This window comes from Mangifera indica, chromosome 4 (assembly GCF_011075055.1).
Source record: "Mangifera indica cultivar Alphonso chromosome 4, CATAS_Mindica_2.1, whole genome shotgun sequence".
In the NCBI taxonomy this organism is placed as follows: domain Eukaryota; kingdom Viridiplantae; phylum Streptophyta; class Magnoliopsida; order Sapindales; family Anacardiaceae; genus Mangifera; species Mangifera indica.
Window position 1 is genome coordinate 12,660,461 of NC_058140.1, and position 136,818 is coordinate 12,797,278.

The following is a 136,818-nucleotide window of genomic DNA, read 5'->3' on the forward strand; positions in this document are numbered from 1 at the left end:
TATCACTTTTCAAATTTTAGATTGAAGAAAAATTGTGAGATTTTTAAGCTGGGGAAAAACATTTGATAAAACTTTAATTTTTTAAAATTTTTAATAAATAACGGTTATCCTTAACTCTAACTGAGATTTTTAATAAAAAAATTATTTGTGGGTAAATGTTAGAATTTTTAAAAGTTGAAGGGTAATAGTTTAGGTTTTCTTTATACCTTGGATAGGAACAAGTCTTTTGGCCCATTTTTTTTTTTATTTTAACTCTGTCTCATTGATTCTCCAAACTAGTGTTTTCTTTTATTATCACTAATATATATTTATATGTAATATTATAATGTTTTGATTACTTAATTAATTATCATTTTATTACTACAACATTCCTTGGAAATTATTAAAAGATAATTTAGTTTTTTAATAATTTTACTGTTAAATGTGACAATTTATACTAAAAAATTATTCGACCGATGATTAAATAAACTTTTCAAACATAAAACAAAAATTCATTTCACCAAAGTTTAGGTGAGAAATAATCATCTAATAAAATATAACATTTTGGATAAATTTTAAATAAAAAAATTTTAAGCCAAAGATTGATTATTTTCATATTATTACAAATACTATTATATATAATCAATAAAACATCTATTTGACACTGTTAAATTTCCGAGGGAAAATATATTTTCACCAAATCTTATCCATAATATTGATAAAGACTTCAGGGAAATGCACATGCTAAGTCTCTTGTGACAATAATATGTGAAAACACACATAGGCTTCAACTCAAACAAAACAAAGTCAATCTCTTTTGGTTGAATGTGTTTCACATCAATAAAAAACTTTACTTGATTGTAAGTATTTAGGAATATTTGTTGTTATGAATTGTAATTGAGGTCATTGATTTTGACTTTGAAAAACATTTTTCACATTTGTCTCTAAATTATAATCCTAAAGTTCGAAAAATAATTTTATCATTGTAAAGCAAAAACCCATTTATAATTTGGTAAGATAAGAATTGGAGAAAAAGTTGAACATAGTACTGCAAAAATTGAGGGAAAAAAGAGATGACATGATACATGTATGCTAAAGCAAAACTCCTACAGGAAACATGAAACTAAGGTGCAGGATTTATCATCAAGCTCTCTCTCTGTCCTCACCATCAAGAATCCAACGTTGCAAAAGCTAAAATAGACTGGTAAGAGACAGAAAGGGAGCTGAGAAAAGAAAACACATCAGAAAGCCCAAGAATTTGACCTTCTCAAGAGGGGCTTCAATTGTTTGTCTTCTTCAAGGGATACCATACCCAGATGAGATGGGTCTTCCAGCATCATTTTTGCCACCAAGTAGCCAGCGATCGACCAAGTCTGGAACTTACGTGCCTGCTTACCAATGAATCGACCCACTTTCCCATCATAGTATTCTGGCCAGTTGTCTCTCAGCAACCTATTTTCAGCGATCTCGATTGCACGTCTAGCAATTTGGGGGCGTCCAGTCTTTATACATGCAGCAGTAAGAAGCCACAAAAGCACTGTACCAATTGCCATAGAAAGCCAATATGAAATCAATTACTATACTGAAATATATAAACTAGAAATTATCTTATCAACAAAGCAAGTCCAAGGACTATGATGCTGAAAAGGTCAAAAATAATGAGCATGTAATGCTGGAGAAACAAAAATCAATGACAACTGATTTGGAGAAAGACATTTTTCCTTTTCTGCAAATGAATTTGTTAAAGAGGATATAGATAATACAAAAATATATAACATACCTGGCCAAGATCCCGCATTGTGGTAGCTCCATCTTGTGTTTTTTGGATCACATCCTGTCACAATTCTCCATTCATGGCTTTCTATGGCTGGATAGCAAACCTTTAGTGGCATTTCTCCGACCAATTCCTCCCAGCGTGATTCTATAAGATCCATAATTGCATTTGACTGTTCTTCAGTTGCTAATGATGAAAGAATTGCAATGCAATTGCCCAAGCCAAACCAACGGAAATCCATTCTTGCTGGACTAACATTGCCTATAAAGTAGCCACCTCTCAAAGGCATGAAATCAAAAACCCATTCGGGAAGAGAATCTGGAATTACATTAAACTTGTTGACTGCTGTGTGGGAATACTCCTCTGTTTTATATCTATATATATCATTGAGCTGCTTCAAGTCTAGCCAAAAGTAACTCCTCATGTGATAGCTTAAAGCATGAAGACGTTTAACAATCCGTTCCACAAACTCCTTCCCTTCATCATCTTGCTTAAGTAGAACCAAAGCACATCTTAAAGCCATGAAGAAAAGTGCTTGTATCTCAATGGGGTAACCATAAACACCCTGAAAACATAGAAGATATGATGCTAAGACAAGCAAGATGGAAACATAAAAATAAACTAAAATAACACCACACATTATTGCAATTAGCCAACTTGAGTGAGTGTAATCTCCAAACAATACATGACAAAGGTAAATGCATATCTCATGAACAACGTAAAAACGGACTGCTACTAATTAGATTCTAAAACACAAGCGTTCCATCAATTTTTACAGGAAAGTGTTATATATTAAATTTCAAATCCTCACAGGATGAATCGGTGTATGTGAAAGAGAAGAAAAAACCACATTTTACCAACAGCTAATAGATGGTAAATTATGACCGACACCGTGCAACAGATATTAGACTCTGAGAACTCACCATTCTCCGATCAATCATGCAGCATCCATCAGCACATAGAAGAGTGGGGAATGTGTCAAATCCCTCCGAAAGGCATAAACTCAGAATCAGGCGCATACCCTTCTGGCATTCAGGCATCTCAGCTAACGAACTGTCTCCTGTGGACTTTGTGTATGCCCGAAGTAATATGATCCACCAGAAACCAGAATCAACCGGAGCCACCCTTCCTATTGCACTCTCACCAAAATCCGCCATTAAAGTTTCATTGTTACGGACTGGATCATGAAGCACTTTAAAACTAGCGGGCATTACTCCTTCCCCAAGCTGAAATCGATCAATCTTCTTCTCCCACGATTGCAGGCGAAGAGTCTTCAAAATAAAGTTCTTCACAATCTCAGGTTCCCCATTCATCAAAAAAGCTAACGCACTCGGTACAAAGTCTCTAACAAACACCTGTACACAAACCATTGAGTTCAAATTCATATCATCCTACTTATCAACCATACATTTTGCTGAAGTCCGATAATAAATCTGCACACAACTTAAATTTCAGCTCAATAATCGATATAAGAATATAGGTGCATTCTTCCGGAGATAAATTCGAAAGTCTAGCCTTCTCTGTTTCTACTAAGAGCCATCTCCTTTCACTGTTTATCATTTGGATTATTTAAGGGTAAATTCGTCCATAAATCTCGTAGGAGACTTCTCCTCACCCACACAAGGAAACATCAAATTGGTTCATATATTCATAAAAACATCAGATTCACTTAAAAAATGGATCCAGAATCTAACAGACAAACAACAATACTGATAAAAATATACATTCATGAGCATGTATAATTAACTATTCGTAGAGCATAAACAAATGTTAATGTTAATTTACCTGATCATAGTTAAGTTCTTCTTCAGAATTATCCAATGCGGCAATGGTCCCCACAGGTTTACCACGAAAATAAACCAAGGAACGCCTCAAAGCATCCCAGGCTTCTCCAACCATCGGGTGAGGTTCGAACCCGAATTGCGATCTCGGCGTGTTGAAGCCCGACCATCTCCCTGGCGAAAACGCACCGTCTAGAGTATCCGAAACCGTCCGAATTATACTATCCTCATTTTTTGGGAACAGACGTGGGGAGAATCCAATGGATAATTCACTAAGCGACCTCTCATCGACCGATTTCTGTCTGTCTCTGTCCACATTCAATGGCCTCGGCCTCTCTAACACCTTGGAGAAATCGCATTCTTCGATCTCACCGACCGTACAGAGACCATCCATTTCTTTTTTTTTTTTTTTTAAACTTATATTTTCTCCATCCTATTATAACCTGCAATTTCAAATCCCAGCCATCCCTGGTTCATTTTCTCGTTAAACAAACAAACAGAGAAAAAAAGAGACCAACATGCATGGAAACAAAGCAACATTATATTATTCAACAAATTAAAAAAAAAACAAAAACAGTTTCATATAACACAATTAAAATTAATTTGCAGAATAACTAACCGCAAGAATCGCTTCTGCTAGTTTCAGAGATTCGGAAATGACTGAAGCGAGGTCGCTCACTAGTTTATAGAGTTTGTAAAAGTTTCTACCTGAATAGACGTGGGGCCCGTGACAAACTTGATAAGCCGGTAAAAATCGGGTGATCGGCGGATAATTAAATAGCTGGCAGTGACAGTGGCAGTGGCAGTGGCACTGACTACGACTACTAAGCGGTGCGAAAAGTGTGGGGTGTATTGAGACGGTGCGTTTTGTGTCACGTTTGCGTTAGGTTTGGGAGGATATTTTAATTGAAAGGTCGATGCTACTTGTTTCACGAAGCACATGTGTGTGATGGCTTTGAGTTAGGTTTCGTTCCATTTTTAAGAAGTTAAAATTTTATGCACTAGCGTTGATTCAATTTGTATTCTTCCATTTTTATTGGCCAAAAGACTTATTTTCAGGCAGGTTTGGTGAAATTTAAAATTTATATCTGTTACTTTTTAAAAATTTAAATATACATATTTTTATTAAAATTTATTATCAAGATTAAAAATAAACATGTCATTTAATTAAAAATTAAAAATTTATGATATTTTCTTTGTAAGTTTATAAATCTAACCATTTTTTTTTTTGTTATCACTTTTGGTAGTTGTCATTGTTTCCAACCACATTCTTTCTCTCTCCTCGATCTTCTCTAGCCTAGCCCTGGTCATCTTTGTCAAAGACAAACATCTTTAGTCTTTCGATCTCTAATAAAAATGATCAAGGGTCGAGATAGAGGATGAGAGATCGTGGCCGAAGACAAGCCATCGGAGGTGGTGATGAGAAAAAATTATAAAAAAAAATTATCATTTTTTAAACTTTAAACAAAAAAATTTGTTAAATTTTTAAAGTTATAGAAGAATATAATAATTTTTTAATTTTTTTAATATTTTTAGATAAGTAACATTTTTATCATTAACTTTATTAATAAATTTTAAAAAAATAAGTATTTAAATTTTTAAAATTAATAAATATAAATTTTAGATTTCACCAAACCTTAGTTGGGAATAAACCTTTTAGCCATTATTATTTAATAGAATAGTTGAAATTTATCATTAAGCTAAAAAATGAAGTGTAGTTTAAATCTACAAAATAAATAAACAAATTATTGGACTAAAACTTATAACCAAACACTTTTAGTGCAAACATCTTCAGGGTTATTCACTTCATGAATGAGCTCTTTTGATAGGTTAGTTTAGGATTTTTTAGCCGAATAATATTATATATATAATTAAGTATTTTGAAATAAAATAAATAAATAATTATATAATATTATTATAATTTATGATTTTAATTATTATAAATAGATTAGTATAATTTCAAATTATATTAAATAAATTAATAATTTAATTATGAAATATTACTCAAAGAGATTCAACGTCTTACTCTCCTGTTCAGAATCCACCTCCTTTGACATTCGGTTTGTGATTGGGGCAACAAACTCAATGTTTATATATATTGTATACGAAACATCATGCGGCCTAAAAGCGACAAACTTGATTTGATTGATCGAAATGAGAAGAACCGTTGATGAAAAGGTACGGTACGGATGATTAGACAGGAGAGAAGTGGATGTGGGGCAACGTGGATGTGCTGATGATCGGAGGCTTCAGCAGTGGATGATGACTCTGCTTCGTGACCTGGGCCAAAAACTACGGCCATCAATAATGCCCTGAATCTCTTTTTGACACGTGGTGTCAGAAAACCCCCAGAGACTTGTCAGTCGGAATCAGAATCAAGATGGAATTAGTTTTCTTAATTGTTAGTACCCTGAATGTTTTCAGAAATTCTTTTCCAATTTATCGCACAAACTACCCTCTCATTTCTTAAATCACTCAAAATCGCTTTCGCAATTATGTTTTCTACTTAAAATCAAGTTTTGTTTTAAAAAATTAGCTGTGTTAAAATAACAAAATAGTAATTTTACTTTCATTAATATAATAGTTTAATTTAAGATTGAATTTGAATCGACTCAAACTCAAATTCATTTAAACTCAAATTCATTTAAACTCAAGTTTGGTTTGACTTAAATGTAATTAAGTTCGAGCTTAAGTTCACCTCAAAATTATTCAATCTCGATTTTAATGTTATTTGGCTCATAATGCTTGCATATATATCAATTTTATACATATCTACCATGTTGATGATGATTTTCTTTGGTCTACATACACGATTAATTGTAACAAACATTGTTTCTAATATTTATTTTAATACTCAGACCATTACTTATCTATGACGTGATATTATCTTATCTCTTTTACATATGTTATAAGTATTCATACAATAAAATTAAAAATAGTCACAACCCTCCAACCTTTATTATCTTTGCACACCATCGACATAATTTATGAAGACATCATTCTCCCATTTAGATCTTGTAGATTTGTTAACTTTATATTTATATTTATTCTTCGAATCATGTCGTCTAAATGCATCTTGCAAAACATCTTTGTCTGTAAAAATATCATTTTCTTTGAAATACTATATGCCACTTTTTGTTCCTTGGGTATTAAACATCGATTAATGATCTGTAAAATAAATGAGTCAATGAAATGCATCATGAGTAGTTACAACCGCGAGGTGGTATAACTACGTTAACCAAATTTTCACGTTAAAAGCTACTCATACGATCATACCTTTGATACCATTATTAACTTTAATCTTCTCCTCCAATACATGTTCCTTGATAAACAATATAACCCATTTCATCATTACAATCAAAGACATCTTAAGTTAAAACATTTGTTTTCTCTTCACGTACCCAGTATTCTGTAGTTGAGAATATATTGATATTGTGCATATTCACATTATCATCCTCATCAACATCCTAATGAGTATTTCCCCTTCATGGTGAATCCCTTCTAAACCAACACCCTCTTCTATATTCTGATAAAGTTATTAAACATTACTGTTGGTGGTTTCAAAAGATGCATCACGATTTTGGGGTAGCTATCACATTAAAAAAAACAAATGATCTCAATTGCGAAGAAAGACCAATGAAACAATCAATGTCATCATCATCCTGATGTTGATAGACCTCTTATTGTTGAACTTTTTTGTTTTATTAATAAATATATACTTCTGTTTATTGTCAACATAAAAACGGTTGTCCAATAACTGAATTAATCTTTCATACACATACATTGACAGACACTTCATTGTGCTTATTTACATTTGATTAAGTAGACAATAATACATATATTTAATTCTTAATATGCTAAGCTTAAGATAGTTATGAAACAAAAGATAATTAAAATTTAAGAAATTTTATAGACATACATAAAAATAAAATGTTAAACATATGATTCGTAACGAGTGTATTTTATTTTTAGAAGCACAAATCGCAAACTAAACTAGATCAACTATAATTTTTCAATTCGGTTTGGTGTAGTTTGAGATTCGACAAATCATTTTTTTCAGTTTGATTTAAAAAATTAATAATGTTATGTATATAACTTTTTGTACAAACGATAATGTATCATTATATGATTGAGTATTATTTTATCTTTAATTTTTAATTATCTAATTACATGATAACACGTTATTGTTTGTGCACATAACACCACTCTTAAAAAAAATTTTAAATCAAACCAAACCAGAGTATACACACCTCTAATTTCAATTAAGTTACTATGTCAAACATACTTGATTTCATAATATCATTTTTAAGAAATACACTTCAAACTTATAAAATCAAATCATCTCATCAAACAACACACGACCATTACATATATGAAACTTAGAATTACTAATATTCATATAATCACTTGAATGTAACGAATTTTTTTTTATTAATTTTGAATTTTAAAATTAAAATATGAGTGAGAGGGTGAAAATGAGACTTTTTAAAACTTATTTGGGGCTCGTTGTGATGATTGTTTGATGGAAAACATCAAGGGTTTTTGTAATAAGAGTGAGTACATTTTTGTATTCGAATTTTGGTCATTTTTATAAATTACTGCGGACAGTCAAAATAAATTTGTTTAATTATCTGCGGAGAGATATTTATTTATTTAAATTTAAATTTTTTCTAATTAAAAATATTTTAAAGTCTACTCAGAGAAAAATTATGGGGATATAGCTGTTCTTCGCTAAACCCTACCCTCAGCGTTAAACCTTCGTACCCTCTCCAAAAGGTCATTGGCCAAACTCCGAAATCTGGACAATTCAGATATGGCCGATTTATCGGCCAAATCGGCGAAAAAGAAGAAGAGAAAGCTTTCCTCTCAACAAGAGGAAATAAGGCCAACTAAAGCCCACCGTATCGATTTACCAGAGAACAAACCGGCAGAAGTTGAACTTGAAGTTGAGCAGGACCAGAAGGTAGAAGAAGGCCTCCCCTGGAAGAATTTAAAGCTGATTCTTTCAATACAGAACAAAGATATTGATCTTCAGAAGTCAGTTTTTTTCTTTGTTTTGTCTTTCTGTAGTTAGTTTAGTTATGTCTTTTTAATTTTTTATAGTTTATTCTGGAGCACTGGGTATTTTAATTTGAATGCTGATTGGATTTTGATGCAGGAAGTTGGAAATAGTATTTAGTTTCGTTAATTCGAGAGTTAAAGGAGGAGAAACTGAAGAGAATGAGGAGTATGAAACGGTGAAAACATCAAGGCTAGTTGTTTTTCTGAGTGATTGGGTTCAGTCATTGTTGATTTCTACAGAAAAGAAAGGTAAAGTTGATGGAGGGAGAAATCAATCGGGGGTTGTCGAGGCATGCTTGGACTTCAGATGCTGGGTGATTTTCAAGTTTTGTTTGGAGGAGTCTTTAAATCGGCAAGTTTCTTTGAACATCTCACGGAATCTTTTGCGGGCTATTGGTTGCATTGCCAGAGATGCGTTGTCTTTGCTGAATGAGAATTCTTCAGGTTCAAAAGAGTCGTTTTCTGTTGGTGAAGGGTATGAGCTGTACAGTGTTGTGCTTGATTGTCTCTCTTTGGTATTCTCATCGGAAGGTGGCTTGTTGAATGAAAATCTAGACTTGTGGATTTCTACTGTTGATCCAATTCTTCAACTTGTTCTCAAAAGTCACTCTCAGAAGAGTGATGGTGGCTGTGCTGATGCTTTTTTCCTGCAATTCTCTTGCTTGGTACTTGAGCCATTTGCCAAGTTTTTAAGAACTCACCCAACTCGGAAAAACGGGTTTCGTGATTTTGTGGTTAAACTTCTTGAGCCACTTTTGCACTTATTGGGCGTCTTGCATTCTGATCAGACAAGAAATCTTCTTACCTTGGTTGAAGAAGTTCTGTCTAATGGGTTGTTTCATCCAGCCCATATTGATGGATTCCTTGGCTTACGTGGTACAGAAAAGTATCTTGCATTCCATGAGGGAAAATCAGCAGTTATGAAAACAGATGTTAAGAGTTACCATAGACATTTATTTGATAAACTGGAGAGCATTATGACTGCAGAGAAGGTATCAGTGGTGAGTGGCATAGGACAACTGTTTCACCTGTTTGTTGACCGAGTAAGCAAACAAAAAGGAGTTTCAGTTTCATCTGGAAATGCCAAGAGTGCAGGGAAAAATGGAGCTTCAATGCAGTTGGAAAAGAATGTATCAGGTCATGTTTCTGAAGATTCATTTAGGAGTAGTAGTGCACTTCCACACAAGAGTTATTCTGCAAGTAATTTGAATGCAGAAACTAGAAAGGCACTTTTTGAATTTTTTATACAGATTATGGAGCCTCTGCTGTTTAAGATGAATGGATATGTTCAAGCTAAACTGGTACACGGGCCTGCATTGTTGGATGCTCCTTGTATACTCAAATCAATTAATAGTTTACTTTCCAGCTTTGTGCGTGAGAAAGTATATGTAAGAACAGAGGATATTTCCAAGGGAGCTTGCTTCAATTTCTTGATGGAGGTTCATGATGCAGTTATGTCATTTGCCGCCAGTTTGCCGCTGTTGTCTAATTGTGACCTAGCTCATGGGACACAGAAGGAGATGTTTATTTTTTTGGCCAGGGAGCTCCTTATTGCTGTGGGATACCTTTTAGATATTGAATATCAGGTTATTGGGAATGATTTAGAAAGCTTGTGGCTCATGATGCTATCTTACTTAGCCATTGGCCTTTCTTCTGTGGATGCACCAGATCAGTGCTTGTTAACTACCCAAATACTGGACCTTGGATGCCAATTAGTTAATCTCTATAGTGAACTTCGCCAGGTTAGTAGAAAATATTAATCATATTTGTATGGCTTTAGCTTTTAGTCATCTGTAAGGGTGGAAACACTTGGTGTCACATGATTAAATTAATTACTGTTCTATTTTTTAGCCTGGTTTGAGAGTGGAAATGCTTGGTGTCTCATGGTTAAATTATTTACAGAATGTAAATTTTATATTCTTAATACTTGTTTTGCAATCAATTCCCCTGACATTTCCCAGTAACATAGTTTTTGTGATGTGGAGCTTGGTTGCTGGGGTGGGGGGAGGGTGGATGGCAGGTCAGTTGGGCTTGGTTTTTTTGGAAAGTATGTTAATTTACTTTGCTTATGCTGTCAATCTTTATCATTCCCTCCCTTTTGACATCTTGGTCTTTTTGTTGATGAATAATCAATCGGTCAGACTGATTTTTTTATTTGTGTGTACCGATCTTATACATGCAAACTATTGTAGGTGAATAATGTTGTCTTTGCCCTGTGCAAAGCAGTGAGGCTTTTAATCTCATGCGACAACAATGGTGAGACCAGTTATACTAGATTTCTATCTGGCAAGAATTCTTTACCTTGTCAAGCGTATGCAAAATCAGTGGAGATGCTATTATGCTCACAAGACTTTAAATTCTCCATTCATAATGCTATTAGATCTATACCAGAAGGGCAAGGAAGTGGATGTATTCGACAGTTAACTTCAGATATATCAGAATCCTTGAAATGGATGAAAGGAAGTTGTGCAGTGGCTGATGGAACAAAATTCAACAATATGAAAGCAAGCAATTATGGCATTCCAGGTCTTGATCTGCAAGCAGAACTTTTGGGAAGAGATTTGTCTGAACTATATGTGCTAGTGCTAGATTCACTTATTGTCACAACAGGAAACAGTAATCTTGTTGGGCTTTCTATAAAGGACCTGGTGACTGTAATTTGTCCTTTCATTAGTGGACTGGTACAGCTGCAGGTAGAAAGTGTCAATGAGTTCCTTTTTTCTGTAACAGGAAGAACCTTCAAGAATGGGATGGCTGAAAAAAATAATGATTTGCTGAAGTGTGGATTATCAACCAAGTGGATTTTTGTTTTCTTCTTTCGGTTGTATGTGTCCTGCCGAAGCCTATTCTGGCAAGCAATTAGCCTTATGCGCCCTGATTCATCTAAAAAGATGTCAGCTGCGATGGGAGATTCCTTAAACATATACTCTGGGAGGGACTGGATGGAGAAGACTGATTGGACTGATGAAGGCTATTTTTCTTGGGTTGTTCAACCTTCAAATTCTCTTATTAATGTTATAAATTTTTTTTTGGAAATTTATATCAAGGATGATGTTGCAGAATGCAGCCCTCTGATTTATGTATTGCTAACTATGGCACTTCAGAGGCTTGTTGATTTGAACAGGCAAATAAAGTCTCTTACATATTTACTGCAAAATAATGAAAATGCTGTCCAATTCAACTTGCTTGGTAAATCTGACTTGTCTCAGTATCGTAAGAAGTGCAAAAAATGTAGAAAGCATCTCTCAGTTTTGAATGAAGAGGCAGCAGATCTTACTGAATTTATGATGGGATACATCTCTTTGGTGGAAAATATGTATCCTGTAATCTCCAGCTCTGATGATGAATCTTGTGAGAATAAATGTGTCCAAGAGCTGCATGCAAGTGATGAATGGAATATGGGTGTTTGTGCTGTGGACGGAAAATCATTGCCGACCGCAATTTGGTGGATTGTTAGCCAAAATATTGATATTTGGTGCATTCATGCTGCATCTAAGAAGTTAAAGTTATTCCTTTCAGTTTTAATTCATACTTCCTGTTCTTGTGTAACAAGCAACTTTTCCAGTGTTGGAAAGCACAGCATTAATGAGGATGGCCGTTTGAAAGGAGTGACTGTGCATCAAATCTCATCTGAACTTCTGAGAGACTCCTTTCTGTATGAACATAAGGTACAACTTTTAGAAATTAAAGTTTCTCTTGCATGGAACATATGTGCATCTCATATATGGGTATGCACGCTTCTATACAGTTCTGTATAAAGCCTGTGCTTATTTTTGTGTTACATCTTTTCTGTTTTCTTTTAAATTCATATATTTTCTGTGATATTTGCTTGGAGTTTTTTCATTGTATCTCATTTTTTTTTTCATACTGTCTCTATTACTAGTTTGTTCGCAGGCATTTGGCATCAAGATTTTGTCATTTATTGGAGCAATCAGCATTGCCATTATTCAGTGATATTTCAATCAGAGATGTTGATTTCCATACATCACCTGATTGGATAACAGTTTTAAGTGAACTTGGAAACTCATCACTGGTTGTTTCTGGTGCCAAAAATGTCTCAAGTGATTCAATTTCAGTGGCAAAATCAGTTTCTTATTCACTTGATAAGTTACCTACAACAGATTGCAAGGGAAAAAAGGCCGTCACAAGCATGAAATTTACATCTTGTCAGAGTTTGCTTAATCTTTTATGTTGGATGCCTAAAACATATATGAACTCAAAATCATTCTCACTTTATATGACTTGTATACTTAATCTTGAAAGGTGAACTTTCTAAGTCTCATAGTCACAGTTTAGCTTTTGCATTGTTTTATATTTCTGCATCAGAAATATAGAATTATTATTAACATAAGTCCTTATGTTTTCAGGATTGTGGTTGGCTGTTTGTTAAAATGTCAGAATGCGTTGTTCTCCTGTAGCTTTAATGACTTTTTCAGATTGCTTGTGTCCTGTCGTAGGACCTTGAAATATATAATTATGGCATCTTGTGAAGAAAGGACAGAAGGTAGTCAATCATCACAAATTTCAATGCTCTCTGAGGGTTCAAATTTTGTTTTGTGGCTTTTCAAGTCAGTATTTCTGGTTATTGGACTTCAAGAAGCACTTTCAGATGATTGCTCTAGCGAAATCAGAGATATGATCTTTTCATTGATAGACCACACATCTTACATATTCTTGACATTAAGTAAACACCTTTTAAATAGTGCAATTGCTTCAGTTATATTATTTGATAAACCTTGCAAAGGGAAACCCAGTTCTGAAGTTTCCTATGAACAGAATAATTTAAAGGAGAGTGGTCCTTGTCTTGATTCATTCAAAGAATTTGAAGCTTGGAAAAGAATGTTCCTTGTTATGGAGAGTTTACAGGAACAGGCACAAAGCTTACTTGTGTCTTTGAAGGATGCACTGTGTGATAGAAAGGTGGGAGTTTGCAGTAAAGTTGTTTATTTGAATAAATTATCTTCCCTAGTTTCTTGTATTAGTGGGATTCTGTGGGGCTTAGCATCTGCTGCAAATCACTGTGATGAAAAAAATGGTGATAAAGTTAAATTGTTAAGGTGGAAGTGCGAACCTATCTCTACACTAAACCATTATATTGATGTATTTGCTGATGTTACTTGTTCATTTTTGAACATTTTAGTTGTTGAGGAGGATCAAAGTTTTCAGAAGTTGGACTACTGCAAGGATCTGCCAGGATCTTGGGAGTTTTTACTTGAAAGATCTAATGCAAGGACTGAGAACTTAGGAACTTTGAGGATATGTGCAGAATCAATTGGTATTAATGAGGACTCAAGGATGACTGTTGTTCATGATAATAGGTCAAAGTTAGAAGATGCAAACTCTTCTGCCCCAGTTCTTGCTAAGAATGATTTACTTGAGTTGCAACGTTTTAACAGGCATTTGTTACATGGTTTGCTGAAAGGTAATCATCCTGAGGCAGCATTTTCGCTGAGACAGCTATTTATTGCTTCTTCTGCTATTTTGAGACTTAACCTGCAGAGGAGTACCACTCCCTTCTCTTCAGGCTTGGTGCCTACTTTTGTCGGCATTTCAGAATTCTTGCTGTTGCAGTTGGCAGACATGATTGAGGTGCCACTACCATTTACTTTTGTTTGGTTAGATGGTGTTCTGAGTTATCTGGAAGAATTAGGGAACCACTTCCCTTTAACCAATCCAATGTTGACTAGAAATGTGTACACCAAGTTGATAGAATTACACTTAAGAGCAATAGGAAAATGCATTTTTTTGCAGGGAAAGAAAGCTACTTTAGCATCTCATGAGACTGAGTCAAGTACTAAAATACTTGATTGCACTTTGGACTTATCTGAAGCATTTCTTTCTCATGGTCCATATTGCTTGGATGAGTTTAAAGCTAGGTTGAGAATGTCTTTCAAAGTGTTCATAAAGAAACCATCAGATTTGCACCTGTTATCTGCAGTAAAGGCTATAGAGAGATCACTAGTGGGAGTGCAAGAAGGCAGCTCAGTAACCTACAATATAAGTACTGGAAGTGGAAATGGTGGCAAGGTGTCCTCAATTGTTGCAGCTGGCATTGACTGCTTGGATCTAGTTCTAGAATATGTTTCAGGTAATAATATATCAGCTCGTTTATCAAGATTACCTTATCGTATACTTTAAAGCATCTTTGATTGATCCTATGTTTCTTGGAGTTTCAGTATGAGGGCATATTCTAATTTTAAGTGAATTTCACAAATGAATGCCACATCTAATGGTCCCTCAGGGATAAATATGTAGGTCCACTTTTTAAATTTCAACTCTTTGAGCACACAATTTAATGGATTCATTTTAAATAGTTTTGTTAGCTTTTATAACTACTTCCTCTTAACTTTATATAATGCATTTGCCCTCAACAAACAGAAAAGTAGAAAATGCTGGTACAGAATTGTTATAACATATGTACTTTTAATATTCAAAAAAACGGACAACATTATGTAGCATGCGAAGGAAATTATGTTCCTCACATGCTATGGGAAATTATAGAGTGATGTTCATTTTAGTGTTACATATCATAAAATACTTGGTCATTTCTAGTTATGTAAATTTGAAGAAGGCTTGACTAGCAGATGTGAGAGTATAAAATTTCTGTACTCATTGCTGCACATCACAAGATGATACCGTTGAAACCTTTACATTTATGTATTATTTATAAGAGTTTTTGTTTAGATAATTTGGACATTTTTGCCCTAAAAATTTATTTTCTGTACAGGTCGTAAACGGCTAGGCATAATTAAAAGGCATATGCAGAACTTTATTGCTGCTCTGTTCAATATTGTTGTGCACTTGCAGAGTCCATTAATTTTCTATGGAAAGCTGATAAGAAATGATGGTTCTAATGGACCGGATCCAGGATCAGTGATTCTTATGTGCATTGAAGTTCTGACAAGAATTTCTGGAAAACATGCTTTGTTCCAAATGGATTCCTGGCATGTAGCCCAGTCTATACGCATCCCTGCAGCACTTTTTGAGGATATACATCAGCCTAGGCACCCACAGGCCCCAGTTCCATCTCCTTCTGCAATGTATTCAGATAACCAAGAGAGTAACAATGTTGCTAGCATGAATTCCTGGGCTGTGGATCGGAAATTCTCAATAAACCTATTTGCTGCATGTTGCAAGCTGTTGTATACGATCCTGAAGCATCACAAAAGGTATCTTTTGCCTCCTTAGCTCATTGACCTGGTTGGTCACTGTGTTTCAGAACATCAGCAGTTAAATTGTAATAAGCAGTTTTGCTCAGTACAGTCCATATATAATATGCGTTAAACACCTTCCCAATATATTATTATTTGGTTGTCAGCTAATGGGAATATTAGAATGCTGGTATAGGAATGTTTTGATTCTTGGTTGGATACATGTTCTCTGGTTCTATTGCCATTTCTGGCCTTTTCTGTGTGAAGAGTAGGCATTACATGTTATTTAAACTAATTATCATGTAATTTCTAGTGAGTGTGAGCAGTGCATTGTTCTGCTTGAAGAATCTGTCCGTGTTCTTATTCATTGTTTGGAGACAGTGGATACTGAGTTAGAGGTCAGAAAAGGTTATTTCTCATGGGACATACAGGAGGGCGTAAAGTGCGCTAGTTTTCTCCGAAGGATTTATGAAGAGGTGGGTGATGTTTTGGACAATGTATACATATTAAAAATTTTATGTAAAATCATCAATGTTGAATCAACATATGTAGGATTATGGATACTAATCAATTCGTCTTTCCTCCTCTAAATTGTTCTTTATTTGTCTACAGCTAAGACAACAAAAAGATGTATTCGGCCGGCACTGTTTCAAATTTTTATCAAATTACGTATGGGTTTATTCAGGATATGGTCCCCTCAAAACTGGCATCAGAAGGTATTGTCTAGCATCTTCTCGTCACCTTGCTTATCAATGAGTGCATAGCAAGATGATGTAATCTTGTACTCTTTTGTTCATTGAAATGTTTGATGTGTGCAATAACAAAGTTGTTTCCTTTCTTAAACAACTTGCAGGGAAATAGATGAAGCTCTGAAACCAGGTGTATATGCTTTAATAGATGCTTGCTCTGCAGATGATCTTCAATATCTTCATACTGTTTTTGGAGGTAAGAATCTTTGACATAATCATAATCATATTAAAAGTTTGACGTCTTGCTTCAATCTAACCTTTCTTCTGTTCTAAATGTTTTTGCAGAGGGTCCTTGCAGAAACACTCTAGCAACTCTGCAGCAGGATTACAAACTGAATTTCCGGTATGAAGGAAAGGTCTGATCTCCATTTTCTTCAGGTTGGGTACATTGGCAAATATTAATTTTTGGCCATCCTGCTTCTAACATCTTTCAAAATAGCATCACAAGATTATAACAATTATGCATAGCACAATGTGGTCTAAATTAATGCCGCAACGGCTTGCTTTGTCGAGAGTGTCTGTTCCCTTAGATTGTAACCCAGGTGCAGCAATTTTTCATTCAGCTCCTGGCAGGTGACTTTTATAAGCTCCCACATTTTTGTTAGTCATAGGTACATGTCCTAAGGTATGGGGACCAAATTTAAATGGTTCAAATTGTATATATAGTTTTACTACTTTGCAAACCAGTTTGTTTACAATAATACTTTGAATTTTGATCTTCCACGATATGTCGATATCTGTAATTCTGTTACCTGTTAAACTCCTTGATTGTCTTGTTAAGTTGTAATATGCTTTATATGTTATTGAAATCTTCTGCCATCATGGACGGAAAGAAAGCAGACTTGCAATGAAAAGGTTCTGTGTGCTTACAAGTACTGTTGCCAAGCTTTACCTAATCCCATGGAATTTTGGGCAAAATGTGTTTAAATTCAATTTATTTTGCATTGAGTTAGTCAAAAACGCAAATGGTTATTCACATGACAAAGCTTTTTGCCACCAACTCTGGAAACAACTCATAAAATTGGCAATAGAGAAGTGTGGGAGATCATGAAGTCACGGGGTCACGTAAGTCGTTTGATCTTATCCAGTCCCTTATCACTAGATATCCAGTCTCTCGTCACCAAATGGAGTTCAAGAACAACAAAAAACCCTTTTTTCTAACCTTCTCCGTCAAATTAATTATTTTAAAATTTTCATATCAGAGGAAAATCATACAAATCAAATTCTAATATTTTACGAGAAAGACCTTTCATCTAACCTAGCCCGGGGTCAAATTTATAAGTTATACCTCAATGAAACAACTAAATTATATTTTTATCTCAATTGTCTTAAATTATCAATTAATGGGAGGACGGAGGGGTAGAGGATTAGAGCACTACGGCGGCTCTTTCTCATTTAATGGCCACTGGAAAGTACCCAGGGAAAGCCAATGGATTTGGAAGCTAAGCGGCGATGGTGAGAGTGGGTGAGAGTGAGAGAGGGTGAAAGTGATAAGGCGACAGTGACTGTGACCGAAAAATTATTTTCCGATTGCCAACGTTTGAAATATTTGTTGCAGTTCGTTTCTATACTATTGATGCGATGGTGTGGCGATGAGAATGGCACTGTGGACTGCAGCAGCTGGATGAGTGCAATGGTAGAGATACCGAATGTGCATCGGTGCACTTAGGGTTGGATTTGAATTGAGTATATTCGAGTTTAAGTTTAAATTCGATTCGAATAAGCCTAAAACGAATCAATCCTAAACGAATTCGAACTCGAGTTATTCGTTAAATTTTCTAATTAAAAATTTTGATACAAAACGACGTCGTTTTGATCAATATATATTAAAAATATAATTTTAATCATAAAAAATGAGTCTAATTCAAATTTAATTTTTACGAGCTCAACAAATTTAAATTTAAATTCGAGCTTAACTATATGTAAACTAAACCGAGCTTGAGCTCGCCTGAGCTCAAATCCACCCTAGGTGCACTGATGGTGAGCTGGTGATGTGAGGCGACAGTGGCGAAAAACCATAAAAAAAAATGGCTAGCAGTGGCTCTGGGTTTGCCGACAGATGAGAACAAAAATTTATTGGGAGATTATGGTGTAAAATAACTTCGTTTTCATTGATGGGCGAGTAGACTTTCCAAATTGGAAGGCGGAAATTATAGATCAAAGTTTCGGGTGAAAAATTACCCCCTGATAGATTGTGTCAACAGATCATTTATATTGTATCAGTTTAAATTTTATGTTAAAAACTTTCATCTTTAATCTAATTTAAATTAAATCATCTTTAAAATTTTTAACTCTAACTCAACTATTTAATATTTGAATTGTTAATCTTACTGAAACTGATTTAAAATTATCTATTGTTTTTATTTTCGAAATTATTTTTATCGTTTTAATTTATTCACAAAGTTTCACATCGCTTCTATTTTATTTATTGAACTTATATATAAGTAGGGGTCTGAAACCCTTAACTCAAACAACACATTGCAAAGTTGTGAGGGTCTGAAGCCCAAAGCAAATAATATCGATCGGATTGTTTATAACACCTTATCAATACGATAAGGATGGGGAGGTCGTTTTGTCTACTGAGCTTATATATAAACAAGGGTCTGAAACTCTTAACTCGAATGATGCGTTTTAAAGTCTTGAGGGTCCTAAACCTAAAACAAATAATATCGATCGGGTTATTTATAACACTACCCAAATTTTAATTGAAATTTAAAATCATATATGTAATGGTTAAAAATTTTAAATTCTTAGTTGAAACTCAATATTTATTAACTTTTTATTAAAAATAAGAATAAAATAATTATTTTATTATTTATATTAAAAAATATAAGACTTATTGTATTTTCTTTTTAAAATTTTAAAAACTAATAATTTTATTTTTACTAAAGTTTTCAAACTTTAAAAATTAAAGTTAAAGAGTGGGGGTGAAACTGTTATTATTTAAAATTTTGGAGGCTATTACAAATTAAAAAATATGAAAACCCTAGATTTGAGAGTGAAAATATTACTTTTTAAAATTTGTAAACTTTAAATAAAAATGAAATTATTAGTTTTAAAAACTTAAAGAGAAAAAAATAATAAATTTTATATTTTTTTAATATAAACAATAAAATAATTATTTTATACTTATTTTTAATAAAAAATAATAAAAATAAGTCATAAGTGAGAGTCCACAAATATAATTTTAAATTTCAACTAAAATTTAAGTGGAAAATATTTTTTTTTTCTATACAAAATAAGTAAAATGGGTCTTATCATATTTAGAGGACACTCATTTTAAAAATTAAAAAAGAAATAAAACTTTCAATTAATAAAAGACACACTTTAAATATTTTATAAAATAAGTTTCAAAAATTAATAAAAAAGTGTCAAAAATGTTTAAGCAATGATTAAGCAACAACATGATAAAAATCAACGGTCAAAATCAGCGAGTACAATTTAATCAAATAGCGCGCAACCCACAAAATCAGACACCTTCAAGTTTCCAACTATAAACTTGACACCTTCTAAATTCTCACCAAACATTTGAATTTGTCAAAACAACCTTAAAAGCTTGTTCCTTTTTCTTCTTCAGAAAAGAAAAAGGAAAACTAAAATGGGTTATTACAGAAGAAGCAGCATCTTAGATTCCTTCAGTCTTAGTCCACTTCCCTATCCAGTTCTCTTGATCTTAGCCGTCATACTAATCTTTCTCGGCATATCGTCCTACTTCAGCTACGAGGAGGCTCTTGAAGAGGTTGAAGGACAGCTGAGCTGGGTGCTTTTTGCGACGCCGGTTGTGTTGATTCTGCTCGTTCGTTGGCTCTCATCCAAGGAAAACTCAGACATGTTCTTCGCCTCTTCGTCGCCGTGGGACAAGCACCGCCGGACCTACTACGGTCAGTCGGAGGGAAGTTTTCCGTGGGGTGTGGCCGCCATGATTGTGTTGCTCCTTGTTCTTGTGCAGTTCCAGTCTAGCTTTCTTGATAGCTGGTTCTGAAATATAAAGATAAAACAATAAGTAATTAAATTAATTTATATATAACTGGTTTGTAAATAATAGAGTTAATTGAGTCCATCAAAGGTTGTTTGTTTGTTTTATAATATATGAAGCAAGTTATGCCTTTTCTTCCTGTATATGTTCTTGAAGCTTTATTTTCATGGGCTGCCATAAATTTTCCAGAAAGCTAAAGGTTGATGATGAAAGAAATAATTTTAACATAAATAAAATTATATTAACACATTTTTTTATATTTAATTGAATATTTAAATAATATATCATTAATTCGTCATATTATTTAATGGATAGTTTTTTATATATAATTAAATATTTAGTTAATACATTTTTTTTATATATAATATTATTCTTTTTATATGAAAATTTATTAATAAAATTATTTATACCTATTTTAAATATATAAATTAATACATATTTAATATGTGTTATTAAGTAATTAATTAATTTTTAATTAATGATAAAATAATATTTAATTATTAATAAATAATATATATAAATATATACCTATTTATATACTCAAAATAAGTAAATATAGAATCACTTGAATTTGGCTAATGTGATTTTGTTTGAATTATTTTTATGAGTGCTGGAGGGGCCATTACCTAAATTATTGTTTCTTGGAAGTAATAATTGTGACCAAGTTATCAATTACTTAAGCTTCAAGCAAAATGCAATCAAACGAGGTTTTGATTTTTGAGTGGCTAAAATGGGTCTAATGTCAATATCACAACATTACACAACTTCAATTTGTTCATATGAAAAATTTTAATTGAAATAAATTTCCTTTTTAATCCCTAATTGATAATTTAATTACAATAATGTCAGCTTCAAATGTCACAAAGATGAAGTTAAAAATTCAAAGTGACAAATAACTATAACCATATATTATGGAATTATCAACGTCTAGCATGTGCCTGGCTGGCCCATTAAGATTAGTGCTTCACCTTTTCTGCCTTCCACTCAATTTTAAATAATATTATATGTATAAACTAATTATACAAATTTTTTTTATATAATATAATATAATAGTATTTGATTGGGTTATTTTTAAATGAGAGGAAAAGTAAATAATTATATCATCAAATTATAAATTATCATCTCAATTTGTATAAATAAGTTTATATTATATGTTAAACATTAATTCAATAATCAATTTAACTATTTAATTACATTGATTAAAATCGTAATCAGATGGGTTGCACTAGTAAACTTCAATCTATGAGATGTATAATTACATTTTTTTATTCTCAATACATCAATATACCTTTATAATTTGTGTTCTACTTAACCAACTCAACTTCCTCCAAGCCACTTTGAATGAAATGAAGACTGATAAGAGACCAAAACCAGAAGTACCACCACCAGCCCGGCAATGCCCCATGGCATGCCCCCGGCAGCTGTCTGGTATGTCGATCCATGATCAAGCCGTGAAAGCCGGAAGGCGTAACCAGCAGCAGAATAATAAGAAGCTATGAAGAGAATCATTAGAAGTGGCAACAAGAAGAGAAATAGCTGGAAGTTGAGTGCTGTGGTGTGCAACTGAGCCTTGTAGCCTGTGTACTGAGATACCCACAACAAGAGAAAAACAATGCCAAAAATTGTGAGCAATGGTGATGGTGGTGATGAAAATGAAGTCAAGGTTTGGCTTGCCCACCCTTGTTTCCACTGTGGACCTCTTCTCTTTGGGTAGAACCAATCCATTCTGTTTTAATTTTTTGGGTTTTGTTTAGCTTGTGATTTGGGCATGAGGGCTCTCTTTATATTAGTGATTAAAGGGTTGTTTTCTTTGGGATAAATTCTTTGAGTGTAGAGTCTGCCTTTGACAACTTTTGGTTTGGAGTTGTGCTCACTCAAGTGTTTGATACCAAGTTGAATTTGCATGGAATTGCCATACTGTTAAGATTCTACAATGTACCTTTATAATTCAGATAAAGGATTTCCTTCTTGATGACAGACTGAAAACAGAAAACCAAATTCAAGCTGAACATGCTTGAATTTCATTACATTGATCATACCTACCAAAAATAGATATTATGCTCCTTCCGACTCCCCACAAAATGCCCATTGAACTTGAGTAATAATTAACAAAGATGCATATTTATTTTTCAAAGCCTGGTATATCGAATTTCCCCAGAAAAAGAAAATCATGAATATTATGCCAACATGATTAGGATGGATATCTTCTGTTTTTCTAATATAAGTAACTTCAACCCACCAAACAGAAGGAATTTCCTACCTTTTAGACAATACAAAATAGAAAACTGGATCAAAACAGAAGGAATTGTAAAAACAGGGTGGTCTTATTGGATTACAATGGTAAGCCTACATTCAAACTGAAATAAATTCTCGCAGCCCTTAATTTATTGTCCTTGTAAAAACCATGGTATAAATCAAGCAGCTACTTTCTTGGAAGTTGCGGAGTTGATAATGGTAGCAAACTCAGGCCCCTAAAGCAACACAAAGCATAATATACTTGTTAGTTCTTTATTCGTAATTGACCTAAACTTGTGTTTTGAAATTTTAATCCAGCTTCATAATATATTTGGTTTTAATGTCTATAATTCTGAAACCAAAGTAATGGCGTGAACACACCTTCAAAGAAGCTCCACCAACAAGAAAACCATCAATATCTTCTTGCTTTGCAAGTTCAGCACAGTTGCCTCCATTTACTGACCCTGAAGAACAGATTCGAATAGCATTCATTTTTAGTTTTAGCAGCCAATATCACCAGATATAGAAAACTTGAATCTAGCAGGCATAGCTAAACCCAATATAATAAACAATTTTGTTGAAGGTCTTTGGTTTCAAAAGGTGCTGATATTACACTTAAAAAAAATGTGGTTTCTTCTTTTGTTTGTTAGGAAATAAGACTAGTATTAGACTAGTCAAACAGAAACAAGGAAAAAAAAAAAAACCAGGCATTCATTGGTGATCGAATGTAGTACGCAAACAAAATTTGGTGTCAAGAATATGGAGAAATACAGATGCTTATATAGTATGGAAATTCTTGGGTTTGTTCACAATTTACAATAAGATATGCCTATCACCATGGAATTATCAGTACCACTAACATGAAAAGCCAACCATATAATGGGGTTTCAAGTTTTGATAAGAAATCTTGAAATAGAAGTCCTCTGATTAGCCACAACATAGCTAATTCAACTCAGGAAGACACTAACTCTCCTCCTTTCTTGTTCTGTACCTATTTTCAAGAGAACGTGGACACCTTTCAAGCACCTTAAGCTGGTAAAAATCACAAGCCCTAAATTGTTCTCTAGTCATAGGTCTAAAAGTTCACAACAGCAGACTCAAATGTAGTCTTAACACAACATACAACTATTTTTCTTCTTAGGACCAACGTAATCAGCACCCACTACAGCTTGCACACAATAAATACCATATTAAATACAATAAAAGATCTCCATTTTCTACCGCATTAACCCAAATATAACCAAAAGAAGGATTTAGTGAATAAAATACCTCCATAAATAATTCGTGTTTTAGAAGCAACTTCTGCTGAGACATTATTTTTAAGCCAATCACGACAAGCTGCATGTACTTCCTGAGCCTGCACTGGTGTGGCCACTTTACCAGTTCCAATAGCCCAAACAGGCTCATATGCAACAACTACATTATCCCAACTGGGAACAGCATCTGCACATGAGAGAAATTACCACGTTATGGATACAGTCCCTTTTGTTTTTCACATTGTCATTAAGCAATAACTGCATATTAATGAGAAAAGAAACATAAGCAAGAAAATCACCTGCAAAAGCCTTGAGTTGCTGAAAACAGACATCAAAAGTTTTTCCTGCTTCTCTTTCTTCCAACTTTTCCCCAATACAAGCTATGACACCAAGACCCTCAGTCAGGGCATAGGCAGCTTTCTTTCCTATAAACTGAAATTAACAAATCTAGTCAAATTCTGGATATAGTACATAGGAACAAAAAAATCATCTGCGATTAGAAACCTGAACCACTGAATTTTAGAAGCTTCACCTGATCATCCTCACCAATGACATGTCTACGCTCAGAATGCCCAAGAATAACCCACTTGCAACCTGTATCTTTCAATTGTTCCACACTACAAAATGGATTATATAATTAGCTCATAGAGACAGGCAAAATCGTAACATAACCACAAAACCAACAATGATGCTATGAAAACTCAAATGCTCTGAAGAAGATGGCAAGCTACCTAATTTCTCCCGTAAATGCTCCTCCTTTTCCAACCCAAGAGTTCTGAGCAGATATCTCAATTCTACCTGTTAATGAATTCTTCACCTGATCAATGTACACAAAGGGCGGTGCTACAACAACATCTGCCAAAATCAAAAGAAAAATGAAAATATTAGGACTACATGAAATGTCAATGGAACAAGTTAAATTTCCAACAAACTGAGGGATATCAAGGACAATTCTTCCTGTGGAAATCCAATGTCAACCCTTGCTAACATAACCCCCGCGTCAAATATCAAGTTTGACACTAAAGGGAATTATCAACTACATTCATTGAAAATACGTGTAGAAATGCAAAGGTATAATGCCTTTTAGTATAAGATTACAGTACTGGTTTCTTTTGTACTTCAAGGTCCATAAGCTTAAATTCTCAACTAAAGGAATGACATCATGAGACAATTTTTAAGAGAAACATAGCCGCATCAGATAGTTTTCCAAAGTCTTGCAACCTTCAGTGACCAGTAGATAAACACAAAAAAGGTTCACCTGACAAAGCTTATAAGTAATATAAATTTGAAGGTCAAAAAATTATCTCACCAACATCAGCCTCCAACTTGGCATTGTTCAAATCTGAAACAAGCTTGCTGATAGAGTCCTTTGTCCCATTCTTAAGAAAATGAAGAAGAAAAAAATAACTCAATTTTTGAAGAACATGAAAACAAAAAAAAAAAATCTTTTTTAACTGCAGTATCCAGCGAGCAAGATAAATAAAACAAAACAAAAAAAAGAAAAAGAAAAAGAAGAGATGATGTACACTCAGCAACAATTATTAGAAATTCAAATAATGTATAAAAGACAACAAGAAATCACGGTCAATGTAGACATGCAACTGAAATGGTAACTTCAGATTTTGAAAAGAAAAAAGAGAGATAACAGAGGAACAATATGCTTTATCTACAACAAATTAGGATTAAAAAAACAACAACACGGCAATAGGAAAAAATGAATTATAATATCATCAAGAGATTGGTACTTACACACTTCCAGTTGCCGCCAACGAAGAACTGTAAACAAAAATTGAAAGAAAATATGTTAATGAAGAAACATATGTTACAAATCATTATTGCTTACAAGCGATCAAACAATTTTAAAAGTTAATCCGAAATAATAATGAGAATGAGAATGCATTTGGTTTTGACAATGTTTGGCTGAAATAAACGAAGTCGAATTTGAGGGCTAAAGATGCACTAGGATAATAATTTTAACACTCCAAAGTGCTTTCAGGAGAAGGTAGGAGATGCTTCCACCAAAAGTGCTTCCTACTACAGCACAACCAAATGCGCAAACACAGATAGACTAAATAGAACCTAAACTAATAACTTTTTTACTTCGATATACTCCAAAACAAAAATATTCCATATTCTTGAAGGCTCTATAGCTAGATCTAAATATTGAAATTTAAAAAAAAAAAATTAAGTACCTTGTTATTGCTTGCCATGGAGACGACGGCGCGGGAAGGTTTCCGAGAAGAAATGAGACGGATGTGAGAGTTCACGTGTTGAGAGAAGGACCGAGAATGAAAGGTTTCGAGTTTCGACGGAGATGATCTGCGTAGGCCAGTGAACTGGGGACAGTGAGTGGAGACCATTGAAGCCATAGTGAACTCGACTACTCAACTCAGATGAACTCGGTGTTTCTGTTTTGCACAGACTTCAGAGCTGAGAGAGGTTAAGTTTTGTTGTGGTGGTAGTTGTGTTTCTATGGTGTAATCGAAGGCTGTGGAGGAGAAGCAAGAAGAGTTCACGCGATTTCAGGGGGTATGATGCTCACGTGAGACGAATCTATTTGATAAATTTTGAAGTCTATTTTTTGAATAAAAATTAATTAACGTGGAAAGATGTTAATTTATTTTCTAAGACAAAACTATACTATAACTGAATTTATATAAATTTTCAAGATATTAAATTTTTATAATATGCTTCTCTTTAATTTAAGATTATATATATAATATACTTTATATATATAAAGTATATTGTATATTTAAATTATTACTATATTTTATAAAAATTATTATACATAAATAATTACAATATTTAGTTAAATATAATAAAATAATACTAAATTATTATTTTATTTAAATATTATTGAATATAATTATTATAAAATATTTTACATACTATTTGTTTGATTTATTGAAAATGGGTTTTAAAAAAAAGTTAATTGACAATACAATTGGTACTCTTTTTATAGTTTTTTATTAGTTACAATTGACTTGTAACCCCAAATTTTGTATTTATTATAGTTTTTCTTTCGTCTTATCACATCTTTGATTTAATTTAAGATACTTAAAAATTATTTAAGTAAAATAATATTTCAATATCTTTCTTTAAAATTAATTAATTATGATAATTATTTATACATGATAAGTTATTTAAACACAATACTAATTTATATATATTAATATTTAATAATTTATTTTTAAACAACTTTTTAATTACCTTACAAGATAATTTAAGTAGTAAAATAGGAGAATCTATGAATAAATGAATATAAATTTGTTAATAAACCCGGGTTTTGATCAGCTCAGCAGGTCAGTGTGATTAGTTTTTAAGAACAATTTGATTCAGGTGAGTTTTTTTTTGGTTAAAAAAAATTCCTAGATGAGATACTTGTTACATTTAATAATTACATATTGAAGAGGAGAGTGCAATTACGCGCTTGTAAGGCGCTGGGTTTAGAAATTAATCTGACCAAAAAAAGTTAGAACTTTCACGGTTGTAGTTGTTGCTGTCCTTCAAAGAGAACGAAATTTTGCAAGGTAAATTATTGACGAACAAGCGACAACGGCGCCGTTTAACTGTCATTCCCACTTCCAACAACGACATTTCAACCTCGCCTCGCGCTTGATTCTGTTTCGTTTTGCTCAACCGGTGAGATAATAATCAGGATCTTTATCTTTCTGCCACGTGGCTTGAAAAAAAAAGCAGAAAATGGATAAACTGATTTGGGGTCTTGAAGAATCCATGATGCCGAGCTTTTTCCACCGTACACGTGGATTAGATTTGTTGCAAGGCACAAATCCAGCAATTAAAAGGCACTAAAGAAGAAAAATAGAAAATGTCAAAATTCTCATAATCATTAGAGAAATTTACCACAGGGTCCCAGTCATCTGATTATTAGATAAACCTAACTTGATAACCAGCATTAGCCACTTGATTTGATCAGTAGGTACCTACCTAATGAATGATGGATTGCTATATGGGAAAATTTATTTGCAATTCTATTAGTCCAGTCTCAGGGACAGAACTCAGAAGCAGCGACGGGTCAAAGCTTTATGTTGGGTCAAAATCTGCAGACCTTCCTTCAAACGCGAGCAAGTTCAGGTGTGTGAGCAAAGTGGTGATGGCAAAATACGGCAATGCAGTGGTCTTGGATCTAGAAATCAAAAGGAAAATGGTAGAAACGATTGAGAAAATGAGATCAGATTGCACTTTTGTTTTGTTTTCTTGCAGTGCTAAGGATAAAAAATCAACCAAAACGACGTAATTACTTCTTCCAAAACTAGGATAAACTGATTAAATCTGTCAAACACAGTATCACAGATATGATATACGCAACCCAAAAGTATTTGGGATAGAAAAATTTGGTAACAAGCCAACAGTTTGTGTGAACTAGCAAATCAGGCGAAGACTTGACGATTTTGACTTAGCGATGAGATGCGTGTCACCTAGGGAGAGCGCTTATTTGTGCTGAGACGGGGCAGTTTGAGAAAGGAAATTATCAAGGTCCATATCGAGGGAAGGGTCACACCCAAGACATCAGAAGAAGTTCTTTGATATAAAAAAAAAGGGCCGCTGGACAGTAAGGTGGGCGTCTGAGCGTTTTATGGTAGATCCTGTCAAAGATTGACGACTTCTACAAAAGCCCGCAGTAGTTAGATGAGGCCATCAGGTATTAGATGGGGGAGAGTTTCACACCCCGCTATTCTCATATGCACCCAAGAGTTATTCTCAACACATTTCAATCCTTGGGCAGATTTCAGTTTGCAGTAGTCAACCCACAAGTGCAGCCAAGTGACAACCCAAGAGGAGTGCAATGCAGCGAGTGCTGGAGGATATTTCTATGAAAAAATATTTAATGTAAATATCTAGATATTTACATACCAATTGTACAGCCTCAAGGGACATCAATAAACAGCTACTTTCCAACACATTTATGCACTCTCACAGTTCACTGTCCATCTTTTCTCTGTTCTGACTTTTAGCGTTCACAGGTGTGTACGTGAAGCAAACAGCCTATGAGAATAGTCATACGGCCTTGAATTAGGCACATGCCAACCGCAGAAAAGGAGCTTCAAATCTAGTAGATTCATTGCAATCCTTGCCGGCATTTAAGACATTTGTAGCTTATAAGTAGCTATTATTGGAAATTTTAATATCACAAATAATCCATTTAAAGTCACTGCTAAGTCTTTTTCTACATTCAACTCCTGTAGATGTTCTAAAGTGTCTTGTCACCACTTGTTGCCTTTCTTGAAATCTAATTGACAACCCTACTCGTGACAAATCTCTGCATTCTACATTTCAATGTTTGATACTTAATCTAGGCCAGGGGATCAAAGCTTCCATAAATTCAAACAAGTATATCACAGAGACTAGACAACAAGAAACTGGCAACTTTGGTTAAAAATACCTCATGCTCTAAACTATGATGTGTCATAAATGAGAGACAAGAACAGTTACCATATTTCTCCAAGCAGCAGTGCAATAGATTTATCTTTAAAGAAAAGAAGTTAGTAGTCAAGCATTGTCCTCGGTCAACCCCTAGAGATATATAACACTCAGTTGCTCTTAGATATTTACCATGCAATACAAAGTTATTGATTGATCAAAACACCCAACATAAGAGTTACAGTTGAATAAATATTATTACTAAAATTTACAACTAGAACTACAAACCTAATTTGTTAACATAATACAAAACTATGAACATATTATCCTATAGTCTAAGTGTTTGTCCAATCAAACAATAGAAAATTTCCTACTCTGATATTTATTCTTTAGCCAAGAACAAGCTAAAACTGCTGTCAGTTTCTTCCTTACAACAACAAGCTTTCACTTACATTAGCATTGAAGTCCATTGAAGGCATGTTCCTCAACAAGAAAAAGCAGACAATGAGCCTCATACACGATCCATACAGCCTTCACAAAGTGAGAATTGGAGATGCCCACCAAAACTCAATCTCGGAACTGCCATGATAGCAAAAGCTTTCTGCACTGCACATTTTAAGTGATCCGGTTTAAAGACAAGTCAATAGATACAAAAATGATCCAGTACATTGAATCACGAATATTCAAAACATACACACCCTACAGATAACTAATAAGGAAAAAACAAATTGAAACAAGAGACTAAAAGAAAATGTTCACTCTTTTTCATCTAATTTCAATGAAGAGGAAAACAATATATAGATGGATCTGCGTGGAAATTAAGCACCAGATTTCTCTGACAGAAAATCAGGAACCTAACAGACAAAAGAGGATAGATGACCCTAATCATATTCCTTTAATTCTTAAATCATATCCTGATGATTACAGGTAATTATATCCCATTAATTCCTAAATCACATCCCCATAATTACATGATTTAATCTTTCTTAACACAAATGCTACATATAAAGAAAGCTGGCTAAAATAACTGACTCTTCTCGCACTTTTTAACTTTTTGCCGCTTCTGAGTCATCAGGCTTTCTGCCACCAACTATGCTATTGGATGAGCTATCCTGCAAGCTCCGAGATGAAGAACACCTACTTGAAGAACTCCCATCTGTAATGTTACTCTCCTTCCTTATAGACTTCTTGGATTTTCTTTGTCCAGATGACAATTCCTAGAAAAAAAAATCAATCAACTGTTCAATCTAGGAATTATCTGTAAAGAGTTCCCGAGGTATCAACTGACCTGTTCGATAGTCGATCCAGGAGTTTTCAACTCAAGGTCAGTCATGACATCATTAGAATCCTCATTTTTCTCAACCTTGCTCTCCCCAAATGATTTGCTTCCAGAATCTTGTTTACCTGACACATGAGACCGACTGCCTGGCTGCACAGCTGGAGATACATATTGTGCTGACTGTTGTTCAACCATGGCATTAGGAGTCATATATGGTACAAAAGTTGAACAGGGGTTAGCAATGACCCCAGGATTCTGATTTCCAAAGATGGGATATGGTTGCATAGATGGATGCAAGGGAATCGGCCTTGGAGGCATTGGCATTGGCATCGGGAATGGATATGAAGGTGGGGCCATGACAACTGAATGATCCATAGTAGCCCATGGGACCATGGCCATGAGTCTCTGCTGATACTGAGTAGTAAGATTCTCAGTATCAGATCTGAGAGACGCCTTCTCTTCTCTAAGATCATTTTTCTCCTGTGTCAACTGCTCTTCAACAAAAAGAAGTACCTCATTAAAGGGGATTTCAAATCTCAACACTACCTAAAGAGTAAAAGAAATTAAAAGACCACCTCACGGGATTCTTCTGTCAGTGTCGCATGCTCAGCTTTGAGTTTATCAACTTGAGATGTTAGATCCTTTAACAACTGAATTGTATCAGCAAGAATGGTTGCTTTATCGTTTTTGGGCCTATCAGGATCTATATTTCATAAAGTCACATAAAAACTGGAAATCAATATGTCATCTAAACATGGAAAAGGTTCCAGAATCATGCACTCAAAGAGAATCATACTCCGCAACACACTTGGCATTACTTGGTATTACTATATAGAACCTTTCAATATATCTAGCCAAACTAACTGTTTAACAGAATCAGATAAACTAGATTACTAGATTTTTTAACCTTCACCCGAACAAGTTTCACCAGTTAAACACACTATTTAGCTAGCACCGAAGACATATTAAAAAGGTACTCTGTAAACACCCAAAACCATAATCGAATGAAATTATGCAATACCATTCTAAGGTAAAACATTAATCGAATATTTTCAAAAATAAAAAAAATACTAGCAAAATATCATTAAAAACATTCAATTTCACCTAAAGTGTTCCCCAATTCCGTAAAATGTTCATTAAGCCGATCCCTCCTTAACTTCTCGCGATCAGCCTTCTGAATTTTTCTCGCAGCTACGCAATCCTTAACGTCACCATCAGGCCTTTGACTATAAAAGGGCAATACCAAAATCTGTATAAGTAATAATTAGCTAGAGGAGCAACCAATCAATCAATCAATTTAACAGCACAAAATTAAACCTGGATTTAGGTTGGGGGCGAGTGGCAGGTACTCGCGGATCAGGAGGCTGACGAAACTCTACGAGGGCAGGATTTGGCGCCGCCATTGATTGAATAAGGGCGGCTTCGTTTTTTAGCTGATGATGGCCCATGGTTGGCGACGGTGAAATTTGGCTTTGGCCAAGTGGTGCTAACAGAATTTTGTCAAGAGCACCATTGACTACGAAGCTTATCTTGATGCTACGAGACGTCGTTTTATGCCTATTTTTCCGAGGGCCAAATGACCAATTCCCACCCAAGGTTAGATGAAATATATTTTACCCATTCAGTTTGAAAAAGCCAATTTCTCATCATCCGTTAGATTTTGTAACAAATTTAGGTTTTTTTTTTTTTTTAAATTACTGAAATGAAAATAAAAAAACCACAGACTAAACAGCACTTTACACTTAAAATTTTATTGAATAATTATATATATTAATTTTAATTAAAAATAATTATTAATACAAATTTAGATAAAGGTGTCATTGTGTATAATCATATATCTAAAGATAAATTATAATTTTTGAACATATTACCGGTAGGTTTTTTTGAAATTTGGAAAAAGTTTAAGGGTGTTTTTAAGATTTTAAAATTTTAATATTTTTTAATAGTTTTAAAATTAACAATTACACCCAACAACACAAAATAAATAAGGAAAGCAAATGTCATATTATAAATGATTGAAATTGCATTATATTTTTAAAATATATAGAGTAAATATAATAATTTTTACTATTTGGTTATCAAAATTAATAGTTTATTTTGATAGATAAATGAAAAATTGATTTTTTTTTTTTAACTTACCTGGTGAAAATATGACATTTCATCAAACTTTGGTTGGAAAATAGTTAGTTGCCCTTTATTGAGTTTTTTTTTCAATGATAACAATACCTGAGGGTATGAAGTATCATGATTTTTCGAGAGTAGGGTGATATGACATATCTATCATAGGTGATATATAATCGAGGATATGAAGTATCATGATTTTCTAAGAGTAGGGTGATGTGACATGTCTATCATAGGTGACATAACTAACTCATTATAAATTTTAAAGGGTTATCACGAACCCATGATAGAGGTGTTGTGCCCATTGAGAGGACATATCAGTCAACTCAAGAGAAGGAGGAGGCCAAAAAAAACATCAAATTTGATGTCAGGAACTGAAGTTGAAGAGTATGGATAAAACTATTATTTTTGAAAGTTATGAGGGTGACTACAGATTAAAAAATATGAAAACTCTAAGTTTGGGGGTAAAAATATTATTTTTTAAAATTTGAAAATTTTAAACAATGATAAAATTTTTAATTTTTAAAACCTAAAAAGAAAAAGTAAGAAATTTTATATTTTTTTAATATAAATAGTAAAATACCATCTTACCTTCACTTTTATTTGAAAAAATTAACAGAAGTTGAGTCATTAGTAAAAGTTTGAGATTTTCAACTGTTGTAAGTATGATTTTGAATTTGAACTAAAACTTGAATGAAAAATAGTCCTCTGCCCTTGATCGTATACACCCTCCACGTAGAGTTGTCATGAGAGAAATAGTCTGTGGAATGACGTCCACTAAAAAATGTTGGGACAAATTCAGGCATACCATGAGTTGTGATATCCTTGTCTTATCTCAAATTGATCGACAAAAAGATATGACAGAGGAAAAATACTTTCACCATTAGAATGAATAACTTACATGTAACGTATTTTATGTTATCCGATAAATAGTAGAGATGGACCCTAGGAATGTGAGAAAATAAATACGAAAGGTAAAAATTGAGATTTATAATCAATGGAATTAATACTCCTGTATACTTAGTGCTGTTTCACTCACTCCATTTCATATTGTTTTTGCTTGTGAGTGTGAAGGTGGCAACGTTGAGGTGATTAGTTAGCCGAATCATTTAAAAGCTAATTGACTAATTTTTTAAATAATCGGGCGTTTAATATTTTATAATTTTGCGTGTAATTGTAATTTTATTCGTGAGAATTAAATAAGGTTATTATTAATTAAAATCATGTTATAGGCCCATTGGGTTAGCCCGGCCCATATAAATACCGGATTTTTTATCTGGCGGTGGCACTTCATTTTTATAGGCAAAGTGAAGGTTTTCTTGCTTGAAACTTTGAGAGACGAGAAAACAGAGAAACCGAAGAAAATGTCTGGTATGGGAGACGGGTACGTGGGTACGGCCCAAGACGCGGTGAGGATCCGACGGCTCGAGAAGCAAAGAGAAGCCGAGCGACGCAAAATCCAAGAGCTTAAAACTAAGTCCGCCTCGGCCAAGGGCCAACCCGGTCTCCTTCAGTTCGGGTCAAGTACTTCTGAGGTCCGTGTTCAATTAAAATCTTCTTCTAGGGTTTCTTCAATTATCGTGTGTTTATTGTTGTTGATTTTACTTTCTTATTCCAGATTCTTGAAACAGCATTTAAGAAGGAAACTGTTGGTTTAGTCACCAGAGAACAATATGTTGAGAAGGTAATGAATTTTGATCTTTTATAATTTGATTGAACTGTCGTATTTTGTTGGAGGTATTAATTTTCTCTATGTTCATATAGAGGGTCAATATTCGGAATAAAATCGAAGAGGAAGAGAAGGAGAAGCTTCAAAAACTGCAACAAGAGTGAGTTAATTTTTTTGTTTTTTTTTCTTGGAATTTTTCCTTTCTGTTCTTTCATCTTTATTACCCTTTTATTTATTTATAATTTTTTTACCGTATTGTAGAGAGGAGGAATTGCAATTGCAAAAACGTAAAAAGCGGAAGATTAGGGGAAATTCTCGATTATCTTTTGCAGAGGATATCGAGAGTGATAGTGAAGAGGAGAATGGTGAAAAAAGTGAGTATTTGTGAAGATGTTTCAAAGTCTTGAAGTAGTGGTATATTACAAGTAAGGTATTTGTAGATTTTACAATTGGATTTTACTAAGCCATTAATACAAATATGGTTTAACTAAAGATGGATAAGTGAATCTCTGACTTTTATCTTATCCGGCAAATTTGGTTGCTGGATTAAGCAAGTTGTTGTATATGGTCATTTAACTTGTCGAGAATGATTGTTTGACATCCAGAACATTTGATCAATTTGGAGAAAGGGAAATTTAGTTATATTGTTCTATCTTGCATGCAAGAGATATGCTTTCTCTATGATGTTTTGCTCGATTTTGTTTTATCTTAAAGTCCTGGCTTTCTTGTTGGCCTTGATAATTTCTACTCAATTTACTACCAATAATACTCTGTTTATAATTTCTGCAGATAGATTTGAAACCAGGAAGCTTGGGCATGGAAAATTTGGAAAAGATCCAACAGTAGAGACTAGCTTTTTACCTGACAGGTGTGATTTCTCTCTTACTATGTGTTCCGGTGTTTCAAAGTGTGTGGGGACTTGGGTCTAACATATTGTCTTAGGGATGCTGAGGATGCTCTTTCAGTGAGCGGGAGGCAGAGGAGCAAGCTGAGCGTGAAAGGCTGCGGAAACAGTGGCTTCAGGAGCAGGGGAAAATTCAAAGTAATCTTGTATTCTAACCCTATTTTGTTAAATATGTAGACGTGGGAGAAACAAGTTTCTGAACCAAGTTTATATTTGTTTCAGATGAACCCCTTCAAATTACTTACAGTTACTGGGATGGAGCTGGCCATAGACGAGTGATCCAGGTTAGCAAAAGTTGTAGGACTTGTGTTTGATTGATCTGTTCTCTTTTTGTTTAAGCTGAGGTTCATGTATAAATTGCATAGGTGCAAAAGGGGGATACAATTGGAGAATTTCTTCGAGCTGTTCAACAGCAGCTTGCACCTGAGTTTCGAGAAATCCGAACAACGTCAGTGGAGAATTTGCTATATGTCAAAGAAGATCTTATAATTCCTCATGTGAGATATATTATAAAATAAGTTTTAATCACAGGGCTGCCTGGCTATCTTAATTTCAAGTTAACTAATTTTTACATCTCTTCTTTCATGATTTGGGTTTTCAGCAACACAGTTTCTATGAGCTTATTGTCAACAAGGCAAGGGGCAAAAGTGGACCGGTAATGCTCAACTCTTTAATTGTTTGGGCTGTGTCGGGTACAATGTAATATTGCTGGTGATTTGATTGTTCTTACATCTAATTGCCAAGCTAAGGAAAAGTGGAGAGATTTGTTGCTTTGTTAATGTTTTGGGTATCCCAAGAATGATAAAATTAACTCAGGAAACTTTTTAAGTATCTGCATTGTCTAAATGATCTATTGCTCAGGGTCTGATTTATCCTTACCCCTGGGGGAATCCTTATCTGTATAGACTGGTTGACCCATTTCCACTTTGGCCTGATTTGGATTTTTCTCTATATCGGTTGACAAAAAGCCTTTGCTGGTTTTGAAATTTATCATTGTTTCTCCACTTGATAAGATATGTAGAACTTGATGCTGATTACAATTTAACATGTTTCAGTTTCTTGTTTTTGAAACTAATTTGCTAGTTAGCGTGTCTCTTCTTGCATATTACTATTGGTCTAGCAAAACACATTCTTCTGTAAATGATCAAGAACCTGTTCTTATTCAATGAAATAATGGATTATTTTTTTGATTGTTACGTATATTAAGTTCTCTCTCCTCTGACAATTCTTCTATTAAAAGATAACAATATTCTTTATTCCCCCTCTGTTGGGATATGAATTAGAGTTATACTCATAATTATGTGCTCACTATTTATTTGACACAGCTTTTCCATTTTGACGTGCATGAGGATGTACGAACAATTGCTGATGCAACAATAGAAAAGGATGAGGTACATTTCTTGACCAGTTATCTATTTAATCTTGTAAACGTGTAAGATACTAACTGTTTTTTTCTAATTCTTGTGATAACTGAAAATCAAAAAGCATGTCATTTTGGCTAAATTTAACACAATGCAATAATTGCTTTGACTAAATCAAGTTGTTGCAACACATTAGATAGCGTTCTGTAACATTGTGGTTATTATACATAAATAAATTGCTTGGCATCCCAGCAATACTGGATTGTTCATTAGCCTAGCCAAGCCAATGGTTTTGTGATTACCTTATCAAGAGAAGCTTTGACCTGACTTAGAATTTCTCTTCAACCTTGATCTATGTTAATGCTTCCCTTTCAACCAGTTACCTCCAGAAGTTTGACTAATTCCCTTCCTATGAAATTAGAGCATGCTTTCAAATATTGCCAGTGTCAATAGATCTGAATCATATTGTTTTATAATGAATTAAGACCTGATCAGGCGAATCAAGATTTGATAAAATATGGAGTTTGGTTATAAGTTGAATGTGAAGAAGAGTGCAAGTAGGTTGTAGTTTCTATCTAGGATTTTCGGTTGTACATGAATTCACATTCCTACCTGAGATTTTTGTGCCTCAAATTACTCTAATGTTTACTTTCTCAAATCTTTGAACAGTCTCATGCTGGGAAAGTCGTGGAGAGGCACTGGTACGAAAAGAACAAGCATATCTTCCCTGCTTCTAGATGGGAGATAACTTCTCTCTTCGGTAAAGTCGTTTAGATCATTCCTGATAGATGCTTTTTTTTTTTTAAATTTTTTGTTCTCTCTTTTTATGCAGATATATGATCCCACTAAGAAATGGGAGCGGTACACCATCCACGGGGATTAATTAGTGATAGGCAAGCATATAAGTTCTGTATAATTTTGATTTGTATGCTCATGCTATTAGATTTGGGACCCAAGTATGAAGTTCACAGTTGTTTTTCCTACTATTATTTTATAACAAATTCCTAGTCCAATATTTTTATACTCAAGTCTAAATCTAACAGGAGTAAACGCTTTTGCTATTGTCTATGATCAAATTAAATGTGGTCTCAATCTACTTAATTTGGACGAGCATAATGTTTGATCAGCTTAGCCTTTGTTTTCTAGTTCTACCAATTTGATTTGGATTGCATTTATTGCCCAAAGTTCTGTAATCATTTTGCTATCAAATTGATGGGTGTATTTAGGTGTAATTTCGCAGAGGACATTGGATCGGGAGTTGCATATAACTGTATAACTTGTTAAACTGCTCTGTTAGAAGTTAATGGGATTCAAATTTAATGGTCATTAATATTTTACCCAAAAAAACATTTTTTTTCTATAAAAGAAAATTTCTCCTCGATGAATTATTTAAAATTAACTATATTAAAAAGAGCCCATAGAGGCATGCACTATGCTATGCCGCAGGTATTGTAAGCCTTCGATGTCATGATTTTTTTCAGCTTTGTGAACGTAATTACCTTGTTTTTATTTGTAGGCTTAGCTATCAAAATCTTAAATATCTAGTTATAGGTGGTTAAAATTAATAATTTTAAAGGTAGAATCGTTTTTTTATTTGTAATATTAAAAATAAATTAAAATTTATTTTTTTTTTTTAAATTAAAAGTTTTTTTCTAATTCAAGTTTTAAAAAATAAAATTTTCCTCGTAGGGTTTAGTTTCTAGATCTCCAACAATGAATATCTCTTAACACCTCCTCCTGCTCGGGTGGTAAGACTTTTCTCATTTGGAAACTTAGTTGATATTTATTGACATCGAAAAAAACTTCTAGTTTTGTCGGAAAGATGAGGTTGTTCATCTTCTCTAACAAAACATCGTCTTTTCGATGGGTTTAAGGCTGTCAATTGGAGGGAGAGATGGTGAGGGAGCGACTATCAAAAAAAGAGAAAGGTGATATTGTCGAATAATGAAAAAATACTCAAAGAGAAAATTATTACCTTTTAAAATTTAGTTTAAAAGAGGTAGAAAGAGATAAAATTTTAAATAGTTAGAGTTTCGTTAACTTTAATCTCTCATAAATAGGTGTAAGAGATTTTTATAATTAAAAAAGGGGGATATCTAAGAAAATATGATTCTTTGGGTGGGAATTAGTCCTTTGGCTTTATTTCTATTCTAATTTAAAGGCAAAGAAAATTCAACTATGGAAACGGTGTCGTACGGTCTACCCACACGCGGTAAACCGATAAGTAGCCATGTAGCATCTTCAGAAATTGTACTGTTGACCTGAGGAGAAAGCCCAACTACAAAATCTTGGTCTTCCCCAGTGATCATCTTCAGCCGCTGCGGCGTCGTCAAGAACATCTCGATGAAGAATTTTAGGGTTCTCTTCCTCGCTCTCCTCCTCCTCGCCTCACCTCTCTTCCAAGGTTCCCTTCTTATATCCAGATCTAGATCTGCACATGTACATGAGTCAATACGTTTTTCATCTGTCAATTATATATTAATAATCTCGTTAGTTCATTAGCTTCAATTTTCTGCGCTTGCATGCTTCGTTTTTTGTACGATTTTTGGATCCGTTCGAATTGTGATATAATTCTTGCGATTTTATTATAGAGCCTTCTGTTTTTTTATTTTTTATTGCTTGCTGAGACGGACATGACTTGCATGGCCTTTTTGATATTGAGTCAAATTGATACCTTTTTTTTTTTTTTTTTTTTTTTTTTTTTCGCGTTTCAAAAGCTAAAAAGAGTATTCAACGGACACTAAAGAGATTTTTAATAAATCGTTTTCAGAATAGTGCATGCATTCGGTGCTGAATTGGTTATCATATCTTAAGACTTTATTTGATGTTGCGCTGAATTTTGATCTGAAGTTGAATTGTTAATGTGATTAATACGCTTGTGAATTGATTGTTGTTTTCCTGGATTAGTGGCTTGGTGTCAGTCGGATTCAGAGGAAGCTGTGGAGACTGTTGAAGGGGGTGATCTTGGGATTGTTGGTGAAGATGCCCCAGAATCTGTTGATAGCAGTTTTGGCCCAGCTCCAGGAGTTGACACCATTTGCATTTTCCCTAAGAATAGCGCACGATGTGAGAAATTTATCAATGGTTGCAAAGTGATTTATCTTTTATGATATGGAAAGTATTTTGAGAGAGTTCAATGTGGTTTCTGTTTCTTGCACTGCAGTGGTGACGGCTGGAGAAGAGACAGAACTTCTTGTTGGGATGAAAAATGATGGTAATTTGATCAATTTTGGTATTGTTATTGGTGCATTTTGAAGTGAAAAGTAATGATATGCTTTATTGTGTCGTTTTTGGTTCTTTTTCCAAAGTGAACATGTTTTCTTGTTGTGTAGCATGTCAATTGGTCCACATTTCAATTTTCAATTTTTTTTTCCTGTTTTTAAAGAAATGTGTGGAGCTTAGTTTAATGGGCTCTCTGTTTGGAATTACAGTGGAGTCAGCCATCAATGTGATTGCCATTCAGGCTAGTATTCATCTGCCTTTTGATCATAAACTGCTGGTTCAGAATCTGACTTCACAGGTAATTTCAGGTTTGCTTAAATTTATAATCGTAATTTGAATGCGCATCTTTCCCAGATTAGCTAATAATTGTGATTTCTAAATTAATTGCTGTGTTAGTCTTAGTGGAGCTCTTTAGAATGGTTAAAGTGTTTTTATGCTGTAATATTTGGTGTGTTAGTCTAAATATCAGTCAATTAATATTCGGTTGATATTCTATTATGATCTGTTTCATTTCAATTCCTTATGAGTTCTATGGATTGCAGCGAATCTCTTTTCCCTAGGTTTTTGTGTGTTTTTGAGTTTTGTTTGTTCTTTATAGTTGACAAGAATAGTGTGTTTTTTGTATAATAAGGCTGTTGAGTGGTTGGCAGATTCCTTTGGTTTAATCATTTCACTGTATTATTCTTTTGTTTTGTGCATTTACAGCTTGTAGTGATTTTTATTAGTGTTTTGTTCCTTTATGATGGTATATCAAGCAAGGTTATGCTTTCAATAGTGTTTAATTATAGATTTGTTCCTATCAATAGTTTAATCAAGCAAATGGTTTTGTGTTAGGATTAATCCTTTCTTCTCCTGTTGGAAATCATGTTATTAAGCTATCATTGTCATTTTCTGTCCCCCCAGCCAACAAAGTTTTAGTGATAGTTTAGTTCTAAAAAACCATCAATGCATCTTTTTGGCTTCTTAACTTGCCTGTATGCTTTTATTATAGCTGCCGTTCACCTATTTTCTTTTTATTCTTTCATAATTTTCCCCAGTATAATGGGTTTGGTTCTTCTGTTGCAGTTATTTTTACTTTATTATTTTCTTATCCAGAGTGTTTTTTTGGTGCTCCACTGTAGGCCTTCAATAATGCATCTGTCCCAGCTTCAGCTCAGGCTACTTTCCCATACATTTTTGCTGTCAGCAAGTACTTGCAGGTAATAAATTAGTGTGGAAGTTTATTATGTTTCTTAAATTAAATTTCTGCGGTCTTTGAAATCCCTCGAATTTGACTGAAAAAAAAGAATTTTAAGCTTACCTATTTTTCGTTCCTTTTGCAGCCTGGAACTTTTGATCTTGTGGGCTCCATCTTTTATGAGATAGACCAGCATCCATATGCCACTACCTTCTATAATGGTACCATTGAAGTCGTGGAGTCTGGTGGTTTCGTCAGTGTTGAATCCGTGTTTCTTTTCAGCCTTGCGGCTGCACTTCTTGTCTTTGCTGGTTTATGGATCCAGGGTCAAGTAAAACAATTATCCAAGGTATTTATTTGCCAATTCTTATTTACTATCTTAATTTAGTCTTTTTTCCCCTAATATATACCTCTCTGAGAATGTAAACTTTATCTTGATATAAAATGTTTACTATTGTAGAGTGAATATTCTGATGTGGTATATATCTTTTTTGTTTTTAGATTCTTTTTTGCTTTTTTTGGTGCAATGATTCTGACATTGTTGTTCTTATTTTGGTTTAGAAAACCAAGAAAGTTCCAAAGGTGGAAGTTGGAACAAGAGCTACGGATGCCTCAATGGATGAATGGCTTCAGGTGTGTAGTTTATCTATTACCGCTCAACTTTTCTCTCTATTTGTTGATGTGTTTTTTTTATGCTGTCTTTAATTAACAGTTTCCCTCCCTTCCCCTGGGAAAAGGAGTGGCCAAGTGATGTTTAGAGATTTTGGTCTCAAATGGATCATGTCATTCATGTACATCAAGTTTATCTTAGAGATCAACAAACATCGGTTTTTGATGTTTTTGTTTTATGCCCATTTCAGGGAACTGCTTATACTCGGTCGCAATCCAGCAAAACAAAGAAGAAGAAGTAGACAAAGGACGTTGTCAAGTTCAGCTGCATGAGGCACTCTGGAGAAGTGTGGACTCTTGTAACTCACACTAGGCACTTTGAAAGTTTAAGAGTTTATAGGTTCAAGTAATTTTGGAAATTTAGGCCAGAATAGACTTGCCTTGCTGTTGTAGCATGTGTTAGAAAATTTTAGATATTTATTTTCTTGGAGATGCTAAAAAGTAGAGTCTTTTTGAAGGGAGACTAACTCTAATTTGAGTAGGGAGAACACAGTTTTCTTGCATTTGAAGAATCTGTTTTAGATCACATGCTTTTTTATTTTCACTTTTTCACTTGCACGGATGAATTTGCATCTTTTTGTTTCTTATTTATTTGAATAAGGCATCTCTTTTTACTATCTATCCCCTGTCCTTCACCCTTTTTTTATGGGTAATAGCAATATGGCATGTGCTTCATTTATTGCAAGAATTGGTTATGAGAAACTTCTTGTTTGTCTGCCTTACTGAATATCTCGTGTGTAGTAATGGTGGTAGTTTGTGAACTGTTGTGAGATGCCATTCTGTTGTACTAGTTCTTAGGGCTGGACTTGAGCCGAGTCAGTTCGAGCTCGAGCTCTGCTCGGCTCGGTTCCATGCCATTCTGTTGTACTAGTTCTTAGGGCTGGACTTGAGCCGAGTCAGTTCGAGCTCGAGCTCGGCTCGGCTCGGTTCCAGCCCGAAACGAGCCGAGCAGAGCACGGCTCGATCTAACTCGAACTGGTTAGGTAGATTTTTTTTTTAAATTTTTTATACAAAATGACGTCATTTTGATCCATATATATACAAAACGATGTCGTTTTGATATGAAAAACGAGTCGAGTCGAGCCGAAAATGAGTCGAGCGGAAAACGAGCTGAACTCAAGTCGAGCCGAGTTTGGCTCGAGTTGAGTTCGAATCGAACTCTAGCAGCCCATAAATAAACCAAATCGAGCTTGAGCTGGCTGCGAGCCGAGCTTGACTCGGCTCGAATCCAGCCCTACTAGTTCTTCCATTGAAGAATAAATTCTTGCAGCTACCCAACTTTGGCAATATGGCTAATCCTTTTCAGTCAACGTCTTTTTCGGAGTTGGTTTATGTCACTTTCATAAAGCACAGATATGGGAATTGGAAATTTATTTACGCAACGAGGTAATTTTACTATAAAAAAGATGAAACTTGGGTTTCTCAATAATGAATTGGATCTGATTTGCTTGGGTTAGATTCATGAAGATATGTAGTGGTACCACCCTTACCTCAAATCCTCGACCCAAATCTTTCTACCCTTTCATCTAGGAACAAAAGAGAGGATCTTGACCTAGGAGTAGCTAGAGATGACAATGGGGTTAAATATCTTATCCTCTATTCTTGTTCTTGAAGAAGATGTCAATTTTAATCTTTGGTCCATTTTCATTATAAGAATGATAAAAATTTTTTGTCTCTTATTTGTAGGAAAAATCTTCTTCTTGATTTTGTGCTTATGAAAAAAAATCTATTTTCAATATTCTTTAAACACAATATAAATATATTAATAATAAAATTAACAAAAATTAAAATTAATTTATTATTTTAAATATCACAAATAATAATATGTATAATAAAAAAATATAAATAAATTAAAAAATATAAATATTTTAAAATTAAAAAAATATATTAATATTTTAAATAAAGTTATTACAATAAAAAAAAAAAAAAGCAATGAGACTGGGAATAATGTGAGGCCAAGACAGAAAAAGAATATATATTTCTTTACCTCTTATTACGGAAATATTTTCCTTTTCCATCTCAATCATTTTTGTCATTTTTATTAAAAAATTCTCCTCCTATTAGAGTTGAAAGAATCGAAGCTTTTGTTTTCATCACGCTTTTTGACACTCAAATTACTTTTGGTTAGCGTAAACAGTCAGTCCATCGCCAGTAACATCAGCAATGCAAGTCAAAATGTATGGCTAAATTAGAAATTTATTTTCCCTTGTTTTCATCGCCCAGTTACGGCCATTTAATTTAACGAATGTAATAATGCTATTTAGGGGCCACGTCTTGCTGTCTTCGTACCCCATGCAGTTGGCATTCTCTTCATTCTATTTGAATAATCGCCATCCATGCATTTAATAGCGTCCTAAAATAGTTTCATTTCACAGTTACGTAAAGGCATAGCATAAGACCAGCAGAGCAGTAGTCAAATTATATGACCTATGAAGACCTAATTATAAGCTTAATCCTTCTTTTTTTTTTTTTATTGTAGAGCCTGTCATTAATAGGGTGAGAAGGTAGGCTGATGATTTCTTGATTATACATCTAGTATTATATTACTAAGGTATAATCAACCTGAAGCTGCTCATACCAAAAATCTCACACAAAATTAGGTTCTCCCATTAATGCCTTTGATTTGATTGATTGAAAATAAAGTGCCCACCACAAATTAGTTATATGAACAGGGAAATGACTTATGACATTCGATTTGAGTATGAATCTATTATTAAAATTTAAAAATTATTTTAAATATAAGTTATTATTAAATATAAATAATTATTATATTTAATAAAATTTAATAATATAAATAATTATTATGTTTGATAAAAGATAATAAAAAAATATTAATAAATTGTTTTATTTAAATACGTTTGGTATAATTATTATAAAGTATTTTTTATATTACTTATTATATTAATTAAAAATAAGATTATTTTTTTTAAAAATTAATAAATAAGAATATAATTATAATAAAATCAAGATAATCTTGTTAATCTTTTTAGTATCTAAGGTAAAAATAAGAATCAAATTATCACCTATATTATCAGTTATATCAATATTAGTAATGAAAGATTACTGTAATATTTTATTATTGACAAACTAAACAAGATAATGTAAGTAATAAACTTTAATATCAACATGCAAACAACTTTGGTTTTTCTTTTAATTTATTTGCATTTGATTAATTTTCTTACAAAAGTGGCATTTTCTATGTCATGGGCTGTGTTGCTTTCCGGCATTTGGAAAAGTATTTAAGGTCACCAAATCTTGAATTAGACTTAGAATCATCAACATCACTTGTCTTAGTAATTGGGGATTTTCATGCTTAGGACACTAATTTCATTTTCACCTAATTTTGTAGCATTAATTAAAATTGACCTGATAATGGCCTGATTGTTAAAAGGGTCAATATCACTTAGGTCCTACCTGAATTATGTTTCTGCAATGGCATAGTTTTCTGGGCACTATTAGAATTCTTGTGAATCTTTCTTATCAATGGTACAAGTTACTAGGTATCTTCTGCACTTTATATCAAATCATAGTTACTTTGTTTATATATATATATATACGCGATCTTATAATAAAATTGTATAATTATTAAATTAAATGAATTTAAGAATTTAATTTTAATATATTATTAAAATAAATTTAAATTTATATTCTCTCGTATAGAAAATATTTTCTTTGGAGAGAGGTTGGTTCTTTCCAAGTTGATATCATTCTCACTGTTTTTTTTCTTATATGGAAATTAGACATTGATTTGCATGATGAAGAATCTGTTTCACGTAAAACAAATTTATGTTTGAGCCGAATGCAGTTTGTTTAGTTGAGAGGCAATTGAATGAAGATAATGGCGTTTGCTGAATGATGCTCATTTCTATTAAATCATCTCCAACGCTCCCGAACCTCTGCCATGTGAGGCATTTAACTCCCTCCTGTCGGTGACTGCCTCTCTTTCTTCTTCTCCCTCCATTATTTAATCTCCCCTTCACTTGCCTGCCTTCTCATCATTCAGCTGCATCATAAGCTGTTTCTGTTTCTTTCGTCTCTTCTCGGTTCCCCATGCGGATCCTCTCCGCTTACCGAGAAGCCCTTCTGTGCTTCTTCCTGTTGTTGTTTTTTGCCATCACTTTCTGCCATGGCAGTCAGAAGACAACTGCATTTGAAGTAGTTGGAATTGGAGAATGTGCAGATTGCACTCGGACTAACTTAAAAACAAGCCAGACTGTTTCGGGTATAAAACCCAAAAAATTTCTAATGTTAAAATCTTAAACAATGTATATTTTTACTTGTCTATGTTTCTCTCAATTAGATCTTTTAGGTCTTAAATGCATTGCAGGATATGGAAATAGTAATGTGCATTAATTAAACAACCATTCGAAAAAATTTTCAGGTTTCTTTACGTTTTAGGTTGCAATCATTAATGGAGAACTTCTTTTCTTTCTTGTACTTTTTGCATGTGCAGGGCTTCGTGTAACTATAGATTGTAAGCCGGCGAATGGAGTCTTTAAAACCAGAGGATCCGGCGAGCTGGATGAAGAAGGAAAGTTTACAGTCTTCCTTCCTGAAGACATTGTTGAAGATGGGAAGCTTAAAGAAGAATGCTACGCGCAGCTTCACAGCGCATCAAACGCTCTTTGCCCCGCCCATGACGGCTTGGAGTCTTCCAAGATTGTGTTTAAGAGCGAAACAAACGGTAAACAGACGTTTGGGTTGCCCGGAAAACTCAAGTTTTCGCCAGTTACTTGTCCCTCAGCCTTCTTGTGGCCTCATTACAAGTTCCCGCGACTGCCCAAATATGAAGTGCCGCTGTGGAACTTCCCTCCCAAGCCGCCACTGCCGCCACTGCCGCCACTGCCGCCAAAACCGCCTCTATTCAAGAATCCTCTCCCTCCCAAGCCACCACTGCCACCACTGCCACCACTGCCACCACTCCCGCCACTCCCGCCACTCCCACCAAAACCGCCGCTAGTGAAGGAGCCTCTCCCTCCCAAGCCTCCCAAGCCTCCCAAGCCTCCCAAGCCACCAGTCCCACCAAAACCGCCGGTAGTGAAGAAGCCTCTCCCTCCCAAGCCTCCCAAGCCACCAGTCCCACCAAAACCGCCGGTAGTGAAGAAGCCTCTCCCTCCCAAGCCTCCCAAGCCACCAGTCCCACCAAAACCGCCGGTAGTGAAGAAGCCTCTCCCTCCTAAGCCTCCCAAGCCACCACTCCCACCAAAACCGCCGGTAGTGAAGAAGCCTCTCCCTCCCAAGCCTCCCAAGCCACCACTCCCACCAAAGCCACCGATCTTTGTTAAGCCCCTCCCTCCACTTCCAAAGATCCCACCATTGAAAAAGAAGCCTTGCCCGCCATTCCCTAAGCTTCCTCCTTTGCCCAAGCTCCCACCAAAGGACAAGTTCGGCAAATGGCCACCCCTCCCACCGCTTTCTCCTCATTCTAATTAGACCAATAATGGCATGCACTACTATACATTGTTTATCCAACTTCCAGCAGGTGTATGTAGAGTGCATATTGCTTCTATTTATTATTGATGTTATATGCTTAGCGTGAACTTTATTAAGTGCAATAAGTCTTCTTCGAGATAGAGAGGAAGGCCCTACAAAATGACAAAAAAATAAAGAAAAACGTTGGAAAGAAAGACTGTTGATGGGTTTCAATTTGTTTGTGAAATGAAGTTTGTTGTATGTCGACTAAAATCTTTGTAATATTTCTTATATTTTACTTCTGGATCAGTAAGTTGGCACATTTACTTTCTCCCCTGCTTGTTTTTTCATATATATAAAATATTTTTTACCACCACTCAAACGTTCCATTTCAACTTCACTGCAATCTCTTCCTGTGACCACCCCCACCACTAACTTCCTCAAACCGATAAACCACCACAAATAATCTTCTAATCTTCAACAACACAAAGGGTTTCTAATCTTCTAATCTCGAACTTTGGTGGCTAGGAGAGACACGTTCTAGTTTATTTTATGTCACACCACCATTGTCATTTTTTCACAATCTTAATAGCACAAACAATAACTTATACATGGAGTCAAATTACAACACTGCTGGCAACACGAGTCCCAATTTTCCGACTTCCAGACTCATTCCGATTTGCCAGCCAAGGTCTTGTCTCTCCCCTTAGGTGTTTTCCAACATAATGGATTTGGGTTTATCCGCGGAAGAGGCTACTAAGACATGGTGAAGATTTTGAACTGAAAAAAATGAGAAGCAAAAAAGTTAAAGGTGAGCATATAATTTGTTTGCACAAGTTTGTGGGAAATGTCATTTGTCCGAAGGCAAATTTATCTCTGTAAATGACCTCAATCTTAGTAACACTAGTAAAATACTAAAACTTTCATTTAAAAAAAAAAAGATTTAGGTTTAAATCCCTATCTATCTATTCTATATATTGGCAATTTCCCTATTAACAAAAAGGAAAACCTCGGTAAGAGAAATGAATAATAATAATCTTCACTGAAACCAAATCATGTTATAGTGATCGCCTATCAGAGTTGATAAGTCAATTCCGGAGAGTAAAACATTATCAAACAGGCATTTATGAGTGGAAGGTCCTCAATTGATAGGGTTCACAGGAACTTGTTGGCCCTTGTTGCAAGAAATACATCTTCTGAGAAAAAACTGAAACACATTAATTAATGCAGCTTCTTTATATATAACATATACGTATACAATAAACCAGACTGTTGAACTATATGTATCACTGTGTACTGAATGGTATATAATGAGAGTGAATATCGCTCCCTCTCAATTTATACTTCTGGGTTTCTGTTAATGAAGGTTTTCTTGAATATATTAAAACTAATTAATAATCTGACTTCATTAAGGTTAAGTAATTATAACTAATCAGGATTATCGATCTCGGCACATAATATTTAAGCCACCATGATTCTGAAATCTGCAGGCAGCTGCGTTGGTGAATGCAGCAACAAAAATATTGCATGCAACAATAGTATTGTTGTCATTGCATGCAAAAATATCGCAGCTGGGTTGGTGATTCAGCCGGCTTCGTCGTATGAATCAATGCGTCTCTGTCTTCAGAGATGGATCTTGGCTGATCTTCGACATATCTACAATCTTTCTTTGTGAATCAACGCGTCTCTGTCTCTCTGGCTTTTCTGCGCCGAAGCCCTCTTTGGAGACTGATCTTCAAATGCGTTTGCTTCAAACAAGAAGCAAGATCATCGGACTAGGCCGAATCTCTAGAGAGATTGCATCAATAAAGGTTTAGAGTGAGAAAAAAGAGTAACCAGAGATAATGATAATAGTAAGAGAGGGAGTAAAAAAAAATCACTAAGAAAAGAAGAAAATAATTACTTTTCAAAATTAAAAAGGTTGAGATTGAGATAAAATTACTTTTCAAAATCTGAGTAAATGAGATAAAATTATATTTTTTTATATTAATAATGAAATAACAGTTTTGTCTTTAAAAATTTGAGAGTTAGAGTTTAAAGATAGAGCAAACCTTGGGTGGGAAAAAGTCTTTTGGCCTAAACTAAAACTAACTAATTATCTGTCTTGATTAAGGTTCAGTAATTATAATATTTAAGCCACCGTGATTCTGAATTCTCCAGGCAGCTGGGTTGGTGAATGCAGAAACAAAAATACTGCATGAAATAATAGTGTTATTATTATCAGAAGTTACATGTCACTATCCATGCTCCATCCATGGGATTAAATAAAAACGGTGTAGTTTCATCATCAAGAAATGCGGCTGTTAAAAGCTGATTGAAACTAATTAAACAACAGTCTGTCGCACAAAGGATTGAGACTAAACACCAACAGACATTACATGTGCCCTGTGTGCTTTGAAAAATGCTCTCCTCTAAGACGATTTGAAAATAAATCAATCCTCATGATAATTAAAACAATCCTAGCTGTTTTCATGGGAGATATAAATGAGATTGTCCGATTCTTCCAATTACGTCGGCTCCCCAGCTGTTTCATAACAAGGAAGACGAAGAAATGAAAAGAAAAATAAAGTAATTACGATGAGGTGATATTTTTATTTTGATTTTAAAACTAATATTTTCCCTAAAATTAAACTCTCAGCTCTTTAGAGATTGTAAGTGTTGTTTCAGTCAAAGGTCGTACTCTCCTTTGTAAGGATTAGTGGCCTTGGGCTTGTAACCAGACACTTCGGGTAAGCCTGTTAATTAGGCCTCTGGAATAAACCTAGCATCTGATACACAGTTGCGGGTTCACCCAAATGACCCAAACCACCCATCAGAACTCACCCACAAATTATAACAAAAATACACCAAACTAAAATATTACATTCAATTGATGTGATGAATTAATAAAATTAATAATACATTAAAATTTTTTTAAAAAAATCCAAACTTAAATCTTTATTATATTTATAAAATTTTAATTTATTTAATATAATAATTATAAATTTAATTATTATATTTTAAATTTATTTGTTCAACTAATATCGACTCCAATGATTACTGTTTAAATCCAAACCCAAAAGTCTTTTTGGATATTTTTATTTTTTGGTTGAAGTTTGCCCAAGGCTCAAATTTTATTTGATCCGATTTTTGTTTTCCGCTGAACAAGTAGGCTTCAGACCTACGCGGCCCAATTGGCAACACACTTGACCCGTTCAACCCGATCCGGACCGAAGTCACAACCGGTCCAGTCGACCCTTAAGTACAAACAGCACTGACTCCCAAGTCCCAACCCAAGCTCTCCGAATTTCAAAAAGCGCGAAAAAATCAAATTATAAATCTCATTTGATTTTGTTCTAGGGTTTTAGCTCACAGAATCTCCTTCCATGGTGAACTCTAAGACTATTGATTCTTCAATCTGGTTTGATTCCTTCGCTAACTTACTTTCTGACTTGGAAATTGCTTCTCTCTCCTCTGACCTCTCTCCAAAGCTAGTAGGCACTCCACTCCCTGTCTCTCTAAACCTCATATTCTCTGAGTGTATGTTTGTTGTTGAATGAATTTTGCGTTTCTCTTAGGTTAAGAAGTTGGAGGAGAACCGCTCCTGGTTAGTCGAAACAGTGTCGCGTTTCAAGCCACCTAATGCGAAATCAAAGGAGGCTTTGAATTCGCAAATAGTGAAGGCTGGTGATCATCAGCTGTCTATAAGGCCTGAACTGAAAGACGAGGCATTGAAAGCCAGCTCCATTTTAGTGAGTTTCTCTCTCATTATTTTTATATTACTTTTGTTTTTGGTTTTGTATCTACTTTGAATGCGACTTTAGTCAGGAATTAACTAAATTTATTGGTTGTGATTTCTTTGGTAATGTAAAATTAACTTGGTTTGGGATTTTTCAAGTTTTTGAATTATTGTGAAGTGTCAACTTGTTATTTGTTCAGCATTTAGATGAGGTGCAGTCCTACATTCTTGTTGAAAGATATCGGGAGCAGCATAACTTAGCTTTTGAAACTATTGTTCAAGATTCTGTTCATGCGGTTAGTTATTTTCTTTCCATGGTTGGATTATTTAATCTCTTTTAAAGCGTTTATTTTACTGTTTGTCACTTTTTTTTAATTATTCTTTTTCAATTCATTTTCTGTTGTTCTGAAGATATTACTTCAGTATTACGTTGAGCGACAGTGCTTGTTGAAGTGTACAAGGCAGATTCTCATGCATGCGTGTAAGTTCCTGATGTGAACTTCTAATTCTTAGTTTTTTCTTTTCATAATTTTTAAGTTCTTTTTGTATGCCTTCCCCTTGTTTTTTCTGTCATGAAATGGGTGTACTATTTGTACTTTGCACATTCATGGCCAAGTCTGAGTCTGAATCTGGTTCTTTTTATAGAAGCTTTAGTTGCGGAATTAATATTATTTTTAATTAATTTCTTTGCTGCTCATATAACTAACATTGGTGCAGTACATGTTGGAACTAGCTCAAAAGAAGGGAGTGTTGTCAGGAAGCAGGCACTAAGGTTGATCTCTGATGGATTGGAAAGCAATTTGATTTATGTCCTAGAGGGACTTCTATTTGCTATGCATCCCAAGGAGATGGTATGTTTGATATCATGTCCTCCTCTATTTATCTGTATGGTTGTATAAAATATGAGAGGAATAAAATGTGTGCATCAAGTTTAAGATATAACCACATTGAACTCATTTGATGGCCAATGACTTAATTAAGTAATATGTTAGGTGCATGTAAAATTTTCATTATTTGTCTAGGAATTTGGACAAGTCCTATTTTTTTCTCTTACTATGGAGACATTATTTTTTTTATAAAAATATATGTTTACGCATAGTCAGGAAAGTGTAAACTTTAATTTAATTTATTCAATGATTGTGCAGAGGTTAGGAAAATAGAATTCAATTATCATTGTTGGCTTTTTCTATAAGTTTAAGTCCTGCACGATTAACAATATTTCAACACGTTATTGAGTTTGGTAGATGAAGAGGCCTTGTATTGAAATCCTTTACTTCTGTTAGCAACAACATAAAGCAAGCTTGATTTTCTTTGGATCTTGTAACTGGTCTGCTTATGCTTACATGTGTAATGACTTGTTTATTGTGTACATACAATTCTTGTGCCGTTCCTATAAGCTTATTCTGTTGGGATTAACGGATTTCAACATTTTCTTAGGTATGTTTTTCATTTAAATGTTGGAGTTTGCAATGGATAATCTTTTCTTTTAAGTACTCGTGTCTCTTAATCTCTGTGGACTTTTTCATTTCCTTACATAGTATATACATAATGCTAGAAACTTGGTTATTTGCTTTATATTCTCACTGGCTATCATCTCTACGTTTGTTAGAATTTGAGATGCATTGGGAAACTGTTTTGTAGGATATTGACCTTTTCACTTTGTGGGCCGAGGAGACACTTATTGAAGACAATTTGGTTTTGGACATTCTATTCCTTGTTTATTATGAGTCTTTTTGTACTTGTAAGTGTGAAAAGTGGAAGAAGTTGTGCTCACTCTATAAGGTATATTGTATTCTGCCTGCTCTATGAATTAGAAATTTTTCTACTTTGATTACCAATACTAATCCTTGCTTGAAAACATTCTTGTCACAGGGAATCTTATCAGGCTCTTGTAATATTGGAAAGCTGACAATTTCAACTGAAGCACTAAATTCTGCTTATGATGCTAAAATTCAGCTGCTGCTTATCCTTATGGAAACCCTGGACCTGGAAAGTCTTCTTCAAATGGTCCATGATGAAACTCCTTTTAGGTTATTATCTTCTAGTTAGTTCCATTATATATATAGTTGGGGAAATGTAGGGACTTTTGAACCAACCTGTCTTCTCTTTTGGATAGGAAGGTTGACCTTTTTGACTATAAGAGGATGCTATAGAAACCTAGTCCCAGTTATTTGTTCACTGCTGAACTATCATAGTAGTTTATCCATCATTTGATATGTTTGAATGGTAGAATTTTTTTTTGGGTGGGGGTATATCCATGGTAATTGCCTTTATATTTGTCATTTTTGTTTCTAGCAATGCTCGTTTTTCATCTTCCTATTTTTTTTTTTTTTTCATTTTTCCATGATTGCTCCATTGTTCAAGGATATTCCTGTTCTGCCATTTCAGGCAGGGTGCTTTGGTTTTTTCCTTGACTGATGTGCTAGAGATGGATGCATTATTAGCGACTTTTGAAGTGCTGGAAATGAAAGAAGCAGGTCCACTTATTTTTGCATGGGCAGTATTTCTTTGCCTAATTTCATCACTCCCAGGAAAAGAGGAACATAATGCATTGTTGGTGGGTATTTTGGTGAGATGATGTTTTTTCTACCATTATGTTATTCATCTTGTCAATTTTGAAACTGAGTTTTTGTTTATAATTAAATTAGGAGATAGATCATGTTGGCTATGTTCGTCAAGCATTTGAAGCTGGATCACTGAATTATTTTCTGGAAATCCTTCAGAGTGACTTGTTTGAGGAATCTGATGTGAGTTATTCTCATTTTAGAATTTCTGATCTGTATGGTTACTTTGTCTATTTCTAAGTGTTTTACCTGGTTTGTGTTTTTCATGTTGAAGCACTTCATATGTTGTCTGAGAATAGGATATAAAATTATTTTTTTTCTTTATATTTTTGCAGGGACCAGTTGCTGGTTATCGAAGTGTCTTGAGGACCTTCATTTCTGCTTTTATTGCATCTTATGAGATCAATCTTCAGGTAACTGAACTTTCACTTTTGAAGGGCCTTGTGATGCATTTATTTGATGCTTTGAATATTGATGTCAATATTTCAATTGTGCAGTCAGAGGACAGCACCCTAAATTTGATCCTGGATATTCTCTGCAAAATTTATCGTGGAGAGGTTTGGATGCATAGCAGTTGGCTAATTCATCCGTGCAGTCACTCATTGGTTTCCTTAAATGATTATCCATATCTTTTATTTAATTAATTTTTGTTTCTCTTGGTAATCAAATGTGCAGGAGTCACTTTGTATTCAGTTCTGGGACAGGGAAAGTTTTGTCGATGGTCCTATTCGGTGTTTTCTTTGCAACTTGGAAAGTGAATTCCCCTTCAGGACTGTGGAACTTGTTCGCTTTTTATCATCTCTATGTGAAGGAAGTTGGCCTGCACAATGTGTGTAAGTGGAGTTTAATGTTTTTCTTGTTGTTCTTATAAGCTTAAGTAATTTGCTTACGTTATGCCAATGAAACCTCTCATTCATGGCAAGGTAAAGCAACTACTTCTGTTTCATGGTTACATTGATGTTTAATTTGCTTCTGAGTGATTTTGGTTTGATAGAAGCTGTCTGAAATCTGAAGATAGATGAATGATATGATACATACCTGGGTGTCTCCTTGCCAGAAAATCTCTCCCCCAGTCAACACCAAATTTCAGTCTGCACTTCTCACACTGCCAGTCTCCTCTCACCACGACGCAATTATCAGCTCAATAACACACACAGCAATCAAACAGTTCAACGATATCAAGTTACTGGAAATGAGTTCTGAATTTCATTATTGCATAAAATAGTCAATATTACACCAGAATCAGTTCACAATCTCCTCACATTACATTCAGATTCTAGTGATTACAGATTACATGAGCATTCCTAACACTTATTCTATGGTTGCTTGGCATTCAAGAGGCCAACACGCTCCTTCAGTCCCTCTCCAACTTTTCTGAATTTTTTGGCTGCGTTTCGCTTCTCCTCCTCACTGCTTTTATGTCCTGTTACAGCCAAGTCCTCCCCTAAATTGCCACATCCCCTTCCCAAATCTGGTGGTCCTTGTGCCTGTGAACTTGCCCTCTTGCTCCAATCTCCTGCTGCCAAGTGTCATTGAGATAATTCCCTTCATTTGGGTCTTCTTCTCGTGGGAAACATATATGTGGGTTCAAACTGGATATCACAGTGGAGCTTCTATGTAGTAACTCTGTTAAGTTTTTGAACAACTTGGTCCCCATATGCTTTGGTCATGAATGATACTCAAAATGGTGCTACTAGTAAATTAAATTGATCTCTTACTAGGTTGGGAGTAATATAGCTAATCCATATGAACAATAAATTCTGGAATCAGGACTTGCTTGTTAAAAATTTTCAAGTAATTACTGAAATTAGTAATAACAAAAGCTTTGGTTTTTGGTGTTATCAGACCACATTGTAAATAAATGTATTGATATGTTGTAATGTTCAATTTACAAGTCATGGAATGTGTGTTTAAATTCAATTTTCCTGGTAAGCATTTGAAGATTATCTGATAAGTTTATTAGTATGTATTTTACATGTAATTTCCTTTCAACAGGTATAACTTTTTAGAAAAATCCATTGGTGTATCTACCTTGTTTGAAATTACTAGTGAGTCCTTGGTAGATGGCTTCTCCCAGCTTGTTGAAACTCATGAACCATTGCACATTCCGGGGGTTGAAGGTTTGCTTATTCCGAGTAAAACTCGAGGACATGTTTTGAAAGTATTTGGTGGCAATACTGCTCTTGTTCGTTGGGAGGTAAGTGTCAACAATTTCTAAATATTTTATATTTGTTTGCTAATTGTCTCACATCCAAGTCTATTTATATTTCTGGAAACAAAACTATTAATTGTGTTTCCGAAATTGATGGTAATATAAATGTTATTTTCTCTTGTCAGTCCTTCATTCAATATATTTTCAACTATAAATCTTCATTTTATGGTTCTTTTTCTTTTTATTATTTTTAATCTTATTTGCTGACTGATGCATCTTCTTTCGTAGTATACACAATCTGCTATGCTTGTGTTGCTCCTTCGTTTGGCACAGGAGTTGTATCCAGATAGAAGTGAGGAAGCTCTTTTTACTCTTGATTTGCTTAGTCAAATGGTGTCCTCTGACATGGTAATTTTTTCTCTTGTGGTATAATTGTTAGATTATAGATATTATATAATTTGAAATAGATTAGTATTTTTTATGTTTAGTGAACATTAAAAATTCAGGTGCAAATATTATTGGGAGTTCTATTGCTAGACAGTTAGCCTTCAAGAATTTTTTTCTGAGGATGTTGATTGAACGTTCTACTTTTTCTAGCCATCCAAATTGTTTTGTAAAGCTTAGTTTGTTTCATTATTTGTCATGCTATGAGACTGACCTACTTAGGGCTATCTTTTCTTATTGCCTAATGCAATTTGGTCTTCAGTTTTCCTATAATCATGTGTCATATACTAACATAAAGTTCACTCTATTCTAGCTGAAATTGCAATTAATTAATTAAATTTGTAGGCTCTATGCTTCGCAATTATGGATATTGGCAACTCATTTTATGTTCATGAAACTGGCTCGAATAGGCAGATGCAAAGGAATATGTGGTAATGTATTAATTTGAATCTCTGTTGTTCGTTCAGTTATCTTTTATGATTGGGTCCTTGTTCTGTCCTGATCTGAAAAATGATTGCTTTTACACTTTTTATGCTGCAGGGTTGTAGAGATAATTTGCAATTTGATTAAGCATCTGTCTCCAAATTCCAGTAGCTCTGCAGTAATGTCCATGGGTGTCAATATCTTAGCAAAGATGTTGAAGTGGTAAATAATCCATGTTCCTGTTATGTGCTTCTGTTTGATTTAAATGCTTGTCTGCTTTTTGGCTTGATATGTTTTCACCAGAATGAGTCTTGTAATTTTTTTTTAGTTTTGTACTATGTTTGTTGTGGTGCTTTTCCTTATTTAATGTTTTTGAATTGCTGATTTTTGTAATCTGACTTCCTTATACCTAATGTGTTTTTTTTTTTGGTGTTTTCCTTTTGATCTTTGGTACAGTTCCCCTTCTTCTGTTGCTGCAGCTGTTTTAAGGGCAAACATATTTGATGTGGCATCAGGGGAGAGTATATTCGATAATGACTATAATGGTTTGCCAAGGTAAATCTCATGGATGAAAATTTTCAATTGTTGTAGACAATGTTTGAGATAGTGGGACTGCATAATTATATAAAATGAATACGTTAGGGTTGGATTCGAGTCGAACCCGTTCGAGCTCGGCTCGAACGAGCCAGCTCAAGCTCAAGCCAATATTTTCGAGCTCGAGCTTGCTTGTCAAAATTTGTAAATTAAAAATTTTGATACAAAACAACGTCGTTTTGACCAATATGTATTAAAACGACGTCGTTTTAATAACGAATTAATTAAAAACTCGAATTCGATACGAGCCGAGTTCGAGATCAAGCATAACGAGCTCAACGAGCCCGAGCCTGAGCCTGAGCCTGAGCCTGAGCCTGAGCCTGAGCCTGAGCTCGAGCTCTATTATTATTAAGTCGAGCCAAACTTGAGCTCGGTTCAGCTAAAATCCAGCCTTAGAATACGTGTATATTTAATGATTCCAACATTTTCTTATTAGTAGTTGTCTGACTTATTCCATGGGTTGTCAGATAAATTCTCGTATTTGTATTTTTCTTGGTGTTCGATACCTATTTTTATTTGTCTTATCAATATGATACGTTTATATACTAAAGTGTGCCTTGCATGAAATAAATTTCACACTCTGCATTATGCTTATTGTTGCCAATGTTATGGTTGACCACCCAATTTCGTTGTTTAAATTTAAGTCTTAACTAATAATAGCAAACTGATAGGACCCTAAGTTGCGATAAGCCAAAAAAAGAAGATTTTTATTGAATAATAAGCAAATACAACCCAAAAGTAAAATAATATAAAATAAATAACCTAGACACTATGGTTAGATTGGAATGAAGGTACTCTATCTACTGTAAAGCTACTCTATCAACAATATTCTGAAAATAATTGATGATTTCTCCTGCCAACAATAGCTTGTTTAAATAAGCCAATTTCTTCCCTTAGCCAATCCTAAATCTTAGTTTAATAGATAGTCTTGTTTATCCTAGATTCTAGTTTAAATAGGAAGTTTTGTTTGTAAAGGATTCGATTTTTGAAATCTTATCTTTGGCTATGACTAGGAGTGTAACAATGCCTCCCCTAAGCAATTGACTTGTCCATAAGGTAGAAGAGAGAAAATTGCATTTTTTTTATAGGATGCATTGGTTGTTGTATATCATTCGGGTTGCGAATTCAAAGTATGATTTCTTCTTGGAGCTCATTGGTGATATTTCCCAAATATGCTTGTTCTAGTAACTTTGGTATCATTCCAGCAACACATTCAAATTGTTGAATGTTGTCTTTGAAGGTGGCAAATTGACGAAGAGCTGCCATTTTCTCATAGGGATTTCTAGCTTTTCATCTACCAAACCTCCTCTTTAATTTTGACTACGTCTCCCAACTCATTATCGACATTTTCACCGTCATTCATCTTAACTGGTGAACTGTGATTCCTTCCATTGCTATAGAAGCCAATTTGATTTTATGCTTAGGATTGGTATTGTGTACCTTAGAGTACTACTCGGCTTGATATACCCACCCCACCAAATCCTGGCTGTTAAATTTTGAAAGTTCAACCTTCTTGACCAACAATCTAAACTCGTCACTGTGTTGGAGGAACGGAGGCGCAAATGGTGGTGGTGCGACTTGGTTCGTTGATGTGGCCAATGGGTCGAACATTGGTCACTGCTAGGAAGTCGGTATTACTCCTACTCCGTAAAATTGACCATTGCAATTCTGATACCAATTGGTAAAACCCCAATAATAAGCAATGCAACCAAAATTGCTTGTTTAAATAGGTAAATCCCTCCCTTTATTCAATCCTAAATCCTAGTACATTAAATAATCTTGTTTATCCTAAATCATAGTTTAAATATGTCATCTTGTTTATAAAGGATTCCTGAAATCTTAAGGATTTATGAAATTGTATCTTATTAACTATAGCTAGGAGTCTAACACGTACTTCGAAGGAGAAATGCAATTTGAATCTTTAGTCTTATTGCCACTTTTTAGCGTTGGCTAGGTTGATTTTCAATTCTTTATTTAACTGTTTTGAATAGAATTCATGCAGCCAGTTCCATGTAGTTGGCAGTAGTTCCTGTTTAATTGAATTAAATTGCTAAATCTTGGGCCAAATGCAGGTGGCTAGTGATAAACTTACTATTTTTATGTCTCTTTCCTTCATACTTTACTTGCAATTAATACTGTCTTATGTTCATCTATGAGCTGCATTGGTAGTTGCTTGCAATTGATTATTAAATGCATTGCAGTGGGTGGTTGCTTTCTGGGAAACTAGCAAAGATGATTTCGATTGATTGTGAGCAGAATGATAACGATTACCCTTTAACCATATCAGGTACATCCAACAATTGCCTCTTTTCAGTTACTGGTTTGGGATTGCAATATTTTCTCTGTTTCTTTCCTTTTGTATATATCATCATCATGTTGCTATTATAGGCAATCAGTATTTTTCTACTGGTTTGTTAAATTTATGCAATTTGTTCTCTAGAAGCTATGCTTCATAAATTTAAGTTTTTTTATTCAGTTTTGTTATGATTTCTATGTGATGCACTCAGGATTCTGATGATAAAATTTTGACCTTGCAGTGTTGGACTTTACCATGCAGCTTGTAGAGACAGGTCTGGAGAATGATTTTGTCCAGGCTTTAGTTGTTTTCTCACTGCAGTATATTCTAGTGAATCATGAGTATTGGAAATACAACGTGAAGAATGTCCGCTGGAAAGTAACATTGAAGGTAGGTAGTATTCTATCAGTAGCTGCATGTTACTCCTCATATATGTTTTAATTTAACTCTTAAACATGTGTTGCTGCTCTCAAACATAAACTGACTGAATATTGGAATTGTTGCAACTAACTTGTAACACCCCAAGTCCAATAACCCGGCCCACTGTTAAGATATTGTCCACTTTGGACACACAGTCCATCATGGGTTTGCTTTTGGGCTTTGCAACCCAAAACGCGTCTTAACAGTTAAGGAGCTTACAGGCTATTTAATCAATCCAATTCTCCCACCACTAACCAATGTGGGATCCATAGACAGAGCACACACAGACCCATCATCTCTCCCGTGCTTTATCGATGTAGGATTCGTCTAGGGGTATTACATACACCCCCCCTTACGGGACTCAGCGTCCTCGCTGAGGTTTGCCCCACCATCGTTCAAGAGGACACGCGGAGTTGCTCTGATACCATTTGTAACACCCCAGGTCCAATAGCCCGGCCCACTGTCAAGATATTGTCCACTTTGGACACACAGTCCATCATGGTTTTGCTATTGGGCTTTGTAACCCAAAACGCGTCTTAACAGTTAAGGAGCTCACAGGCTATTTAACCAATCCAATTCTCCCACCACTAACCAATGTGGGATCCATAGACAGAGCACACACAGACCCAGCATCTCTCCCGTGCTTTGTCGATGTGGGATTCGCCTAGGGGTATCACATACACCCCCCCTTACGGGACTCAGCGTCCTCGCTGAGGTTTGCCCCACCATCGTTCAAGAGGACACGCGGAGTTGCTCTGATACCATTTGTAACACCCCAGGTCCAATAGCCCGGCCCACTGTCAAGATATTGTCCACTTTGGACACACAGTCCATCATGGTTTTGCTATTGGGCTTTGCAACCCAAAACGCGTCTTAACAGTTAAGGAGCTCACAGGCTATTTAACCAATCCAATTCTCCCACCACTAACCAATGTGGGATCCATAGACAGAGCACACACAGACCCAGCATCTCTCCCGTGCTTTGTCGATGTGGGATTCGCCTAGGGGTACGGGAGAGATGCTGGGTCTGTGTGTGCTCTGTCTATGGATCCCACATTGGTTAGTGGTGGGAGAATTGGATTGGTTAAATAGCCTGTGAGCTCCTTAACTGTTAAGACGCGTTTTGGGTTACAAAGCCCAATAGCAAAACCATGATGGACTGTGTGTCCAAAGTGGACAATATCTTGACAGTGGGCCGGGCTATTGGACCTGGGGTGTTACAAATGGTATCAGAGCAACTCCGCGTGTCCTCTTGAACGATGGTGGGGCAAACCTCAGCGAGGACGCTGAGTCCCGTAAGGGGGGGTGTATGTGATACCCCTAGGCGAATCCCACATCGACAAAGCACGGGAGAGATGCTGGGTCTGTGTGTGCTCTGTCTATGGATCCCACATTGGTTAGTGGTGGGAGAATTGGATTGGTTAAATAGCCTGTGAGCTCCTTAACTGTTAAGACGCGTTTTGGGTTACAAAGCCCAATAGCAAAACCATGATGGACTGTGTGTCCAAAGTGGACAATATCTTGACAGTGGGCCGGGCTATTGGACCTGGGGTGTTACAAATGGTATCAGAGCAACTCCGCGTGTCCTCTTGAACGATGGTAGGGCAAACCTCAGCGAGGACGCTGAGTCCCGTAAGGGGGGGTGTATGTGATACCCTTAGGCGAATCCCACATCGACAAAGCACGGGAGAAATGCTGGGTCTATGTGTGCTCTAACTTTGGATCCCACATTGGTTAGTGGTGGGAGAATTGAATTGGTTAAATAGCCTGTGAGCTCCTTAACTGTTAAGACGCGTTTTGGGTTGCAAAGCCCAATAGCAAAACCATGATGGACTGTGTGTCTAAAGTGGACAATATCTTGACAGTGGGCCAGGCTATTGGACCTGGGGTGTTACATAACTACACAGAAGTCAAAAAGGAAAGATAATTTTATTGAATGAAATAGAAATTTCAGCCAATGATTACAATGTTTCAGGTGCCACCCCTGGTTTTCTGAACTACAGAGCTCCTCTGCGTACGTAACATAAACCGATAAACCAAAAGCTCAATGAATTCTTCCCCTACTCACTAATGTACTTAAATAGTTATTTCCTTCATCTAATCTCAATCCTAACTTTCTAATTTAAATTTGTTTAAATTTCCCTGTTGCCTTATCTATCCTTCCCTAATCTAATCCCAGTTCTAACTTTCTAATTTAAATTTCCCTTCTCCCTTATCTATTGCCTTTCCTTCTTATTCTGTTACAGTATTTGACTGTTGAATTTTTGATGCAATGGTGAAATTCAAGCCTCTGAGACATACCCCTTTACGCAAAAATTGTTGAAAGTTAAGGTCTTACCCCTATGGTAGGATTTGTGTTGGTTAGTGAACAATTTACCATTATAGATATTCATCATAAACTTTGGGTAAGCTTTATTTAACAAGTTACAGGAAAAAAAGATAACATGTGAAAACTCTCTGAAACAGCGTTCCTGGCAATTTCAGGAAAGCTAAAATATATAAGATCAAGGCACTATGACAATGCCTTACTAAAAAAAATAAAGAAAATCTAGTAGAAAAGTCCGGAACCTTATTTTTCTCATCAATGCAATTATTATTTATGGTCATCTTTATGGTATTTTTAACAGATTTGCTTTTATGAAAAATGGTCTTGTTTCAAATTCCTGCATTTTGTCTTGCCTAAGCACAACCTATTATGCTTCTTTGTCATTTTGGTTCTGTGCAGATGACTAAATTAGGATTTTAGACATGGAAAATGTGTTTTGAAATGTGAATTTACAAAACCGGGTTTTTTTATGTGATAAATGTTACAATAATCAAAATTTTCTCATGTGAACTGTTTTAGGTTCTTGAAGTGTTGAAAACATGCATCTTGTCAACTCCATGCTCTGGAAAATGGGGTGAGATATTCTGGAGTATGCTACTTTCTGACTCTTCTATCCACGGTACACTATTTCGAATTATTTGTACAACTTCAGAAGCCTTGGAGGTCAGTCATGTTGTGCATATTCATTTCTCATTTATTTTCTTTGCAGCCATGAGTCAGTGCTGCTTTCCTTACTAATACAAGTGCATTTACCAACAGAAACTATATGTCATCCGCACCTTAGAACTGATGGAAATTGAAGGATTACAACTTGCTATAGTTTCTGTTTTGAATGTTTTGTATATCATGCTCTCAAAGTTCTCAAAGGTGAGCGTTAGAATTGATGAGATTTGCAATATGATATGCATGCTATATAGGAAAAAATTCCGAGGTAATATATGATCATATTAGTTAACTGATTAACTGTTCCGTGTATCTTCCAAGTTCTTATGATTGTCACCTTATTCAGCGAATTTTGTTAAGCTAGGAACCTTTTAATTTGCTGCAAAGTAAACCACATTAGGATCGCACAGCCTTCATATTTTATTCATTCAATTATCTTCATCTGAGATCACCAAATCCAGTCACACACTAATTGCTTTGACTATTTTTATACTGACTCTATACATATATATCTCTAACCATTCTGCACCCCCTTCCCTCCCCACCAAATAGCATCCCTAAAAGTTAAATCTGTTCTTTTTTGCAGGAAATTCCTTCCAGCCTTCCCATCTTTCACCAAGCTTTGCTGTCATCTACAACCTCACCAGTTACTGTTGTCGCAGCTGTTGCATCCTTGATGTCATATTTTCGCAATCCTGTATGGACTTATTTCCACACGCAAATTTGAAATTATGATGCTTGAACTTTTGTCTCTTTGTTGATTGTATTTGGGCACTTCGTTGATCAGTATCTTCCAAAATGATTTTTGAATTGTCTATGCAGGCTATACAGATTGGCGCTGCCAGACTACTTTCCATGTTGATGACTATAGATCTTTCCCAACCAAATTTGTCTGCCAATGCATGCTTTGGTTTAGATGACAAGCAGGTTTAGCATTGCTTGGCTTGGGTCAGCTTCTAATTTAAGTGACTTAGCTGTTTTTGTTCTGCAATTTGAATGATTTCTTGGCTTTAGATTGCAGGTTTAAGGCATTCTGCTGAGTGCATGCTACAGTCTGTAGAAAATGAAGATCTATTTGTTGCTTCGGTATATCTGCTCACTGCTGCAGCACAATATCAGGTTTGTTACTGTATATTTTGTTCTTATGCTTTTGGAAATTGCCTTTGTTACTGCTCATATGCTCAAAGTTTATTTTCTCACGAAATTGTTTCCTTATTGGTGGTTTTGTTTTCTTTGTTCCTTTTTGTTGCAGCCTGCTTTACTTATTGCTTTATTTTGTACAAAAGATAATGCTGATGTCCAACCAAGTAATGGCAACAGTGTGAAGCATCCAGCAAATGAAGCATCCTCGGGGCTTTTAGGGTCCAAAAAGTCAAGTCTGGTTGATGCACTTCTGCAATTTGTTGAAAGATCTGATGATCTTATCAATAGGTATGGTCTGGAAGGGCTTTTAGGCTGGATTGTTATGTCAGTCCTACTGTTGACAGAAACTGTTAGATTTTGCAGCTTGTACATTGGTGTGCTTTATATTATCACAAATCTATGACATTAAGCAGTAATTTGTTTCAAATTCTCTTTATCTCCAGTAATCCTTGCAAATTGCTGAATGTTCTTAACTTCCTGAAGGCGTTATGGCAAGGGGTTGGTCAGTACACAAACATTTTGGAGTGGTTAAAAGGTTCTGGAAAGTTCTGGAAACAACTGGCCAACGCATTTTCTCCAATCGCTGAATCGCAATCTCCTAAACTTGATAAAATGACAGAAAAGGACGCTTTGAGTTTGGCATATAAATATCAATGCCAATCTATTATTTTGGAAATAATGGCACATGATTTGTTCCTGAAGAAAAAGCTGTTACATGTTGAGTCACTTGTAAAACAAGCTACTGAAACAAACGGGAGGTTAGAAAGTGCAGCAAGTGCTGAACTGTCTAAATCTGTGAATGATAGTGATCTTAAGGATATCTTGTCAAGTTGGTGTCAGAGCTCTGTTTTGGGTAGCTTGATAAAGTCTTATACTTCTTGTGCATATGATAATGAGATACTTTTTCATGCAAAGGTGACTGTCCAAATAGTTTTCCTTTTTCAGCGAAGCTATGTCTTCAAGCAGTTATTTTCATTTAGTTTCAGAATGTTGTAACTGAATAAGAAATTTTCCATAAGAATTCTTTGTACCTGAATGTTACATACTTGAACAATGTAATTTATGTCAGTTCAATCACATCTTCCTTTGATGTGATGTTATACCTTTTATATATGAAATTGTAATATATTCACAATTCATTGGCTCCTTTGCAGGTTGCTGTGAGTTTACTCACTGTGCTTATGATAGAAAAATTAGCAACTGGTGATGCCGGAAGTTTGTCTATTTCATTACTTGAGAAGTTCATCATTATGTCTAAAAAGGTATCACACTGTCTCTAGTATGGGAGGTTAAACATTTTCAAACAAAGTGATCATTCTTTGTGGCAATTTCTTGGAACTTCATAATTCCATGTCCATCCACTTTGTCCTCAATTATTTGTTCTTCTGTTCACATCATACATTACTGTATTTTTTTGTTGACAGCTGACAAGTCATAGTGCTTTTACTCAATTGCTGGTGCAATACTCCCAGCACCGTTACAGGTGAAGTTGACATAACACTTTTAATTTAAATGTTTAACTGCCAAATAGGGTGTCAATTTCTACTTAGGCATGTTAGTTGCTGCTATGAAAATTGTAAACTGGACTATGTCGCGTAGCACTTGCAATATAAATGCATCAATTCACCTGTTTTATGCTTAATCTTACCAAATTATGGAGGCAGGGAGGGCAAACTTGAGAAAAGAAAATATAACAAGGACCTTGTGAACATTCCTTTTCTTTCGTTAGAGATATCATTTGTATTCTATTTTCTGCTCTTATTCATGGCACTACTAAGAGGCCAAATTTTATTACCCATATTTTCTTGTAGCCAGAGTATAGATGTATTCGTATGCAAGTCTGCACAGTTTTGTCTTTCTGCTTCTGTATCTATTTTCCCTCTTCTATTCACAAGAGTTGCTATAGCCATGCGTAATGCATAATCAATGTTGACACTGCAATTCCAGGCACTTAGTGATTAATTGTCCTACACAATGTTCACGAACTTTTGTTATTCTGCTTTCTTTTGTCTCTGATAACCAAGGCCACTAAATGTTTCCATTTATATTTGTCCTCGTTCTTTTGCACTTAAGTTGACCACTGCTTTGATATTTTCTACCAAATTAATTTCAATTAATTTTTTTTTTTTTTTTTTTACGGTTTTAATTTCTTCAGTGAAGGAAAAGAATTAAAGACTTTGATACTCAGTGATCTTTACTGTCATTTGCAAGGAGAGCTTGAAGGCCGTAAAACAAGTCCAGGACCGTTCAGAGAACTTTCCCAGTATCTGATTGAATCTAACTTCTGGCAATCATATGGGCATAAGCATGATGGTGACCTATTTGCAGCTGCCAAAGATGTGTATATGTTCGATCTTGACTTCATAAGAGCAGATTTGGGTTTTGATATATGGGATTATTCAGAGTGGAAATACTCTAAAGTAATTGCTGGCACAATGTTGCATCGCATGCAACATGCAAATATGATGCTTTTGCTTGCAACTTCAAAGCACTTCGCATTGAGAGCATTAGTAACTGTCTTGATTGTATACGAAGATAATGTGAGTACCCTAAATTCTGAATGTTTCTGGCATAGTTTAGAGATGAGAACTATTTTTTTTCTGTGAACTTTTCATTGTATATTTCTTTTTATACCCTCTTTCGAAAGTCAAGGTTAACTATAATTTCATAATGTGAGAGTTTAGTTTTCCTTGCAGCACTGAAAGCACTATTGACTATCTTGTAAATGAACTTTTTATTGTATACTTTTATATCTGCAGCTGCCATCTCTTTCATTTGTTTCATCATATATGATTAATTTATGTTTGCCTACTGGTACAGTCATTGGAGAAAGGAACTGCAATTGGCGGGAAGATCCCTGATCAACTAATTTCGTGCATTGAGCCCACATGCCAAAGTTTCCAGTCCACCTTAGAACTGTTAGCTCCGACTTTGGATACTCCCGAAAATATCCTTGATTTCCTTGCAGCACAAGCTGAATTACTTCTTCATCTTGTTAGGTCTGTAGGGAAAAGCCTGCCTTCATCTGTTTGTGTTCTTGTTTTGAAAACCTGCAGTTCTGGCCTTAAAGTGCTGTGTGACTTGAAGACAACAGTTACTGGGGTAAAAATAACGATGATTCTTCTTTCGTCACTGGAAGTTACTTGCCATAATTTATGTTTAGATGCAGTGAAAGAAAAGGAATCTATTGAAGATGTTGCTGAGGTCTCTAATGTGACTTTGGGGTTATTGCCGATTCTCTGTCATTGCATCACTAGTGCTGAGCACTGTACCCTCTCCCTGACCACGGTGGATTTAATACTTAGAAGTTTTCTAGCACCAAGCACTTGGTTCCCCATCATACAGCAACATCTCCAATTGCAGCTTGTTATTCAGATGCTTCAGGACAAATCATCTTTTGCCTGCATTCCTGTAACGTTGAAATTGTTTTTAACATTGGCACAGATCAGAGGAGGTGCTGAGATGCTTCTTAATGCTGGATTTTTCTCATCTCTAAGAGTTTTGTTTGCTGATCTACTGGATAGGCCTGCCTCTGTGGTTAAGCACGATAAGAGTTTTCTAGATGAAACAGACAAAGCTGAAAAGCTTCAATGTATTTGGGGACTTGGCTTGGCTGTGGTTGCAGCTATAGTTCATTCTTTAGGAGAGAGTTTTTCCGTAGATATAGTGGACAATGTGATACCTTACTTCTTTCAAGAGAAAGCAGATTTGATTTCTTATTATCTCAATGCTCCAGAGTTTCCCTCATTCTATCATGACAAGAAACGACCTCATGCACAAAGGACACGAACTTCTCTGAGATCTCTTAAAGAAACAGAGAATACTCTCATGCTGATGTGTGTGCTCGCTAAACATTGGAGTTCATGGGTTAAGGCCATGAAAGAAATGGATTCACAACTAAGGGAGACAAGTATCCATCTTTTAGCCTTTATTAGCCGAGGAACTAATCGTCTTGGAGAATCTTCTGGGAGGACTGTTCCCTTCTTATGCCCTCCTGTTCTTAAAGAAGAGTTAGATTGGTGCAAGAAACCATCAGTTATCAGCTGCAAAAATGGATGGTTTGCTCTTACACCTCTTGGTTCTGTTTCAAAGACTAAGTCCACTACAATGCCAACCACAACTGCTTTGGTCATCAGGGATCAAGCAGCTGAAAGCGGTGATCCTGTATCTCAAACATACTTCTCAGATGCTGTCTCTATTCAGATTTATAGAATTGCATTTCTTGTTTTGAAATTTCTTTGTTTACAAGCTGAGGGAGCTGCTAAAAGGGCAGAGGAGGTGGGTTTTGTTGATCTTGCTCACTTTCCCGAGCTTCCGATGCCTGAAATTTTGCATGGCTTACAGGTATGCTGGTAACATATGTTCTTTCACTGGCATTGATGCAATCAAGTTGTGTTGAGTCTGTTTGCGTTTCGGTTGCTTGCGCTTAGTGGTGTAAAATCATACTGACTTCCAAATCTTGAATAATAAATGAATTACAAAAAGTTTCAGTGCCTTAACTTGATTAATTCTTCAAATGCAGGATCAGTCAGTTGCTATTGTCACTGAAATTTGTGAGGCAAACAAATTGAAGCAGATTCATCCTGAAATTCATCACATCTGTCTTTTACTGCTTCAAATAATGGAAATGGCCTTGAACTTGGAACTCTGTGTTCTACAGATTTGTGGGATAAGGCCAGTCTTAGGACGCGTGGAGGACTTCTCAAAGTCAGTCAAATTATTGATACAAGGTAATAATCTTTTAGTTTTACTGAGTATCAATCCATGTTCGAATATAATAACACAATCGTTTTGTTGGTTAATTGTAGCGACGGAAGGGCATGCTTTCCTTAACACATCAATGAAGTCGTTGAAGCAGATAATATCAATTGTCTACCCTGGATTGCTGTAAACTCGTGAGAGCACAGGTACACTCTCACATTATATAAAAGAGTTGAAATAATTTTATAGATGTTATGATTACACGGAAAATGTGAAAAACAAAAGGGATAAAATTTTGTTGAAAAGTTGCTTGCGCATGCTAATATTATATATAATTAAGGCGTTTTGTCTTGTCATTTTCTTTTTCTTTCTTTGTTTTAAAAAGATATGCCAAAGGGAGTAATAGTTTCAATCCCTTCTGTGTTGCATAATTGCCATCACTCATTGGGATATGATTTGGTTTCTTTTTCTCAAAAGAAGCTGATGTTTTTAGCACATTTAGTGGGCCAAGGTCCTTATCACACATAGCTTGACATGTTTCCAACACGACAGTGATTCCACATGGGTTTATACATTTATCTTCAAACATAATGACATGACACCACTGTTCTGTCCCTAGAAGAGACATGATTCTTGTTTATCAAATTTCAATACAAAAAGCTGTTAATCTCAGCTTTAGTTTGATTCCATTATCATGATGAGAAGAAAAAATAAACTAGGTGAAGGGGAAAGCATATGTCGGTTTCTGCACGTCCGATGATGAGGACTACTTTTTTCATGAAAACAGGCAAAAGTCTTAAAGAAGGCTTTGCATCTGATACCTCTCTATATGACTATATTGTATTGCATTTAAAAAATACGTTAGATCCTATATGAACTTTAATTAAGCATGGACTGTGATATGTTATCAGAACTCATCATTTTAATATATAAAAAAAATAAAATAAAAGTCTAGTAAATGACCATCGTGGAACAATATTATAAGCTGTAAAGCAGTTTGTGTTTTTCTCTACTTTTTAAAATAAGGTATGGTACTAAATATTTTAAAATAATGAGACTGGATCATAAAAGTATGAAATTACTTATTTTAGATTCACTGCATTATACCATCCATAGTAATACCCTCTTTTGTGGTGGAAATTATGGGAGGCCAAAATATTTGTTCCCACCCAAGGTTAGGTGTAACCAATTAACACCTTCTAAGTGTTAAAAACTTAAATTTTCATTTATGAGTTAAATTTTATTAAAATTCTCAGTTAAAAGTAAAGACAATTATTATTTAATAAAATATTTAAAAAATTAAAATTTTATTATATTTTTTTATTTAGTTTGAAAATTTAATAATTTTTTTAATCTAAAATTTGAAAAGTGGGTATTTCTCCTTTAAGGTTTTTTTTTTCTTTTCTTTGGTGATTCATTCCTTCCTGGTCATCAATCAGTCTTTCCTCATTTTCTCTCGGTCAACCATCATTTCTCCTTTAGTTGTAACCCCTTTTGTCTTCGTCAGAGATGAAGATCCTCATCTTCATCTTAGAGCATCTTCTTCTTGAACAAAGATGAAATTGTTTTTGTCAGGAGGGTTTGATCGACAGGGAAAACTAAGCTAAGAGGGAGAGCAAACATGACTGAAGACGATGAATTTTGTCATTTTCGATAATAATTTCAAAATTTTAGTAGGAAAATGATCATTTTTCAAATTTTAGATAAGAGAAAATTATTAGATTTTCAAACTAAGAAGGAAAAATGTGATAAATTTTAATTTTTATTAAATAACGATTTTATTCTTAATTTTAATTAGATAAAATTTTGAGCATTTGAAAGTTGAAGGGTGAATTTGAGATTACACGTAACCTTGGATAGAAATAAGTGTTTTGGCCATTTTGAAATTATAATTAACATGAAAGATCTGTAATTGTAAAATCAGTACTATTTGATCTAACTCATAAACTTGCCCAATGAAATTAAAATGACAATTGAAAATTTTATCTTTTTTAAATCAAAACTATTAATACAATAAGATTATGGATATATATTGTTATTATATGATTTAAATATATAAATAATATATTATTATATAATTGAATTATTTTAAATTAAAGATAAAATAATATTTAATTATATGATAATATATTATCTATATATTTAAATTATATATTAAAAAATATATATAACATTATTTATATTGATAATACGCATAAAGCGGCGAGATAAAACTACTATAAAAATTACTTCTTAGTTGTGTTTTGTTCTTTCTTTATCGGGAAAGTTTTTGTATAAAACGTGCTAGTTGAATAGGTTTATATGCCCCTTTTATGTTAAGTACAATAGATATATGTTAAGTTTGATTCTTCTTTTAAACGTTATTATGGTAAAAACTTTGATAAGATTTCAAATGAAGATAATAGTTTTTATAGACTTTGTTTAATTATAGCTCTTTCGTGTTGATCAACTATTAGGTAAGTCAAACTTAAGTTGTTTCTAAATCTCTCTTGTGGGGCCTTTGGTCTCTTTGGGGTATGTATCCTTTTATTTACCTTTACCTATTTATATAATGCTTTATTTAATACAATTTCCGTTTTATTTTTTTTAAATATGTAAACACCCCAAATGGGATCACATTTAAAAAATAAGATTATAAAATTTGTTGAAATAAAAAAATCCGTAAGTATTATAACGTACGTGTACAAAGATATTTTGACAAAACCAAATGCCCCCAGTCCCACACACGCTGTCCTACTGACCCAGCCTCGGATCCCTCGCTTAACCCTGGTCAGACCTTTAACCTAATCATGGTTACGTCAACCCATTTCAATCTCCCTCCACGTGTCCTTCCTCGACGGCCCAGATTTTTTCTGTCATCCTCCCCCACTTGCTACTTCCCCTATATAAGGCCCCACTAAACCCTAACAAATCTCCACATCCAAAAAACACTACACAAATCTAGTCACTCTTTGTTGAATTCAGTTATTAATTCAGAAATGGCGAATCCTAAGGTGTTCTTCGACATGACCATCGGCGGTCAGCCGGCCGGGAGGATCGTGATGGAGCTCTTTCAGGACACCACTCCCCGTACCGCCGAGAACTTCCGAGCTCTCTGCACTGGCGAGAAAGGAGTCGGTCGCTCCGGAAAGCCACTCCACTACAAAGGATCAAGCTTCCACCGTGTGATCCCTGGGTTCATGTGCCAGGGAGGCGACTTCACCGCCGGAAACGGCACCGGAGGAGAATCAATCTACGGCGCCAAGTTCGCCGACGAGAATTTCGTCAAGAAGCACACTGGACCCGGTATCCTCTCCATGGCCAATGCTGGACCCGGAACCAACGGGTCTCAGTTCTTTATCTGTACCGCTAAGACCGAGTGGCTCGACGGGAAGCATGTGGTGTTCGGTCATATTGTTGAGGGAATGGACGTCGTGAAGGCCATAGAGAAAGTGGGGTCCAGCTCCGGCAGGACCTCTAAGCCCGTGGTGGTTGCTGACTGCGGTCAATTGTCTTAAATTAAAAATATCGTAGATGATCATGATCATGATTATAGTGGATCATGACGGACGGCTATGTTATCTAAGATGTGGTGTCTGTTAATTTCTGTGTCTTTGTGGGTTGTTTTTCGTGTTGAGTCGTCTTCGATGGTTCAATCGAGCGATCTCTTTGTCTTGTCGTGCCTTTTAAATAAGAAAAAGGGTTTGATTATGATTATTATCATCTTAATTATGCGCTAATTTTAATTCTTATTTGCCTGCCTTTGTTAACACAGAACCGGTTTGGTTTGGATGATAGATCTAGCAAGAAAAGGAAAACGAAAATAAACCATCCCTCGACTTGGTCAATATGAGTTTTGTAATGGAGACTTTTGTGGGCCCGGGTTGTAGGCCCGTTAGCTTGGAATATTTTCAGAATATTACGAGATATAGATAAGGCCAACTGACTATTTCCCACCCAATCTTTCATGAAATGAAAGCTCTGCCTCCGGTAGACAAACACCTTTTTTCATGCCTTAAAATTCTAACATGTCCTGATATTTATTATTTATAAAGACTGTAATTGTAATTTTACTTCAATTGTTTAAAATTCTATTTTCTATTTTCTCTTTGTTTTTCTAGATATCTAATTAAAAATTTTTCCCCTTTTTTTTTCCTTTGAAAATCTAATTAAAAATCTCTTATCTATTTATTGGAATGGAACTTTATTTATCACATTATTATGTAAAAGGAATCTTATGTTAAATACGTAATCAATAAAATTATATATACCTATTTTATGAATATAAATATGTATATATTTATGTGTCATCGTATGTTGGATGATTCTGAATTAAAATTAAAACAACATTTAATCATGTAATGACATATATAAATATGTATATATTTATGTATCTAAAATGAGTATGTATAGTATTACTCATATATAATAACAGTTGAATTGATTTTATTTAAATACTAAAATGGGCAGATTTGATGCATTTTTTTAGTAAACCATTGAGAGAAAATCATCAGCATGTATAAAATTGGTTTTACTAGTGAGTCATTTTGGTGGTGGAATGTAATGTTTTTAACATTTTGGAAAAAAAATCAGACCTTTTTTGTGATAGTGACAAAGATCAGCAACAGATCAAACCACTGTCTTCTTCCTTTGCATTTTTTTTTTTTTCTCTCTCTTTTGCTGTACTCTTTTTCTATAACAAACAAATTATTTTTCTGGGAATTAGCGATAAAAGTTTGTAAAGAGTAATCAAAACCCAATTTCAAAAGCTTCAACCCAAACAAAGAATTAACATATTTCTTGGAATTTTAATTGAAGAAGCCCAAAAATAGACAAAGGTGATTCTATATATTTATAGCTAGTTCAAGAAAAAAAAAAAAAGGAAGTAAAGCTATCATTATTTTCCCTTAAGAATCACAAATTCTTCTAGTACTTTGGCCTTTTGTTTTTTTTTTTTAACTTATATAAATTAACAGGGTTACTGTAGGATAGGAAAATAAGGTAATTGAAGAGGACTCATTGTTAATGAATCTAATTAAAGATTTTTAATTTCTTATTTTGCCGGTGCTAGCAAGAATGTGTTGATGGTGGTTATAGAATAGTGATAGTTGATAAAAAGAAGAAAAAATAAACAAATAATAAAATCATTTAATTATAATTAATATTTACAATTAGTTAAAGTATTTTTGTAATTTTAGTTTAAAAAATAATAATTAATTTCTATAATAAATCTTAGAAGGATAGTTTACAGTAAAGTCAAAATATAAAAAAATGATAACGGTTGAGAAGAAGATATAAAGAAAGGGGAAAATAAAGGAAAATTAATAAAAATAACAAAATAACAAAATTGTATAATTATAATTAATATTCAAAATTTGTGAGGGTATTTTGTACTTTTAGCAAATTAAAAAAAAAAAGGCTTGTAATATATATTTGTATTAAATCTCAAGGGTAATTTTGTAATTTTATTAAAAGAGCGAACTTGTCACTTACAGTGAAATTGAATAGCTTGTTATCCTAACGAAGTTAACAAACCGATGAGAAAATGAACCTTTTATAAACAAAATTGACAAACTGATGAGAAAATGAATTTATCATAAACTACATTTACGGACAGATGATAAAGTAGGACTTTTCATCTTTAGAGGGTGAAATGTGATTTCATTAAAGTTTGGGTGGGAAAATGGTAAACGATTTGGCCTTTTGTTAATCAGTTTTTATGACTTTTTATTTTTGGATTTGTTTAATCCAATTGGAGGGTGGTCCGTTTTCTCAACGAATCTCAGCTTTTCTTGACTTATAGTTGTATTTTAACAAAGAGATAACATCCCCAACAACCAATTTTTTTTTTTCTTTTTTAAGAATCATCGGTACTTTTTTTATGACCGAGATCGTGCCTGATCTCATTAAATAAATAAATTTAAAATATAGTGATCAAATTTATAATTATTATATCAGATAGATTAAAATTTTATTTTTTATAATATTTTATTATTCGATCATAAATTAATCAGTTTAAATTTTTCACATGAGAGATCATGTTAAATCATTTGTATTTTATTAACCTCTAACATCACAAATAATGTGAATTTATTTTTTAATTTTAAAGTGTATTTCACTGTCTAGTTAATTTAAATTTTTTTAATCAGAATTATGTTTTATTGAAATAAAAAAATATTTTTTACAATTGAAGATTTTGGAAAAACACAAATAATAAAGAAATTCCAAACATTCAACTTAAAAATTCCTTTTATAAAAGACAATACAATAAATTAATTCTGGTTGTATTTAATTTATTTTGAGTTGGTTTTATTTATTTTGATTGTGTTTTTATGATCTTCTGAAGATAAATTTAGAAAATTAGTATAATTTGAAGTCTTTATGAGTTCTAATTGTCAATGTCAATTAGGGTTGGATCTAAACAGAGTTAATTCGGACTTAAAAATCGGTTTGACTTGATTTAATTCAATTTGAATTTATTTACTTTAAATATGAATCGAATTCGAATTAAGAGATTCAACTCGTTTTAAAACCGAGTTATAGAAAGTTCAACTGATAACCTAGATAGATGACTTGATTCATGATTCGATTTGAATTATATTAAATAATCATTAAACAATATTATTTTGTTAATAAAATATGAATTTGAATAACATATTTAAATCATGAATTTAAGTTATAAATTCAAGTGAAACTCGAACCGCTTTTAATATTTACTCGACAAATTTGAATTGAACTATCTTTTCTTCAAGAGATGTTTAAATTAGGTTCGGTTGGTACCTAACTCAATATTATCATATAAAATGTCTTTGTCAGTATTTTAATTAAAAATACTGTAGCATTATATTCAATGTCATTTCAAACCAAACAATTCTTCGATATTTATAATAAAATTTGATTCATTTAATATAAAAATTAAAAAAATTATCTCTTTAATAAGAAAATAAAAAAAACTTAGAGCATTTAATAAAAATAAAATAAAATAAAATTCCGTTAACTCGGGACCTCTAAGTATTATTAAAAAAAAAAATAATAATAATAATAGTAATAGTGGTGTATTAGATGAGAATATGTGGTTCTACTTTGTGTGGTTACCAACTGAAAGCGCGTCTCTTAGAAATGTTTTGGGTGCTTTACACGTAACTTAAAAAAGTAGATTAAATTTGATACTTAATTTTTGGTTTGGATAGAAATAAAATATTTTTTTAAGATTTACGTTAAATAGAAATAAAGATTGCAAAAAATAAAATATTTTCTTCCGTATTAAACGTATACTTTTTTTATTTTTTACATTTTTTTTGTGAATTTTTTAAAGTACAAAAATATCTCTTAAATTTTTAATTAATTATTATAATGTTGTAATTATATAAAATTAAAAATACTCAATTTTTTGTCATTCAAATCTCTAATTTCTCTCAATAATTTTTTATAATGATTGAATTTTTATTATATATTATGTTATATTAGGTTTAATAATCAATTAAATACTTTAAATTTGAATTATTAATCATAATATTTATGAAAAATGTTAAAATTATATTTGGTATTATCATTTTTTTAGAAATGTATTACTAACGATGTGTCATATTAAACTCGTTTAAAATTTTTTAGTATCTAAATTTAATGATTATTTTTTATAAATATATTTTTTATTATTTACTGTATTATATCTGTATCATTTTTTTTTTGTCTGTTACAGTATTTACTAATTAGGGGAATTGCACAAGAGGGCATTGGGCTTGTGAGTTGATTCGGCCTGTATAGCCTCTATAGAGCCCAATGAACTTCTTGGGCTTGCTCAGCTCCATGGAAATCCAATCACAATGCTCCTCTGATAGGCTGGTTAAAAGATGTTGCGTCGCCCACATTACATCACTACTTGTACATCTTGTAATGTAGGTGATGCTGCTGACCGATTCTTTTGTAAATCTTACAAAATAAATTCAACTAAAAGCTTTGAGACTCGAACTAAAAGATGATGAAATCTACATCTGTTAAAAGAAGAATGTTGGTGTGAAGGACAAGTTTAGGAGGGAAACTTCCTTAACCATGCCATTTGCTTGCTTCAAATTCAATGCTACACCAGGGAAACTTCTTTCAAATTCAATTTCATTTTACCTTGCTTGCCCGATAACTTGTAATCAACCAACTTTACGCCCGTTACACAAAACTGGCCATAATCACTCTTGTTGGTTTGCACAAATTTACATTTATTATTTAAGATACCTTAGTGATTGGACTTATAACTTATACATCAAGTAAATCAGATGTTTGTTTTGATATTTCATATATAGGAGGTCATGCTATTTAACCTCTGACCTTTTACAAGAAAAGTATTTCTTTTTAAGATTTAAAATAACTGTTGAAGTCTTATTTGAACTATCTTATAAATAGATATTTGTAATTTACTATTCACTTTTTTTATCAATTGCATTGTAATTGTTCCCTTCACCATCTTTATTGATCCAAACAAAACCCATTACCCTAATCACTTTCATCACCAAAATGATCAACAATTTATTTTAACCTCAATTTTACCCTATCTATAATCCAACCTTGAAGCATACCCATATAACAAATCATTATTAATTATAATTTTTTTCACTTATGAAGATAAATTTCTTTTGGTTATTAGGGATTTGCTTCTACAACTTGGAAATAAAATATGTATAAATTTTCTTTCCTCTGGCCTTGATTTTCTTTCAAACCAAACAACTGAAAGAAAGTTAAAAGGTAAAGACGATACTATCTGAAACAATGGATCCAGGGCGCAGTCTGCCCGCCTTTTTTATTGCCGTCTTCCAGCTTGCCACGTCCTCTCAAATTTTTTAACTACATTGTACCCAATTTACCACTTTACCCCTTAAGGAATCTACCTGGGAAGTTATATCTAGAAGAGGCCACTGTCGTCATTTCACTAAACTTCCAACCAAATCGAAAAACATTTGTAAACCAATCAACTCCTGCCACCGCACTCACTAAAACTAAAATACAAAAGTAAAATGGAAGAAAGTACACGATCTTTTCAATCAAAATACAGTCAACCACGTGAAAACCCGAGTGTAACTTAACGAATTTTCACTGCGAAGCAGGTGATAATCTACTGTTATGTACAGTATCGGAAATTTCCGACAAGAAGACGAAGCGAACGCGGAATCAGTTTAGTTTCTCGCTAAGAAGACTGCTTCACAATTAGATCCCTTAAAAGTGTTGAGAAGAGAGAGAGCCAAACGACTCACGAAACGTGTCGTTGCAGAGAAGGCAAAACAGCTGTGTCAATCTCGTCGGTTTCTGTATTTTAGCGTTTTGTGTTTTTCAAAGAGGGAGGAAGAAATAAAAATCCAGCGGTTTTTGTTATGGCGGGAATTCAAACGCTCAAGCAATGAGCAACATTTTTTGATTGGAAAGAGAACAAGTGAATCTGAAATTTGAATCCTGTGAATAATTGAAGAAGCAATAAAGAAGAGCGAGTGAGAGAGGGAGGTGGAGAAGCATGGGGCTATCGGACAATTCGATAGGCTTGATTTTAGCCGTCGCGTCAAGCGCTTTTATCGGCTCGAGTTTCATTTTGAAGAAGAAAGGATTGAAACGTGCTGGATCGTCTGGTACGCGGGCAGGTCAGCAGCTTTATACTTTTAATAATTTTATGATCTCCTCTGTTTTCTCTGTTAAGAGTTTGTTAGTTAATGACTTAGTGTTTTGAGAGTTGCTGAGAAGTTGAAATGCAAGTATTCAGAGTTGTAAATTCAGAACTAGTATTTCTGTTTCTTGTTTTAATATAAAAGATGTAAGACAATATGTTGAGATCTTGAATGATCAAAGATAATTATTTGGAGTTTGTTTTGAAGGTTTATGGAAGGCAATTGAAATTATCGTTTCACTTCTAAATGATTCTGAATCATGCTTTGGAACTATTGGATGAATGAGCTATGAACCCTAGTAAACAGTTTTGGGTTTATGCCTTGTTTGGTTCTTTATTTGATTTGATTCTTTTTTTTTTTTTTTTGACTGATTCAGGAGTTGGAGGTTACACCTACTTATTGGAACCACTTTGGTGGGCAGGCATGGTCACAAGTAAAGCATTACTACTTTCTCCCTTTCTTCCCTTTTTCTGCAATATATTGATGTGAAGTTGAATAATCAATGACTTTTTCTATATGTGATTCTGTATAAATAGTGCTTGTTGGAGAGGTTGCAAATTTTGTTGCTTATATTTATGCACCAGCTGTTCTGGTCACCCCACTCGGTGCTTTAAGTATTATTATAAGGTAATGTGGTAATATGATGAAAGAAGAGCTTCACTGGATTTCTTTCTTAATAAAATTTATAACTGACTTGGTTGAAATTTGATTGAATCCGAGTAGTGCTGTATTGGCGCACTTCATGTTGAAGGAACGACTCCAAAAAATGGGTGTTCTAGGATGTGTCACATGCATTGTCGGATCAGTAGTGATTGTAATTCATGCTCCTCAAGAGCATACTCCAAATTCTGTACAAGAAATCTGGACTCTAGCAACACAGCCAGGTTTTCTTTTTCTGGTTTAAAGATTTTTATACTTGGATATTTGTTCTAAAGCTCCACTGTCTTGAGCAATTAATAATTTTTCTTTCTTTCCTGTCTTCATCAAACAGCTTTTTTGATTTACGTAGCCGCAACACTTTCAGCAGTGTTAGCTTTAGTGTTGCACTTTGAACCTCACTATGGGCAGACAAACATATTGGTCTACTTGGGAATATGTTCTTTAATAGGTGCACTTACGGTAAATATGTGTACTTTTAAGTTGCCAACTATCAATAGATATTCTATTATTGAGTATGTATGACATCTCTTGCCCATTACCGGCTTTGGTGCTCAATTTGTGACATGTTTTTGATATTGTTCAGGTTGTAAGTATAAAAGCCATTGGAATTGCAATAAAACTTACTTTGGATGGAATAAATCAAATCACTTATCCTCAAACCTGGTTTTTCCTCACAGTTGCAGTGATTTGTGTCATCACACAGTTAAACTATTTGAATAAGGTGAGCCTCCTGCAATCAATGTCAATTTTTCCAGTTGTTATAGTGTCAGTCCTTGTAATAGCTTGCATGCTTGTCATAGGAAATGTCAATATCTATAAAGATTGAGGTTACTTATTATTCTGGACATAGATTATTTTTTGTCTTATTAACATTTCAAAATACAGGGATATCCCCTCATGTCTTCACTTCTTTCCCTTTGACATAGTTTATCATATGATTTACACCTGAATCTTTTTTAGTAAAGAGAATAGCATTCGCTGTGCCAATTTCTTCTAAAGTTTTTTGGGTGGATAGAATATTAAGACATGTCAATCAACTGGAGTCCAATGTCGTAGAATTGTCATTAGACTAACATTGCTTATGTTTATTGTTTTATTTCACTTGTACATCAGATTTATGAGCTTTCTGGCAACTGGATTTTCTTTGTTTTTTTTTTTTTTTTTTTTTTAAATCAGCCATTGCATGGCTGTTATATATTTATGCCTTTTCAACTCCTCCCAGTTATTCTATTTCCTTGGTTCAAAATTTCCATTTTTATGCCACTTCAGCTCATGGTGCCATTAATCATGTTACTTTACCATCTAGTGTGGAATTCATAGATCTGTATAGCATCATTTGCAGTATGTTTCAAACTGAATAATTAGTTGCCATTCTAAGGTTCACTGATGTTAAATCAAATGACTACTGCAGGCATTGGATACATTCAATGCAGCAATTGTTTCTCCAGTATATTATGTGATGTTCACAACTCTTACAATTATTGCAAGCGCAATAATGTTCAAGGTGGAACTCTTGATCCATCCCAAGGAATTATTTCTGATGCTGCAAAATGGTTCTACTTCCCCCAACAATGATCTAGATTCTAGAATGATAAATTTAAATGGTATCTTGTCTATGTACAGGATTGGTCAGGTCAAGATGCAAGCAGCATAGCCTCCGAGATATGTGGTTTCGTTACTGTGCTTTCTGGAACAGTCATTCTTCATGCAACAAGAGAACAGGAACCTGCTACTGCTCCAGGTATTATTAGATCTTAGTCTCTTACATCTGGTTGGGGTTTCCTATGTGTTTGGCTACCCGGATTTAAATTAAGGCTGTAAACGAGTCGAGCCGAGCTTGTTGTATCTCAGTTTAATGAGCTTGCGACTTGCTTTGAGTATAATATCAATGAACCCTTAAACGTTTAAAATCTTATATTTACACCCCCAAAATCTTTATTTACCCCCTAAAATTTTATATCATAACCTGAAAAATTTTCTCAGGCCCCCTTAGCTTTTAAAATTCATGTATACAACCAAACACTGAACTTTGAATATTGGGATAGTTGATAAATATATAAGATACTGGTATAACTGTAATTTCTTGAGTCTAGCTTGAGTCAGCAGTTCCAATATTGAGCTTGAGCTGCGAAATCTTAGGTTCAAGCTTGTGCCTGTGTAAACTCAATCGAGTCAAGCTTGAGCCCAATAGTACTGGACTTGGCTTGATTGCAGCCCTAGTTTAAACCTTTAATATTGAGGTGGTCTCTTCCAACTGATATATATCTTATATGAATACCAAACAAAATGGTACATGGAATTCCTTGACTTTGCGCTATGAGTCTTGTAGGGCCACGTCATTTTTAGTTTACTATGCAAAAGCATGCACCCAACATAAATGTTGTTTCTGGTCTGACTTTAGGGTGAGCCGGTTTGAGGAGGAAACAATTTTATTTGGCATCTAGTCATATCCCCGTAGCTACCATAAGTAGATAACAAGCTCAGGTGGTTTAATAGATGATGTTTTCATAGGGACCTTGATATTAACCTGAACTGATAGCAGTGCCTTTACTATGCAGCAGGAACTGTAACATGGTACGTTAGTGGTGACTCAGTAAAGAGTGCTGAAGATGAACACTTGATCACCATACACAGTTCAGATTACTATGTGCAATGAAATTATTCTTTAAATGAATTTGGAAGAGCTTGATTCCCCCACCTCTAGCATCAAGAATCGCTAATTTGGATGGTCCAGAATTTCCTCTTTCCATTACAACCTTTTGGCATCAATACTGGTTTGGAAAGGTAATTTTTGCATATACCTCTTCTGGACAGGCTGTGATGCAAATCCTGGAATCCACATTCAATTTCTTGGTCATCCCCAGCTTGAATATCAGTGTTCATCGATACTAAGCTCGGCATATGGGATGAGAATTACAGTGCAGAATCAACAGCAATGTTAGAGAAATAATCGGCAGGTTCAAAGGTATTTGTACATATCAGTGTTTATGAATATCAAAGTTGAGTTGATTATTTTCTCAATTCTTTTTCTCATGCTTAGTAAATTCTTTGTGCTTGATTTTCTGAAATTTTGGGATATGTTTTGCTTGTTATCTTGAACAATTTGAGTTTCCTTGCGAATATTATTTGGTTAAACTTTCAGCCGGGTCAAAAAAAAAAAAATTCTTGCTTTTGAAAATTACAATTATGAATCAAAAGCTACCTTTAATTTTTCCTTTTTAAAATCAATCTAGATAGGTTAGGATTGGATTCGAGAATCAGCTTGCTCTCTAAGCTGTGGAAAGCAAAGATTTTCATCACAGCATCACCAAGCTGAGTCGGCCATGCTTGTCATTTAGCCTAAATTATTTTTATTTAAACAGATTGTAACAAAACAATACTTTCACTTGTGATAAAAGTACAAATAGCCCCCATGGTTGTAGAAATAAAAATTCTGCCATCATTATTCTTTTTATTGTTAAAACGAACATTTTAAAGCCTGATTAGTCAATACGGAAAAAAAAAAAAAGTATAAGAATTATATAAATATGATAAGGTAAATAGTGATAAGTATGCTTATTAAACACGATTATAAAATTTAGGTACGAACAAATATAAAATGTTAATATATGGGTTTAATGTATCATATAGGAATATCGATTTTCTTGGGATTTAATAAATTTATTTTTGAGAAGAAAAGTCCTTGGAATTCAGCAACAGGAACACATATATTCACATAAAATATGCGTATTTGGAAAGAAAACTAGGTAAATGTTTATTTATTAACTCCAACTCAGTTTTAAAACTAAAGATATATTGACGGTCCACTGATAGTGGGGGGAGCTTTGTTATTTCTAAAATATAAATGGCAACATTGTCTTAGATAAAACCTGAGGGGGTACAGAATTTTTTATATAAATTTAACATGCATCGGATGATGATGTCATATTCGTATGGTGGAAGGCGGATCCAACACGCAGTTTCTCGTTGACCACAGATTTGGGATTTCTTAAAATGCTCCAACTAAGCAACCGAACTCTCCTTTTTACTTATATATATATATATATATATATATATATATATATATATATATATTATAAGATAATAATATTAATTATTATCTTTTTTTTCTATTGCTTTTTAATGCTGAAGAAAATACGCGTAAAATCGTAATTAATCTTTTACCTATCCTTCTTAGATAAAACAATAATAATATTAATATTTGAAATATAAATTTGAAAAATTTCGTTAAATCAAGGCCCTCCACTTGATTCAATCAATTCAAAACATTCCTTAACAATGCGGAATCTCCCACTTCCATCCTGGACCGTCCGATTGTATTCTCATCTCTACCCTTTATATAAACCTCGCGTAGCCGTCTTGGCTTCCAACCAACGCAAACCAAACAAAACCAATTTCAGAGGCGCAGAAGAAAACATCAGCAGCTATGGCGGCAACCATGTCTTCTCCATGGGCTAAGGCTAAGCCCGGTGCTTGGGCTCTGGACGCCGAGGAACATGAAGCTGAACTTCAAAAGCAGGAACAAGACCAAGACAACAATAACGAAATCGCCGATTTCCCATCCTTAGCGACCGCCGCCGCCACCAAAACCAAGAAGAAAAAGGGTCAGACTCTCTCCTTAGCGGAGTTTAACTCCGTTAGCCAGCCGAATCAGTCAAGCCGACCACAGGGTCTTACTTATGAAGATCCCCTCGTCCTTCCCACCGGTCCGCGTCAGCGTTCCGCTGAAGAACTCGAGCGCTCTCGTCTCGGTGGCGGCTTTAGAAATTACGGCCCCAATAATAGATACAGTAATAATTCTTTTGGTTCTAATAACAGTGAAGATTCGTCTGGCTCTCGTTGGGGCTCTTCTAGGGTTTCTAATAGGGATGCGAATAGAGAATCTCAACCGTCACGTGCCGACGAGATCGATAATTGGGCTGCAGCTAAGAAGCCTGCCCCCGTCACGAGGAGTGGGGGTTTCTTTGATTCGCAGCCATCCAAGGCTGATGAAAGTGACAGCTGGGTTTCGAACAAGACAGAAACTCGGAGCCGATTTGGATTCAACAGTGGTGTTGAGAGGAAGAGTAGTTTTGATTCCTTGTCGAGAGATAGAGATAATTGGGGGAAGAAAAGAGAGGACAATAGTGAGACTGAGAGGCCGAGGCCAAGGCTATTTTTGCAGCCACGTTCGTTGCCTGTGAGTGACGGAGGTGCGAATATTGTGAAACCTAAGGGGGTGAATCCATTTGGAGAGGCCAGGCCGAGAGAGCAGGTGTTGGCCGAGAAAGGGATGGATCCAAAGGAGATTGATGAGAAGCTCGGGGCGGTGAAGATTAAAGAGGAGAAGGCTGATACGCCCTCATTTGTGAGGAGGGGATTCGGTAATGAGCGTGGTGGGTTTAATGATGGCAGGAGTTGGAGGAAGAATGACTCTGACTCGGCTGATTCAACAAGGCAAAGGTTCGTTTCACGTGATTAACTTCTTATCCCAAAACTTAAACTTTTCTATAGAAGTTGTATAATGATACATAAAGATTATGATTCTTAAAAGTATGGTAATGTTGATGGTATGATAATTGTTTTTTGTGATCAATGCACAAGTTCTAGAGTTTGCTGAAGATTACTTGTGGATTGCTATGATTTGTAAATGGGTTGGATTGTGGCACTCTTATATCGTCCACAAACTTATTACTAATTGGTGTTCGCGCGGTTTCATCTATAAATTTGTTCAACTAATTTTAGGATTGATGATACATGACAACCCTTTGGGTCCATAAATGGCTCTGTAAATAATTTCTTTCTATATAATTTTTGGGTTGTAACTGTAATGGATTGTCATCAGATTAGGATGAAATTATGAAGTTTTTTCTCTTTTTTTTGGCTGTTTAGCTTAATGGTGTAACATTATTGTGTGGAAAATCCAGTTTTATGTTACTGTTAGTGGGGTTGTGAATTAATGTATTCTTTTTTGCACTTGGTAAGAAAAATCCAATTCTCATGTTTGGTTTCTGCATGGTTTAAGATATTATCTTCTTAAGATTAAGTTTTTTTATCTATGGACATTCATCAATGATAATAAAAATCCATTGAGCCCTGCATATTGGCGAGGGCATCTACCTTTTTTTAAGTTGTGAGTTACTCATGATAATCGTACTTGAACTGAAACATCAGAACTATGCCTCTATTGAAATTAAAATGCTTCCAGTACATTGAAGTACACCCAAAGACTTTAGTTCAATATAACTTTCTCAATCAGAATTATATCAGCTTCATATCCACCTTGATCTTAAAACATGATCAAATGGATGGTTGGACTAGGTTTGGTGTTGCTGAAAAGAATGAGACTGAAGGTGTAACGTAAACATTCTAGCATTAGTTCAATAGGAAAGGTGTCCTTGTTTGATCTTTATTTTCGATTAAGACCTATTTCTTATTGAGAATATGTGCTTGTAGGTAATCTTCATTTTTTAAATTAATATTTTATGGTGGTTTGCACACAAATTTGAGATTAGCACATGCATGAATGTGTAACTTCTTGCTGTTTTTTTATAATAATGTGTTTGCTACTATATAATGACTTGCTAAACTCTGCAATTTAAAATTTGTTTTCTTTTGGGTTCAGTGCTGAGAGAACCGAGAATGGACATACTGATGTAAAAGTTGAGAATGGGCATGCTGAGGAGGAACTTGACATTTGACAACGGACATGTTGATGAGAATTGAGTATAGAGATTGACAAAATAGAAGCATAATGTGTTGAATTCTTCTACTGTTAATCAACTTGTCTATTTTTATTATTTTGCTACAGTGGGATGCCGTAATTAGACAATTTTGGTAGGCTTTCAATTAGTGACACTAGTTTGGCCAGTTGGGCTTGTTCTGTAGTGAGTGTTCCATTTTAGATCATCTATGTTGTTATTGTTATGATATTAAATTATTGAACTCTGTTTTACCTTTTGTGTTAGAGTGAGTTACTACATTATTAATTGGGTTCACGCTATTGTGGATCTTTGATTGTTTTGAAATGGTGATCAAATAAATCAAGAAAAGATTATTTGTGTTTGGAATTTTACCTTTCATTTGTTGCCCGTTATAATTTTCTCTGTGACATTTCTTGCTTTTGTGAGCATCGGGTAGAGTTCTACTTGCAGCCAGTTTCTTCAACCGGAAAGAAAGGTTGCAGAAAATCTTTTTTGGGTGGCCAAGGATTTGGTCGGTTTGAAATTATTCGATGCAAAGGTCAGTTTTGTATGATGATTTTAATTTTAAACAATGTGGGGTTTGCTGGCCTAGTCATCTTATTAATCAACAGGTCTTTGTCCCTCTGGATAATCTGTGGCTTGCATGTCCAGGTTGTGACCTATGAGGAACATAATCGTTGCCCTCTGCGCATGATTAAAAAGATGGGTCGAAGGACAATTTTCCATCCCAGTTTTAGATGAAATTCAAATACACATTTACAGGGGATGAAAAACTTAAATATTCACTCATAAACTAACTTTTGTTAAGGTCAGGGTAAAACTATTATTTTAATAATAATATTAAAAAATATATTATTTCATCTTATTTCCGTCCCCCCCCCCCCCCCACTAGAAGTTTTGAAAATTGACTTTTAGCCCATAAATCAACTTTGAAAAATCATTTTTTTCGCCCAAGGGTTTGAAATTTTTAAGGTTGTTTTCTCCAATGATGGGGGTTGATCTTCTCCACCCATCTTTCGTCAACGATCGAAGAAGGAAGGGTGACTACCCATCTTTTGTTTGGCGCTTGGATAGCCACCCATTTATCACATTGGGATGACACTAGGTAATGTTGCGCAAAATGTCAATCTTAGCCACGATGGTCAATTCAGCAATGACGATAATGGGATGATGTCGGATGACTACGAGAGACATTAAGACAATGATGATAGACGCTCGAACGATGTCAAGGAGACGAATCAAGCGAAAGAAGGGGAGACGACATTGTGCGATTCATCGATTTGCCTCTTCATTGCATGGTGGTGCAACAAAGAGATGGAGATCTCTTCGTCGCACCACCCATTGTCGGTTCAATAGAAGCAGGAGGCCGGAGAGAATGTTGGAAGAGATGCTAGAAACTGAAGTTGAAGAGTATGGGTTAAACTGATGTTTTTGAAAGTTCTGGGGGGCGGTTATAGTTTGAAAAATATAAAAACCCTAGGTTTGGGGGTAAAAATATTACTTTTTAAAGTTTGAAAACTTTAAGTAAAAGTGAAATTGTTAGTTTCTAAAATATGGGAGAAAAGTAATAAGTTTTATATATTTTTAATATAAACAGTAAAATAACTATTTTACCTTTACTTTGAATAGAAAAAGTTAACAAAAATTGTATTATAGGTGAGAGTTTAGGTTTTTCAATTACTGTAGGTGTTTTTAAATTCCAGCTAAAAATAATCCCTTCCCCTGAAAAATGAATGTGTCGAAAGTCAACGCTTTACTGGCACTAAAATATTTTAAAAATCAGTGAAATAAACGCAGCCACCATTAACAATTTTATTCTTTATGCATATTAAGAATTTAAGAAATAAAATAAATTCCCAGATTCTGGAAAAGATGCACTTCCATTTCATGATGTTTTGAAATTTGGATAACATCAAATAATTCTCAGTGCCACAAATTATGCTAAACGAGTGACCCGTCACTTTTTTTCTCCTTTTTATACAATACTGTGATACATGCAACCTTTGGGAATGGGAGTAGGAAAAAGTACTTCAAAAATTAAGTGGAAAATAGAGCATTTGGTTACTACTTTAATAAATTAATAGAGCCCAATCTTACAGAAATATATGTTTGAAAGAAGAAGGTGAATGAAATGGTGGTTTTAATTTGGAAACAAGTTCATTCCACCATTAAAATCAATCAATGCTCTTGTCAACTTTAGCATCCACCAACACCCACCAGCAGCAAAAAGTTGAAAACATAGCGGTTTCAAAGCGTCCTTCATCTACATTTGGATGTGGCTTTAATAGGGTTAGGTGATTATGAATTTTACATTGATGGGTAATGCTCATGCCCACAAAAAGGACAATCCGGGTTCTTTCATATTAGCCATTGATGCTTAACTTCCTTTCAAACGTTCTTATGGATTTGGTTTAGAATGTTGCCTTCTGAAAAACAGATGAATCAATGTCAATCCTTTAGAAATTAGGGTTTCCTTGGAAACACCTTTAATGTTACACTCTAAAGTCTAAACCCGTTTGATGAAACAATACCTTTTCATTCCCATTTTATTTCTTTGTGTGTGTGTGTGTGTGTGTGTGTGGTGTAGATCAAGTGTGGAATCCATAAAGAAGCATTTAATTCTACGAGGAGTTTCTTTAACTTTGACAGCTTAATAAAGAGATGGATCCAACTTGACAGTATGGTCATGAATAATGCAAACTAGCTTTCACATTATCACTTTCTACAGCACATTTAATTCATTTTTCAGAAACTGCTTGCCTTCCTCATCAATGGTCTTAATGCTTGGAGTCTTATATAACCACCAAAAAGTTAATGCCATTAATTCATTATAAGGTACTTATTTTATGTTGTATGTTGCTAGAACTATAGCTGTAATGTAAAAAAATTCTTCTCTTCCCAATTAGCATAGAATTATCAGCAATAATAATCAATAAATTTTCAACCTACTTGTGTGCTATGCAAAATCTGGGCAACAACCCATCTGTGACTAAATTCAGCAGTCTTTACTGAAATGGCCGTACTGTTTCTTGCATCCCTTAGTTTTGAAATAAAATTTTCTACACTCATAAATGTTAACAGTTGAGAGTTGAATGAGCAGGATTAGGCAAGCTTATTTATTTTTTACTTCCTCTCTCTGACAAGTGCAACTGAGATTGGAAAGCACAGAGCACTTTCTCTCTTTCTTTCTTTCTTTCTTGCGTGGTTGGCCTCTTAAACATCTCAAATTTAAGTTCCATGGATTGGTTATGCAGCAGGCTCCCCCTCTTCACAGCTTTTCTCATTCTTGCAGCTGCCATTGATGCAATTCTAGCAGATACCACCGTCTCTGGCACTGTTTTCTGTGACCGATGCAAAGATGGCCAGTTGTCCCTCTTTGATTATCCTGTTTCTGGTGAGTAAGATCCATTAGCATTAAACTAATATCCAATGCTTTAGTTAATTTATAAGGCATTACATCTTGCTTGATCTTCTTCACTATAATCCCTTGACATATTCTTGAAAAACACCGATGAAAAATTTCATGATAGTAATCAATGTTTTATATTTTCATTGTGTGTTTTCTTCATTATTCTAAACATTAAATACTCAAACAACCAAATAACAAAGCTGGTTATCCTCTTCAGGTATTTATTTGTGAACTTGATATAAGTGGAAATATATATATTTATTTATACAAGCCTAAATGGAATATGATGATTTATTGCTTATTGTTAATTTGCCTTCTTGTTCAGAGCATCAACAATTAGTAGAAGGGCTGAGTTTACCCTTCAAATTCAAATAAAACAGTGGAATTTACTTTTCATTAGTTAAACTTGTAAATCAGATACGTTTAGCAGCTTGTTGATTTGTCACAGGAATTAAAGTTACGGTCACCTGTCCTGATAGCGATGGACAAATCACAATGTCCAGGGAAGAGACAACAAATTGGCTTGGCAATTATGCAATGAAATTTGATGGCACCCCAAACTTAGGCAATTGTTATGCTCAGGTTTCTGGCAGTGACCAAGAATCTACTTGTGGTGCAGCTGCTGGTCCTGCCAAAAATCTTAGACTTATGTTCCTGATGTTTGATATGAAAATGTATGTTGTGGATTCCTTGCTCACTCAACCTGCTTACCCCATGTCATTCTGCCCAAGGTCATCTACCCCAAATCCAGTATTGCCTCCGGTCACACCTGTGATTAGGCCTCCTTCTCCAAGGTCCACTCCAATTTTCAACCTTCCACCATTGCCTCCATTGCCCCCATTGCCCCCAATGCCCCCACTGCCCTTCACTGAAGCATCAGCATGCCCCCATCAGTAAGTTGTAACTCTTTCAGGCTAATTTTTTCTTTCATCCTATTTGGAAGTTGATTCACCCATAACTTGTTCTATGGAATTATAATTTTATCAGGAACTGGACGATGCCAGAGTACAAATGTTACTGGAGAGGGCTGAGTCCTGATGCAGAAGTAGCACTTGTTTTCGGACCAGTGGCAGCACAACGATATGGGACAAATATGACACTGTGGGAAGGGCTGCAAGGGAGAGGAGACCCTTATACAACTCTGTTAAGAGAAGCAATAACTGCACTATTAAACTCATATAATAGTCTTGAATTTCCTTATAATACAGTTGGTGTTGTGACTCATACGAATTGGGCATTGATGGGATCTTCCAGGAGTATTCTCCTGACAGCTCTCAGGTTTCTGAGGGCTAATTCAGGCTCACCTAGCAATGTCTCTTGCAAACTCACCCCTTGCAAGTGATGGGCAATTATAGCTAGCTGTTTCCTTTAAATTAAATATATTATTCACCTACTTTGTAGTGATCCTATATATTCTTCTAAATTACATAGCTATATAATTTCTGTGTTATTTTTATTCACTGATATATGTTTGCACGGCTTTAAAATTAGAACAATATTATATTCAATAGTTTTAAGTATTAAATTAAATATTTAAATAATATATAATAATATCTAATCGAGTACTCAAAATTCAATACAATCAGAGACTTAAACAATCACTGAAAGCTTCGTCGGATAGATTTGCAACGACAGAAAAAAAAGAAGCTCGAATACTCATGGTGCCATGTAGACCACATACACTGTATCAAATGTTTTTCAAATGTCACTTGGGATTTATGAAGTTAAATGGTTAAAAACAGAGAAATTAATAAGCCTGTTGATTGATTTGTTAATTTTATGATGTTTTTATTTTTGGGATTACATTAATTTCCATCTTTCTCTTGATACGATTTCGTTTTGGCTTTTATATGATATTATTAGAATTATTTTTCTTTATAATAATGTTGAAAAGAAAAGAAAAAAAAAACTTCTGTCGGAATTAAATTATCCAGCCCAGGAAGGGGACCAGTAACAATCAAACAACTGTCAATATAACTGAAAAAATACTAAACATACTGATGTAGATGTAGATGAAACTTTATTAAGAAAAAGATGGGGTCCACTATCATCACGTTCTCTTACAAGACTTTGGGTAGCCTAGCCAATATTCTCGTGGGAAAACTCAACCTGAGTCAACTTGGAAAAGCTAAAGTTACGTTTGGGTAGCGTTTAAGTGAATTCGAATTAAATTTAAGTTTAATTTGGTTTGTATAAGATCGAACTCAAATTTGAGTTCAGTTCATCGAGCTCAAACTTAAGTTCGAACTCATTGGGTTTACAGCAAATAAACTCAAACTTTTCATTGACCAAAGTAGGGAATGGCGATCAATGGAAAAACTTCAGCTTGGTTCTTGATCTTTACAGTAATACTAGTCAATCCAATCAACGGCGACGAATTTCCCTTCACAGAAACAACAATACAGGAGATTCAATCAGCCTTTGCTAAAAAGAAGCTGACGTCACGCCAACTGGTGGACTTATACATAACCCAGATCGAAACCTTAAATCCTCAACTTCGCAGCGTGTTAGAAGTCAACCCAGATGCGAGGAGAGAAGCGGAAAAGGCTGACGTGGAAAGGGCGGCAAACGAGGGCCGTAGATTCTTGGGAGAGCTTCACGGTGTTCCAGTGTTGTTAAAAGACTCAATTGCCACCAAGGACAGATTGAACACCACCGCTGGGTCTTTTTCTCTGCTGGGGTCTGTGGTGCCGCGTGATGCCACCGTTGTGGAGAAGTTGAGAAATGCTGGGGCTGTCATTTTGGGAAAGGCTAGTCTCACTGAGTGGTACAGCTTTCGGTCTTTAGGCAGAGTTCCTAATGGATGGTGTGCTAGAGGGGGACAGGCTCAGGTAAGCTCTCTTCTGTTATTGTGATTATTATTTTGGGTATATAATTGTGATGTTTATGAAAGAATAATCAAGTTCATATCCCAAATTTTGCTGATAATAACCTTATTTTAGAGCTATATGAAGATCATGTGATTAGTCTTTCATGATATGTATTTTAAAAGGATGTCACAGTTTGGATGAAGAACTTAGATGTGCAAAAGTAGTTTGTAGGACATTATAAATGAAACCTTGTAATATTTGATTGTACATTGGAAAGTAAATCCTTTTCTTATATCTTTTTCTAGTTTATGAACTGGTGTCTCTATTTTCAAATGGTTAAGGCTTTGTGCAAGAGAAAAGCTTTCAAGTTTATATGCACTCAGTTCAGAGACTTCAAGCAAACAACATCATGTAGCTTATCGAGAATGATGGTTAAGATTACGCAAATGATGATTCTTATTATTCTCTTTTCGTAATTCTTATCATGGTCTTCATTTCTGTATTAGATTACTTTCCTTATTTGGGACTGCTATTGTCAAATTTCTTCGGCTCAAGGACAACATTCAGAGGAACTTGGGCCTATGAGTTATGTTTTGAGGATACAGATTTGAGGTGTCGGATTTTGCAACCCGCAAATTCTAGACATGGGATGTTTTTGAACATGAAAAGCTAATTGCATTCCACCAGGTCTTATCCCATGAGGGTGTTTTGTACCTGAAATTGATGTGTTTAAGTCCAATGGCTGGTCTGATGAGCTTGTAGCATGACAGTAAATCAGAAAATGCTTTTTTTTTGCAATAAATTGCCTTGGCTTTGTAGGCTCCAGCATTTTTTAATGAAGATGGGTAGTTAGTTATTTCAGCTGAAACTTACTGTCTATCTATGGATAATATGCAGAATCCTTACCTTCCATCTGGGGATCCATGTGGCTCAAGCAGTGGATCAGCTATATCTGTTGCTGCAAATATGGTGGCAGTTTCACTTGGTTCTGAAACTCATGGTTCCATCCTCTGTCCTTCTGATCATAACTCTGTAGTTGGATTCAAACCAACTGTTGGTCTCACAAGCCGAGCTGGTGTCATCCCAGTTTTCCCCCCTCATGATACCATTGGGTAAGGTTTTTTTAAATGCTTGCAAGACCTGTTAAACTTAATATTGTTTTTGTTTAATATTTCTAGAGGAGTAAACTAGAGTTGCACATCTATAATATACACACATTTTCATGTGTATATGTGTTGATTATTAAATTTGAAGTTTTAACTAATTATACTTCATATCATGATGAATCTCAGACCCATAACCAGGACCGTCTCTGATGCAGTTTATGTGCTTGATGTGATTGTTGGGCTTGACCCAAGAGATTACGAAGCAACAAGTGAAGCAGCCAAGTACATTCCCCTAGGAGGTTACAAGCAATTCCTCAACCAAGATGGGCTTAGAGGGAAGAGACTAGGGGTTGTCAGACATCCCTTTGTGGACTCTCTAAGCAGATCCACTATCTCTGTATCATTTGAGAAACATCTCAACACGCTACGGTATGAAAAGATAAATAATATAGTCCAAATGTTTTATTGCTTTGAAGGGCAGGACCAATAATATTAGGCTTCTGTTTTGAAAATTTGCAGACATAATGGTGCTACCATAGTGGACAATCTAGAAATATCAGATGTTAATGTAATTATGAACCCTGGTAGAAGTGGGGAGCTGACCGCAATGCTGGCTGGATTCAAGACCTCGGTAAATGATTACCTGAAGGAGCTCATTTTATCTCCTGTGAGGTCACTTGCCGATGTTATCACCTTCAATCAAAATAATGAAGAACTGGTAAGAATGCTGTTCTCTAAAATGCTGTTTCTTCCAGCAGAAACCAAGGAGCTCTGGTCACCAAATAATATTAGTATCTCAGTTGTTTAATGGTTCTATTAATAATTAGCAGTGTAAAAAGGGCATATTTTTAGTTAAAACTACATTATAAGGGAGAAAGAAGAGGTTTATGAGGGCATCGATTTTAGTTTTCTTGCTTGATTGTAGAAAATACTGCATTTGCCTGAAAATTCTCAAGTTTTATTCTTAATTGGTCATTGTAGGAAAAAACTAAAGAGTATGGTCAGGACACGTTGATATCTTCAGAGAAGACTAGTGGGTATGGAGAAAAAGAGAAGAAGGCATATGAATTAATGGAGAAACTATCACGCGATGGATTTGAGAAAATGATGGCAGAATATGAACTGGATGCGATGGTGACACCAGGTGTTGGTGCCATTTCTGTGCTGGCAATTGGTGGCTATCCAGGGATTACTGTTCCAGCCGGTTATGACAGCAACGGAATGCCATTTGGGATATGCTTTGGGGGATTAAAAGGTTCAGAGCCAAAGCTAATAGAAATTGCGTATGCATTTGAGCAGGCTACTATGATAAGGAGGCCTCCTTTCTCCAAATCATATGGATTGACAAAAGATAATTTAGTTCAAAGTATATGATGGTTTTGATGTCATTCATTACCATTCTGTATTTTTCCGTAAGAGATCGTTGTAACATATCCACTGATACATGAAACGAAAATTGGCGCTGTGGCAGTTGTAAATTTGTTGTGTCCGTCGGAATAACGTGAATAAGAGACAAAAAAGAACATTTCTTAAATTCTATTTCTAACATAGCATTGATTGGTGGACACTGAAATTCATACTTGTAGTCGGTTTTCTGAAATGTTCCCTTATGTTTTTTCTATAGAAAAGTTTAGGGGAGCCGGGTAACGGAACCTTTAGGAGAGGTTTCTCCTTGAAATGTCCCTTGTTTCCGGTTCCATCTAGCATTGTTCACCTTTATTATTAAATTATTATAGTATTTAATTGAATATTTTTTAATTAAAGATAAATCAATCATATTATAATAATATTTAATTAAATTCTTATATAATAATGATATTCAATTGGGTATTTAATTGGGTATACAAAATTGTATTTATATGGCATTGTCTCTATTGTTATGTGTCTATGATGCAAACAGTGACCATCCAAGTTGCAAGTCAATTTGCAAACAATGACAGTTTTCTGCTAACAATTTGCCATAAACCAAAAGACAATGTATAAATGATTCAAACGAAAAAGAAACACAAACGGAACTGAAACTCCAACAAACCATTCGCGCGAATGTAGACCAAAAACAGAAGAAAACCACCGCGCGCGCCCCGGGATTACTTTTTCAGGATGTTGATTAGGATATATTACAGGGAACTGAATGGGAGCTTTAGCACGAGCAATTCATAATTGCTTTCTGCTATTTTCTTGAGACCCATGATTAAAGGGCATTTGGTGGCTTCTCTGGATGCATTGCCTGACTCAGAGCACAATCTATTAAAATATTCATTTGCTTTATCACATAACCCAATATTTTCCTGTAAACAGAGTCCAATTGTATGCACCCCTGTTGACTGCGTGAGTACTCTTTCTTTCCATCACGGTTCAAGGATGGCTACAAATTCTTCATCACTGGGAATTTTTCTTTTCTCCTCATTCTTCTTGATACTTCTTGTAGTTAGCAGTTCATTCTCTATCAAAGAAGCAACCATAGATGAGCTTCAATTTGCTTTCAAGCAAAACCAACTGACATCAAGGCAATTGATCGAGTTTTACCTTGGAGAAATCCGCAGACTCAATCCGATCCTTAGAGGGGTCATAGAGGTGAACCCAGATGCATTATATCTGGCTGATAAAGCTGACCAGGAGCGCAAGGCTGGAGCAGAAAGGTCAAAGCTTGGTTTGCATGGCATTCCCATTTTAGTGAAGGACAATATAGCAACCAAAAATAAGATGAACACCACAGCTGGCTCATTTGCGCTGCTAGGTTCTGTCGTGCCCCGCCATTCATTTGTGGTCACCAAGTTAATTCAGGCTGGGGCTATAATTTTGGGAAAGGCTAGCATGACCGAGTGGGCTCATTTCAGGTCATATGATCAACCCGCTGGTTGGTGTGCTAGAAGTGGCCAAGGAAAGGTAAGCGGATTTTACACAATAGTTCTGTTTTTTCTTGTGATGGGATAATGTTCGATCTATGTAACTGTTCTTCACTTACTTTTGAGTTTATTCTTAGCAGGAATTAACAGACTTTTTATGCAGAATCCTTATGTTCTATCGGCAGAAACTTGCGGGTCAAGCAGTGGATCAGCAATATCAGTAGCAGCAAATATGGCAGCAGGGGCCCTAGGGACCGAAACTGCTGGCTCTATCTTATGCCCATCTGGCCTTAACTCAGTTGTTGGAATCAAGCCAACCGTTGGCCTTACCAGCCGAGATGGCGTCATCCCAATCTCCCCAAGACAGGACACTGTTGGGTATGGGATGATCCTATATTTCTCTACTTCACAATCTTAAATGGTGTTGTGTTTTTCATGAATACTTGAAGTTCAGTTGAAGTGTAACTAGAAAATTGCAATTTTATAAGTATGTGATGCTGCAAAATGCACTTTATTAATCAGCTAGCCCTGCAGTAAAACAACCTACCAACATAGAGAAAGCATATTCCTCCTTTTTTATTTGGGTGAAACAGGGGCACAGCCCAGAATTAAAAATGAAAATAAATTAAGGGGGATCTGAGGCTCCCTTAACATCACATTCTAGGATATCTTGAAGTTTAGAAGGAGCCTAAAAAAACATAAAGAAAGTATCCGTGGAAATAAGTTTTTTTTTGCAACCCAATCAACAACAGAATTTGCTTATCAGATAGAATAAAGAATGCTTAAATTTCAAGTCAAAGAAAACATGTTATGTATGCTTGTAGGAATACTGGCATATTCCTCCTTTTCACTTGAAGTTGCTATGATTTACTTCTCAAAATTTACAATTTAATAACAGACTGCTAGTCTGTGGAATTCATGCAGGCCAATTTGCAGGACTGTAGTAGATGCAGTTTACATTCTTGATGCCATTGTAGGCTTTGATCACAGCGATAAAGACACCAGAGAAGCATCAAAATACATCCCACCTGGTGGCTACAAACAATATCTTAAGCCTTGTGGACTCAGAGGGAAGAGAGTGGGAATAGCGAGGAATATTCCGGTCTCCAACTATGCAAACGAGTCTGATGTCAGTAAAGCTTTTGAGCTCCATATTCAGACTCTAAGGTAGTAGTATAACTAGTTTTAATTTGGGAAAATCTGATTACCCTTAACCAAATAATGATAATAAAATGTCATATTTGTTATGCAAGTGAAGACAACGAGGTGCAGTTGTTGTAGACCATCTGAAATTATCCAACATTGAGGGTATTGTGGATATCATTGGGAGTGGTCAAATATTAGCATTGGCGGCCGAGTTCAAACTGGCCTTGAATGCATACTTAGAGGGACTTCTGGCTTCCCCGGTGCGGTCTTTGAAAGATGTTATAGCATTCTACAATAAATTCTCAAAATTGGTAAGTATATGAGCATAAGTTTCCCCTGTTTACCATTGTTTCTAGTTTTGCTCAGCATGAATGAGGTTCACATTTGATGTTTATGCAGGAAAAGGCCAAGGAATATGGGCAGTCTCTTTTTCTATTGGCGCAGGAAACAAATGGAATCGACAATGATGTGAAAGCGGCATTGTTAAATTTAACTAAGCTTTCTGGAGATGGTATTAAGAAGCTGATGAAGAAGAACAAGTTGGACGCAGTTGCGACTCCTGGTATTGATATGGTTGGTGTTCTTGCAATTGGTGGATTCCCAGGAATTATTGTCCCTGGAGGATATGATGGTAAGGGCAAACCGTTTGGAATTTACTTTGGAGGGTTAAAGGGCTCAGAGCCAAAGCTTATAGAGATTGCCTATGGCTTTGAGCAGGCTACCAAGATTAGGAAGCCTCCTTCATTCAAGCCTTGAACTTTTATAAGACATGAAAACATACCCTTTTGCTTCTGTGAGGCAGTAATTTGTGCTTTGTTTTCAGTCAATTTTACCAAATAAATTCAACTTGTTTGAAGATATCGTAGGATGATAAAAAGTTTCTTTAAGAAATTGTGATATCGACAAATATTCCCGCTGGTTGGTCTGGAAGAAATGGCTAAGCAAAGGTCAATTTAATCTTATGCCCATCCAGTGTTACCTCAGTTGTTGGAATTAAGCCAACCGTTGGTCTGGAAGAAATGACAAATATTGCGGGTCAAGTAGTGGGTCATCAATAGCAGAAACAACAAATACGACAATTGTCACCAGCAGTTGACATTCTAGCATAATCTTATGCCCATCCAGTGTTACCTCAGTTGTAGGAATTAAGCCAACCGTTGGCCTTGCCAGCCAAGACGGTGTTGTCGCCATGCTGCCTCCACACGACAGTGTTAGCAAAGTGATACTCTTAAATTTTTCTCCATCATGATCTTGATTGACCTTAGGTATTTTAAGCTTGAAAGTTTTTTTTTTTAAAATAAGAATAATTGAAAATTTGCAATGCTATAACTTCTTCAGGGTCGATGCTACTGTTAGACAGGTAAGCTTCCTGTAGAAAGACTTCACTTCTCTAATGATGATGTAGATAAGTTAATGTATATCCAATAACAAAAGTTAGATTATCTAATGAATAATATTATAAATACTCAATTTTAAGTATTTAAATGATGTATTATAAAATAATTTAATATTATTTTATTTTTAATTTAAAATTATATAATTATATGATGATTTATTAATAAGGAGAACACAGTCCCTCTTTATAAATCTCTCTGCATGCATCAATTGCAGCAATCTCCAACAAGGGCATGCACAAGGTGGCAAATCCTGTAAGCCCTATTTGTTATAAAGAATTGCCATGTCACCCACACTCGGCGGCGATATAAACCAAGAGTTGTGTAAGGAGAAGGGCCAAAATTTAGTTCATTTTCACTATCATTAAACAGGTTTACTTGTTCGTAAACATTATAGATATTTTTCATAAATAATAATATTATATATACAAAAAAAAATTACACAAATGATATGTATTGATATGATAGATGCCACATGTCAAAAGCATCTGTCACATTAATATCTTATCAATTTGTATATAAAAATTGTTCATTTAATATATTATTCTAACTTAAGACCACCCTATGGTCATCCTTTAATTATAATTTCGTTGCAAAAAAACTTTATAAGTAACACAGTTTCTTACAGTATACCAAGGCTGTTGCTTTTTGTTTATAATAAAATTATGTGTATCTATTTTTGGTATATAATTTATATACACAGATGAGGTATCATCATGTGATTGAATATTTCTTTATCATATGATGACACATGTTTTAAAATTATCTAATTATATGATGATACATCACTGTATATATAAATTATATATCAAAAATAGATACACATAACATTACTCTTTTGTTTATTACTGCAATTTCTCATTTGATATTTTGACACTAGAAGAAGGGTCTTTGCGTGCTCTTCCAAAATTTCCAAGAAAACTCATCTATCTTTCTCCATTTCAAGGAGAAGAATCTTATTGTTTGTGCCACCAAAAAGTACCATCAGAAACATCATCACCAACTAGGTAGACTCCAGAAGTTGCTTTTGGGACTTCTAATAATTAAAATGCTTTTGTGTGAACAACCCATTCAAATAGCCTTGGACCGAGAAGCAATTAGCAGCCCTAAATCCTATACGCAGTCACTCCACAAATTTGGGTCTAGTAAGATGCAACCTTAAGGGAATGTTTGATTTATGTTATTTTTTAATGGATTATTTAAAAGATTATTTAGTATAAATTATTATTATATTAAATAAAATTTGATAAATATAAATAATTATTCTATTTAATTAAATATAATAAAATAATACTAATATATAATTTATTTAAATATCTTTAAACATAATTATTTTAAAATATTTTTATGATATTTGTTATATTAATTAAAAATATTATTATTTTTTAAAAAATTAATAAATAATAATATAATTATAATAAAACTTATATTACTAATATAATTTTTTAATGTTGATGATAAAATTATTTTTTATATTATTAAATATATTATTATTATTAATAAAATATTAAAAAATAAAATAATAATAATAAAAAATAATGCATCAAAATTATCCTAAGAAAACGTCACCTGAATCTCTTTTTTTGGGTCATTTTAAGTTATGTAGCTGGGATAAGAGATTTGAAATTCATGAATGAAAAAGAGGATTGCGATAATTAAAGAAGGCGAAATTTTAATAAGAATAATAATTTCCTTTAGGCCAAAAGACTATGTCCCACCCAAGGTATGGGAAAATCTCAAACTTTCATCATCTATAAAAATTTAAACACCTACTCATAATTAAATTTTCATTAAAAATTTTAGTTAAGATTAGAGGTAAAATCGTTATTTATTAAAAAATTAAAGTTTTATCACATTTTCTTCTTCTATATTTAAAAACTTATATTTCCCCCCAATTTAAAGTTTAAAAAGTGACAAAAACCCCCTAGGATTTGTTTCTTTTCCTTCAACGTTGATTTCTTCTTCTCGACAATCAACCATCCTCCCTTCCCCCTTTATCTCTCCCCTGATCTCTCTCCCTTGTCTCTTTGATCATCTTTGATTGGAGATGAAGACTTAATTGTCTTCCTCTTAGAGGAAGATAATTGGTCTTCATCTCTCAGACAAAGGTAATCGGTCTTCGTTAGAGAGATGAAGATGACGCGTTTTTGTCTTAAACGAAGATCATTTGTTTTTATCTCTGATGGAAGACGGTCAGACAAATAAGGGAGAGAGACCAGAGGAGAGATAAGGAGGGAAAGTAGGATGGTCGACGGCCAGGGAAGGAGAAATTGATGTCGGAGAAAGAAAAACAAATTTTAGGGGGTTTTTGTCACTTTTTGAACTTTGGGTTGGGGGAAAATGTAAGTTTTTAAATATAAAGGAGAAAAATATGATAAAACTTTAATTTTTTAGTAAATAATAGTTTTATCCTTAATCTTAACTAAAATTTTTAATAAAAATTTTGGTTGTGAGTGAGTATCTAAATTTTTTAAAAGGGAAAAAGACTATTTCCTATCCAAATTTTAGACCAATTTCAAAGTCACACTCACAGGAGATGAAAAACTTAAACTCTCATCCATGATCAAACTACTGTCTAGATTTTTAGATATAGACAGAGGTAAAATTGTTGTTTTACCTATAAACTTTAAAACTTTAAAATTTTATCATTTTTCCTTTTTAGGTTTTAAAAACTAACACTTCAACCTATCTTTCAAGTTTGAAAAGTTTAGATTTCACCCCTAGAGTTTGCTTCTTTTTTCGGCCACCACCGACGGCTGACGTTTTCCACCAATCTCCTTTCTCTGGCCATAAAGGATGATGAAGGACGAACTGTCGTTGCCTCGTCGTCCAGATCTAAAAGAATAGACAAAAGACGACGCTTCGTCGTCGTGTCTAGATGACATGACAAGCGACGAAATATTGTTATTTGTCATCTAGGTTATACGACAAAGAGATCGCACTATCGTTGTTGCATTGAGAGAAGGAAGAGGTCAAAGATGACATTGGAAGATGAAGTTGAAGAGTGAGAGTGAAACTGTTTTTTTTGAAAGTTATGGGGGGTGACTGAGTTTTAAAAAATATAAAAACCCTAGGTTTGGGTGTGAAAATGTTACTTTTTAAAGTTTAAAAATTTTAGGTAAAGGTAAAATATTAGTTTTTAAAACCTTAGGAGAGCGAAAAATGATAAACTTTGTAACTTTTAATATAAATAGTAAAACAACTATTTTACCCCTCTTTTTAACAGAAAAATTAACAAAAGTTTAGATATAAATGAGAGTTTGGGTTTTTTTTATCTCTTGTAGATGTGAGTTTGAGATTAAGTTAAAAATTAGATAAAAAATGTCCCTTTTAAAAATTAGAAGATGAAAGTTTGAAATATCACCATACCTTAGGGGGCAAATAAAATTGGCCTTTCCATTATTTATACATTATTTGTACACTACACATCACGATGACCCAGGCCTTCTGGAATCTTATGACGCGGATCCCGACAACAGGTCCAATCAAATGAAAGAATCACTGTTAAAATTGTCCAACTTTCATGAGAAGGCTTGAGAAATCAGAGGGAGCAAACTGGTCGCTGGTGTAGATATTTTTTATGTGGCCAAAAAGACTTTGTCCCACCGGAGGGTTCGTGTATTCCCGTTTATACTTGCCGGCTTTACAAAATTTAAAATACGAATCCAATTTTATTAAAATTAAAAATAAAATTATTATTTAAAAAAACTTAAAAAACTCAAGTTTATCCAAATTTGAAAATTAGTCATTTTCCCATTAGTTTTTTCTCTTTTTCTCTGATAACTTTTTCATTCACAACCATTGATTGACTTTTCTTTTTTCTTCTTTGTCAGCAACTTATTTCCTTTTATCTCTTTTGTCTTCGTCAGAGACAAAAACCCTTATCTTCGTTAGCAACTCATTCTTGAAGAATTGACAAAGACACTCATCTTTATCAAGTTTAAATGAATGGATACATTTTTTTCTATTTAAATGAATCAATATATCTTTGTTATTTTCAAATTATGTTAGAGAGATGCTAATAATGATGATGACGGTTTAGGGTAAAAAAGAGCGGTTGTCGATGGTTGGAAGAATAAAGAAAAAAACTTAGATTTTGAGGAAAAAATATAATTTTTTAAAATTAGAAAACTTTAAATAAAAATAAAAATAATAATTTTTAAAATTTAGAGAAAAAATATAATAAAAAAATATATTTTAATAATATTATTAAAATAATAATTTTTTTAATCGTAACTAAAATTTTTAATATAAATTGGTTTATAGGTGGAATTTTAAATTTTTAAAAGTTGGTGGGTGTGAATTGAAATCACAGTATGTCTTGGGTGGGACAAAGTTTTTGGCCCTCTTATGTCCTTAGGAATTTGTGGATGTGCGAGCGCTAGGTCCCATCTGGATGTGACAGTGCCTTTGGCTATAAAGATAATGGAGGCAAATGACCAAATGGCCCCGCAAGATGTCGACGCCCACCGAGCATATGGCAAAACCGCTGTGCGAGCTTCACGCGGTCGCCAATTATAAAATACCGGGCCACAACCATTATCTACAGGAGGACAAACTGAGTTCGCTAAGAGTGCTAAATTATGGCGACCAATGCAACATATCTCAGCTTTTCTCTGGTATTTCTAGCACTATTATCATCTGGGTTACTCATCATTGTTAGTGATGCATTTTCAATAGAAGAAGCAACCATTAAGGATCTTCAACTAGCTTTCAAACAAAACCAACTCACATCAAGTACATTAGTTGAGTTCTACCTTGGAGAAATCCATAAGCTCAACCAGAAACTTAGAGGGGTCATAGAGGTGAACCCAGATGCATTACGGTTGGCTGAAAAGGCTGATCAAGAACGTAAGTCTGGAGCTGCAAGGTCAAAGCTTGGTTTGCATGGCATTCCCATTTTGCTCAAGGACAACATAGCAACCAAAGATAAGATGAACACCACAGCTGGCTCATTTGCTCTGCTTGGCTCAATCGTGCCACGAGACGCATTTGTGGCCACCAAATTGATTAAAGCTGGGGCTATTATTTTGGGAAAGGCTAGCATGAGTGAGTGGGCTGGTATTAGAGATGCTCCCACTGGCTGGTGCGCTAGAAGTGGTCAAGGAAAAGTGAGTGGAATTGAAGGACTCAAATTTCACTTAGCATATTGTATGGTGTTCACTTCCAAATTTTATCTTATCATCTGTTAACAAAATTGATTAAATCTGTATGCAGAATCCTTATCTTCTGTCGGCAGAACCTTGTGGGTCAAGTAGTGGATCAGCGATATCAGTGGCATCGAATATGGCAGCAGTGTCGCTAGGGACTGAGACTGATGGCTCGATCTTATGTCCATCTGCCGCCAACTCAGTTGTAGGAATCAAACCCACCATTGGTCTCACTAGCCGAGATGGAGTCGTCCCTCTCTCCCCAAGACAAGACACTGTTGGGTAAGTCACATCGAAATCAATGAAATTTATCAATTGAAATCAATGAAATTTATCCTAGAACAAGCTAGATTCAAGCCATTTTGGCTTCAAGCAGGCCTATTTGCAGGACTGTAGCGGATGCTGTATATGTTCTTGATGCCATTGTAGGCTTTGATCATAATGACAAAGCGACCAGAGAAGCATCAAAGTACATCCCTCGCGGTGGCTACAAACAATTTCTTAAACCTGATGGACTGAAAAGGAAGAGACTGGGGATTGTGAGACTTACATTTTCTAGCACTGCAAACGCGTCTGAAGTTATTGAAGCTTTTGAGCGCCACATTCAGACGCTAAGGTACCAAAACAACCAGTTTCAATAATTAGTCTTAAACTATTGTTCACATAATTTGATTATATGTTGAATGGATGTTAAGAGAACAAGGTGCAATTGTGGTGGAGAACCTGGAAATAGCCAACATTGATGAGATATTAGATCAAAATAAAAGTGGTGAATTGTATGCAATTTTAACTGAGTTCAAGATGGCCTTGGATACATACCTCAAGGGATTAAAAGCTTCGCCCGTTCGGTCTCTGAAAGATGTTATAGCATTCAACAAGAAATTCTCAAAATTGGTAACATAGTGATCATTGATTCCCTCTGTATATACATTTTTCTAGATTTACTCCTATGAATTTCTGATGAGAAGCTGGTAATGGCTATGCAGGAAAACACGAAGGAGTATGGGCAAAGTTTTCTTGAAGCAGCACAGGCCACAAATGGAACTGACTATAAATTGAAGGCAGCATTGTCAAACTTGACAAAGCTTTCCAGAGATGGTCTTGAGAAGTTGATGAAAGAGGAGAAGCTAGATGCAGTGATAACTCCTGATGTTTATATTGCTATTGTTCTGGCGATCGGTGGATTCCCAGGAATCACTGTCCCAGCTGGATATAGTAATGATGGCTTTCCTTTTGGGATTTACTTTGGGGGATTGAAGGGCTCAGAGCCATCGCTTATAGAGATCACATATGGCTTTGAGCAGGCTACCAAGATTAGGAAGCCTCCTTCATTCAAGCCATGAACTTCTACAAGACATGAAAACATACCCTTCTGCTTCTGTGAGGCAGTAATTTGTTTTGCGCTTTGTTTTCAGTCAATTTCATCAAATAAATTCAACTCGTTTGAATATATGGTAGGATGATAGAAAAGTCATTCTTTAAGAAATTGTGACATCAACAAATATCACCGCTGGTTGGTCTGGAAGAAGTGGCAAAGCCAAGGCCAGTTTAAGGTCGATCAATTTTTAAGAAATAATGTTAAACTCCAAATGATTATATTTAAATCAGAGAGAAAGGTAATTTACAAGTAAAACAACCAAAATTTTTCAAGAGTAACATTCTGATACAATCATAATATGCTTCGGTTTCTGAAAGGACTTGAAATTACATCAAACCTTTGGTGGGAACAATCTTTTGGTCTAAAAAAAGATTTATGATTTATGACAATAACAAATTCATCAACATAATTTATAAGAATTAAGATGGAAATCTGCAGTGATAATTAAAGCAATATTAAATTAAAAATCTTAAAAATATAAACTAAGTAAAAAATGAAAAAAATTTATGATTTTTATAATTAATAAAATTATATATATATCTATTTTAAATATATAAATAAATGTTATTTTATTGATTTCTTTTTTTTAAAGAAATTGCTTATAGGGTTCATATTTTGGGTTGGGAATAATCTTTGAGGTGATATTACATGAAATGAAAGATATAAATAAATAAATAAACACACACACACACACACACACACACACACACATATATATATATATAAAATAAAATTTGTTTATATATATAGTATAATTTTATTAAAAATCGAATTTGATCGACAAATTTTGTGTGCAAAATTCTTATAATCTATCGACATTATGGGTCAAGTACTAGATTAAGGTTGGATTCGATTTGAGCTGACTTGATATTGAAAGTTGTCCCAACTCAGTTCAGTTCGATTTAAATTTGTTTGATTTAAATTTAATTTAAAAGATTTAGCTCGTTTTTTAGATTAATGCAAACTTGATTTAGACAGTGTTTGTCTCGATTTAACTCAAGTTCAGTTCGAATGTATAGCTTAAATAAGTAGTTCAAATTTATAACTTAATTCATTTCGAATTCATAATTTAAATTAACTCAAATTCATAGTTGACTATTGTATATTTTTTATGGGTGCAATTTTTGGTATCAATATTTTGACACTAGAAGGAAGGACTTTGCAAGCTCTTCCAAAATTTCCAGCAAAACTCATCTTTTACTCTTTCGAAGGTGACATTCTTATTGTCTGTGCCACAAAAAATAACATCAAAAATACCACCGCCAACTGGGTGGACTGAGAATGTGCATCCAGCTATATTGAAATGGCTACTTGTAGTAACTAAGATGCTTATTTACCAATTCGAGTGGTCATGAACCTAGAAACAATTAGAAACCTTAAACCTTAACTTTTAAAACCTACAAACAATCACTTCATAAGTTAGATGTAACCTTTGGCAAGTTGACTAGTAATGTGGAAATTTTGATCCAACATCTACTTGATGTCCTAGCAACTATCATTGGAACCTAGACTCCTGTTTGACATGTAGAGAACTCATGTCAAATATGATGTGCAGATAACTCAACCCTGCATGCAAAAACTCCACTTACCCATGTTTAAATAACTCAACTTACTTTATTAGCGTGTATGTAACCCATGTTGTAATAGTGTTGGAACTTACATGGTACAACAAATTTTCCCTATTCTACCTATGCTTGGGATGTCCACTAGATTAGACATATTTCCCTTGGCTACTAGAACTGGTGAAGAGGGTTTTTTTTATTTTTTATTTTTATATGAATTATATAGTAATTAATTAATGCCAAAAAGTGATGAGAATAAAGATTTGCTCAAAGTTATATTAAATGATAAATTTTGATATGGATGATTCCAAAAACGTGATTTTATATAGGTATTTACATTGGGCCAAAAGACTTGTTTCTGGCCAAGGTTTAATTTATTATCAAACTTTCATCTATTAAATTTTGAAAATCTAAATACGCACCTGTTAATTATTAAAATTAACAAAATTCGTTAGTTTTAAATATATGAATATCATTTAACCTGTAATATTAAAAAAAAAATTATCTCATTTCTCCACCTAAATTCTTAAAACTAACAATTTTTCCTTACTTAAATTTTGAAAAATTTCATTTTCTTTTCTAAGGTTTCGTTCTTTTTCCTTCCTTCTTCAGCAACCTTCCCCGTCTTCTGCCAACTTCATTTTCCCACCCATCTTCTTTTTCGACACTCTCTCCCTCTCTTGGTGCTCTCCCTAGAAAATGGTGGCCGAAGTCGAAGATGAATCGAAGCATGGGTTGATAAATTGACAAAGTGTGTGACCCATGCTTCGATTCATCTTCGACTTTGGCCACCATTCTTTAGGAAGAGCACCAAGAGAGGGAGAGAGTGTCAAAGAAGAAGATAGGTGGGAAGACGACGTCAGTCGGAGATGGAAAAGGTTGTTAGAGAAGGAAGGGAAAAAAAATAAAATTCAAAGGGGAAAAAGATAACTTTTTAAAACTTTTGTTAGAGAAAATTGTTAGTTTTTAAAATTAAGGTAGAAAAATAAGATAAAATTTTATTTTTTTTAATATTATTGGTTAAATGACAATTATACCATTAAAACAAACATATTTTATTAACTTTAATAATTGAGTATTTGAATTTTCAAAATTTAATGGATGAAAGTTTAACAATAAATTAAATCTTGAGCAGGAATAAGTCTTTTGGCCTTTAAATTATAATGGTTTGAGACTAATTTTTTTGATAAAAAATTATACGTACTTACTTTAAATATATAAATAAGTACATATTTAATGTATGTCATTATATAATTAAAAAATTTTAAATTAAAAATAAAATAATATCTAATTATATGATGATGTATAAATATATACCTATTTATATATTTAAAATAAATATATATAATATTACTTTTTTTTGTTAATAATAATGCACTCTGCACATGATTGTTCTAAAAGATATAGCACAATACATAAACAATTACTAGGGGTAGTGAAAGTTTTAAATACAACATATTTTATTAATAATTTGAATTTTGAAAATAGTGTGAATATTTGTATATTTTGCAAAAGTAAAGGTTGTTGCAAAAGATTTCCTATTTATCAAGCTTTTTAGCTCATTTATTATAAAATTTTTCACGTGTGGTTAAAATAGAATATTTTATTTAACCATTATTTTTATATTTGAAATATTTCTTTTTTGTTATTTAAATTAATAAAATATTCTTAATTGAAAGATTGAGACTTCTCAAAGAAGTATGATCTTAAAAAAATAATTTAAAGTATTTACACCCTTGAGGAACAAAGTCTTCTGGAATCTTTTGATGCGGATCTTGACAATAGATCCAATCAAATGAAAGAACCATTGTTAAAGTTGTCAAAACTTTCAAGAGAAGGCTTGAGAAATTGGAGAGAACAAGCTAGTGACTGCTGGTGTAGATATTTCTTTTCCCCTGGATTCTATGGATTTCCAAGCATTAGAGCCCCATCTGGATATGACCGTGGAGGCCTGCCTTTTGGCATTACATGCATTGCCACTGGTAACCAATCGTACTGTTTTGCCTTTTTCCTTTCGTCGTGTAAAACATTGGCTATAAAGACACTGGAGGCAAACGACAGAACGGTCCCGCAAGATGTCGACGCCAACCGAGCATGTGCAAGACCACCGTGCGAGCTTCATGCTGTTGGCCATTATAAAAAACAGGGCCACAACCATTATCTACAGGAGGACAAACTGAGTTCGCTAAGAGTGCTAAATTATGGCGACCAATGCAACATATCTCAGCTTTTCTCTGGTATTTCTAGCACTATTATCATCTGGGTTACTCTTCATTGTTAGTGATGCATTTTCAATAGAAGAAGCAACCATTAAGGATCTTCAACTAGCTTTCAAACAAAACCAACTCACATCAAGTACATTAGTTGAGTTCTACCTTGGAGAAATCCATAAGCTCAACCAGAAACTTAGAGGGGTCATAGAGGTGAACCCGGATGCATTACGGTTGGCTGAAAAGGCTGATCAAGAACGTAAGTCTGGAGCTGCAAGGTCAAAGCTTGGTTTGCATGGCATTCCCATTTTGCTCAAGGACAACATAGCAACCAAAGATAAGATGAACACCACAGCTGGCTCATTTGCTCTGCTTGGCTCAATCGTGCCACGAGACGCATTTGTGGCCACCAAATTGATTAAAGCTGGGGCTATTATATTGGGAAAGGCTAGCATGAGTGAGTGGGCTGGTCTTAGAGATGCTCCCCAAGGCTGGTGCGCTAGAAGTGGCCAAGGAAAGGTGAGTGGAACTGGAGAACCTCAAATTTTACTTAGCATATGTTATTGTTTTCACTTCCAAATTTTATCTTATCTTCTGACTCTTGTTAACAAAATTGATAAAATCTGTACGCAGACATTTCATAAAATTAATAAAATCTGTATGCAGAATCCTTATCTTCTGTCGGCAGAACCTTGTGGGTCAAGTAGTGGATCAGCAATATCAGTGGCATCAAACAAGGTAGCAGTGTCACTAGGGACTGAGACTGATGGCTCGATCTTATGCCCATCTGCTGCCAACTCAGTTGTAGGAATCAAACCCACCATTGGTCTCACTAGCCGAGATGGAGTCGTCCCTATCTCCCCAAGACAAGATACTGTTGGGTAAGCCACATTGAAATCAATGAAATTTATACAACATCAAGCAAGACTCATGCCATGTTGGCTTCAAGCAGGCCTATGTGCAGGACTGTGGCGGATGCTGTTTATGTTCTTGATGCCATTGTAGGCTTTGATCATAATGACAAAGCGACCAGAGAAGCATCAAGGTACATCCCTCGAGGTGGCTACAAACAATTTCTTAAACCTGACGGACTGAAAGGGAAGAGATTGGGGACAGTGAGGCATACATTTTCTAGCACTGCAAACTCGTCTCAAGTTATTGAAGCTTTTGAGCACCATATTCAGACTCTAAGGTAGCAACACAACTACTGTTTGTTACAAGCTGAGTAGTCTTAAACTAGTTTTTACATAATTTGATTATTTGTTGAATGGATGTTAAGAGAACAAGGTGCAGTTGTGGTGGACAACCTGGAAATAGCCAACATTGATGAGATATTAGATCCAAGTAGAAGTGGTGAAATATATGCAATCTTAGCCGAGTTCAAGATGGCCTTGAATACATACCTCAAGGGATTAAAAGCTTCCCCAGTTCGGTCCTTGAAAGAAGTTATAGCATTCAACAAGAAATTCTCAAAATTGGTAACATAGTGATCATAGATTCCCTCTGTTAATACATTTTTATATATTGAATCTACGAATTTCTGATAAGAAGCTAGTAATGGCTATGCAGGAAAACACCAAGAAATATGGGCAAAGTCTTCTTGAAGCAGCACAGGCCACAAATGGAGCTGACGATAAATTGAAAGCAGCATTGTTAAACTTGAAAAAACTTTCCAGAGATGGTTTTGAGAAGTTGATGAAAGAGGAGAAGCTAGATGCAGTGATTACTCCTGCTGTTTATATTAAAAGATTTCTGGCAATCGGTGGATTCCCAGGCATCACTGTCCCAGCTGGATATGGTAATAATGGCTTTCCTTTTGGGATTTACTTTGGGGGATTGAAGGGCTCAGAGCCAACGCTTATAGAGATTGCTTATGGCTTTGAGCAGGCTACCAAGATTAGGAAGCCTCCTTCGTTCAAAAATGATTCTGTGTAACTTGGACCTGTAGGATCCAATCCAATGCAATAAATTTTATTAGGTATTTTATCAGGTAAATGCCCTTGGGTCCTTCAGGTCTAGGCTAAAGTATTTGGTCCAGTAAAATCAGAAAGTAATGGTTAGATTCTTATCAATATACAGCTTTTGAGCACCATATCCAGACATTAAGGTGGCAACACAAACAACTTTAACCAATTATTATTTGCCACAATCTGAGTAGCCTCAAACAAATAAGCATAACTCTATGTGTCATGATTTTACTGCAAGTGAAGACACAAGGGTGCGGAGGTGGTTGACCATCTAAACATAACCAACATAGATGGTATCACTGATACCATTGTAAGTAGGGATGACAATAGAGAGGGATGGAGAGCAAGAGATATCAATCTCTGTCCTTATTATGGGGATGAAAATGATTTCGCATCCCTTCCCCATAAAAAAAATCCTTCCCCGTATTCGCAAAGAAAATTTTTTTTCTTATACTCTTTAAACACAACATAAATATATTAAATAATAAAATTAAAACCAACCCACTATTTCAAATCTCATAAATATAATATATTAACTATTTTAATTTGTACAATAAGAACCTAAATAAATTTCAAAAACATAAATAATTTAAAACTATAAAGATATGGTAGTATTTTAAGTAAATATATTAATATAAAGAGATGAGGATGCTGGCGGTGAGCAAACAAGGTCGGACAGGGAAGGGACATATGTATCCCAGTCTGTGATTACAGAAATTTTTTTCATCTTCGTCTCTGTTCTCTTTTTCGTTCCTATCGGCAAATACTTTTCCTATTAGGGTCGAAGAGGGTCACGACCTCTAAAGCTTAGCCAAAATTGTCATATCTAATTGCGAGTGCTCAAATGCTGGCATTTGATATTATGCCCATCCGGTGTTACCTCAGTTGTAGGAATTAAGCCAACCGTTGGTCTGGAAGAAATGACAAATATTGCGGGTCAAGTAGTGGATCATCAATAGCAGAAACAACAAGTTCGGCAATTGTCACTAGCAATTGACATTCTAGCATAATCTTATGCCCATCCAGTGTTACCTCAGTTGTAGGAATTAAGCCAACGGTTGGCCTTGCCAGCCAAGACGGTGTTGTCGCCATGCTGCCTCCACATGACAGTGTTAGCAAAGTTACACTCTTAAATTTCTCTCTATCATGATCTTGATTGACTTTAGGTATTTTAAGCTTAAAATTTGAATAAATGATCTTGATTGACCGTAAGGATAATTGAAAATTTGCGATGCTATAACTTCTTCAGCTGTTAAACGGGTAAGTTTCCTTCATAAAGACTTTACTTCTCTAATGATGATGTGGATAGGTTAATATATATCAAATAAGAAAAGTTAAATTATCTAATGAATAATGTTATAAATACTTAATTTTGAGTATTTAAATGGTATATTATAAAATGATTTAATATTTTTTTATTTTTAATTTAAAATTATATAATTATACAATGATTTATTAATTAGGAGAACAGTGCCACTCATTACAAATATTCTGCATGCATCAATTGCAGCAATCTCCAACAAGGGCATGCACAAGGTGGCAAATCCTGTAAGTCCTATTTGTTATAAAGAATTGCCATGTCACCCACACTCGGCGGTATAAACCAAGAGTTGTGCGAGGAGAAGGGCCAAAATTTAGTTTATTTTCACTGTTATTAAACAAGTTTACCTGTTTGTAAACACTATAAATACTCTTAATAAATAGTAATACTATATATACAAAAAAAAATTATACAAAATGATATGATATTGATGAGACATATGTCACATGTCAAAAATATTTAATTACATGACACATCACTGTATATATAAATTATATATCAAAAATAAATACACATAGTATTACTCTTTTGTTTATTGCTACAATTTCTCATATGATATTTTGACACTAGAAGGAGGGTCTTTGCGTGCTCTTCCAAAATTTCCAACAAAACTCACCTATCTTTCTCCATTTCAAGGAGAAGAATCTTATTGTTTGTGCCACCAAAAAGTACCATCAGAAACATCATCACCAACTAGGTAGACTCAGAAGTTGCTTTTGGGACTTCTAATAATTAAAATGCTTTTGTGTGAACAACCCATTCAAATGGCCTTGGACCGAGAAGCAATTAGAAGCCCTAAACCCTATAAGCAGTCACTCCACAAATTGGGGTCTAGTAAGATGCAACCTTAAGGGACTGTTTGATTTATGTTATTTTTTAATAGATTATTTAAAAGATTATTAAGTATAAATTATTATTATATTAAATAAAATTTGATAAATATAAATAATTATTTTATTTAATTAAATATAATAAAATAATACTAATATATAATTTATTTAAATATCCTTAAACATAATTATTTTAAAATATTTTTGTGATATTTGTTATATTAATTAAAAATACTATTATTTTTTAAAAAATTAATAAATAATAATATAATTATAATAATATTTAGATTACTAATATAATTTTTTAATATTGATGATAACATTTTTTATATTATTAAATACATTATTATTAATAATAAAATGTTAAAAAATAAAATAATAATAATAAAAAATAATGCATCAAAATTATCCTAAGCAAACGTCACCTGAATCTCTCTTTTTTGTCATTTTAAGTTATGTAGCTGGGATAAGAGATTTGAAATTCATGAATGAAAAAGAGGATTGAGACTAATTAAAGAAGGCGAAATTTTAACAAGAATAGTAATTTTCAGTAGGCCAAAGGACTATGTCCCACCCAAGGTATAGTGAAACTAAACTTTCTCCATTTAACTTTCAAAAATTTAAACACCCACTTACAATCAAATTTTCATTAAAAATTTTAGTTAAGGTTAGGGGTAAAATTGTTATTTATTGAAAAATTAAAGTTTTATGACATTTTCTTCTTCTATATTTAAAAACTTATATTTTTCCCAACTCAAAGTTTAAAAAGTGACAAAAACCCCCATAGGATGTGTTTCTCTTCCTTTAATGTCGATTTCTTCTTCCTGACCATCAACCGTCCTCCCTTCCCCCCTTATCTCTCGTCTGATCTCTCTCCCTAATCTCTCCGATCATCTTCGATCGAAGATGAAGACTTAATCGTCTTCCTCTCAGAGGAAGATAATTGGTCTTCATCTTTCAAACAAAGGTAATCGGTCTTCGTTAGAGAGATGAAGACGACGCGTCTTTGTCTTAGATGAAGATCATTTGTTTTTATCTCTAATCGAAGACGGTCAAAGAGACAAGGGAGCAAGACCAAAGGAGAGATAACGAGGGAAGGAAGGATAACCGATGACCAAGGAAAGGGAAATTGATGTCGGAGAAAGAGAAACAAATCTTAGGGGGTTTTTTTACTTTTTAAACTTTGGGTTGGAGGAAAATATAAGTTTTTAAATATAGAAGAGAAAAATATGATAAAACTTTAATTTTTTAGTAAATAATAGTTTTATCCCTAATCTTAACCAAAATTTTTAACAAAAATTTTGGTTGTGAGTGAGTATCTAAATTTTTTAAAGGGAAATTTAAATAAATGCCCTTTTTAGTGGGGTAATAAACTAATTTACCCCAAATTTTGGGGTTAAAGCATAAATACCCTTAAATTAAAGTATTTAAACGAAAATGCCCCAAATATCTCTTTGGTCCAGTAAAATCAGAAAGTAATGGTTAGATTCTTATCAATATACAGCTTTTGAGCACCATATCCAGACATTAAGGTGGCAACACAAACAACTTTAACCAATTATTATTTGCCACAATCTGAGTAGCCTCAAACAAATAAGCATAACTCTATGTGTCATGATTTTACTGCAAGTGAAGACACAAGGGTGCGGAGGTGGTTGACCATCTAAACATAACCAACATAGATGGTATCACTGATACCATTGTGAGTAGGGATGACAATAGAGAGGGATGGAGGGCAAGAGATATCAATCTCTGTCCTTATTATGGGGATGAAAATGATTTCGCATCCCTTCCCCATAAAAAAAATCATTCCCCATATCCGTAAAGAAAATTTTTTTTCTTAAACTCTTTAAACATAACATAAATATATTAAATAATAAAATTAAAACCAACCCACTATTTCAAATCTCATAAATATAATATATTAACTATTTTAATTTGTACAATAAGAACCTAAATAAATTTCAAAAACATAAATAATTTAAAACTATAAAGATATGGTAGTATTTTAAGTAAATATATTAATATAAAGAGATGAGGATGCTGGCGGTGAGCAAACAAGGTCGGACAGGGAAGGGACATATGTATCCCAGTCTGTGATTGCAGAAATTTTTTTCATCTTCGTCTCTGTTCTCTTTTTCGTTCCTATCGGCAAATACTTTTCCTATTAGGGTCGAAGAGGGTCACGACCTCTAAAGCTTAGCCAAAATTGTCATATCTAATTGCGAGTGCTCAAATGCTGGCATTTGATATTATGCCCATCCGGTGTTACCTCAGTTGTAGGAATTAAGCCAACCGTTGGTCTGGAAGAAATGACAAATATTGCGGGTCAAGTAGTGGATCATCAATAGCAGAAACAACAAATTCGGCAATTGTCACTAGCAATTGACATTCTAGCATAATCTTATGCCCATCCAGTGTTACCTCAGTTGTAGGAATTAAGCCAATGGTTGGCCTTGCCAGCCAAGACGGTGTTGTCGCCATGCTGCCTCCACATGACAGTGTTAGCAAAGTTACACTCTTAAATTTCTCTCTATCATGATCTTGATTGACCTTAGGTATTTTAAGCTTAAAATTTGAATAAATGATCTTGATTGACCGTAAGGATAATTGAAAATTTGCGATGCTATAACTTCTTCAGCTGTTAAACGGGTAAGTTTCCTTCATAAAGACTTTACTTCTCTAATGATGATGTGGATAGGTTAATGTATATCGAATAAGAAAAGTTAAATTATCTAATGAATAATGTTATAAATACTTAATTTTGAGTATTTAAATGGTATATTATAAAATGATTTAATATTTTTTTATTTTTAATTTAAAATTATATAATTATACAATGATTTATTAATTAGGAGAACAGTGCCACTCATTACAAATATTCTGCATGCATCAATTGCAGCAATCTCCAACAAGGGCATGCACAAGGTGGCAAATCCTGTAAGTCCTATTTGTTATAAAGAATTGCCATGTCACCCACACTCGGCGGTATAAACCAAGAGTTGTGCGAGGAGAAGGGCCAAAATTTAGTTTATTTTCACTGTTATTAAGCAAGTTTACCTGTTTGTAAACACTATAAATACTCTTAATAAATAGTAATACTATATATACAAAAAAAATTATACAAAATGATATGATATTGATGAGACAGATGCCACATGTCAAAAGCATCTGTTACATTAATATCATATCAATTTGTGTAATTTTTTTTTTTGTATATAAAGGTTGTTTATTTAATATATTATTCTAACTTAAGACCACCCGATGGGCACTCTTTAATTAAAATTTCTTTGCAAAAAACTTTATAAGTAGCACAGTTTCTTACAGTATACCAAGGCTGTTGCTTTTTGGTTATTGGTGCAATTTCTCATATGATATTTTGACACTAGAAGAAGGGTCTTTGTGAGCTCTTCCAAAATTTCCAACAAAACTCATCGATCTTTCTCTATTTCAAGGACAAGAATCTTGTTGTTTGTGCCACCAAAAAATACTATCAGAAACATCACCACCAAACCAACTAGGTGGACTTAGAAGTTGCTTTTGGGACTTCTAATAATTAAAATGCTTTTGTGTGAACAACCCATTAAAATGGTCTTGAACCGAGAAGCAATTAGAAGCCCTAAACCCTATAAGCAGTCACTCCACAAATTTGGGTCTAGTAAGATGCAACCTTTAAGGGAGTGTTTGATTTATGTTATTTTTTAATGGATTATTTAAAAAATTATTAAGTATAAATTATTATTATATTAAATAAAATTTGATAAATATAAATAATTATTTTATTTAATTAAATATAATAAAATCATACTAATATATAATTTATTTAAATATCCTTAAACATAATTATTTTAAAATATTTTTGTGATATTTGTTATATTAATTAAAAATACTATTATTTTTTTAAAAATTAATAAATAATAATATAATTATAATAAAATTTAGATTACTAATATAATTTTTTAATATTGATGATAATTTTTTTTTATATTATTAAATACATTATTATTAATAATAAAATGTTAAAAAATAAAATAATAATAATAAAAAATAATGCATCAAAATTATCCTAAGCAAGCGTCACCTGAATCTCTCTTTTTTGTCATTTTAAGTTATGTAGCCGGGATAAGAGATTTGAAATTCATGAATGAAAAAGAGGATTGAGACTAATTAAAGAAGGCGAAATTTTAACAAGAATAGTAATTTTCAGTAGGCCAAACGACTATGTCCCACCCAAGGTATAGTGAAACTAAAACTTTCTCCATTTAACTTTCAAAAATTTAAACACCCACTTACAATCAAATTTTCATTAAAAATTTTAGTTAAGATTAGGGATAAAATTGTTATTTATTGAAAAATTAAAGTTTTATGGCATTTTCTTCTTCTATATTTAAAAACTTATATTTCCCCCAACTCAAAGTTTAAAAAGTGACAAAAACCCCCCTAAAATTTGTTTCTCTTCCTTTAACGCCGATTTCTTCTTCCTGACCATCAACCGTCCTCCCTTCCCCCCTTATCTCTCTCCCTAATCTCTCCGATCATCTTCGATCGAAGATGAAGACTTAATCGTCTTCCTCTCAGAGGAAGATAATTGGTCTTCATCTTTCAAACAAAGGTAATCGGTCTTCGTTAGAGAGATGAAGACGATGCGTCTTTGCCTTAGATGAAGATCATTTGTTTTTATCTCTAATCGAAGACGGTCAAAGAGACAAGGGAGCAAGACCAAAGGAGAGATAACGAGGGAAGGAAGGATGACCGATGACCAAGGAAAGGGAAATTGATGTCGGAGAAAGAGAAACAAATCTTAGGGGGTTTTTTTACTTTTTAAACTTTGGGTTTGAGGAAAATATAAGTTTTTAAATATAGAAGAGAAAAATATGATAAAACTTTAATTTTTTAGTAAATAATAATTTTATCCCTAATCTTAACTAAAATTTTTAACAAAAATTTTGGTTGTGAGTGAGTATCTAAATTTTTTAAAAGGGAAAAAGACTATTTTCCACCCAAATTTTAGCCCAATTTTAAAGTCACATCCATAGGAAATCAAAAACTTAAACTCTGACCCATGACCAAACTACTGTCTAGATTTTCAGTTATAAACATGGGTAAAATTGTTGTTTTACCTATAAACTCTAAAACTTTAAAATTTTATCATTTCCCTTTTTAGGTTTTAAAAACTAACACTTCAACCCATCCTTCAAGTTTGAAAAGTTTAGATTTCACCCATAGAGTTTGCTTTTTTCTTCAGCCATCATCGACTGTTGACGTTTTCCACCAATCTCCCTTCTCCAGCTATAAAGAATGACGAAGGACGAACCTTCGTTGCCTCGTTGTCCAGATCTAAAAGAACAGATGAAGGACGACGTTTCGTCGTCATGTTTGGATGACACGATGAACGACGAAGCGTCGTTCTTCATCATCTAGGTTATACGACTAAGAGATCACACTACCATGGTCGCACCAGGAGAAGGAGGAGGTCAAAGATGACACTGGAAGATGAAGTTAAAGAGTAAGGGTGAAACTGCTTTTTTTGAAAGTTATGGGGGGCGGTTAAGTTTTAAAAAATATGGAAACCCTAGGTTTGGGGGTGAAAATGTTACTTTTTAAAGTTTAAAAACTTTAGGTAAAAGTAAAATATTAGTTTCTAAAATTTTAGGGGAATGAAAAGTAATAAACTTTATAACTTTTAATATAAATAGTAAAATAGCTATTTGACTACTCATTTTAACAGAAAAAATTAACAGAAGTTTAGATATAGATGAGAGTTTGGGTTTTTCATCTCTCATGAATATGAGTTTGAGATTAAGCTAAAAATTAGATAAGAAATATCCCTTTAAAAAATTAGAGGATGAAAGTTTGAAATATCACCATACCTTAGGGGGCAAACTTATTTGGCCTTTCCACTATTTATACATTATTTGTACACTACACATCACGATGACCCAGGTCTTCTGGAATCTTATGACGCGGATCCCGACAATAGGTCCAATCAATTGAAAGAACCACTGTTAAAATTGCCCAACTTTCATGAGAAGGCTTGAGAAATCAGAGGGAGCAAACTGGTCGCTGGTGTAGATATTTTTTATGTGGCCAAAAAGACTTGGTCCCACCGGAGGGTTCGTGCAATACCTGTTTATACTTGCCGACTTTAAAAAAATTAAAAATTAAAATATGAATCCAATTTTATTAAAATTAAAAATAAAATATTATTTAAAAAAATTTTAAAAACTCAAGTTTATCCAAAATTTGAAAATTAGTCATTTTCCCGTATAGTTTTTTCTCTATTTCTCCGATAACTCATTCATTCGCAATCATTGATCGACTTTTCTTCCTTCTTCTTTGTCAGCAACTTATTTCGTACTATTCCTTTTGTCTTCGTCAGAGACAAAGACCTTTGTCTCCGTTAGTAACTCATTCTTGAAGAATCAATAAAGACACCCATCTTCATCAATTCTAAATGAATAGATACGTTTTTATCTATTTAAACAAATCAACATGTCTTTGTTATTGTCAAATTATGTCAGAGAGATGCTAATAGTGACAATGACGGTTTAGAGTGAAAAAAGGTGATCGTCGATGGTTGGAGGGATAAAGAATAAAACTTAGGTTTTGAGGAGAAAATATAATTTTTTAAAATAAAAAAACTTTAAATAAAAATAAAATTATTAGTTTTTAAAATTTAGAGAAAAAATAAAATAAAATATATATTTTTTAATATTATTATTAAAATGATGATTTTTTTAACCGTAACTAAAATTTTTAATATAAATTGGTTTATAGGTGGGATTTCAAATATTTAAAAGTTGATGGGTGTGAATTGAAATCACACTATGTCTAGGGTGGGACAAAGTGTTTGGCCTTCTTACGTCCTAGGAATTTTTGGATATGCGAGCGTTAGGTCCCATCTGGATGTGACAGTGCCTTTGGCTATAAAGACAATGGAGACAAATGACCAAATGGCCCCGCAAGACGTCGACGCCCACCGAGCTTATGGCAAACCGCTGTGCGAGCTTCACGCGGTCGCCAATTATAAAATACCGGGCCACAACCATCTATCTACAGGAGGACAAACTGAGTTTGCTAAGAGAGCTAAATTATGGCGACTAATGCACCATATCTGAGCTTTTCTCTGGTATTTCTAGCACTATTATCATCTGGGTTACTCATCATTGTTAGTGATGCATTTTCAGTAGAAGAAGCAACCATTAAGGATCTCCAACTAGCTTTCAAACAAAACCAACTCACATCAAGGACATTAGTTGAGTTCTACCTTGGAGAAATCCATAAGCTCAACCAGAAACTTAGAGGGGTCATAGAGGTGAACCCAGATGCATTACGGTTGGCTGAAAAGGCTGATCAAGAACGTAAGTCTGGAGATGCAAGGTCAAAGCTTGGTTTGCATGGCATTCCCATTTTGCTCAAGGACAACATAGCAACCAAAGATAAGATGAACACCACAGCTGGCTCATTTGCTCTGCTTGGCTCAATCGTGCCACGAGACGCATTTGTGGTCACCCAATTGATTAAATCTGGGGCTATTATTTTGGGAAAGGCGAGCATGAGTGAGTGGGCTGGTATTAGAGATGCTCCCACTGGCTGGTGCGCTAGAAGTGGTCAAGGAAAAGTGAGTGGAATTGAAGGACTCAAATTTCGCTTAGCATATTGTATTGTGTTCACTTCCAAATTTTATCTTATCATCTGTTAATAAAATTGATTAAATCTGTATGCAGAATCCTTATCTTCTGTCGGCAGAACCTTGTGGGTCAAGTAGTGGATCAGCGATATCAGTGGCATCGAATATGGCAGCAGTGTCACTAGCGACTGAGACTGATGGCTCGATCTTATGTCCATCTGCCGCCAACTCAGTTGTAGGAATCAAACCCACCATTGGTCTCACTAGCCGAGATGGAGTCGTCCCTCTCTCCCCAAGACAAGACACTGTTGGGTAAGTCACATCGAAATCAATGAAATTTATCAATTGAAATCAATGAAATTTATCCTAGAAAAAGCTAGATTCAAGCCATTTTGGCTTCAAGCAGGCCTATTTGCAGGACTGTAGCGGATGCTGTATATGTTCTTGATGCCATTGTAGGCTTTGATCATAATGACAAAGCGACCAGAGAAGCATCAAAGTACATCCCTCGCGGTGGCTACAAACAATTTCTTAAACCTGATGGACTGAGAAGGAAGAGACTGGGGATTGTGAGACATACATTTTCTAGCACTGCAAACGCGTCTGAAGTTATTGAAGCTTTTGAGCGCCACATTCAGACGCTAAGGTACCAAAACAACCAGTTTCAATAATTAGTCTTAAACTATTGTTCACATAATTTGATTATATGTTGAATGGATGTTAAGAGAACAAGGTGCAATTGTGGTGGAGAACCTGGAAATAGCCAACATTGATGAGATATTAGATCAAAATAAAAGTGGTGAATTGTATGCAATTTTAACTGAGTTCAAGATGGCCTTGGATACATACCTCAAGGGATTAAAAGCTTCGCCCGTTCGGTCTCTGAAAGATGTTATAGCATTCAACAAGAAATTCTCAAAATTGGTAACATAGTGATCATTGATTCCCTCTGTATATACATTTTTCTAGATTTACTCCTATGAATTTCTGATGAGAAGCTGGTAATGGCTATGCAGGAAAACACGAAGGAGTATGGGCAAAGTTTTCTTGAAGCAGCACAGGCCACAAATGGAACTGACTATAAATTGAAGGCAGCATTGTCAAACTTGACAAAGCTTTCCAGAGATGGTCTTGAGAAGTTGATGAAAGAGGAGAAGCTAGATGCAGTGATAACTCCTGATGTTTATATTGCTATTGTTCTGGCGATCGGTGGATTCCCAGGAATCACTGTCCCAGCTGGATATAGTAATGATGGCTTTCCTTTTGGGATTTACTTTGGGGGATTGAAGGGCTCAGAGCCATCGCTTATAGAGATCGCATATGGCTTTGAGCAGGCTACCAAGATTAGGAAGCCTCCTTCATTCAAGCCATGAACTTTTATAAGACATGAAAACATACCCTTCTGCTTCTGTGAGGCAGTAATTTGTTTTGTGCTTTGTTTTCAGTCAATTTAATCAAATAAATTCAACTCGTTTGAAGATATGGTAGGATGATAAAAAAGTCATTCTTTAAGAAATTGTGACATCAACAAATATCACCGCTGGTTGGTCTGGAAGAAGTGGCAAAGCAAAGGCCAGTTCAAGGTCGATCAATTTTTAAGAAATAATGCTAAACTCCAAATGATTATATTTAAATCAGAGAGAAAGGCAATTTACAAGTAAAACAACCAAATTTTTTCAAGAGTAACATTCTGATACAATCATAATATGCTTCGGTTTCTGAAAGGACTTACAATTACATCAAACCTTTGGTGGAACAAGGCTTTTGGTCTAAAAAAGAATTTATGATTTACAACAATAACGAATTCATCAACATAATTTATAAGAATTAAGATCGAAATCTACGGTGATAATTAAAACAATATTAAATTAAAAATCTTAAAAATATAAACTAAGTAAAAAATAAAAAAATTATGATTTTTATAATTAATAAAATTATATATTTTTATTTTGAATATATAAATAAGTGTTATTTTATTGATTTCTTTTTTTCTAAAGAAATTGCTTGTTGGGTTCATATTTTGGGTTGGGAATAATCTTTGAGGTGACAGTGGACTTGATTGTATCTTAGAATTAAAATGGATTACATGAAATGAAAGGTATAAATAAATAAATAAATAAATAAATATATATATATATATATATATATAAAATAAAATTTGTTTATATATATAGTATAATTTTATTAAAAATCGAATTTGATCGACAAATTTTGTGTGCAAAATTCTTATAATCTATCGACATTATGGGTCAAGTACTAGATTAAGGTTGGATTCGATTTGAGCTGACTTGATATTGAAAGTTGTCCCAACTCAGTTCAGTTCGATTTAAATTTGTTTGATTTAAATTTAATTTAAAAGATTCAGCTCGTTTTTTAGATTAATGCAAACTTGATTTAGACAGTGTTTGTCTCGATTTAACTCAAGTTCAGTTCGAATGTATAGCTCAAATAAGTAGTTCAAATTTATAACTTAATTCATTTCGAATTCATAATTTAAATTAACTCAAATTCATAGTTGACTATTGTATATTTTTTATGGGTGCAATTTTTGGTATCAATATTTTGACACTAGAAGGAAGGACTTTGCAAGCTCTTCCAAAATTTCCAGCAAAACTCATCTTTTACTCTTTCGAAGGTGACATTCTTATTGTCTGTGCCACAAAAAATAACATCAAAAATACCACCGCCAACTGGGTGGACTGAGAATGTGCATCCAGCTATATTGAAATGGCTACTTGTAGTAACTAAGATGCTTATTTACCAATTCGAGTGGTCATGAACCTAGAAACAATTAGAAACCTTAAACCTTAACTTTTAAAACCTACAAACAATCACTTCATAAGTTAGATGTAACCTTTGGCAAGTTGACTAGTAATGTGGAAATTTTGATCCAACATCTACTTGATGTCCTAGCAACTATCATTGGAACCTAGACTCCTGTTTGACATGTAGAGAACTCATGTCAAATATGATGTGCAGATAACTCAACCCTGCATGCAAAAACTCCACTTACCCATGTTTAAATAACTCAACTTACTTTATTAGCGTGTATGTAACCCATGTTGTAATAGTGTTGGAACTTACATGGTACAACAAATTTTCCCTATTCTACCTATGCTTGGGATGTCCACTAGATTAGACATATTTCCCTTGGCTACTAGAACTGGTGAAGAGGGTTTTTTTTTTTTTTTTCATATATGAATTATATAGTAATTAATTAATGCCAAAAAGTGATGAAAATAAAGATTTGCTCAAAGTTATATTAAATGATAAATTTTGATATGGATGATTCCAAAAACGTGATTTTATATAGGTATTTACATTGGGCCAAAAGACTTGTTTCTAGCCAAGGTTTAATTTATTATCAAACTTTCATCTATTAAATTTTGAAAATCTAAATACGCACCTGTTAATTATTAAAATTAACAAAATTCGTTAGTTTTAAATATATGAATATCATTTAACCTGTAATATTAAAAAAAAAATTATCTCATTTCTCCACTTAAATTCTTAAAACTAACAATTTTTCCTTACTTAAATTTTGAAAAGTTTCATTTTCTTTTCTAAGGTTTCGTTCTTTTTCCATCCTTCTTCAGCAACCTTCCCCGTCTTCTGCCAACTTCATTTTCCCACCCATCTTCTTTTTCGACACTCTCTCCCTCTCTTGGTGCTCTCCCTAGAAAATGGTGGCCGAAGTCGAAGATGAATCGAAGCATGGGTTGATAAATTGACAAAGAGCGTCAAAGAAGAAGATAGGTGGGAAGACGACGTCAGTCGGAGATGGAAAAGGTTGTTAGAGAAGGAAGGGAAAAAAAATAAAATTCAAAGGGGAGAAAGATAACTTTTTAAAACTTTTGTTAGGGAAAATTGTTAGTTTTTAAAATTAAGGTAGAAAAATAATATAAAATTTTATTTTTTTAATATTATTGGTTAAATGACAATTATACCATTAAAACAAACATATTTTATTAACTTTAATAATTGGGTATTTGAATTTTCAAAATTTGACGGATGAAAGTTTAACAATAAATTAAATCTTGAGCAGGAATAAGTCTTTTGGCCTTTAAATTATAATGGTTTGAGACTAATTTTTTTGATAAAAAATTATACGTACTCACTTTAAATATATAAATAGGTACATATTTAATGTATATTATTATGTAATTAAAAAATTTTAAATTAAAAATAAAATAATATTTAATTATATGATGATGATGTATAAATATATATTTATTTATATATTTAAAATAAATATATATAATATTACTTTTTTTTGTTAATAATAATGCACTCTGCACATGATTGTTCTAAAAGATATAGCACAATACATAAACAATTACTAGGGGTAGTGAAAGTTTTAAATACAACATATTTTATTAATAATTTGAATTTTGAAAATAGTGTGAATATTTGTATGTTTTGCAAAAGTAAAGGTTGTTGCATAAAGATTTCCTATTTATCAAGCTTTTTAGCTCATTTATTATAAAATTTTTCACGTGTGGTTAAAATAGAATATCTTATTTAACCATTATTTTTATATTTGAAATATTTCTTTTTTGTTATTTAAATTAATAAAATATTCTTAATTGAAAGATTGAGACTTCTCAAAGAAGTATGATCTTAAAAAAATAATTTAAAGTATTTACACCCTTGAGGAACAAAGTCTTCTGGAATCTTTTGAGCGGATCTTGACAATAGATCCAATCAAATGAAAGAACCATTGTTAAAATTGTCAAAACTTTCAAGAGAAGGCTTGAGAAATTGGAGAGAACAAGCTAGTGACTGCTGGTGTAGATATTTCTTTTCCCCTGGATTCTATGGATTTCCAAGCATTAGAGCCCCATCTGGATATGACCGTGGAGGCCTGCCTTTTGGCATTACATGCATTGCCACTGGTAACCAATCGTAATGTTTTGCCTTTTTCCTTTCGTCGTGTAAAACATTGGCTATAAAGACACTGGAGGCAAACGACAGAATGGTCCCGCAAGATGTCGACGCCAACCGAGCATGTGGCAAGACCACCGTGCGAGCTTCATGCTGTTGGCCATTATAAAAAACAGGGCCACAACCATTATCTACAGGAGGACAAACTGAGTTCGCTAAGAGTGCTAAATTATGGCGACCAATGCAACATATCTCAGCTTTTCTCTGGTATTTCTAGCACTATTATCATCTGGGTTACTCATCATTGTTAGTGATGCATTTTCAATAGAAGAAGCAACCATTAAGGATCTTCAACTAGCTTTCAAACAAAACCAACTCACATCAAGTACATTAGTTGAGTTCTACCTTGGAGAAATCCATAAGCTCAACCAGAAACTTAGAGGGGTCATAGAGGTGAACCCAGATGCATTACGGTTGGCTGAAAAGGCTGATCAAGAACGTAAGTCTGGAGCTGCAAGGTCAAAGCTTGGTTTGCATGGCATTCCCATTTTGCTCAAGGACAACATAGCAACCAAAGATAAGATGAACACCACAGCTGGCTCATTTGCTCTGCTTGGCTCAATCGTGCCACGAGACGCATTTGTGGCCACCAAATTGATTAAAGCTGGGGCTATTATATTGGGAAAGGCTAGCATGAGTGAGTGGGCTGGTCTTAGAGATGCTCCCCAAGGCTGGTGCGCTAGAAGTGGCCAAGGAAAGGTGAGTGGAACTGGAGAACCTCAAATTTTACTTAGCATATGTTATTGTTTTCACTTCCAAATTTTATCTTATCTTCTGACTCTTGTTAACAAAATTGATAAAATCTGTACGCAGACATTTCATAAAATTAATAAAATCTGTATGCAGAATCCTTATCTTCTGTCGGCAGAACCTTGTGGGTCAAGTAGTGGATCAGCAATATCAGTGGCATCAAACATGGTAGCAGTGTCACTAGGGACTGAGACTGATGGCTCGATCTTATGCCCATCTGCTGCCAACTCAGTTGTAGGAATCAAACCCACCATTGGTCTCACTAGCCGAGATGGAGTCGTCCCTATCTCCCCAAGACAAGATACTGTTGGGTAAGCCACATTGAAATCAATGAAATTTATACAACATCAAGCAAGACTCATGCCATGTTGGCTTCAAGCAGGCCTATGTGCAGGACTGTAGCGGATGCTGTTTATGTTCTTGATGCCATTGTAGGCTTTGATCATAATGACAAAGCGACCAGAGAAGCATCAAGGTACATCCCTCGAGGTGGCTACAAACAATTTCTTAAACCTGACGGACTGAAAGGGAAGAGATTGGGGACAGTGAGGCATACATTTTCTAGCACTGCAAACTCGTCTCAAGTTATTGAAGCTTTTGAGCACCATATTCAGACTCTAAGGTAGCAACACAACTACTGTTTGTTACAAGCTGAGTAGTCTTAAACTAGTTTTTACATAATTTGATTATTTGTTGAATGGATGTTAAGAGAACAAGGTGCAGTTGTGGTGGACAACCTGGAAATAGCCAACATTGATGAGATATTAGATCCAAGTAGAAGTGGTGAAATATATGCAATCTTAGCCGAGTTCAAGATGGCCTTGAATACATACCTCAAGGGATTAAAAGCTTCCCCAGTTCGGTCCTTGAAAGAAGTTATAGCATTCAACAAGAAATTCTCAAAATTGGTAACATAGTGATCATAGATTCCCTCAGTTAATACATTTTTATATATTGAATCTACGAATTTCTGATGAGAAGCTAGTAATGGCTATGCAGGAAAACACCAAGAAATATGGGCAAAGTCTTCTTGAAGCAGCACAGGCCACAAATGGAGCTGACGATAAATTGAAAGCAGCATTGTTAAACTTGAAAAAACTTTCCAGAGATGGTTTTGAGAAGTTGATGAAAGAGGAGAAGCTAGATGCAGTGATTACTCCTGCTGTTTATATTAAAAGATTTCTGGCAATCGGTGGATTCCCAGGCATCACTGTCCCAGCTGGATATGGTAATAATGGCTTTCCTTTTGGGATTTACTTTGGGGGATTGAAGGGCTCAGAGCCAACGCTTATAGAGATTGCTTATGGCTTTGAGCAGGCTACCAAGATTAGGAAGCCTCCTTCGTTCAAAAATGATTCTGTGTAACTTGGACCTGTAGGATCCAATCCAATGCAATAAATTTTATTAGGTATTTTATCAGGTAAATGCCCTTGGGTCCTTCAGGTCTAGGCTAAAGTATTTGGTCCAATAAAATCAGAAAGTAATGGTTAGATTCTTATCAATATACAGCTTTTGAGCACCATATCCAGACATTAAGGTGGCAACACAAACAACTTTAACCAATTATTATTTGCCACAATCTGAGTAGCCTCAAACAAATAAGCATAACTCTATGTGTCATGATTTTACTGCAAGTGAAGACACAAGGGTGCGGAGGTGGTTGACCATCTAAACATAACCAACATAGATGGTATCACTGATACCATTGTGAGTAGGGATGACAATAAAGAGGGATGGGGAGCAAGAGATATCAATCTCTGTCCTTATTATGGGGATGAAAATGATTTCGCATCCCTTCCCCATAAAAAAAATCCTTCCCCGTATCTGCAAAAAAAAATCTTTTTCTTATACTCTTTAAACACAACATAAATATATTAAATAATAAAATTAAAACCAACCCACTATTTCAAATGTCATAAATATAATATATTAACTATTTTAATTTGTATAATAAGAACCTAAATAAATTTCAAAAACATAAATAATTTAAAACTATAAAGATATGGTAGTATTTTAAGTAAATATATTAATATAAAGAGATGAGGATGCTGGCAGCGAGCAAACAAGGTCGGACGGGGAAGGGACATATGTATCCTAGTCTGTGATTGCAGAAATTTTTTTCATCTTCGTCTCTGTTCTCTTTTTCGTTCCTATCGGAAAATACTTTTCCTATTAGGGTCGAAGAGGGTCACGACCCCTAAAGCTTAGCCAAAATTGTCATATCTAATTGCGAGTGCTCAAATGCTGGCATTTGATATTATGCCCATCCGATGTTACCTCAGTTGTAGGAATTAAGCCAACCGTTGGTCTGGAAGAAATGACAAATATTGCGGGTCAAGTAGTGGATCATCAATAGCAGAAACAACAAATTCGGCAATTGTTACTAGCAATTGACATTCTAGCATAATCTTATGCCCATCCAGTGTTACCTCAGTTGTAGGAATTAAGCCAACGGTTGGCCTTGCTAGCCAAGACGTTGTTGTCGCCATGCTGCCTCCACATGACAGTGTTAGCAAAGTTACACTCTTAAATTTCTCTCTATCATGATCTTGATTGACCTTAGGTATTTTAAACTTAAAATTTGAATAATTGATCATGATCTTGATTGACCTTAAGAATAATTGAAAATTTGCGATGCTATAACTTCTTCAGCTGTTAAACGGGTAAGTTTCCTTCAGAAAGACTTTACTTCTCTAATGATGATGTGGATAGGTTAATGTATATCGAATAAGAAAAGTTAGATTATCTAATAAGTAATGTTATAAATACTTAATTTTGAGTATTTAAATGATATATTATAAAATGATTTAATATTTTTTTATCTTTAATTTAAAATTATATAATTATACGATTATTTATTAATTAGGAGAACAGTGCCACTCATTACAAATATTCTGCATGCATCAATTGCAGCAATCTCCAACAAGGGCATGCACAAGGTGGCAAATCCTGTAAGCCCTATTTGTTATAAAGAATTGCCATGTCACCCACACTCGGCGATATAAACCAAGAGTTGTGCAAAGAGAAGGGCCAGAATTTAGTTTCTTTTCACTATCATTAAACAAGTTTATCTGTTTGTAAACACTATAAATACTCTTAATAAATAGTAATACTATATATAAAAAAAAAATTATACAAAATGATATGATATTGATGAGACAGATGCCACATGTCAAAAGCATCTGTCACATTAATATCATATCAATTTGTGTAATTTTTTTTGTATGTAAAGGTTGTTCATTTAATATATTTTTCTAACTTAAAACCACCCGATGGGCATTCTTTAATTATAATTTCTTTGCAAAAAACTTTATAAGTACCACAGTTTCTTACAGTATACCAAGGCTGTTGCTTTTTGGTTATTGGTGCAATTTCTCATATGATATTTTGACACTAGAAGAAGGGTCTTTGTGAGCTCTTCCAAAATTTCCAACAAAACTCATCGATCTTTCTCTATTTCAAGGACCAGAATCTTGTTGTTTGTGCCACCAAAAAATACGATCAGAAACATCACCACCAAACCAACTAGGTGGACTCAGAAGTTGCTTTTGGGACTTCTAATAATTAAAATGCTTTTGTGTGAACAACCCATTAAAATGGTCTTGAACCGAGAAGCAATTAGAAGCCTTAAACCCTATAAGCAGTCACTCCACAAATTTGGGTCTAGTAAGATGCAACCTTAAGCGACTGTTTGATTTATGTTATTTTTTAATAGGTTGTTTAAAAGATTATTAAGTATAAATTATTATTATGTTAAATAAATTTTGATAAATATAAATAATTGTTTTATTTAATTAAATATAATAAAATAATACTAATATATAATTTATTTAAATATCCTTAAACATAATTATTTAAAAATATTTTTGTGATATTTGTTATATTAATTAAAAATACTATTATTTTTTTTAAAATTAATAAATAATAATATAATTATAATAAAATTTAGATTACTAATATAATTTTTTAATATTGATGATAAATTATTTTTTATATTATTAAATACATTATTATTAATAATAAAATGTTAAAAAATAAAATAATAATAATAAAAAATAATGCATCAAAATTATCCTAAGCAAACGTCACCTGAATCTCTCTTTTTTGTCATTTTAAGTTATGTAGCTGGGATAAGAGATTTGAAATTCATGAATGAAAAAGAGGATTGAGACTAATTAAAGAAGGTGAAATTTTAACAAGAATAGTAATTTTCAGTAGGCCAAAGGACTATGTCCCACCCAAGGTATAGTGAAACTAAAGCTTTCTCCATTTAACTTTCAAAAATTTAAACACCCACTTACAATTAAATTTTCATTAAAAATTTTAGTTAAGGTTAGGGGTAAAATTGTTATTTATTGAAAAATTAAAGTTTTATGGCATTTTCTTCTTCTATATTTAAAAACTTATATTTTCCCCAACTCAAAGTTTAAAAAGTGACAAAACCCCCCCTAGGATTTGTTTCTCTTCCTTTAACGTCGATTTCTTCTTCCTGACCATCAACCATCCTCCCTTCCCCCCTTATCTCTCGTCTGATCTCTCTCCCTAATCTCTCCGATCATCTTTGATCGAAGATGAAGACTTAATCGTCTTTCTCTCAGAGGAAGATAATTGGTCTTCATCTTTCAAACAAAGGTAATCGGTTTTCGTTAGAGAGATGAAGACGACACGTCTTTGTCTTAGATGAAGATCATTTGTTTTTATCTCTAATCGAAGACGGTCAAAGAGACAAGGGAGAAAGACCAAAGGAGAGATAACGAGGGAAGGAAGGATGACCGATGACGAAGGAAAGGGAAATTGATGTCGGAGAAAGAGAAACAAATCTTAGGGGGTTTTTTTCACTTTTTAAACTTTGGGTTGGAGGAAAATATAAGTTTTTAAATATAGAAGAGAAAAATATGATAAAACTTTAATTTTTTAGTAAATAATAGTTTTATCCCTAATCTTAACTAAAATTTTTAACAAAAATTTTAGTTGTGAGTGAGTATCTAAATTTTTTAAAAGGGAAAAAGACTATTTTCCACCCAAATTTTAGCCCAATTTCAAAGTCACATCCATAGGAAATCAAAAACTTAAACTCTGACCCATGACCAAACTACTGTCAAGATTTTCAGTTATAAACAAGGGTAAAATTGTTGTTTTACCTATAAACTTTAAAACTTTAAAATTTTATCATTTCCCTTTTTAGGTTTTAAAAACTAACACTTCAACCTATCCTTCAAGTTTGAAAAGTTTAGATTTCACCCATAGAGTTTGCTTTTTTCTTCAGCCATCATCGACTGTTGACGTTTTCCACCAATCTCCCTTCTTCAGCTATAAAGAATGATGAAGGACGAACTTTCGTTGCCTCGTTGTCCAGATCTAAAAGAACAGATAAAGGACGACGCTTCGTCGTCATGTTTGGATGACACGATGAACGACGAAGCGTCGTTCTTCATCATCTAGGTTATATGACTAAGAGATCACACTACCATGGTCGCACCAGGAGAAGGAGGAGGTCAAAGATGACACTGGAAGATGAAGTTAAAGAGTGGGGGTGAAACTGCTTTTTTTTAAAGTTATGGGGGGCGGTTGAGTTTTAAAAAATATGAAAACCCTAGGTTTGGGGGTGACAATATTACTTTTCAAAGTTTAAAAACTTTAGGTAAAAGTAAAAAATTAGTTTCTAAAATCATAGGGGAGTGAAAAGTAATAAACTTTATAACTTTTAATATAAATAGTAAAATAGCTATTTGACCACTCATTTTAACAGAAAAAATTAACAGAAGTTTAGACATAGATGAGAGTTTAGATTTTTCATCTCTCATGAATATGAGTTTGAGATTAAGCTAAAAATTAGATAAGAAATATCCTTTTAAAAAATTAGAGGATGAAAGTTTGAAATATCACCGGGAGGCAAATTAATTTGGCCTTTCCACTATTTATACATTATTTGTACACTACACATCACGATGACCCAGGTCTTCTGGAGGACAATAGGTCCAATCAATTGAAAGAACCACTGTTAAAATTGCCCAACTTTCATGAGAAGGCTTGAGAAATCAGAGGGAGCAAACTGGTCGCTGGTGTAGATATTTTTTATGTGGCCAAAAAGACTTGGTCCCACCGGAGGGTTCGTGCAATCCCTGTTTATACTTGACGACTTTAAAAAAATTAAAAATTAAAATATGAATCCAATTTTATTAAAATTAAAAATAAAATTATTATTTAAAAAAATTTAAAAAACTCAAGTTTATCCTAAATTTGAAAATTAGTCATTTTCCCGTATAGTTTTTTCACTATTTCTTCGATAACTCATTCATTCGCAATCATTGATCGACTTTTCTTTCTTCTTCTTTGTCAGTAACTTATTTCCTACTATCCCTTTTGTCTTCGTCGAAGACAAAGAGCTTTGTCTCCGTTAATAACTCATTCTTGAAGAATCAATAAAGACACTCATCTTCATCAATTCTAAATGAATAGATACGTTTTTATCTATTTAAACAAATCAACATGTCTTTGTTATTGTCAAATTAAGTCAGAGAGATGCCAATAGTGATAATGACGGTTTAGAGTGAAAAAAGGTGATCGTCGATGGTTGAAGGGATAAAGAATAAAACTTAGGTTTTGAGGAGAAAATATAATTTTTTAAAATAAAAAAACTTTAAATAAAAATGAAATTATTAGTTTTTAAAACTTAGAGAAAAAATAAAATAAAATATATATTTTTTAATATTATTATTAAAATGATGATTTTTTTAACCATAATTAAAAATCTTAATATAAATTGGTTTACAGGTGGGATTTCAAATATTTAAAAGTTGATGGGTGTGAAGTGAAATCACACTATGTCTAGGGTGGGACAAAGTGTTTGGCCTTCTTATGTCCTAGGAATTTTTGGATATGCGAGCGTTAGGTCCCATCTGGATGTGACAGTACCTTTGGCTATAAAGACAATGGAGACAAATGACCAAATGGCCCCGCAAGACGTCGACGCCCACCGAGCTTATGGCAAAACCGCTGTGCGAGCTTCACGCGGTCGCCAATTATAAAATACCGGGCCACAACCATCTATCTACAGGAGGACAAACTGAGTTTGCTAAGAGAGCTAAATTATGGCGACCAATGCACCATATCTGAGCTTTTCTCTGGTATTTCTAGCACTATTATCATCTGGGTTACTCATCATTGTTAGTGATGCATTTTCAGTAGAAGAAGCAACCATTAAGGATCTCCAACTAGCTTTCAAACAAAACCAACTCACATCAAGGACATTAGTTGAGTTCTACCTTGGAGAAATCCATAAGCTCAACCAGAAACTTAGAGGGGTCATAGAGGTGAACCCAGATGCATTACGGTTGGCTGAAAAGGCTGATCAAGAACGTAAGTCTGGAGATGCAAGGTCAAAGCTTGGTTTGCATGGCATTCCCATTTTGCTCAAGGACAACATAGCAACCAAAGATAAGATGAACACCACAGCTGGCTCATTTGCTCTGCTTGGCTCAATCGTGCCACGAGAAGCATTTGTGGTCACCCAATTGATTAAATCTGGGGCTATTATTTTGGGAAAGGCGAGCATGAGTGAGTGGGCTGGTATTAGAGATGCTCCCACTGGCTGGTGCGCTAGAAGTGGTCAAGGAAAAGTGAGTGGAATTGAAGGACTCAAATTTCGCTTAGCATATTGTATTGTGTTCACTTCCAAATTTTATCTTATCATCTGTTAATAAAATTGATTAAATCTGTATGCAGAATCCTTATCTTCTGTCGGCAGAACCTTGTGGGTCAAGTAGTGGATCAGCGATATCAGTGGCATCGAATATGGCAGCAGTGTCACTAGGGACTGAGACTGATGGCTCGATCTTATGTCCATCTGCCGCCAACTCAGTTGTAGGAATCAAACCCACCATTGGTCTCACTAGCCGAGATGGAGTCGTCCCTCTCTCCCCAAGACAAGACACTGTTGGGTAAGTCACATCGAAATCAATGAAATTTATCCTAGAAAAAGCTAGATTCAAGCCATTTTGGCTTCAAGCAGGCCTATTTGCAGGACTGTAGCGGATGCTGTATATGTTCTTGATGCCATTGTAGGCTTTGATCATAATGACAAAGCGACCAGAGAAGCATCAAAGCACATCCCCCGCGGTGGCTACAAACAATTTCTTAAACCTGATGGACTGAAAAGGAAGAGACTGGGGATTGTGAGACATACATTTTCTAGCACTGCAAAAGCGTCTGAAGTTATTGAAGCTTTTGAGCGCCACATTCAGACGCTAAGGTACCAAAACAACCAGTTTCAATAATTAGTCTTAAACTATTGTTCACATAATTTGATTATATGTTGAATGGATGTTAAGAGAACAAGGTGCAATTGTGGTGGAGAACCTGGAAATAGCCAACATTGATCAGATATTAGATCCAAATGAAAGTGGTGAAAATTATGCAATGTTAACTGAGTTCAAGATGGCCTTGAATACATACCTCAAGGGATTAAAAGTTTCCCCAGTTCGGTCTCTGAAAGATGTTATAGCATTCAACAAGAAATTCTCAAAATTGGTAACATAGTGATCATAGATTCCCTCTGTTTATACATTTTTCTAGATTTACTCCTACGAATTTCTGATGAGAAGCTGGTAATGGCTATGCAGGAAAACATCACGGAATATGGGCAAGGTTTTCTTGAAGCAGCACAGGCCACAAATGGAACTGACTATAAATTGAAGGCAGCATTGTCAAACTTGAAAAAGCTTTCCAGAGATGGTCTTGAGAAGTTGATGAAAGAGGAGAAGCTAGATGCAGTGATAACTCCTGACGTTTATATTGCTACTGTTCTGGCGATCGGTGGATTCCCAGGAATCACTGTCCCAGCTGGATATAGTAATGATGGCTATCCTTTTGGGATTTACTTTGGGGGATTGAAGGGCTCAGAGCCATCACTTATAGAGATCGCATATGGCTTTGAGCAGGCTACCAAGATTAGGAAGCCTCCTTCATTCAAGCCATGAACTTTTACTAGACATGAAAACATACCCTTCTGCTTCTGTGAGGCAGTAATCTGTTTTGTGCTTTGTTTTCAGTCAATTTCATCAAATAAATTCAACTCGTTTGAATATATGGTAGGATGATAGAAAAGTCATTCTTTAAGAAATTGTGACATCAACAAATATCACCGCTGGTTGGCCTGGAAGAAGTGTCAAAGCAAAGGCCAGTTCAGGGTCGATCAATTTTTAAGAAATAATGTTAAACTCCAAATGATTATATTTAAATCAGAGAGAAAGGTAATTTATAAGAAAAACAACCAAATTTTTTCAAGAGTAACATTCTGATACAATCATAATATGCTTCGGTTTCTGAAAGGACTTAAAATTACATCAAACCTTTGGTGGGAACAAGGCTTTTGGTCTAAAAAAATTTACGATTTTCGACAATAACAAATTCATCAACATAATTTATAAGAATTAAGATCGAAATCTACAGTGATAATTAAAGCAATATTAAATTAAAAATCTTAAAATATAAACGAAGTAAAAAATAAAAAAGAATTTATTATTTTTATAATTAATAAAATTATATATTTTTATTTTGAATATATAAATAAGTGTTATTTTATTGATTTCTTTTTTTCTAAAGAAATTGCTTGTTGGGTTCATATTTTGGGTTGGGAATAATCTTTGAGGTGACAGTGGACTTGATTGTATCTTAGAATTAAAATGGATTACATGAAATGAAAGATATAAATAAATAAATAAATATATATATATATATATATTTGTACATATAGTATAATTTTATTAAAAATCGAATTTGATTGACAAATTTTGTGTGCAAAATTCTTATAATCTGTTGACATTATGGGTCAAGTACTAGATTAAGGTTGGATTCGATTTGAGCTGACTTGATCTTGAAATTTATCTCAACTCAATTCAATTCGATTCAAATTTATTTAATTTAAATTCAATTTAAAAGATTTAGCTCGTTTTTTAGATCGATGCAAACTTGATTTAAAAGGTGTTTGTCTCGGTTTGACTCAAGTTTGGTTCAAACACATAGCTCAAATCAGTAATTCAAATTTATAACTTAATTCGTTTTGAATTCATAGTTTAGATTAACTCAAATTCATAGTTGACTATTGTATATTTTTTGTGGCTGCAATTTTTCGTATCAATATTTTGACACTAGAAGGAAGTACTTTGCAAGCTCTTCCAAAATTTCCAGCAAAACTCATCTTTACTCTTTCAAAGGTGACATTCTTATTGTCTGTGCCACAAAAAATAACATCAGAAGTACCACCGCCAACTGGGTGGACTGAGAATGAGCATCCAGCTATATTGAAATGGCTACTTGTAGTAACTAAGGTGCTTATTTACTAATTCGAGTAGTCATAAATCTATAAACAATTAGAAACCCTAAACTTTAAATTCTAAAACCTACGAACAATCACTTTATAAGTTAGATGTAACCTTTGGCAAGTTGACTAGTAATGTGGAAATTTTGATCCAATATCTACTTGATGTCCTAGCAATTATCATTGGAACCTAGGCTCCTGTTTGATATGGAGAGAACTCATGTCAAATATGATATCCAGATAACTCAACCCTGCATACAAAAACTCCACTTACCCATGTTTAGATAACTCAACTTACTTTATTAGCGTGTATGTAACCCACGTTGTAATAGTATTAGAACTTACATAGTATAACAAATTCTCCCTATTCTACCTATGTTTGGGATGTCTACAAGATTAGACATGTTTCCCCTGGCTACTAGAACCGGTGAAGAGGGTTTTTTTTTTTTTTTAAATATGAATTATATAGTAATTAATTAATG

At 34.3% G+C, this 136,818-nt stretch overlaps 21 protein-coding genes across 35 annotated transcripts; 17 read left to right on the forward strand and 4 right to left on the reverse strand.

The window, feature by feature from the left end:
- Positions 1-1,003: 1,003 nt before the first annotated feature.
- Positions 1,004-4,271, reverse strand: LOC123213016 (probable alkaline/neutral invertase B). Of its 2 annotated transcripts, none has more exons than XM_044632326.1 (5): positions 4,154-4,271; positions 3,539-3,977; positions 2,677-3,108; positions 1,760-2,318; positions 1,004-1,516 (listed from the first exon to the last, which is right to left on the reverse strand). In XM_044632326.1, exons 2-5 carry the CDS (start codon positions 3,926-3,928, stop codon positions 1,221-1,223), a joined length of 1,677 nt encoding a protein of 558 aa, XP_044488261.1. In that variant the 5' UTR covers positions 3,929-3,977; positions 4,154-4,271; the 3' UTR covers positions 1,004-1,220. The 2 variants fall into 2 exon arrangements, with proteins under 2 accessions (XP_044488261.1, XP_044488262.1); XM_044632327.1 differs by having other exon boundaries at positions 3,539-4,002; positions 4,154-4,252.
- A 3,946-nt stretch (positions 4,272-8,217) lies between these two features.
- Positions 8,218-17,218, forward strand: LOC123213835. 2 transcript variants are annotated; one of them, XM_044633442.1, is made up of 11 exons: positions 8,218-8,571; positions 8,693-10,337; positions 10,788-12,263; positions 12,479-12,858; positions 12,963-14,683; positions 15,323-15,764; positions 16,060-16,222; positions 16,359-16,462; positions 16,600-16,691; positions 16,781-16,858; positions 16,913-17,218. In XM_044633442.1, the coding sequence occupies exons 1-10, from the start codon at positions 8,348-8,350 to the stop codon at positions 16,855-16,857; spliced, it is 6,324 nt and encodes a 2,107-aa protein (XP_044489377.1). In that variant the 5' UTR covers positions 8,218-8,347; the 3' UTR covers position 16,858; positions 16,913-17,218. The 2 variants fall into 2 exon arrangements, with proteins under 2 accessions (XP_044489377.1, XP_044489376.1); XM_044633441.1 differs by having other exon boundaries at positions 16,781-17,218.
- A 2,782-nt stretch (positions 17,219-20,000) lies between these two features.
- Positions 20,001-20,614, forward strand: LOC123213409. The gene has a single exon (XM_044632841.1). It carries the CDS (start codon positions 20,094-20,096, stop codon positions 20,475-20,477), a length of 384 nt encoding a protein of 127 aa, XP_044488776.1. The 5' UTR covers positions 20,001-20,093; the 3' UTR covers positions 20,478-20,614.
- Positions 20,615-21,691: 1,077 nt separating this feature from the next.
- On the reverse strand, positions 21,692-22,435 carry LOC123214852. Its single transcript, XM_044634856.1, has one exon. It carries the CDS (start codon positions 22,194-22,196, stop codon positions 21,789-21,791), a length of 408 nt encoding a protein of 135 aa, XP_044490791.1. The 5' UTR covers positions 22,197-22,435; the 3' UTR covers positions 21,692-21,788.
- A 141-nt stretch (positions 22,436-22,576) lies between these two features.
- On the reverse strand, positions 22,577-26,469 carry LOC123214851 (triosephosphate isomerase, chloroplastic-like). Its single transcript, XM_044634855.1, has 9 exons — positions 26,155-26,469; positions 25,712-25,738; positions 25,272-25,341; positions 24,694-24,817; positions 24,495-24,579; positions 24,262-24,394; positions 23,976-24,149; positions 23,088-23,170; positions 22,577-22,942 (listed from the first exon to the last, which is right to left on the reverse strand). The coding sequence occupies exons 1-9, from the start codon at positions 26,329-26,331 to the stop codon at positions 22,886-22,888; spliced, it is 930 nt and encodes a 309-aa protein (XP_044490790.1). The 5' UTR covers positions 26,332-26,469; the 3' UTR covers positions 22,577-22,885.
- Positions 26,470-29,531: 3,062 nt separating this feature from the next.
- Positions 29,532-32,175, reverse strand: LOC123214906 (transcription factor bHLH121-like). Of its 5 annotated transcripts, none has more exons than XM_044634931.1 (6): positions 31,941-32,175; positions 31,728-31,843; positions 31,199-31,326; positions 30,633-31,112; positions 30,388-30,561; positions 29,532-29,950 (listed from the first exon to the last, which is right to left on the reverse strand). In XM_044634931.1, exons 1-5 carry the CDS (start codon positions 32,069-32,071, stop codon positions 30,391-30,393), a joined length of 1,026 nt encoding a protein of 341 aa, XP_044490866.1. In that variant the 5' UTR covers positions 32,072-32,175; the 3' UTR covers positions 29,532-29,950; positions 30,388-30,390. The 5 variants fall into 5 exon arrangements, with proteins under 5 accessions (XP_044490866.1, XP_044490862.1, XP_044490865.1 ...); XM_044634927.1 differs by having other exon boundaries at positions 31,728-31,849; positions 31,941-32,171; XM_044634930.1 differs by having other exon boundaries at positions 29,577-29,950; positions 30,377-30,561; positions 31,728-31,849; positions 31,941-32,173.
- Positions 32,176-34,047: 1,872 nt separating this feature from the next.
- On the forward strand, positions 34,048-37,706 carry LOC123212916 (protein XAP5 CIRCADIAN TIMEKEEPER-like). 3 transcript variants are annotated; one of them, XM_044632156.1, is made up of 12 exons: positions 34,048-34,279; positions 34,363-34,428; positions 34,509-34,573; positions 34,675-34,787; positions 35,203-35,281; positions 35,379-35,455; positions 35,540-35,601; positions 35,683-35,814; positions 35,919-35,972; positions 36,643-36,708; positions 37,348-37,438; positions 37,511-37,706. In XM_044632156.1, exons 1-12 carry the CDS (start codon positions 34,109-34,111, stop codon positions 37,516-37,518), a joined length of 984 nt encoding a protein of 327 aa, XP_044488091.1. In that variant the 5' UTR covers positions 34,048-34,108; the 3' UTR covers positions 37,519-37,706. The 3 variants fall into 3 exon arrangements, with proteins under 3 accessions (XP_044488091.1, XP_044488090.1, XP_044488092.1); XM_044632155.1 differs by having other exon boundaries at positions 37,348-37,422; XM_044632157.1 differs by having other exon boundaries at positions 37,348-37,379.
- A 1,172-nt stretch (positions 37,707-38,878) lies between these two features.
- On the forward strand, positions 38,879-42,365 carry LOC123214050 (translocon-associated protein subunit alpha-like). Its single transcript, XM_044633747.1, has 8 exons — positions 38,879-39,082; positions 39,586-39,744; positions 39,842-39,892; positions 40,110-40,198; positions 41,022-41,099; positions 41,223-41,426; positions 41,639-41,710; positions 41,938-42,365. Exons 1-8 carry the CDS (start codon positions 39,022-39,024, stop codon positions 41,986-41,988), a joined length of 765 nt encoding a protein of 254 aa, XP_044489682.1. The 5' UTR covers positions 38,879-39,021; the 3' UTR covers positions 41,989-42,365.
- A 3,351-nt stretch (positions 42,366-45,716) lies between these two features.
- LOC123214051 (proline-rich protein 4) lies at positions 45,717-47,480 on the forward strand. Its single transcript, XM_044633748.1, has 2 exons — positions 45,717-45,968; positions 46,200-47,480. Exons 1-2 carry the CDS (start codon positions 45,797-45,799, stop codon positions 47,177-47,179), a joined length of 1,152 nt encoding a protein of 383 aa, XP_044489683.1. The 5' UTR covers positions 45,717-45,796; the 3' UTR covers positions 47,180-47,480.
- Positions 47,481-50,443: 2,963 nt separating this feature from the next.
- On the forward strand, positions 50,444-69,561 carry LOC123213330. Of its 2 annotated transcripts, none has more exons than XM_044632741.1 (32): positions 50,444-50,631; positions 50,716-50,889; positions 51,077-51,172; positions 51,288-51,357; positions 51,594-51,727; positions 52,518-52,658; positions 52,749-52,906; positions 53,265-53,445; positions 53,525-53,623; positions 53,776-53,853; positions 53,938-53,997; positions 54,116-54,273; positions 55,436-55,637; positions 55,881-56,000; positions 56,382-56,467; positions 56,577-56,681; positions 56,916-57,014; positions 59,255-59,340; positions 59,591-59,739; positions 62,615-62,758; positions 62,855-62,962; positions 63,345-63,455; positions 63,581-63,685; positions 63,773-63,877; positions 64,011-64,189; positions 64,345-64,816; positions 65,056-65,163; positions 65,326-65,384; positions 66,057-66,441; positions 66,722-68,245; positions 68,424-68,631; positions 68,710-69,561. In XM_044632741.1, exons 1-32 carry the CDS (start codon positions 50,524-50,526, stop codon positions 68,790-68,792), a joined length of 5,895 nt encoding a protein of 1,964 aa, XP_044488676.1. In that variant the 5' UTR covers positions 50,444-50,523; the 3' UTR covers positions 68,793-69,561. The 2 variants fall into 2 exon arrangements, with proteins under 2 accessions (XP_044488676.1, XP_044488677.1); XM_044632742.1 differs by having other exon boundaries at positions 53,265-53,433.
- A 1,940-nt stretch (positions 69,562-71,501) lies between these two features.
- On the forward strand, positions 71,502-72,298 carry LOC123213331 (peptidyl-prolyl cis-trans isomerase). Its single transcript, XM_044632743.1, has one exon. The coding sequence runs from the start codon at positions 71,581-71,583 to the stop codon at positions 72,097-72,099; it is 519 nt and encodes a 172-aa protein (XP_044488678.1). The 5' UTR covers positions 71,502-71,580; the 3' UTR covers positions 72,100-72,298.
- Positions 72,299-77,641: 5,343 nt separating this feature from the next.
- Positions 77,642-82,023, forward strand: LOC123213685 (probable magnesium transporter NIPA6). 3 transcript variants are annotated; one of them, XM_044633153.1, is made up of 9 exons: positions 77,646-78,198; positions 78,599-78,655; positions 78,759-78,849; positions 78,946-79,106; positions 79,214-79,341; positions 79,466-79,603; positions 80,294-80,386; positions 80,506-80,623; positions 81,444-82,023. In XM_044633153.1, the coding sequence occupies exons 1-9, from the start codon at positions 78,075-78,077 to the stop codon at positions 81,536-81,538; spliced, it is 1,005 nt and encodes a 334-aa protein (XP_044489088.1). In that variant the 5' UTR covers positions 77,646-78,074; the 3' UTR covers positions 81,539-82,023. The 3 variants fall into 3 exon arrangements, with proteins under 3 accessions (XP_044489089.1, XP_044489088.1, XP_044489087.1); XM_044633152.1 differs by having other exon boundaries at positions 77,650-78,198; positions 81,441-82,023; XM_044633154.1 differs by lacking the exon at positions 80,294-80,386 and having other exon boundaries at positions 77,642-78,198; positions 81,441-82,023.
- A 1,212-nt stretch (positions 82,024-83,235) lies between these two features.
- Positions 83,236-85,821, forward strand: LOC123213684 (eukaryotic translation initiation factor 4B3-like). Its single transcript, XM_044633151.1, has 2 exons — positions 83,236-84,324; positions 85,487-85,821. Exons 1-2 carry the CDS (start codon positions 83,309-83,311, stop codon positions 85,560-85,562), a joined length of 1,092 nt encoding a protein of 363 aa, XP_044489086.1. The 5' UTR covers positions 83,236-83,308; the 3' UTR covers positions 85,563-85,821.
- A 2,667-nt stretch (positions 85,822-88,488) lies between these two features.
- Positions 88,489-90,438, forward strand: LOC123214826. The gene is made up of 3 exons (XM_044634825.1): positions 88,489-88,959; positions 89,423-89,867; positions 89,962-90,438. Exons 1-3 carry the CDS (start codon positions 88,803-88,805, stop codon positions 90,314-90,316), a joined length of 957 nt encoding a protein of 318 aa, XP_044490760.1. The 5' UTR covers positions 88,489-88,802; the 3' UTR covers positions 90,317-90,438.
- Positions 90,439-91,061: 623 nt separating this feature from the next.
- LOC123214825 (probable amidase At4g34880) lies at positions 91,062-94,424 on the forward strand. The gene is made up of 5 exons (XM_044634824.1): positions 91,062-91,805; positions 92,682-92,896; positions 93,077-93,319; positions 93,410-93,608; positions 93,872-94,424. Exons 1-5 carry the CDS (start codon positions 91,275-91,277, stop codon positions 94,262-94,264), a joined length of 1,581 nt encoding a protein of 526 aa, XP_044490759.1. The 5' UTR covers positions 91,062-91,274; the 3' UTR covers positions 94,265-94,424.
- Positions 94,425-94,805: 381 nt separating this feature from the next.
- Positions 94,806-97,738, forward strand: LOC123213520 (probable amidase At4g34880). The gene is made up of 5 exons (XM_044632975.1): positions 94,806-95,776; positions 95,900-96,114; positions 96,661-96,903; positions 96,995-97,193; positions 97,282-97,738. The coding sequence occupies exons 1-5, from the start codon at positions 95,078-95,080 to the stop codon at positions 97,636-97,638; spliced, it is 1,713 nt and encodes a 570-aa protein (XP_044488910.1). The 5' UTR covers positions 94,806-95,077; the 3' UTR covers positions 97,639-97,738.
- Positions 97,739-102,795: 5,057 nt separating this feature from the next.
- On the forward strand, positions 102,796-104,876 carry LOC123213311 (probable amidase At4g34880). Of its 2 annotated transcripts, none has more exons than XM_044632714.1 (5): positions 102,796-103,387; positions 103,494-103,708; positions 103,815-104,042; positions 104,122-104,320; positions 104,413-104,876. In XM_044632714.1, exons 1-5 carry the CDS (start codon positions 102,860-102,862, stop codon positions 104,767-104,769), a joined length of 1,527 nt encoding a protein of 508 aa, XP_044488649.1. In that variant the 5' UTR covers positions 102,796-102,859; the 3' UTR covers positions 104,770-104,876. The 2 variants fall into 2 exon arrangements, with proteins under 2 accessions (XP_044488649.1, XP_044488648.1); XM_044632713.1 differs by having other exon boundaries at positions 102,799-103,387; positions 103,803-104,042.
- A 3,627-nt stretch (positions 104,877-108,503) lies between these two features.
- On the forward strand, positions 108,504-110,571 carry LOC123213312 (probable amidase At4g34880). The gene is made up of 5 exons (XM_044632715.1): positions 108,504-109,095; positions 109,243-109,457; positions 109,529-109,768; positions 109,856-110,054; positions 110,146-110,571. Exons 1-5 carry the CDS (start codon positions 108,568-108,570, stop codon positions 110,509-110,511), a joined length of 1,548 nt encoding a protein of 515 aa, XP_044488650.1. The 5' UTR covers positions 108,504-108,567; the 3' UTR covers positions 110,512-110,571.
- Positions 110,572-119,753: 9,182 nt separating this feature from the next.
- On the forward strand, positions 119,754-121,804 carry LOC123213314 (probable amidase At4g34880). Of its 2 annotated transcripts, none has more exons than XM_044632718.1 (5): positions 119,754-120,315; positions 120,422-120,636; positions 120,743-120,970; positions 121,050-121,248; positions 121,341-121,804. In XM_044632718.1, exons 1-5 carry the CDS (start codon positions 119,788-119,790, stop codon positions 121,695-121,697), a joined length of 1,527 nt encoding a protein of 508 aa, XP_044488653.1. In that variant the 5' UTR covers positions 119,754-119,787; the 3' UTR covers positions 121,698-121,804. The 2 variants fall into 2 exon arrangements, with proteins under 2 accessions (XP_044488653.1, XP_044488652.1); XM_044632717.1 differs by having other exon boundaries at positions 119,758-120,315; positions 120,731-120,970.
- A 3,574-nt stretch (positions 121,805-125,378) lies between these two features.
- On the forward strand, positions 125,379-127,540 carry LOC123213313 (probable amidase At4g34880). Its single transcript, XM_044632716.1, has 5 exons — positions 125,379-125,967; positions 126,115-126,329; positions 126,401-126,640; positions 126,728-126,926; positions 127,018-127,540. Exons 1-5 carry the CDS (start codon positions 125,440-125,442, stop codon positions 127,381-127,383), a joined length of 1,548 nt encoding a protein of 515 aa, XP_044488651.1. The 5' UTR covers positions 125,379-125,439; the 3' UTR covers positions 127,384-127,540.
- A 5,449-nt stretch (positions 127,541-132,989) lies between these two features.
- Positions 132,990-135,103, forward strand: LOC123213315 (probable amidase At4g34880). 2 transcript variants are annotated; one of them, XM_044632720.1, is made up of 5 exons: positions 132,990-133,637; positions 133,744-133,958; positions 134,042-134,269; positions 134,349-134,547; positions 134,640-135,103. In XM_044632720.1, exons 1-5 carry the CDS (start codon positions 133,110-133,112, stop codon positions 134,994-134,996), a joined length of 1,527 nt encoding a protein of 508 aa, XP_044488655.1. In that variant the 5' UTR covers positions 132,990-133,109; the 3' UTR covers positions 134,997-135,103. The 2 variants fall into 2 exon arrangements, with proteins under 2 accessions (XP_044488655.1, XP_044488654.1); XM_044632719.1 differs by having other exon boundaries at positions 132,994-133,637; positions 134,030-134,269.
- The last annotated feature ends 1,715 nt before the right edge of the window (positions 135,104-136,818 follow it).

Coding starts and splice junctions, on each gene's coding strand:
- LOC123213520 (XM_044632975.1), top strand. CDS start 95,078: ATGATTAAAGGGCATTTGGTGGCTTCTCTGGATGCATTGCCTGACTCA. Junction 95,777..95,899: donor CTAGAAGTGGCCAAGGAAAG/GTAAGCGGATTT, acceptor CTTTTTATGCAG/AATCCTTATGTTCTATCGGC. Junction 96,115..96,660: donor CCAAGACAGGACACTGTTGG/GTATGGGATGAT, acceptor GAATTCATGCAG/GCCAATTTGCAGGACTGTAG.
- LOC123214852 (XM_044634856.1), bottom strand. CDS start 22,196: ATGGATTGGTTCTACCCAAAGAGAAGAGGTCCACAGTGGAAACAAGGG.
- LOC123213409 (XM_044632841.1), top strand. CDS start 20,094: ATGGGTTATTACAGAAGAAGCAGCATCTTAGATTCCTTCAGTCTTAGT.
- LOC123213835 (XM_044633441.1), top strand. CDS start 8,348: ATGGCCGATTTATCGGCCAAATCGGCGAAAAAGAAGAAGAGAAAGCTT. Junction 10,338..10,787: donor TCTATAGTGAACTTCGCCAG/GTTAGTAGAAAA, acceptor AAACTATTGTAG/GTGAATAATGTTGTCTTTGC. Junction 12,264..12,478: donor CCTTTCTGTATGAACATAAG/GTACAACTTTTA, acceptor CTCTATTACTAG/TTTGTTCGCAGGCATTTGGC.
- LOC123213684 (XM_044633151.1), top strand. CDS start 83,309: ATGGCGGCAACCATGTCTTCTCCATGGGCTAAGGCTAAGCCCGGTGCT. Junction 84,325..85,486: donor GCTGATTCAACAAGGCAAAG/GTTCGTTTCACG, acceptor TTTTGGGTTCAG/TGCTGAGAGAACCGAGAATG.
- LOC123213315 (XM_044632719.1), top strand. CDS start 133,110: ATGGCGACCAATGCACCATATCTGAGCTTTTCTCTGGTATTTCTAGCA. Junction 133,959..134,029: donor CCAAGACAAGACACTGTTGG/GTAAGTCACATC, acceptor GGCTTCAAGCAG/GCCTATTTGCAGGACTGTAG. Junction 134,270..134,348: donor CGCCACATTCAGACGCTAAG/GTACCAAAACAA, acceptor ATGGATGTTAAG/AGAACAAGGTGCAATTGTGG.
- LOC123213016 (XM_044632326.1), bottom strand. CDS start 3,928: ATGGATGGTCTCTGTACGGTCGGTGAGATCGAAGAATGCGATTTCTCC. Junction 3,109..3,538: donor AAGAACTTAACTATGATCAG/GTAAATTAACAT, acceptor GTTTGTGTACAG/GTGTTTGTTAGAGACTTTGT. Junction 1,517..1,759: donor CAATGCGGGATCTTGGCCAG/GTATGTTATATA, acceptor CAATTGGTACAG/TGCTTTTGTGGCTTCTTACT.
- LOC123213313 (XM_044632716.1), top strand. CDS start 125,440: ATGGCGACCAATGCAACATATCTCAGCTTTTCTCTGGTATTTCTAGCA. Junction 126,641..126,727: donor CACCATATTCAGACTCTAAG/GTAGCAACACAA, acceptor ATGGATGTTAAG/AGAACAAGGTGCAGTTGTGG. Junction 126,927..127,017: donor ACAAGAAATTCTCAAAATTG/GTAACATAGTGA, acceptor ATGGCTATGCAG/GAAAACACCAAGAAATATGG.
- LOC123212916 (XM_044632155.1), top strand. CDS start 34,109: ATGTCTGGTATGGGAGACGGGTACGTGGGTACGGCCCAAGACGCGGTG. Junction 34,280..34,362: donor TCGGGTCAAGTACTTCTGAG/GTCCGTGTTCAA, acceptor TTCTTATTCCAG/ATTCTTGAAACAGCATTTAA. Junction 35,282..35,378: donor ACTAGCTTTTTACCTGACAG/GTGTGATTTCTC, acceptor ATGCTCTTTCAG/TGAGCGGGAGGCAGAGGAGC.
- LOC123213330 (XM_044632741.1), top strand. CDS start 50,524: ATGGTGAACTCTAAGACTATTGATTCTTCAATCTGGTTTGATTCCTTC. Junction 51,358..51,593: donor GCAGATTCTCATGCATGCGT/GTAAGTTCCTGA, acceptor ACATTGGTGCAG/TACATGTTGGAACTAGCTCA. Junction 63,456..63,580: donor TGTCATATTTTCGCAATCCT/GTATGGACTTAT, acceptor TTGTCTATGCAG/GCTATACAGATTGGCGCTGC.
- LOC123213331 (XM_044632743.1), top strand. CDS start 71,581: ATGGCGAATCCTAAGGTGTTCTTCGACATGACCATCGGCGGTCAGCCG.
- LOC123214825 (XM_044634824.1), top strand. CDS start 91,275: ATGGCGATCAATGGAAAAACTTCAGCTTGGTTCTTGATCTTTACAGTA. Junction 91,806..92,681: donor CTAGAGGGGGACAGGCTCAG/GTAAGCTCTCTT, acceptor GATAATATGCAG/AATCCTTACCTTCCATCTGG. Junction 92,897..93,076: donor CCCCCTCATGATACCATTGG/GTAAGGTTTTTT, acceptor GATGAATCTCAG/ACCCATAACCAGGACCGTCT.
- LOC123213685 (XM_044633152.1), top strand. CDS start 78,075: ATGGGGCTATCGGACAATTCGATAGGCTTGATTTTAGCCGTCGCGTCA. Junction 78,656..78,758: donor GTGGGCAGGCATGGTCACAA/GTAAAGCATTAC, acceptor CTGTATAAATAG/TGCTTGTTGGAGAGGTTGCA. Junction 78,850..78,945: donor GCTTTAAGTATTATTATAAG/GTAATGTGGTAA, acceptor GAATCCGAGTAG/TGCTGTATTGGCGCACTTCA.
- LOC123214826 (XM_044634825.1), top strand. CDS start 88,803: ATGGATTGGTTATGCAGCAGGCTCCCCCTCTTCACAGCTTTTCTCATT. Junction 88,960..89,422: donor CTTTGATTATCCTGTTTCTG/GTGAGTAAGATC, acceptor GATTTGTCACAG/GAATTAAAGTTACGGTCACC. Junction 89,868..89,961: donor GCATCAGCATGCCCCCATCA/GTAAGTTGTAAC, acceptor TAATTTTATCAG/GAACTGGACGATGCCAGAGT.
- LOC123214051 (XM_044633748.1), top strand. CDS start 45,797: ATGCGGATCCTCTCCGCTTACCGAGAAGCCCTTCTGTGCTTCTTCCTG. Junction 45,969..46,199: donor AACAAGCCAGACTGTTTCGG/GTATAAAACCCA, acceptor TTGCATGTGCAG/GGCTTCGTGTAACTATAGAT.
- LOC123214851 (XM_044634855.1), bottom strand. CDS start 26,331: ATGGCTTCAATGGTCTCCACTCACTGTCCCCAGTTCACTGGCCTACGC. Junction 24,580..24,693: donor GCATTTACGGGAGAAATTAG/GTAGCTTGCCAT, acceptor TCCATTTTGTAG/TGTGGAACAATTGAAAGATA. Junction 24,150..24,261: donor GCAACTCAAGGCTTTTGCAG/GTGATTTTCTTG, acceptor TCTCATGTGCAG/ATGCTGTTCCCAGTTGGGAT.
- LOC123214050 (XM_044633747.1), top strand. CDS start 39,022: ATGAAGAATTTTAGGGTTCTCTTCCTCGCTCTCCTCCTCCTCGCCTCA. Junction 39,083..39,585: donor CGCCTCACCTCTCTTCCAAG/GTTCCCTTCTTA, acceptor TTCCTGGATTAG/TGGCTTGGTGTCAGTCGGAT. Junction 41,427..41,638: donor AAGTAAAACAATTATCCAAG/GTATTTATTTGC, acceptor ATTTTGGTTTAG/AAAACCAAGAAAGTTCCAAA.
- LOC123213311 (XM_044632713.1), top strand. CDS start 102,860: ATGGCGACCAATGCAACATATCTCAGCTTTTCTCTGGTATTTCTAGCA. Junction 103,709..103,802: donor CCAAGACAAGACACTGTTGG/GTAAGTCACATC, acceptor GGCTTCAAGCAG/GCCTATTTGCAGGACTGTAG. Junction 104,043..104,121: donor CGCCACATTCAGACGCTAAG/GTACCAAAACAA, acceptor ATGGATGTTAAG/AGAACAAGGTGCAATTGTGG.
- LOC123214906 (XM_044634927.1), bottom strand. CDS start 32,071: ATGGGCCATCATCAGCTAAAAAACGAAGCCGCCCTTATTCAATCAATG. Junction 31,327..31,727: donor GGAATTGGGGAACACTTTAG/GTGAAATTGAAT, acceptor TATGAAATATAG/ATCCTGATAGGCCCAAAAAC. Junction 31,113..31,198: donor TGACAGAAGAATCCCGTGAG/GTGGTCTTTTAA, acceptor GTTGAAGAGCAG/TTGACACAGGAGAAAAATGA.
- LOC123213312 (XM_044632715.1), top strand. CDS start 108,568: ATGGCGACCAATGCAACATATCTCAGCTTTTCTCTGGTATTTCTAGCA. Junction 109,096..109,242: donor CTAGAAGTGGCCAAGGAAAG/GTGAGTGGAACT, acceptor ATCTGTATGCAG/AATCCTTATCTTCTGTCGGC. Junction 110,055..110,145: donor ACAAGAAATTCTCAAAATTG/GTAACATAGTGA, acceptor ATGGCTATGCAG/GAAAACACCAAGAAATATGG.
- LOC123213314 (XM_044632717.1), top strand. CDS start 119,788: ATGGCGACTAATGCACCATATCTGAGCTTTTCTCTGGTATTTCTAGCA. Junction 120,971..121,049: donor CGCCACATTCAGACGCTAAG/GTACCAAAACAA, acceptor ATGGATGTTAAG/AGAACAAGGTGCAATTGTGG. Junction 121,249..121,340: donor ACAAGAAATTCTCAAAATTG/GTAACATAGTGA, acceptor ATGGCTATGCAG/GAAAACACGAAGGAGTATGG.